The sequence below is a fragment of the Arachis stenosperma genome, chromosome 4 (assembly GCF_014773155.1).
Source record: "Arachis stenosperma cultivar V10309 chromosome 4, arast.V10309.gnm1.PFL2, whole genome shotgun sequence".
In the NCBI taxonomy this organism is placed as follows: Eukaryota; Viridiplantae; Streptophyta; class Magnoliopsida; order Fabales; family Fabaceae; genus Arachis; species Arachis stenosperma.
This window is the reverse complement of record NC_080380.1, coordinates 134,411,682-134,519,344: the sequence shown is the minus strand read 5'-3', so window position 1 is coordinate 134,519,344 and position 107,663 is coordinate 134,411,682. Positions and strand designations below refer to the sequence as shown.

The 107,663-nt window shown below is 36.6% G+C and overlaps 2 protein-coding genes and 1 non-coding gene across 4 annotated transcripts; 2 read left to right on the top strand and 1 right to left on the bottom strand.

The window, feature by feature from the left end:
* Positions 1–19,445: 19,445 nt before the first annotated feature.
* Positions 19,446–22,281, bottom strand: LOC130975586 (uncharacterized). Its single transcript, XM_057900357.1, has 7 exons — positions 22,087–22,281; positions 21,749–21,972; positions 21,021–21,381; positions 20,803–20,963; positions 20,407–20,718; positions 20,214–20,319; positions 19,446–20,114 (listed from the first exon to the last, which is right to left on the bottom strand). Exons 1-7 carry the CDS (start codon positions 22,279–22,281, stop codon positions 19,446–19,448), a joined length of 2,028 nt encoding a protein of 675 aa, XP_057756340.1.
* Positions 22,282–61,002: 38,721 nt separating this feature from the next.
* LOC130977462 (small nucleolar RNA R71) lies at positions 61,003–61,110 on the top strand. The gene has a single exon (XR_009085151.1). It is a non-coding gene; the product is annotated as a small nucleolar RNA R71 (small nucleolar RNA).
* Positions 61,111–94,265: 33,155 nt separating this feature from the next.
* On the top strand, positions 94,266–99,149 carry LOC130976408 (uridine 5'-monophosphate synthase-like). 2 transcript variants are annotated; one of them, XM_057901271.1, is made up of 8 exons: positions 94,266–94,725; positions 95,633–95,698; positions 96,444–97,309; positions 97,631–97,714; positions 97,881–97,963; positions 98,057–98,144; positions 98,235–98,489; positions 98,722–99,149. In XM_057901271.1, the coding sequence occupies exons 3-8, from the start codon at positions 96,509–96,511 to the stop codon at positions 98,848–98,850; spliced, it is 1,440 nt and encodes a 479-aa protein (XP_057757254.1). In that variant the 5' UTR covers positions 94,266–94,725; positions 95,633–95,698; positions 96,444–96,508; the 3' UTR covers positions 98,851–99,149. The 2 variants fall into 2 exon arrangements, with proteins under 2 accessions (XP_057757254.1, XP_057757255.1); XM_057901272.1 differs by lacking the exon at positions 95,633–95,698 and having other exon boundaries at positions 98,722–99,148.
* Positions 99,150–107,663: the final 8,514 nt, after the last annotated feature.

Here is a 107,663-nt window from a genome sequence, read left to right as displayed (position 1 = left end):
ATTAGAGTAAATTTTAAATCCATTATAATTTATGAAAATGCCAACAAAATAAACTCCACTATTGTTAATAATAAAAATATTTCATATATTTAAAAATACTATAAAAATGTCTAACCGTAAAAATTTTTTTTTTCATTAATAAAATTGTCCTTCACTGTGCTATTATTGTTATTTGGGAAGAGAAGACTTATCCATGACCGACATTAGAATTTTATATTAGGAAGTGGAGTGAAAATAGGATTAATATGTAACGGATGTCACGTTAGTATTTTCGTTTTACACTTCAGTTAATTTTGTTAAAGAAAAAGGCTTTTTCTTTTACAGTTGAATATTTTAATAATATTTTTAAACTTATGGAAGACACCTTTATCATTAACAACCGTGAAAATTATTTTTGTTAGCATTTTCAGATTGATAACGAAGGATAAAAAAGTAACTACCCGTGTCATGAATACTCATCATCATTTGTTATACATAAGTAGGTTAGATTATTGATACAAGTTACTAAGAATATGACTTAGAGTGTGTTTGGCAAACTCGTTTGGAAAGAAAAAGCACGTTTAAGCTTTTTGAAAGCTTCACATTTTTGTTTGGCTAATTTTTAGTTTGGCAAATGCAGAAGTGATTTTGTATTTAAAACCACTGTTTATCAGAAGCAACAATTTCTAGCTTCTGCGTTTCACCAACGGGCTTTTATTCATTTATTCTCAACATCTATTTTTCCTTTACCAATTTTATCCTATAGACATGTTAGAGCGAAGGAGTTTTTAATATGGTTGAGTGAGAATTTAAGAAGAGTTAGTAAATTGAAGAGATTCCATGTGGATTTTGATGTTTAGATTCTCACAACTCTCCAATTGTTGCACTCCCACCATACCTTCTCACTTATTAGGATAAGTACAAGATTTCATGTCTTGCCTGTTTGAATATTTTCACACGTTAGTATTCCTTTGAAATTATTCGTATTTACTATTCATATAGCATAACCATGATAAATAATAAAATTAGTACATATAATATATATATACTTGACATGAGCAATCAATTATATAATTAGAGAGTAAAAGCTCAATTTGATCCTTAAAATTTAAATTATATATTAATTAAATTTTTGACTTTTATAATGATTAACTATGTCTTTTAAATTTGAGTTATAGTTGTGATGGAATGGAGTGGAGAGAATAAACACCAAAAATATAAAAATTTACCAAAGAAAAAATTCATGCCGTTTTGGTTTATTAATTGTTTCTCGGGCCTCTTCATGAAGGAGGATAAGAAAAAGTCGTTTAATACCAAATCAGATTTTACACAGTCTGTAAATAAGGAGGTGGTGGGTGATCAGAAGGAACTAAAAGGACTTTTTAAAGTTCAGCTAAAAAAATGGTCTGACAGAAATTAACACTTATTTGGTGGTTGAGCAGTTACAGTCAGATGTTGGTGATATAAGAAAGACTAGTAGAAGCGTTAAAATTAAAAAACTAGCAAGAGAAAAAGATGGAAGAAGTGTGGTCTGCAATGGTATCAAACTGAGTTTAAATGGCCAGAAAAATAATAATTCGAACAAGAGAACCTGTCTGAATGTCGATCAGAATTCTGCTGCTGAGGTGGAGGGCGTCGGCCGTCAAATGGCGCCCCAGGTGATATGAAAGTGCTCTTTTGGAATTGTCGGAGTTTGGAGAGATCCCTGACATTCCAAAATCTTAAAGGGATATGTAGATCCCACTCCCCCGAAGTTAGTTTTATCTGTGAAACAAAGAACCAATTCGGCAGGTAAAAAGAAAGTTGAGAGCGTGTGTTTAAATTGGTTCCTTTGCAATCCAATAGTGGCAGTTGGTTGCCTTGCACTTGCATGGAAAGAAGGGATTAATGTGGAGGTGATTGGCTCAAGTGACTTCTTCGTGGCTGCTAGAGTTTTGGATGATTTAAAATAAGAGGCATGGGGTCTAATTGGAGTTCATTTTAGCTATTCAGAGTAAATTTGGGCGCAACAATTTGATATTGTTTCTAGAGTAATGCAGTTTTTTTAGGGCAAAGGTACAGTTCTTGGAGATTTTAATGCTATTAAAAGCATTCAAGAAAAAATGAGTGGCAATGCAGTTTTAGATTCAGCTGTGACAGATTTCAATAACTTCATTAATTGGAACAATTTAGTAGATCTTGGGATGGTAGGAAGGCTCTTTACATGGTTAAACAAACGAAGAGGGCATGAGTTAATTCAATAGCGGCTTGATAGAGTGATTGGTTCAGTCGAATGACTCTCCCTTTACCTGACTGCTGTGGTCCGAAGGCTTAATGAGAATGGTTCAGATCATGCACCGATTTTACTAGATTCTAATCCGCCATTAGAGAGATCAAAACGGAGATTTAACTTTCAGGAGCGCTAGTGCTGGAATGAGGAAGTAAAATCCATAGTCAAGGAGGCATGTGGATCGGTGTTTGAGGTCTCTCTTATGTTTGTTTTGGCTCAGAAGCTGAAATTGTGCAAGCACTCTTTGGTCCATTGGTAACAAAACTCTATAGCTAATTCTCCAAAGAAAATTTAAGAACTTAAAGAGGATTTGAAAAATCTTCGAAATGAATGTATTTTTAGGGTAAAACAGATCACGACTTTTGAAAAGAAACTAAAGGAAGCATATCTCAATGAAGAGAGCTATTGGAGGGAGAAGGCAAGAATTAAGTGGCTAAAGGAAGGTGACCACAACACAAAATTCTTTCATCAATTTGTGAGAATCAAGTGTCGGAGGAATAAAATTTGGAGTTTGGAGGGTGATGACGGTGTTATAGCAGCCACAAATATAGAGATTGCGGCGGGAGTGGCGAAATCCTATTTCAGGAAGATCTTTACGACCTCAGCTATAGAGGATCCGAGCCAAGTCTTTGAAGAATTTGAGTCAAAGGTTACACCAACTATGAACCGTAATCTTCACCCAGTTACAAAGGAAGAAGTGAAGAGAGCTACATTTAGTATCCATTCCCAGAGTGTCCCTGAAGATGATGGATTCACTGCAAAGTTCTTTTACGTTTTTTGGGACATTATAGAAAGAAACGTATTTGCAGCAGTAAAAAGTTTTTTTATCGGGAGGTCGAATGCTAAAGTGCTTCAACCACACTCAGATCTGCCTCATTCCTAAAGTCCCTGATGCACGTGTTATGTATAAAATTATTTCAAAGATTTTGGTTCATAGACTACAAGCCATAATGAATAATCTCATGAGTCCGAATCAAAGTGTTTTCTTAAAAGGGAGGTTAATTTCGGACAATATTCTAATCGCTCATGAATATATGCATTATTTGAAGACAAAGAGATCTGATATTAAAGCAGAAATGGTTCTTAAACTGGATATGAGTAAAGCCTACGACAGGGTAGAATGGCAATTTTTATGGTTTATGATGGAAAATTTGGGGTTTGATGTAAGGTGGATAAAGTGGATTTAGGAAGTTGTGATGACTGTTTTTTACTCTGTTATTATGGAAGAACAACTGTAGGGCTACTTTTGGCCAACCAGAGGCATCTGATAGAGTGACCTTCTATCTCCATATCTTTTTCTCTTTTATACAGAAGGTCTATCCTTTTTGCTACACAAGGCAAAGCAAAATGGAATCATTTAGGGTGTTCAGATTTGCAGGTGTTCCCCTAAAATTAACCACCTTCTCTTTGCTGACGATTACATATTATTCTGCAAGGCTTCCCCTATATTTGTGAGCGTATTTTGGAACTGTTGGATGATTATGAAAGATATAGTGGGTAGAAGATAAACTTGAGTAAGTCGTCTATGTTTTTCAGTAATAATACTCCACAAGATCGCAGAATTATGCTGGCTAACTTGCTGAATATCACTTATATTGGCGCACAGAACAAATATTTAGGCCTATCATCTATTGTTCAAAGATAAAAAAGGCAACTTTTGGTGCTATTAAGGATAAAGTGCAGAAGAATGTGAAAGGCTGGAAATGGAAGCTGCTCTCCTTCGGTGGGCGTCACGTACTAATAAGGGCAGTGGGTGAAGCAGTACCCATCTATACACTGTCGTGCTTTAAACTCCCTGATTCCTTAATCCACAAGATCCATGGAATTCTAAGACAATTTGGGTGGGGATAGAAGGGAGACAAAAGAAAGACTTCCTGGGTGAGTTGGGATACTATGTCAAGACCCAAGAGGGATGGATGATTAGGTTTCAAAGACTTGGGTGCTAAAAAATTGGCCTTACTAGAAAAACAATGCTGGCGACTCGCAACTCAACCTAACTCGCTAATTGCTCAAGTTCTAAAAGGCAAGTATTACAGATACAAAGATATTATGAATGGAGAAAGTGGAACTCACCTTCATGGGGTTGGAAGAGTATGGTGGAGGGTCGAAAGGTCATTGAGAAAGGTCTTATCTAGAGTGTTGGAACTAGTCAGTCTATGAACATCTTTTTCGATCCATGGGTTCCTTCCCCTCAACAATTTTCACCTCTCTTGCGAATGAATGCTTTCTTGACAAACTAAGCAGTAATCAGAGTCAGTGACCTGTTAGCCCCCAGTAAACAATGCAATCAGCAGATCATTAAAAGCATATTTCCAACCCAAATCAGCAACCATATTTTACTAACCAAAATTATTGATGGTAATGATAAACTTACATGGATGTTTCATAAATCTGGTAAATATGAAGTTTCCTCTAGTTACCGAGTAGCTTATCAATTCAGTCATTCCCCTTTGGACCTCATCTCGAACCTCCAACAGAGAAAAAACACTTGGGTGAACTTATGGAAATTGAAGCCCCCCTCCCCCCGAAATTGGCATTTTCTTATGGAGATCCTTGCATGAGCGCCTTCCGGTTATGAAACTTCTTCACTGGCGGCTGCCTAGGAGATTGGAGACTTGCCCAAGGAGTAGCACTGCTGCAGAATCGATCATGCAAAATAAGTATGGCTGAGAAGTTCGTTCAGTGGTATGGACCATCGGGAAGAAGCATAATTTTTCTACCAGTGTTGGAAGTGGAAGCATACTCACCTGAACCAGTATGAGACGGAGATGGCGAGTTCGTTGGCATTGAGCGTGTACTGCTAGTCTATTTAGCGTGCCCATAATGAAACCATTTTTGAACAAAGAATCAGCCCCCCATAAGAAGTTGATGAAGCTGCGAGAAGACTCTTGCGGTTCCTTTCTTCAGATGTGTCTTCTCCAGGTTACCAATTCTTGACTTAGGGATTTCTTTTATCACTTAATTGATATTAGGTTTCTTGCTCACTACTTGAGCCTTGGGATTTTCCTTTCTTGTCTGAATTACTATGGTCACATTTGGACATTTTATTCTTTTTCAATTTAAATTGAATAATATCCTTACCTTTGATTAAAAAAAACTATGTCTTTAAATTGAAAAACGTGAAACTCCGTTTGTCTCCGAATAAATTTCCATCTTAACAACATTGATGTGTTTTGTTAAGTGTCAACTTAGCAATATAAAAATGACGTTGTTCAAGGAGAATCCACCTAAAATCCGCTCCACTCTTGCTGAGACTCGGAATTTCTATCTCCCCTTTTTTTTCTCCATCAACACTTCATTCCAAGAAGCTATTGCCATCGGAGACTCCTTTACTACATGTTGCATGATGCTGAGACTGAGCCTCACACTCAACATTGCCATGCAAGGCCATCACCGCGCATCTCCTGATTTGAAAAATCCGAGTATCATCTTTGTAGGTGACCCCTAATCCGCCTAAGAAGTTTCTTTGTCCTCTTACTTGACCACATGTCGTCTCTTCCTCCCTGAAGATGTCTCTGCTCTGGCAATATTGTGACACCACTCCTCTCCTCTGGCGGTGATCTTTCATGTGCAGTTAAAGTCACAACGACCACTCCCGTGAGGGGAGATATATATATATATATATATATATATATATATATATATATATATGTGTGTGTGTGTGTGTGTGTGTGTGTGTGTGTGTGTGTGTGTGTGTGTGTGTGTGTGTGGTGATGGTGACGTGGCCACGTGGGAGCGAGGGTGAGGCAGCAAAGTGGAGTGGTTAGTAAGCGTGAAGGTGGAGAATGGATTATGATGGATCACAGGTATGGAGAGGACATTAATAAGTTGAATAAGGTTATGGAAATGGGTGAGGGCGTGTTGCAGTTGATGATGGAGACAAAAACAAGATAATGGTTGTGGTGGTGGTGGTGGTGGTGGTGGTAGTGGATGAGGATACTGTGGTGTTGATGACAAAGACAAAGTAGCGGTGATGGTTTTGATAATGGTAGTTTACTTAGGGACTCACGTTTTTCAATTTAAGGGATGTAGTTGGTCATTTATAAAAGCCAGAGATTTAATTGATGCATGATTTGAATTTTGGAGATCAAATTCGGTATTTACTCTTGATGATCTGATTTTAGTGTGATTTAGAATTCACAAATAAATTCTCGTTGTAAGTATAGTTTCTAAACCAACTAAAATCCTTTCATACAAAAATTTGGTTGTCACAAGTACAAACCCCTAATAAAACTAATAACCGAAGTATTTAAACCTCAGGTCATCTCTCAAGAAATTGCATGAAGGTGTTCTTATAGTTGGTTATGCAAAGGTGTATTTTGGGGTTTTTGAAATAAGAAACAAGAAATGTAAATGGTAATGAAAATCAAATTATAAAGAGGTCTTGGCAAGGTTTGGTGGTCAATGATCTCTCTCCTTATCACTAACCACAACATGAGAATTGGCAAGGATCAATCCCATTAATTCATTCTCTAACTAGTAGTAAAGGAGAGTTAAATGAGCTATATCAATCCAAATCCATAAGTCATAGCTCTCTACCAATTCAATTAGTGAGAACTAGATTTAATGGCTCCCAATCATCAATTACTTGGACATTAGTAACTCAAGAGTTCCTAAGTTACCATCCCAAGCCAAGAACATAAAATCTCACTATAACATCCTTCCAAACATTTTATCAAACACTTGGTAGGCACAAAATAAAAGCATAGAAAACTAACAAGGAAAATAAATCTAAACAACCAATTGAAAGCATCAATAACATAAATTAAAGAAACCAATCATAAATATGAAATACCTCAATTTACATTAAAGAGAAATTGAATCTAACATGGAGTTCATAAACCAAATTGGGGAAATAAACAAATCAACAAGAGAAATAAATAAACTAGAACGCTAAGACAAATAAAGGTAGAAGAGAAGCTAAATTAAAGGAACACTAAACCTGGAATTGGAAAGAAATAAACCTAAAACTAAGAGAAATCCTAAAACCTAGGGAGAGGAGAGAGCCTCCCTCTCTAGAAACTACATATAAACCTAAATTGTGAATAATGAGAAGTTGTCCCTGATTTCTCCATTCTGCAGCCTCTAATCTGTGTTTTCTGGGCCAAAAATGCGGTCAAAAACAGCCCAAAAATCACTGGGGGCGATTTCTGGTACGCTGAACTTTTTGCCGATGCGCGCGTACGTGTGCTTTGCGCGTGCGCGTCCCTTAACGCCAGAGTAACTATGGCAAATTATATATTATTTCGAAGCCCCGAATGTTAGCTTTCCAACGCAACTAGAACTGTCTCATTTGGACCTTTGTAGCTCAAGTTATGGTTGATTGAGTACGAAGAGGTCAGTGTTGACAGCTTTGCAGTTCCTTCAATTTCTTGTATTCTTTCCACTTTTGCATGCTTCCTTTCCATCCTCTAAGTCATTCCTGTCCTGTAATCACTGAAAACACATAACACACATATCAAGGCATGGAATGGTAATAAGAGATGATTGAAATTAGCAAATCTAGGGCCAAAGAAGCATGTTTTCAATCATAGCACCAAATTATGAAGAAAAATGTAAAACATGCGAATTCTATGAATAAGTGTGAGAATAGTGGATAAAATCCACTCAATTAAGCACAAGATGTACCACGAATTAGTAGTGCATAAAATCTCCCCACACTTAAACATTAGCATGTCCTCATGCTAAGCTCAAGAGAAGCTATAAGAATGAAGAGGAATAGTAAAAAGTGTGAGATGCAACCTATCTATATGAATGCAACTACATGCAAAATGTTTCTACCAACTTGGTTAAAAGTAAAAAAATACTTCAAGAAGATATATGAACTGGATCTCACTAATTCAAATCATAAAAATGAAGTACAAATAGACTTGTAGAAGAAAATAGCTCATGAAAGCCGGGAACAAAGAATCGAGCATCGAACCCTCACCGGAAGTGTATACACTCTAATCACTCAAGTGTTTAAGATTCAATTCTCTCAATTCTCTACTAGTCTCACTTTCTAAGACTTGCTCTTCATCTAACAATCAACAAAGAATTAATGCACAGATACACATATCAAGAGGTCTTTTAAGGGTTGTAATGGGGTTAGGGTTAAGGTAGGATTGTATTTGGTCAAGTGGACTAAAATCTGAATCCTTAATTAACCCAAACTTCCCACCTAACTTAGGACAATCCATGTAATCAAAATACACAACCTAACTATCCATTAACCATGTTTTGCACATATTCAAGCATCCGAAATTGAGTACAGTACATATGCATTGCTATCACCATATAATTTGGGGCATTTTGTCCCCCTTTTTATTATTTGTTCTTTTTCATAATAATTTTTCTTTCTTTTGTTTTTCTTAATGCATATAATTAAGGTATTGAATGCATGAACATATTCTCAATATTCTTTCATATTTTCACAAAAGTCTAACATACTCAATTTTCAAACCAAACGTTTCCAAGCTCAATTTTCCCACACTTAATTCATGAGCACTCTCACTAGTCTAAGCTAACCAAGAATTCAAATTAAGGACATTATTGTTTTTGGGTTAGAGTTAATGATGTGCTAAAGTAAAGAACAAAAGGGTAAAATAGGCTCAACTTTGGTTTGCAAAGGATAATGAAAAGGTTAAGGCCATATGGGTATGTGAGCTATAGTGAAACAAAGGCCTCAATCACATAAGTGCATGCATACATCAAATAATGAAAGAGTATTGCTAGGGAACCAACTAGGGTCCAGCCAACTTCTGCCAACTTTGTAATAGATTGAATTTTAAAGTCCTTCTTAATAAAGGTAAGTTAATATACATAGATGTTTCTTTTGCTATGCATTATGATGTTTCTTTTTCATACTAAATAGATGTTTTTTAATGTATTTTTCGAATTTTTTGTATTATAGATGTGGATATTTCTATTTCTTAAGAATTATATAGATTTTTTAAAATCCTATAACCTAACATTTCTTTTTTTTAAACATTAGAATATTTTTTATATTAAATAGATATTTTTTTATTGTGTTTGTACAAAGTGACGGTGGTGGAAGCCTATGGAAGCTACGTGGAACCATTCACGGTGGATGACATATCTACTCCGGAGAGAGCTACTCAATCCTGCTGACCATAGACCAAGATCCGACCAAAAACTATTGGCTTTCAATGGGAGTCCGAGCAAGAAAGCCAGCCATGCCACAACAACTCCTCACGGCTCTCACCCTTTTTAACTACAAAACATCTTTGCCTCTGTCCAGCCTCTCCACCATCTGTCACCCCCAACGTCAAAGAGGAAGTAACAAATACAGCAAAATTCAAGGAGATAGACAAGCATCATTTTCATGGTATTTCCTTGAAAAATCAACCTATTACCGTTCTCATAACTTGTTGTTAAAGATCATGCCGGACTTGACATACTCGACAGTTTTATCGGCGGCGAACTTCTTGAAATCGTCTTACGTGAGGGCAGAAGTGGAGAGGACCTGACGGTGAGAGAGAGATTATGTGTATTATTGTTGGGGTGTGCAGATTAATATGGAAGAGATGGAGAAGGTTTTTATAGTTTTTAATTAGGTTTATTTAATCAGTTTTTAATTATTTAAATTTTGAATTTAAAAAATTTAAAATTAATTATTAATAATTATAATTAATTGAGTTGTTCAATTCTTGGCTGGTTACACACTTGGTTCCCTATACTTTTTCATAATGAAAATATATAATTAAGCAAGACAAAGATCACAATTATAGAGAGAACAACACACACCAAAAATAAAATATTGGTTGATAAAATGCAACCAATCAAATGGGCTCAAAATCGTACAAGGCTGTGTGTTCGAGCTCTAAACCATGTTCCAAAATACATTTCTTCAAACAAGTTCAATAAAAATTTTAATTCAAATTAGTGAAATGTTATAAAATAATTTCTTAGAAAAAAGTTCATCATTTCAACCATGCATTGGTAGAATATGCACAAAATCAAACACACATGCAATCAAACATGCTAATGCAACAACTTATTTAACAAAGAAAACTAAATATTGGTGCTGAGACAGGAAGGTAACCAACCCACGGAGATCGGTATCGACCTCCCCACACTTAAAGATTGCACCGTCCTCGGTGCATGCTAAGATGTGCAAGTGGACGGGTTGCTACAACTGATGCTTTTCACCAAGGGTTGTGCATATGGACTTGTTGGTTGCCCCATTGAGAAGCTTTCCCTTTCCCTTCTCGGTAGCCATCCTGAAAGAAGAGAAAAAAGAAGAAAAGTAACCCAAAAACAAAGATAAGAAAAAAAATAAAATATGGGTGGGTTGATGCCAAATAATGAGGATCTCAACTACATGGTAGCTACAACATGCAAGTGAAAAAATGGTAGAAGCGAATGGCATATCAATAGTGCAAAAATTTCAACAATAGGGGAGAGAGTGTGGGTAATGAAAGACAATATAAGTGCATATCAATGCAAATGGAATACAAGTGTGATAAAAAATTAGCATTGATCGATAAATAATATCACCCAACAATATAAACAAGTCACTAAGAACCAAAATAAATAATACGAGAAAAGATACAACAGTTGAAAAAGAACATTTAACACCAACGGAAAAATAACAAACTTAGAAAAGAAAATATAAACATGCACAAAGTTAAAATGCAATGAATGAAAGTATGTAAATGTAATGAGGAAAAGAAAATGAAATAAAATAAGGATAAGAAGTCAAAGGAGAAGAAAGTAAGAAAGGAAGAAGAAAGAATAAGAAAAGGAACGAATTAGGATTTGAAAAGAAAAGAAAATTAAAAGCAAATAGAATCAGGCGGCGCGCTGGGTGTAAGTTGCATGGTACTATTGACGCGCAGGCGTCACCCACGCGTACGCGTGGGTGGGCATAGAGGTGAAGGACGCGTAAGCATGTAGTACGCGTACGCGCGACCATGATCGTGCGAAGCGCGCGGTCCCATCATTACTCCCGCGCAGCTTTTTGTTCGAAACACTCATTACGCCGATTTACACATGCACGCGGACGCGCCATTGGCGCTTATGTGCGGGATGGCAAAGGAGCAGGAAAGTGGAGTGGTTAGTAAGTGTGAAGGTGGAGAATGGATTATGATGGATCACAGGTATGGAGAGGATATTAATAAGTTGAATAAGGTTATGGAAATGGGTGAGGGCATGTTGTAGTTGATGATGGAGACAAAAACAAGATAATGGTTGTGGTGGTGGTGGTGGTGGTGGTGGTGGTAGTGGATGAGGATACTGTGGTGTTGATGATAGAGACAAAGTAACGGTGATGGTTTTGGTAATGGTAGTTTACTTAGGAACTCATGTTTTTCAATTTAAGGGATGTAGTTGGTCATTTATAAAAGCCGGAGATTTAATTGATGCATGATTTGAATTTTGGAGATCAAATTCGGTATTTACTCTTGATGATCAGATTTTAGTGTGGTTTAGAATTCATAAATAAATTCTCGTTGCAAGTATAGTTTCTAAACCAACTAAAATCCTTTCATACAAAAATTTGATTGTCACAAGTACAAACCCCTAATAAAACTAATAACCGAAGTATTTGAATCTCGGGTCGTCTCTCAAGGAATTGCAGGGAGGTGTTCTTATAATTGGTTATGCAAAGGTGTATTTTGGGGTTTTTTAAATAAGAAACAAGAAATGTAAATGGTAATGAAAATCAAATGATAAAGAGGTCTTGGCAAGATTTGGTGGTCAAGGATCTCTCTTCTTATTACTAACCACAATATGAGAATTGGCAAGGATCAATCCCATTAATTCATCCTCTAACTAGTAGTAAAGGAGAGTTAAATGAGCTATATCAATCCAAGTTCATAAGTCCTAGCTCTCCACCAATTCAATTAGTGAGAACTAGATTTAATGGCTCCCAATCATCAATTACTTGGACATTAGTAACTCAAGAATTTCTAAGTTACCATCCCAAGCTAAGAACATAAAATCCTACTCTAACATCCTTCCAAGCATTTTATCAAACACTTGGTAGGCACAAAATAAAAGCATAGAAAACTAACAAGGAAAATAAATCTAAACAACCAATTGAAAGCATCAATAACATAAATTAAAGAAACCAATCATAAATATGAAATACCTCAATTTGCATTAAAGAGAAATTGAATCTAACATGGAGTTCATAAACCAAATTGGGAAAATAAACAAATCAACAAGAGAAATAAATAAACTAGAATGCTAAGACAAATAAAGGTAGAAGAGAAGCTAAATTAAAGGAACATTGAACATGGAATTGGGAAGAAATAAACCTAAAACTAAGAGAAATCCTAAAACCTAAGGAGAAGAGAGAGCCTCCCTCTCTAGAAACTACATCTAAACCTAAATTGTGAATAACGAGAAGTTGTCCCTGGTTTCTCCACTCTGTAGCCTCTAATCTGTGTTTTCTGAGCCAAAAACTAGGTCAAAAACAGCCCAAAAATCGCTGGGGGCGATTTCTGGTACGCTGAACTTTTCGCCGATGCACGCGTATGCTTGCTTTGCGCGTGCGCATCCCTTAACGCCAGAGAAACTATGGTAAATTATATATTATTTCGAAGCCCCGGATGTTAGCTTTCCAACGCAACTAGAACCGCCTCATTTGGATCTTTGTAGCTCAAGTTATGGTCGATTGAATACAAAGAGGTCAGGGTTGACAGCTTTGTAGTTCCTTCAATTTCTTGTATTTCTTCCAATTTTGCATGCTTCCTTTTTATCCTCTAAGTCATTCCTGTCCTGTAATCTCTGAAAACACTTAACACACATATCAAGACATAGAATGGTAATAAGAGAGGATTGAAATTAGCAAATCTAGGGACAAAGAAGCATGTTTTCAATCATAGCACCAAATTAGGAAGGAAAATGTAAAACATGCGAATTCTATGAATAAGTGTGAGAATAGTGGATAAAATTCACTCAATTAAGCACAAGATGTACTACGAAATAGTGGTGCATCAACTCTATAATTAGATATGATGTTCGTTTGAGCATGAAGGATCAGATAAGATTTTTAATATATGTGTGTGAAGTTGAAAAGTTAACCTTAAAAATGGTTCCTGAGATTAGCGTCATGCACCAAAATTATTTCTGATATTTTAATTGCACTAATTATATTCTTGAAATTGACAAAAGTGTGCCACGTTAGTTTCTGACCCATTTTTCATTAACAACGTGTTGGCGTAGCTTGATTATGTGGACTGTTAGTGACACTCTATGGTTTGACCACGTGGCATGCTAGCATGGACGGTTGTATCATGTGTTGCAACATATCGCAATATTATTCCACGTGTAATCCAATATGTCATCATTGTAGATGTACTAAATTGGTCACTGACTTTACATTAAGTGACTCAGTTTTGTCCATGAAATTAAATGTCGTGCACCAAATTAGTCAATTTACTAGTTTTTTTCTATTTTTTAAAAATTTAAAATTCTCAATATCGTTGGATGCACTAATTTTTAATTTTATTTTTCACGTGACATTTAAATACAAGTGCCTTTTGATAAATATTTTAAGATTTTTGTTTTAATCATACAATTTTTTCATAATAATTTAATACTGAGAATTATGCAACGTTAGGTAACTATCTATACAATAAATGAAGAAACTACACACTCATTGTAGATAAGATCATCAACTTAAATGACTCTCTCTATAAATACACCAACAAACTCAGGTATTTCTCAATTAAAGTCTTATATAAATAAGCTTGAACTCTCTATCTTATCGACTTAGGCATCAGAATTCCTTGTAAGTTCCTCTAACTATCGTCTTGGAGCTAATACGAAGGCACTTTAAATATCCTCAGTGCCATCTCAATTCTCTCTCAATCCTCTTTCATCTAACCTATTTACGCATAACAAATTTCAGGTATGCCTCATAATAATAATTATATTATGCAATAAAAAATTATATGGTTAATTTAAAAAATATATTTTTTAAGTCCAGTAAACATATATTTCATAGGAAACAAAAAAATAAAAAATTGTATTTTTATTCTTAGTTTCTTGCTAAAAATACACGTGTTTTTACATGAAAATAAAAACATGTTTAATTAATCATATCATTCTTTTTCAAAATAACATACTTATATATTACAAAATTTATTATTGTAGAAAAAGTTATATAATTAAAAATAAATCTTAAAAATATTTTATAAAAGTTGTATTTAGACGACATGTGAAAAAACAAAATTGAAAAAGTGCATTTAAAGATATTGAGAATTTTGAAATTACAAAAAAGAAATAGAAAAAATTAGAATTTGGTGTACGACATTCAATTTCAATGACTAAAATGAGTCACTTAATGCAAAGTTAGAAACCAATTTAGTGCATCTATAATGATAACATAGCGGATGATATATGCACAAAAAATATTCTGACACGTGGCACAAGTGTACACGTCAGTATGCCATGTGTCACTAATCGACCCGTCGTTATATCATTATACGTAGTCAAATCATAAAACTATATGTGTCACTAACGGTTTATATCATCAAGCCACATAAACACGCCATTAATAAAAAATGAATCAATGACTAACGTGATATACTTTTGTCAATTTCAGAAATATAATTTTTATAAACGATTTTAGTACTCGACGCCAATCTCAAAAATTACTTTAGAATTTAACTCTCCTTGCTAGAGTGCTTGTAAAAATATTTTAACATTCAAGTTATAATGTAATTGAAGTCATGTATGAAATTTACAGAAATTATATCGTACTTAAAATAGTTTTAATATTTTTGCATATTTCAGTGAGATGATTAGGACTTGATTATTGATTCTTATAGTTTAGAGAATCATGATGGAATACAATGTCTATGTTAAAAAAAATTGGTCATGAAAATGAAACACTTTTTATTTTTGTGAAATTTGTCTCTAATTTATATGTTATAATGGGCTATAATCGATAATAAAATTAGATTTTAAATATTTTTTATTTATAAAGCATTTATAAAATATTATGATTGATCTTATTACTGCAATTAATAAATACTGATAACATGTAAAAAGATACAATAATTTATTTTCATTCCTTTATAAAGGAATGTCAGAAGAATGAAAAGGGATAGGTTTTTATTTGAAAAATAATATCACATAAAATTCACATATAAACTTTTTTGAATATCAAAATATCTTTTTGTAGTATCTATTTCTATATTTTTAGACATTTTTTACTCATTTTATAAAAAAAAATGTATCATAACATTGCATAAGACGAAATTATATCTTAAGTTTATTTACAAAAGAATAATCTCCATTCACTATCAAAAAGTTTGGGTCTCTAAAAATATGTTATGTATCTACTAAAAATTAATTATTACATTAAAAATTTAGTTAATATGTGTTTTAAGGATTTTAAATTAATTATTAAATTAAAAATTAATAAGTTTACTATTAGTGGAAGATTTTAAATCTTTTCATTTAATAGATACAAAATAAATGTATTAAAAATTTACATTTTTTGTATTTCCAATAAAAACTTGTTTCAATTTGTAATCTTAACATATATCCTTAAAACACAAGATAGATAAATCCTTTAATTAATTATCATCAGTATGGAATAATATATAAATAAAGAAAAACAACCATTTGTATCCATGAACTTTATGAACGCTGACAAAAGTACCTGTCAAAGAAGGAAACTAAAGTTGTACCCATGAAAGATAGACTCCATACGACAAAAGTACCCAAACCCTAATTTTTTGAAGACATTTTAATAGAATTTTCAAATTACCCTCACCTTTTATCTTCAACCTCAACTCCACGCCCTCTCTTCTTACCTAAATCCCATCGTCTCCATCCCCTCCGCCTTCCAAAAACAGCCCCTTCGTCACCACCCCCGCCACTTCATCGCCGAACCCTCACCAACCCACCCTCAACCACCGCCATTGAAATCACCGCAATTCCCTCTTCCTTCGCCCCTGACGTCGTCGAAGATCTATTGTTGTCAGTGTCTCCGGCACGTCCTCGAGTCTCACCCCTTTAGTTCGCTCCTAAGTTCTTTGAGAGGCTTGGTGTTAAGGTTTGCTCAAAAGGGAGGACTTGCAAGATGATGACCTGGACAATGACGACTTCGACGTTGTTGTTCCCATGGCTCATTCATAAGCATCAATGACCACACCTATACATGATCCCAAACCTCATCTTCTACTTCCTCGATGATTACTGTTGCTCCTCAGACCTTTCCCTTGCCGAAGGATCTCTCCTTCCATGGTCAAAACCGCCATGGCTCCATTGAATGATGTTCACCATCTCTAATGGGCCACGCCAGTCGAAATTCTTTCTTCTCCTCCTCCTACAAAGGCCTTGATGAAATGTTAGGGTTTGGGTACTTTTGTTGTATGGAATCTATCTTTTATATATACAATGTTAGTTTTCTTCTTTAATGGGTACTTTTGTAAGCATTTATAGAGTTTATGGATATAAATAGTTTTTCATAAATAAATATATAATGATTAATTGATAAATCATTTTTACAAGTAGTTTTAACCACATTGTATTTCCGTGAAGAAAGTTGCTGACGTTTAAATGTTTTGTAGTATTAATTAAAGTTAGGGCATGTCAAATTCTTGCAGGATTGCTGAATGTTATGTTGGATGTTGTACCTAGTACTTTCACTTTTTGCTTATCAATTAACGTGTCTCACTTTGTACCTAAACAGATATCATAAATTCCCTTAAAAGAGGGAAGTACTAGAAGTCTAGAAGAGTTTTCACTATCTTATATTAATTTTTCTTTACTAACGAAAAAGAATAATAATCATATATAGCACTGGTGCTTTAGGTCGCTTTTTAATTTTGAAATGGGAGAAGAGATGGTGCAATCCTGCGTTATTGGGACTTACGGTGTTTGACGCAACTGTGATGTTGGTACTAAAGAAATCAGATGATCCGATTGAGGTGTACAAATCGAACCGTCTGATTTGAGTTGCACCTTCCACGTGGCAGCCATGCAACACCCACCTCACCCGTGTTATATCTCCTCCAGCACTCTCTCTCACTCACCCATCCCTTTCACAAAGTAACCCCACCCACACACAACACATAGTTCTCTTTCCGTTTTCTTCGTTGCTCTTTAGCAACACCATTGTTATTCTTCATTTTTATCACATTTAAAAAAATCACCATGTCTAAAAGACCTAAAATAAAGGAAGTTGATCGTGAAAAATTTTACACTGTTAATTATTTCAATCATTCTCATTATATATGTTTTTATTATCAAATTTTTTAATTTAGTAATAGTAAAAATAATATTAGAGATTAATCCGATTTATCATGTAGTTAAGTTACTGATGTTACGAAATATAATTATTAGTAGTTAGTGTTATGTGATTTTTTTGTAAAATAAATTTTGAATATTTTTTACGAATGAATACGTTAATTGTTATTATTAATATATTAGTAATGGTTAGGTATTTTAATATAATTAGTTAATTGCTGTTAGATTTTAATTAGTACGTAATTAATTATTCTTAGATAGTTTATGAATATATTTATAGTATTGTAATTTTGTAATTATGTTTTTAAATTTTTGGACATAATTATTATTGTTATCACTATATTAATAGTAGTTAAGTGGTCAATATATGGTGTTGGTAGCCGTACGTGTGTTGTCAAGGAATAACTGAAATTACTGTAAGTTATTTAGTATTTACTTAGTTAATAATTATTAACACTAATTTGATATTTTTAATATGTAATTCATTATTATTAATAAATTTAGTGTTAAATATTATTATATCATTATAACCATTTTGGCAGATAGCGGCGAAAATTTTGTGACGGTTTTTTAAATCGCTGTAAAATGAATAATTGCGGTGTATATCGCGACGGTTAGGAGTGGAATTGCAATCAGCCTTATATTTAGCGGCGGTTTTCTTCCAACCGCTGCAAAATGCGTATAACTACATATTTCAATGTTTTCTTTAGTAATAACTATCTGGGTATAATCTAGTTAACTTAACACTACTATTTTAAACAACATATGTTTAAATCATTGTTATTTAAACTCGTAACACTCTTTCTAGATTCGTTTTATGTAAAAAAGTTCACAAGTTAAATAAGCTATATATGTTAACTCATGTGAACAAATTTACCAATAAGATTTCCTTGTTTACTTTATTGTCATTTAAATTTGTATTCAAACATAAATGTAAAAGAAGAAAATAAAGTCATAGTCTAAATTTATAAAGTTAAAATAAAGTTCTAACGAGCATAAATTAAAACTACGACCAAAATCATTAAATTAAAGAAATCAACGTAACTCTTATAATAAAAGATTAAAATTTCTCTTCAACAACGTATTGACCTGGCAAAAAATACTCTGTCAAGAATTTATGGATTTCATGTTTTACAGGATCTGATATTTTATCTCCATACCATAGCTTTTTGTTCAGATTAAAGCACATTTTCTTAACATGTATATCATCTTCCCTTTGTTGGTCTTCTAAAATTTTATTGTCTTCTTCCAGAACCTTATTGAGATCAAACTACATGGATCTATCAATTCCAATAGAGGAGATATCATCTAAATTGTCTCTGAATCAGACTCTTCTCCATCTAGACTATCAGGAATTATTTTTCCAGAATATTCAGGTAATACTGAAAATATCAACATGCATACAACAAAATGAGTATACCTAGAAGAAACTGAGCACTCCCAAGTCATTAAATACTGAATTATAAAAAACAAATAAACGGCAATATACTAAGACAATTTTAAAACTAAACACAAATTTTCGACAATTACAATCTCTTTTGTTGGTAGTTTGGGCAAATTTCTTTGACAGAAGCTCTGTAGCGAATATTGTGCTTGCAGAGGATGACGAAAAGTCCTCAGTTTTCATTTATTCTGTTCCACCGTCATGTTATGTTTGCTAATATTTAAAAAACATAACACTATTGGAATTGATATTGAATATTAGATATCAAGATTATCAAAACTGCAACAGTAAGAAAAACATCAACGGAAACAACATTAAAGATTTAACGTAAACTAACTTTTGACGAAAAAAATCATTGAAAGAAATGGAAAATCTGCTTTTACTCATGAAAATTCACAATACAATAAATACTTAACTGCAAATAAAAAGAAAAAAGTTTTTTTGTAACTAAAGAAAACAACGTACATCGTTGAGTTTATTTAACTTAGTTCATGACACAAAGATCCTTTTTAAATTACGTTAAAATTCTTCATATAAGCATTACGCGACATCATCGAAATTCTCTGAAGCATCTTCTGTGGGGTTTTCTATATCATCCTCCCTTGTCAACAGTAAATCTCCAATGTCACCTTCCGCTGACATGTTCAACTCTGGCTGTGGAGAAAAACAAACTTCAGCTTCTTTATTCTCTTCTCCCATGTCATACAAATCTCGTGGTTTCACATGAACCACAACACTCCATTCCTTAGCTACTTCATCATCCATATAGAATACAAGCTGAGCTTCTAATGCCAATATGTACGGTTCATCTTCTTCTCGATCATCAGTGTGTATTGGATGAGAAAAAATAATGCTGGTAAGCCCTAAATGGTCTTGTTTGATGCCTCTACTGGTAGTGGTATCAGCCCAAACACATTTAAATAATACCACTGTGAAATGATAGCTATAATTCAATTCAATTATGCACACAATTTTTCCATAATACGGAACACTACCAACAGCCGCTCTATTATCACGCATGCTTGCATAACTTCTTGTATTAGATGATACATATACTCCACTATTTTGGATTTTCAGCCCGCCTTCCTTTGTGATAGTTCTAAACTTGCACCCGTTAATATTGTACGCCCTAAAACGTCTTACCTGAATCATGGGACTACACGCAAGCAACTTCATTTCTTTCAAATGAAGCGTACTTTCTATTGGAACCTGGAATCACATAACATTCATACTTTATATTAAAATTGGATTTCATAAAGTACTAATTCTAGCCTAAAAACACATTGGTCAGGTTAATATTCTATCAACCTCATGCTTGAACCAACGACGAAATTCCGCATGCACAATACTATCTATCTTAGATTGCGACCTTGTTTGATCCTGTAAGCTTCGCTTTGTCTTTTTCCAAAATGTACTTTATAAGAGAAAAGAAAATTAGTCTAACTAGTTATTGGGAGAAAAGAATTATATTGGTATTTTAAAAATACATGTATATACTTACTCAACAAACGGAACCACGGTATCACAGTTGACTAGCACATGACGATGTGCTTGATCTTTTTCCATTGGAGTGAGTGCGAAATGCGAAACAGCCCCTAATGCCCTTCCAATAACTAGGAACATAGTTTCCCCTAAACTATGTGTAACATCAACGGGTTGATCATCAACTCTCCCTGGTCGGTTGATTCTAGTCTCAATATTATCCAAATATCTAGAACAGAAAGTCAGGATTTCCTCAGATAAATAGCCGTTTGCAATTGAGCCTTCTGGTTGTTCCCTATTACGAACATATTGCTTCAAACGTCCTAAATACCTTTTATATAAATATAACATAACGCTCAGTATATATACAATTAATTCAACTGATTGTATTAAAGGGGTTTATCAACAAGCTAACCTTTCTATTAGATACATCCACTGATAATGTACTGGTCCACCAAGAGTTACCTCATCAACGAGATGCAACGTGAGGTGAACCATAACGGTGAAGAAAGATGGAAGAAAAATCATTTCCATTTGACACAGGATTTGCACAACATGATTCTGAAGGTCAGTAAGCTACATAGATTTATGGCTTTCCCACAAAGTTCTCGAAAAAAATGATGATAAATTTACAATCACATTGGACACCGGACTCGAAAGTGCATTCTTCACCAAAATCGGGAGTAATTGTTCCATTAGAATATGGCAATCATGAGTTTTCAACCCAGACAACTTGCGCTGTCGTAACTCAACACAATGAGCAACATTACTAGAGTAGCCATCTGGAAAGACCACACTCTGCAGAGTCTTCAAGAATACATCCCTCTGTGAATTTGACATCACAAATATTGCAGAAGAATATTTATCACCTTCACCTGACCACAATTCAGGCCTTATGCCCATACATTGTAAATCTCTGCGAGCTTTAAGATCGTCTTTTGATTTGCTGCTATTGTTTAAGATAGTGAAGACCACATTGTCACAGACATTTTTTCTATATGCATCACATCGAGGTTATGACACAACATTTGATCCTCCCAGTATGGGAGATCAAAGAATACACTCTTCTTTTTCCAATGCGAGTCATCTTCATCCGCATCCTGACCATTGCGTCTTTTTTGGATGTCACAGTTGAAATCTTCCCAAATGAAACGTGCACATTAGACTGTTGCCTCAATACATCTGTTCCGGATAACTTATTCGGTGGATATCTACCTTTGACCTGCCCGTCAAATCTATTCCGGTCTAGTCTGTATTTGTGTCCCTAACTCAAAAAGCAATGATGGCCCATGAAACACCATTTTTGACTGTCTTTTAGCCGATGTGGCTTAGCATCTAGGTTACACGTAGGACACGCAAACCCACTGTGCGTATTCCAGCCAGATAGGTTTCCTAATTCTAAAAAGTCGCTGATAGCCCACATTAGTTCCGCACACATCTTGAAAGTGTTTCCCTCTTTGGCATCATACGTTTCAACGCCATCCCATAATTGCTTTAACTCATCTACCAAAGACTGCAAGTAAACATCTATGTCGTTACCTGGCATTTTCAGCCCAGGAATAAGCGTGGATAGAATGAAAGATGTCTGTTTCATACAAAGTCAGGGCAGAAGATTATACGGAATAATAATCACAAGCCAGATGGAATACTTTGTGCTCATATTCCCAAAAGGATTAAATCCATCACTCGCTAAGGCTACATGAACATTATGCAGATCCTTCGAAAAATTAGTATACTTTGCATCAAACGTTTTCCATGCATTAGCATCCCTTGGATGCCTGAGCAAACCATCGTTATTACACGCCTGTTTATGCCATAACATGTCAGTTGATGTCTTGCTGCACATGAATAACTGTTGTAGTCGTGATATGAGAGGAAAGTAACGAAGAGTCATGGCTGCTATAGGTTTCTCATTTCTCTTCACAGGTACGTTGAGCCTAACAATAAAGCTTTTTTAGTCTTTTGCTTCGATTTTGAACACCTACATCACTTACACCTGGTCAAGTTTTCATCATTACCTCAGTACATCATACAATCATTTGGACAAGCATCTATCTTAGTGTACTCATATTTGTCTATTAATATTGTTTTCTGTCATAGTTTGTAAGAATGCCTAGGAAACCACAGTACAACATTATACGAAAACTCTTGAAAGATGTTAGAACTAATGCCAAAACTGAGGAGACTATGGTAAGTGTTCGTGGTTAACATTTCTTTACGTAACCTTATGTGAAAATTATGTAGCCTTCAATTGTATCATTCAGCCATGTTATAAATTTTTCGTCGAAAATTACTAGTTTATGAATTCAATTAATATTCAATATTAAATCTTTTTGTTCAATATAATTCTAAATGATTTCATATTGCCTTAAGGTTGGATCCATGATTAGAGGATCTCAGATATCACGTGAGCAACCACGTGATAGAGCTCCTTGACGTTAGGATTTTTGCCAGTAAAGAATGTCATAAAAACAGTCGCGTTGTAGATATAGTCTCTAAACCGACAGAAATCCCTTCGTACAAACGTTTTGGTTGTCACAAGTAACAAACCCCTTTAAAATTGATAACCGAGTATTTAAACCTCGGGTCGTTTTCTCAAGGAATTGCAGGGAGGTATGTTCTTATTATTGGTTATGGAGATTGTAAATTGGGGTTTTGGAAGTAAGGTGCGAATATATTATATGATAAGTAAAATAAAATAATACTAATAAAATCTTTTGGCAAGGTATAAGAACTGGAGGTCCTATCCCAGTTATCCTTATCAATTGTGATGAGAATTGAATTCTTCTCCCACTTTGTTAACCTCTAACTATGAAGGTAAGTTAAGTGGATGAATTAATTCCAATTTTCAATCAACAATGAGTTTGATAAATCAAGAGTTACCAATTATTTAACCAAAGCCAAAAGGAGAAAAACTAAATCTACTAGAATGATAATATCCTCAGATTGGGAATAATAAAAAGGAACAATCATAAACTGAAATGCTTCAAATATCATTAAATAAAATATTCAAATCTTAACATGGAAAAGTTCATAAGCCAATTAGGCAACATATCTAATACAAGTAATGAAGTATCTAAAAATAGAAAATAAATATAAAGTAAAAGAACAGTGAACCTGGGATCCAGAGTTACTCTTAAAACAAGAAGAAATCCTAAATCCTAAATCCTAATCCTAAAGAGAGAGAGGAGAGAACCCCTCTCAAAACTAATCTAAATCATGAGAAGTGAATTATGAGTGGCATGATAATGAATGGATGCATTTCCCCACTTTATAGCCTCTAATCTGTGTTTTCTGGGTTGAGAACTGGGTCAGAAACAGCCAAGAATTTGCTGGTTGCGAATTCAAATTCGCTGATTTTCGTCACTTGCGATGCGGCCGCATCGGGCACGCGGTCGCGTCGCCTAGCGTCAGGGCCACTATGGCATATTATATATCAAATCGAAGCCCCGGACGTTAGCTTTCCAACGCAACTGGAACCGCGTCGTTTGGATCTCTGTAGCTAAAGTTATAGCCGTTTGAGTGCGAAGAGGTCAGGCTGGACAGCTTAGCAGTTTCTCTAACTTCTTGTATTCCTTCCACTTTTGCATGCTTCCTTTCCATCCTCTGAGCCATTCTTGCCCTGTAATCTCTGAAATTACTTAACACACATATCAAGGCATCTAATGGTGATAAGAGAGGATTAATAATAAGCAAATATAAGTCCAAAGAAGCATGTTTTCAATCAAAGCACATAATCAGGAAGGAAATATAAAACCATGCAAATAGTATGAATAAGTGGGTAAAGAGTAGATAAAAACTACTCAATTGAGCACAAGATAAACCATAAAATAGTGGTTTATCACTCTTCCATTTTTGTCCTCATCTAATAGAGCTCCATCTTCCCGTATCAATGAACCGTTTTGTGCACCGCGCAACGATAAAAGGCTTGTGCCGTCAAGTACAGCTGATGACCCTCAAACTTCCACAGAACGCACAGAGACTTGGCATCGCAACAAAGTGGCTGATCATCAATTAAAGGATGAGGATTACGACCCAGAGGCGGATGAAGTTCCATCGTTTGATGACCACATTGACGACATGTTTGCTGCCTAAGAAGCCGAAGGTCAGAACAATGACGAGAAATGCAAAGATACAAATTACTGGAATATTACGATCATCGGTATATTTTTTTCCTCCTGTTTTTGTAAATAGTTATTTTGAAAGTCCTTTACTTTTATTTCTCTTTTGTGCAATTATTAGATAGTAATTTTTTTCATACACTTCTTAGAGAATGGCGTGAGAAAAGGGTCTAAGCTGAGCTTGATGGAGGCTACAGCACTTCCTTCTAATACAAAGATAATACTCCCATTTAACAAAGAGTTGCAACCAATTGGTCAGGCAGCTGGACTATTTAATGATTTCTTAGGGAGTTTGGGCACTGATTATTCAAACTTTCTCATATGTGAAGAGAGTTGGAAGCACATGAACAAAGCCAAGAAGGAACATGCATACGACATGATTAAGGTACATCTTTAAGTTTCAACATATTAAGCAAATTTAGTATTCAATTTTTTTTGTGTAAGAACTTTTGCATGGGTAAATTAAATTGCTGGTTAAGTTTCCATATTTCATTTTGCACATGTTTATGTCAGCATTTTTATATTATACATAACTGCGACTTCTTGTTCTGGATTTGAGTGTTATACTTTTTCAATTTAAAGTAGCCTGTAATGGTTGTGGATATTCTTCAAATTACCAGTCTTATGCATGTTAGTTGGTTTTGGTTAATGACCATGGCAACTAATTGCAACGGGTCTTTCACTATGAGGACGATGCCAGAGGAAAAATAAAGCGCGGAATTATGCAAAGATTAGGAAAGAACTGGAAGGATACAAGATACAACTTGTATCATAAGTGTTACAAAGAAACAAGGACTTTTGAGAAAAATCTTGAGCATCGCCCGAAAGGAATAGAAGAAGATCACTGGAAATGGTTTCTTGAATATCGGTAGAAGGAAGAAACAAAGGTAAGCCTTGGTATTTTTTATTATTCCACAAAAACATACATGTGTATACATATTATACTCCTTACATTTTATATTCAACATCATATTCTCATTTATATTTGTTCTATTATTTGTTCATAGAAAAAGTATAAACAACACACTTTAAATCGGAGCAAGCAACTTTACACATATACTGGGGGCTCCAAAACATTAGCAAAAAAAAAAAGACAAAGTGGTAATAAATAATTATTTGCATTTAGATTTTGATTAATCTTCCTGAATATGGTGTTGTTATTTACATAATTGTGTCAATATCAATGATATATGAGAAAGAATAAGGAAGGCCCATTGGTAGAGGAGAGTTATTTATCATCACTCATAAGAAAAAAATGGCTCGTATATCCATCCTGATGCGCGTGTTGTTAGTGTAAGTAATGTTTAAAAATTTTAAACTTATCTTACTATATATATCGTGCTAATTTTAAATCATGCATTTCTAATTTCTTGTATATTTTTAAGAAGTAATTACGAATATTGAGAGGCAGGATGAATCCTCTAAGCACCTTTCATAAAATGATTCGCTAGCACAAGTTCTTGGAAAGGAGTACCCAAGACGAGTTCATGCCTTAGGTGCTGGACCATGTCCCACCCAAGTATTTGGTAACACTGATGGACAACCGTCGGGTTCTGGTGAGCCAAATGAAGAGTATGAGAGGAGGATTTCAGAATTAACAGCTAAGATAGAAGAAGAGCAGGCGAAGAGACAGTCGATAGAGAAGGTTTTGGGATATCTAATCCAATGGCAAGGAGGCAATTTACTAGCTGACGTTGTTGCAAAGCTGGATTATTTGGGCAGTACGCCAACCTCGTCGCACGCAAGGCCATCTTCATCTTACAACCATGACCCGCAACAAAAATAATAACTTTCAATCAATGTTATTAGATACTATTGAATTTAAGTTGGTTTAGTGCTTTATGTTTATTTTTTCCAAATTATCAAATTTTACTTCATATTGAATAATGCACTTATGACAATTTCATTATATATGTTATGTTTGCATATATATATATAATTTGTTTTGTTATGTTATTTAGTTTCTTTATTTGGTTGAAAGTTCTTTAAATTAATCAGTAACTAATAAATTAAAGTTGAATAAACAGACTATTTTGCAAGAGGCATAATACTAAAAAAAAGTTAAAATTTTAATGGGAATCATGAATTTGGCGGCGATTTTCAATTCCCTTGCCATTTAGCGGCGGTTACAAACTGCTGCAAAAATAATAGACCAAATTTTGAATTCCCAACGACGGTGGGTAAAAACCGCCGTAAAACTATTTTTATTTAGCGGCAGTCATTTCAGCGGTTAGCTAAAACCGCGCTAACCGTTTACCCGTAGCCTATCTTCCAGCGAGTATTTAACCGCCGTAATTTGACCCAGAACCGCCACAAAATGCCGGGATTGTTGTATAGTGATATTAGAGTTATTTAGATAGCTTTTAATAATTTTATATGTTTTTAGATTTTAATGATGAATTAATTGTTGTTAGATATTTAATTAATATATTTATTATATTATAATTAAGTATTTAGATTTTAGATATAATAATTATTGTTATCATTAGTATAATAGTAGTTAAGTAATTAACATATATTATTGTGATTGTTTTGTACATACGTTTACTTAATTAATAATTAATTTAGTATAAATAAATAAAGTATTTAGTTAATTAATAGTTATTAACACTTAATTTGGAATTATTTTAATAAGTTATTTATTATTAATAATAAATTTAACCTAGTGATGTTAGAGTTATTCAAATAGTTTTTAATATTTCTAGTTATATAATTAGTGAGTTTTAAAATTTTATTAGTTAATTAATTATGGTTAGACATATAGTAATATGATTAATATATGTATTATAATTAAGTTTTAAGGATATCCTTGTTTGACGTGTAATTTGGATACGCTTTGTAGGGTTTACGGATGTTGACGTGTAACCTCTTATTACCATCGAATCCGTATAATTTCATTGTGGATGGGCATTTATGGATGATTGATTTTTATCACGTTTTTCATATTGGAATAATTCAGTGTTAGTCGACAATGGTAAACGCATTAATCGAAAGATGGCACCCGAATATGCATACGTTTTATCTTATGATTGATAAGTGTTCCATCACATTTGAAGATATGGCTATTATACTTGGTCTTTCGACTAATGGTCATCCAGCGATATGAGTGGCCATTACTAGTTTCGATGCCTTAGAGGCTGAATGCTTAGATCAGCTTGGGGTGGCTCCTAGGAAGGCAGGTTGCAGAGGAAGTTTTATAAAGTTGACGTGGCTACGGAACCTGAAAGACCGTTTAGTATTGAATGATGAAATTGGGATTCAGAGGTACGTAAAGTGTCATATCATATTATTATTCGAGATGATACTATTTCGAGACAAGTCTGGGGTGGGGTGGTAGTGCACTGAAAATTTTTGCTTTTGATGCGCGACTTCGCCAATATCGGTGAATTTAGTTGGGATCGGTATGCCTAGCACATTTGTACAGAGCTCTTTGCAAGATATCTCAGTTTGACTGCAAGGAGATCGATAATCTACTAACACTTTTGTTAACTTGGGCCTGGATCCATCTATCGTTTCTTGCACCGATTCCTGTCAACCCCCGACTTTCTCCGCTTGCAAATAGGTAAAACTATCTACTAACAACTTCATATATTTTATCATTGTATCTTGATGTTTCCGTTTACGGTTTTCTGATAAAATAAATGATATCAGGTGGCGTAATTGGGTGCGTGCTGACCGACCTTATAGATTTTATTCTCTAGCTTACTTTAGAAGGTTGTTAGATGAACTGCAAGAAGACCAAGTATGTTTTTATGATATAAGTGTCTATGTTTGGTTTGACCTTATTATTATTTAGATTGTAATCATTTGTTTCTTTTATGTGTCCAGTTTGTGTGGGAGGCTTATGGTGTTAGTCTGATCGAGCCAGACATTATTTCAGCAGACATCAGTGCCCATTTAGTTGTGTGGAGTGCTACAGTACCGTTAATATCATTCGAATGCATTGAGTGACATGCAACTGATAGCTATAGGAGACAGTTTGATTTAATCTAGGGTGTCTCTCATCCAAAAGACTTGATGTAAAACTCGGATATCAGTCACCAAGTCATCACCCTGATATGCAGGTATAGTTTTAAAATGGACGGCAACTGGTGGCTCTTTGTGATACATAGCCTTAAACTATATGGGCAAAGCTTTGTAAGATGCTTCCCAACCTCCAAAGATTTTTTTACTGACTTTAGCTTTGTTAACCATGCTTTGTGATAACTGATAGTGTAATTGAAATTCGACTGTACTTTCGCAATTACTGATTTCACCTTTATAGACGGATCAGCCTCCACCAACGGCTTTATTGCATTTGCAATTGTGTTGGAATCTAGCTTCGAATGGTCCTGAGAAATAGTGGCTCTGGTACAAGTGTGACTACCATTATACCTCCTTATAACCCAACAGTACTTTCTGCAGATCATGCTAATCCTGATCAGTCAATCACAACCTGATCCATACTGTGTACACTTGGCATAAAATGTCATCGGTTCCGACTCATACACCCGGTAGTCTACACCTCTGCAGATGGTATAATCTTCCATTACCATAATGATAGTTTTCTTGGAACTGAATTTCATTTCCACGACAAATTCACTATCCGTCACAATAAGATATTCTGCTACAACAACATCATACGATAAATATTTAGTAAATAAATATTATGAATTTATATTAAATTTATACATCATAAATAAGTATTTACTAAATTAATATAAATATATACACATGTTTATTCTAATAAAGTAATTATCTCAATTTCAACTAAAGAAATATATAAGAGCATAAATATATGCTAATTAAATGTTTAACCAAATAAATACATAAATAAATGCTAATAATCTATATTTTTACATATTATATAACTATTTAATCAATTGATAATATAAAAATAATAAAATTCTAATCTCTCGTAGAAATATTCAAATTACGTATTTGCATTTATATATTTAAAAAATTGCGGTTTATGCATGACTTCCAAATTTAATATACACATAGAAGATGATTTCTCAAATAGATGTTAATTTATTAATATATTTGTCACTTTTATTTCTATAATGCCGTCAGCTTAATTTTCATTCTCATCTGAACCAATTTTGTAATTATTTTCAAACTCTTTTTCACTGTCGCTATTGTAATTTCTTATTTATTGTTTCAGTCGGTTTCAGATTGTGAAAACAAGTGAACAATAAACTAAAGCCACTTCATTTTCAAATCTAAATGCAGACCAAACAAAGACTTTTTATATTGTTCCTTTTTATGGTCAACATATAGACTTTAATCATATTTGGGCTTCTCAATGTGATACAAATCCTCTCATAAGTCATAAGTCATCTGACACCAGAACGAACACAATATGTCACGTGAATGTGGGGGCACGGATTTGGTGAGCTGTTGATGTTTGTCGCACTGAAATGTCAAAGAGTTATTTGACTGAGCGGTGATGAGCATTTTTAATGAAGAGTCATTGAATTATATATGTTTTTTAATTTAATGGTAATTTTTTTTTTAATTTAAATTCATGTGATTGGCTAGTTGATGTTGTGTTCCATTTTCTTGATTATTAGAGCACATTATTGGAATATATACAACACATATTGGATTATATATAACACAAATCACATATTCGAATATACAAAACAAATAAATAAATAATAAAAATTTTGAAATGTATAAACTAAATTAAAATATTTTAATTGAAAAATGACAGAGATAAATTAAAATATTTTTTTTATGATACAAACAAAATAAAAATTTTAAAGTACATAAATTAAATTAAAAAATTAATTTTTTTATTTTAAAATACATTACCATTTACACAAACAATTATATCTTTTCATAAATAAATTATTCTTAGTTTTGCAATCAAATTCACTATAAACTTTACCTTTGGTGAGAAACATTCATTCATTTCACTTTTATTTTTTCTGTAATTTCTTTGTTTTAATAAACTTAATAAAATATAAATAATTTTAAATTAAAAATAGCCAAAGTAATTTTATAAATTTTATTATAGTTACATAATGTTTAACTAAGTATAATTTTTTGGCGTTTTGGTGCAATATTTTTTTTCATTTTCGATTTATTCTCTAGGTTAGCGATAACATCTATTAAATTAATAAAATTAATATAAAAAATACTAATTTTTTATAGCATCTTACTATAATTAATATTCTAAATAATTAATAATTTTTTATGCCATATTATTGTAATTAATAAAATTAATCTAATATAATTATTAATTTCTCATATTATATTATTATAATTAATAAAATTACTTTAAAAATTTACTAATATCTAAGATTATATTACTATAATTAATAAAATTATTAAAAGAATAACTAATTTTCTAAATCATATTACAATAACCTATAAAATTACTCTAAAAAATTATTAATTTCACATAACATCTTACTAAAATTAATAAAATTAATATAACAAACTAAATTTTAATATATATATATATATATATATATATATATATATATAATTAAGTTACTCTAAACATTATTAATTTAGAATTTAGGATTTATGAGCCTTTTGTTTGTGTAATGTGAGTCTTCTTCTCCCTATTATGTTAAATTTCTCTTTATATACTCTCTATGTGTTGAAATAAATTGTTTTATAATCAAGATCATCCATATTGAAATATTAAAAATTATATATCATAGTGCGAAAGCGTATAGAAATTAGAAAGTAGAAATTAATAGAAGAGTTGTCTCACTCTTTCTCAACCAAAACCTTCTATATCCCTAATAGGGCAGCTAAATTGCAATTTCTCTGGTGGAAAAAAAAAGTTAATGAGATGACTTTAGTATATTGGGGACCAAAACTCTGAAGTTACTATTTATATTTGAGTATGGTATCCATTAAACACTAAATTCCAAATAAAAATAGTATCTAAAGCCCAAAAGATAGTATCTGATGTTATTTTCATTTAACTCCAAATCAAAAGTAATTATGTAAAACCCGGTTAATTAACGGCTAATTAACCCATAAATGAGAATTTATTCTAGAAAGCCTAAAATGTGATTTTTATGGCTAAATGTGATAGAGGAGACTGAGACGAGAATTTTGGTACCAATTTTATAGAATTCGGACCAAGATTGGACCGAACGGACCAAACCGGGCCAACCGGACCCAAAGTGGACCCTTGGCCCAACATAACTAAACCAAAACCCTAGTTTTCAGCACTCTCTCTCCTCACAACACTCAAAAACACGCTGAACTTAGAGAGAAAGGGAGGAAGAACACTCTCTCAAGTTCTCTCCCTTGGTTGATCTTCAAATCACCATAACTTTTGATCTAGAGCTCCGATTGCCGCTCTGTTTGTGGCCACGCGCTCACCGCGGAGAGCTCTACAAAACCCATACAACTAATCTTGAGGTAAGCCACGTGTTTCTGTTCGAAATTCCAGCCCTTATTTTCGAGTTTCATGGGTAAAATGTTGAGATTTTGGGTTCTTTGATGTTATAGGACCCAACTCTCTTGAAGGAGAAGGTTAATCTTGTCTCCTTGGACCTTGGGTGTGGTAAGTTTCTCAACCCTAGTGTATTTTGTTGTTCTATGATGTTTGGGTTTTGAGATGTTGTGTATGGGTATGATGGTTGTGGCTTAGGTTGTGTATGAGTGGATTTTGGAGCTTGATTGGTGATTTTGAAAAGCTTGAAAAAGGGATTTGGTGGTGAAAAATCTGTTCTTGGAGGTGTTGAGGCCTTGAGAGCTTGTGGATAAGTGATTTGGAAGTGCTCCGGTGGAGCTTGGGAAATTCGGCTAAGGTATGGTTTCGGTTTCCCGTATCTAATATGTAATGTGGTAGGAAATACTTAGGCTAGAGGCCCTAAGATAGGCATTGAATTGTTGATGTTGTTGAATGATTGAGATATATGATGTGGTCATATATGTGATGATGATTATTGATGCCTTGGTGGTATGATGTATGAGAAATATGCATGTTGTGATATATGCTTGATGATTGGTTATGGTTGAATTGTGGATTGAACCATGTTGATGGTGAGTATGATGTTGATTGTGTACAATAATGATTTATTGGAATTGGTGTTGTTGAGAATTGGCATGAGGAATAGTATATGATATGTCAATGTGTTTGAGTTTGAGCCACTTGGGTGAAGTGGGGTAACATGATGAGATAGTGATTTTGGTAAGTTGTGGTAATGTGTCAATGTGTGAGTTGAGGAGGCTTGATGTTGAATTTGATATATTTTGATTGATTTCAAAGAAAAGGGATGAACTTGGCATGTTTTGATTGGTTTTGAAAAGAGTTGGAAATGGCTTGTTTTGAAAATGGCACTTTGTGGTTTTGTATGAAAATATGGTTTTTGGGCACACTTTGGCGGGACATAACTTGGACTACGAATCTCCGTTTTGTACCAAATCTGTTTAGAAATGAAATTGGATCCGGGATGTCCATGCCGTTCGAAGAACGGGTGAAAAACGATTTAAAATGAGGAAGTTATGTCCGTTGGAAGATCGGGGTTTAAATCTGTGAATTCTGCAGTTTTTAACTTAGAAAATTTTTAGCAGAATGACCCCTTGCGCGTGGGCGCACTTGGCGCGTACGCGCCGATCTTCCAGAAAACGCCATCCACGCGTGCGCGTGGTGTGCGCGGGCGCGCCGATGGTGCTGCACCCAATGCCCAGCCATTTTTTAGAGAGTTATGCCAGAATTGTGCCAGTGTTGTGCCTGGGGCACGAGAACACCCGCGCGTACGCGTGGTTGACGCGTGCGCGTCGATTGGCAAATTTGTAATCCACGCGTTAGCGTGCACGACGCTTGCGCGTCGATGAGTTTTTGAGGCCATCCACGCGTGCGCGTGGAGTGCGCGTACGCGTGGCCCTGTTTTCATCCCAAAGTTGATTTTTGAGTTTTAAAAGCCAAATCTCATACTTCTAAGCCTCCGATCTCACCATTTATGTCTTAAATCATTATGACATGCCTAGCTATTAAAAAGGGGCTAGTGAATGAGGTAACTTGCGAGAGAAGCAAGGGAAAGATGAATGATCAATGAGGATCAAGATGATTTTGTGAGATGCGGAGGATGGTGGTGGAAGTGCTTGTTATGCCATGGGCCGAAAGGCTATAATTGTTAATTGAAACGGCTGGTTATGGATTTAACCGTGAGCCGAATAGCTGGTTATGGATTTAACCGTGAGCCGGAAAGGCTGTGTATGATATGAATATTGGCTGGTTCTAGACTGAACCGTGAGCCGAATGGCTGATATGGATGTTGATCCATGGATGAGAATTCATGCATGTTTATGCTGAATTATTGATAATTGAGATTTGCACTTCCACTATCAGAGGCACGAGATCCCTGGGAGGAAGCAGTGGCTAGCCACCACGTGCTCCAGGTGGAGGCTCGAGACTCTGTTGACCCTATGTCGTAAGTGTGGCCGGGCACTGTGAAAGACCCGGATGAGCTCGCCCCCGAAATATTCACCAGTGAGGGTGATGGATATGGATCATGTTTATGATCAAGTTTATAACGAGTATAACTCGTGTTGGGGATGCGCGACAGAGGGACAGTCCAATGGTTAGCGACCAGGACTTGTCGGGTTGGCTCTATAACCGACAAGATGATATCATCAGCCACTAGGGACAGGCATTCATCATATGCATACTATGTGAATTGTTTGAGATTGCCTATTTGATTGCATATTACTTGCTAACTGTCTAAATGCCTTATCTGCTCCTATTTGTATATTCTTTGTCTGATATAACTGTGTTTGCTATAATATACTCCTGCTGGTGGTTGGGAGGTTTGAAGGGATTGGAAAGGGAAGTATTAGTTAGACTGAAGAATCTTTAGTCAGATGCCCTTATATGGTTTAGCTTGTTATTAAGCTTTGATATTATTTGGAGGAAGTTCTAGGATTGCCTTTGGCTTCCCTCTATTATTATATATTATATATGTGGAAGCTGTTACCATGCTGGGGACCTCTGGTTCTCACCCATGCGGAGTTTGTGGTTTTCAGATGCAGGACGTGAGGTTTCTCGCTGAGGCATGCTGGAGATTTCTAGATTTGCGAAGATCCTTTGTTCTCGGGACTATGTTTTGGTTTATATATTTTGCTTAGATACTTTTATCTCCATTAAATAATACAAACTGTGATGACTCCTCTTATGGGAGATTTTGGAGAATAGGTTCCTGTATTTGTGTCCCTTTGGGTTTCCTTTGGGGTTTTTCTTATTTTATCATATGTATATATTGCTATGCTCGGACCGGTTATCTTCGCAGCCGGATTTTAAGTCTTAATATTCCTGTTTTTGACACTCCTTTGTATATATATAATCTCGCGTTGGTTATCCTTGTTCGTTACGTTATCGATCGGAGTGTTGCGCTTTTGAGTTGCGATTTTTGTTTACCCCTTTTTCTACAAAGGCTCCTAGTTATAATTAATCATTCATACTACTATACGTACTAAATTTTTTATTTTAGAGGTCGTAATACCTTGCCATCTCTGAATTATGACTTAAGCATAAGGCTCTGTATGGTAGGGTGTTACATTATGGTATCAGAGCAGTTCGTTCCTATAGAGCCTGAAGGATGGACTGACTATGCTTCTGTGCATTCTCTGTGTGTGTGTTATGTGCTATTAGTATATCTGCTTGATATAATTGGCATAAACGTTCATGAGCATGCATTTGGGACTTGAAGCACTAGACTTCCGATATTGAGACTGATCAACTTAATATCGATTGTTTGGTGTGTATAGGAACCAGATGGCGCCTCGTGGACGCGGTAGAGGTAGTGTGAGAGGTCGTACGAATGCTCGTGCACCGAAGAATAACCCTAATGACCCGGTGAACTTTATGGCTGCGTTGGAGAACATGGCTGCTGCTATGCAAGCCACTGCTGAGGCTCTTGGTCAACAGATGAACACCCATGGTAATGATGGAGGTGGAGTTCAGGGCCCGATGACACTAGCGAACTTTTTGAAGGTTAATCCGCCTAAGTTCAAGGGAACTACTAGCCCGACTGAGGCTGATACATGGTTTCAGGCTATAGAGCGAGCGTTGCAAGCGCAAGTGGTGCCTGAAGGACAGCGTGTCGAGTTTGCTACCTATATGCTTGTCGGTGAAGCGTCGCATTGGTGGCAAGGTATCCGACGTCTTCTGCAGCAGGGTGATGACTATATCACTTGGAATGTCTTTCAAGAGGAGTTCTATAAGAAGTACTTTCCGACTTCTGCCAGGACAGCTAAGGAACTTGAGTTACTGCAGCTGAAGTAGGGTACTATGTCCATATCAGAGTATACTGACAAGTTTGAGGAGCTGTTCAGGTTCTCTCGTATGTGCCAAGGGACTCCGGTGGAATATGAGGAATGGAAGTGTGTTAAGTATGAAGGAGGACTCCGGAGTGATATCTTCAGTTCAGTGGGACCAATGGAGATCAGGACTTTCTCCGAATTGGTGAACAAGTGTAGAGTTGCTGAAGAGTGTGTGAAGAGGGCAACCGCCGAGAAAGGGATTCACAAAGGTTCATTCCCACAGAACCGAGGGAAGAGCTTTGCACCTAGAGGTCCGTCTTTCAAGAGGGGAAGCTCTTTCAGGAGGCCCAACAACAACAATTTCCAAGGGAAGAAGTTTGGGAAGCAACCTCAGAATGAACAAGCTTGTACTAGGTGTGGAAGTCACCATCCGGGAGTACCATGCAAGGCCGGATGGGGTTTGTGCTACAATTGCGGAAAAGCGGGGCATAAAGCCGCAAGTTGTCCGGAGAGGCAGAAATAAGGTGCTGGGAAGGCACAACAGACTGGTCGGGTGTTCACCACTTCAGCTGTAGGAGCTGAGGGATCCGAGACACTTATTCGAGGTAACTGTGAAATGGCTGGTCAAACTTTAAATGCTTTATTTGATTCGGGAGCATCACATTCATTCATTGCATTTGAGAAAGCCCATGAGTTAAGACTGAAGATTGTAACTTTAGGTTATGATCTAAGAGTGTACAATGCTACCCATGAAGCCATGGTAACTAGGCTAGGATGCCCGAAAGTTTCCTTTAAGTTCAAGCAGCGTGATTTTGTTCATAATTTAGTCTGCTTGCCGATGATCGGTCTTGATCTTATCTTGGGATTGGACTGGTTATCTAAGAACCATGTCCTGCTTGATTGTTCTACAAAGTCGGTGTACTTTATGCCGGAAGGTACAGAAGGGCCGGTCGTGGTGAATAATTATTACTTAAACTCGATGATGGTGAACTGTTCTGGAACCGAATGTTAGGGTATCATGTTGTTAACCGCGGGCGTTTCGGGAGATGATCAAAGGTTGGAACAAATTCCAGTTGTGTGTGAGTTTTCAGAAGTGTTTCCCGATGATATTGATGAGTTTCCACCTAACCGAGAGGTTGAGTTTGCTATTGAGTTGGTGCCCGGGGCGGGACTAATCTCAAGTGCTCCTTATAGGATGTCACCGTTAGAGATGAACGAGCTAAAGTCTCAGTTAGAGGATTTGTTGGGAAAGAATTTTATACGGCCAAGTGTCTCTCCGTGGGGTGCTCCAGTGCTACTAGTAAAGAAGAAATATGGGAGTATGCGGCTCTGTGTGGATTACAGGCAGTTGAACAAGGTTACAATAACGAATAAGTACCCACTGCCGAGAATTGATGATCTCATGGATCAGTTACAAGGAGCTAGAGTTTTCTCCAAGATTGATTTGCGATCCAGTTATCACCAGATAAGGGTGAGGGGTGAGGATATCCCTAAGACCGCTTTCAGAACTCGTTATGGTCATTACGAGTACACTGTGATGTCCTTTGGGTTGACGAACGCTCCTGCGGTATTCATGGATTACATGAATAGAGTTTTTCATCTGTTTCTGGATAAATTCGTTGTTGTCTTCATCGATGATATACTGATTTATTCCAAGACCGAGGAAGAGCATGCGGAACACTTGAGGACCGTGTTGCAGATTCTAAAGGAGAAGAAACTCTATGCAAAACTGTCTAAGTGTGAGTTTTGGAAGAGTGAGGTGAAGTTTTTGGGTCACGTGGTGAGTAAGAAGGGAATAGTCGTAGACCCAACTAAGGTGGAGGCTGTGATGGATTGGAAACAACCAACCACCGTAACAGAGATAAGGAGTTTTTTGGGTTTAGCTGGCTATTACCGAAGGTTTATCAAGGGCTTTTCACAGATAGCTTTGCCAATGACAAAGTTAACCCGCAAAAACACTCCGTTTGTTTGGACTCCTGAATGCGAGGAGAGCTTTCAGACATTGAAGAAAAAGTTGACCACCGCACCTGTGTTAGTGTTACCCGAGCCGAATGAGCCATTTGAGGTGTATTGTGATGCCTCATTGAAGGGTCTAGGGTGCATGCTGATGCAGCATCATAATGTGGTGGCGTATGCCTCACGACAGTTGAGACCTCATGAAGTTAGTTACCCTACGCACGATTTGGAACTCGCTGCGGTTGTATTTGCCTTGAAGGTGTGGAGGCATTATCTCTACGGGGTTAAGTTCCAAGTTTTCTCTGATCATAAGAGCTTGAAGTACCTCTTCGATCAGAAAGAGCTTAATATGAGACAGAGAAGGTGGATGGAATTGCTGAAGGACTACGACTTTGAGTTGCATTACCATCCGGGAAAGGCGAACGTAGTGGCGGATGCGTTAAGTCGGAAGTCATTATATGCGGCTTGGATGATGCTTCAAGAGGAGAAGTTGCTCAAGGGATTCGAGAGTCTGAAAATTGGTGCTCGAGAAGTATCCGGAACCTTATGTTTGAGCCGATTAGAAATCTCAAGTGACTTTAAGTCCGAACTCCTAAAGGCTCATCAAAATGATGAGGCGTTATGGAAGGTGTTACCGGCTATTGAGCAAGGAAAACAGTGGAGAGTGTCGGAAGAAAAAGATGGGTTATGGAGATTCAAGGGTAGGATCATTGTGCCGGATGTTGACACTTTCAGGCAAGATATTTTAAAGGAGGCACACAAAAGTGGATTCTCCATTCACCCGGGAAGTACTAAGATGTACCATGATTTGAAGGCGATGTTTTGGTGGCCGGGTATGAAGAATGATGTGGCGGAATATGTTTCAAAGTGCTTAACTTGTCAAAAGGTAAAGATTGAACATCAAAAGCCTGCCGGTATGTTGCAACCTTTAGAGATTCCACAATGGAAGTGGGAAAGTATTGCAATGGACTTTGTGTCAGGATTGCCAAGGACTAGGGCTGGTTTTGATGCTATTTGGGTGATTGTGGACCGACTGACAAAGTCAGCTCACTTTTTGCCCATTCGTATGACTTACACCCTTGAAGAGCTAGCACGGTTATACATAAAGGAGATTGTGAGACTTCATGGTGTACCTGCTACTATAATCTCTGATAGAGATCCTCGTTTCACTTCAAGGTTTTGGGGTGCATTTCAGAAGGCTTTTGGAACCCGATTAAGCTTGAGCATGGCTTACCATCCTCAAACAGATGGTCAATCTGAGGGGACGATCCAAACACTAGAGGATATGTTGAGAGCTTGTGTTTTGGACCAACCGGCGAGTTGGGATCGGTATATGCCATTAGTGGAGTCTGCATACAATAATAGTTATCATGCGAGCATCGGAATGGCTCCGTATGAGGCCTTGTATGGGAGAAAATGTCAATCTCCGCTATGTTGGTATGAAGCTGGAGAGAAAAGCTTGTTGGGGCCAGAAATGATAGCTGAGACTACTGAGCAAGTCAAGAAAATCCGAGATAGGATGCTTACGGCGCAGAGTCGTCAAAAGAGTTACGCCGATCAAAGGCGAAAGCCCTTAGAATTTGAGGAAGGAGACCATGTTTTCCTTAAGGTTACTCCGACTACGGGAGTAGGTAGGGCGATTAAGGCAAAGAAGTTGAATCCTCGATACATTGGTCCATTTCAGATCCTAGAGAGGATTGGACCGGTGGCGTATCGGATGGCTCTACCACCTCATCTTTCGAACCTGCACGACGTGTTTCACGTGTCGCAGCTTCGGAAGTACACTCCTGATGCTAGCCATGTGTTAGAACCTGAGTCGGTTCAGTTAAGGGAAGATTTAACGCTTCCAGTGGCTCCGGTCAGAATTGATGATACTAGTATTAAACGGTTGCGTGGAAAAAATGTTTCCTTAGTCAAAGTGGCATGGAGTCGAGGCAGTGTTGAGGAACACACTTGGGAACTTGAGTCGGAGATGCGAACGGATTATCCGCATTTATTCTCAGGTAATTGCATTTGAATTTTGTGGGCAAAATTCCCAATTAGGTGGGTAGAATGTAAAACCCGGTTAATTAACGGCTAATTAACCCATAAATGAGAATTTATTCTAGAAAGCCTAAAATGTGATTTTTATGGCTAAATGTGATAGAGGAGACTGAGACGAGAATTTTGGTACCAATTTTATAGAATTCGGACCAAGATTGGACCGAACGGGCCAAATCGGGCCAACCGGACCCAAAGTGGGCCCTTGGCCCAACATAACTAAACCAAAACCCTAGTTTTCAGCACTCTCTCTCCTCACAACACTCAAAAACACGCTGAACTTAGAGAGAAAGGGAGGAAGAACACTCTCTCAAGTTCTCTCCCTTGGTTGATCTTCAAATCACCATAACTTTTGATCTAGAGCTCCGATTGCCGCTCCGTTTGTGGCCACGCGTTCACCGCGGAGAGCTCTACAAAACCCATACAACTAATCTTGAGGTAAGCCACGTGTTTCTGTTCGAAATTCCAGCCCTTATTTTCGAGTTTCATGGGTAAAATGTTGAGATTTTGGGTTCTTTGATGTTATAGGACCCAACTCTCTTGAAGGAGAAGGTTAATCTTGTCTCCTTGGACCTTGGGTGTGGTAAGTTTCTCAACCCTAGTGTATTTTGTTGTTCTATGATGTTTGGGTTTTGAGATGTTGTGTATGGGTATGATGGTTGTGGCTTAGGTTGTGTATGAGTGGATTTTGGAGCTTGATTGGTGATTTTGAAAAGCTTGAAAAAGGGATTTGGTGGTAAAAAATCTGTTCTTGGAGGTGTTGAGGCCTTGAGAGCTTGTGGATAAGTGATTTGGAAGTGCTCCGGTGGAGCTTGGGAAATTCGGCTAAGGTATGGTTTCGGTTTCCCGTATTTAATATGTAATGTGGTAGGAAATACTTAGGCTAGAGGCCCTAAGATAGGCATTGAATTGTTGATGTTGTTGAATGATTGAGATATATGATGTGGTCATATATGTGATGATGATTATTGATGCCTTGGTGGTATGATGTATGAGAAATATGCATGTTGTGATATATGCTTGATGATTGGTTATGGTTGAATTGTGGATTGAACCATGTTGATGGTGAGTATGATGTTGATTGTGTACAATAATGATTTATTGGAATTGGTGTTTTTGAGAATTGGCATGAGGAATAGTATATGATATGTCAATGTGTTTGAGTTTGAGCCACTTGGGTGAAGTGGGGTAACATGATGATATAGTGATTTTGGTAAGTTGTGGTAATGTGTCAATGTGTGAGTTGAGGAGGCTTGATGTTGAATTTGATATATTTTGATTGATTTCAAAGAAAAGGGATGAACTTGGCATGTTTTGATTGGTTTTGAAAAGAGTTGGAAATGGCTTGTTTTGAAAATGGCACTTTGTGGTTTTGTATGAAAATATGGTTTTTGGGCACACTTTGGCGGGACATAACTTGGACTACGGATCTCCATTTTGTACCAAATCTGTTTAGAAATGAAATTGGATCCGGGATGTCCATTCCGTTCGAAGAACGGGTGAAAAACGATTTAAAATGAGGAAGTTATGTCCGTTGGAAGATCGGGGTTTAAATCTGTGAATTCTGCAGTCTTTAACTTAGAAAATTTTTAGCAGAATGACCCCTTGCGCGTGGGCGCACTTGGCGCGTACGCGCCGATCTTCCAGAAAACGCCATCCACGCGTGCGCGTGGTGTGCGCGGGCGCGCCGATGGTGCTGCACCCAATGCCCAGCCATTTTCCAGAGAGTTATGCCAGAATTGTGCCAGTGTTGTGCCTGGGGCACGAGAACACCCGCGCGTACGCGTGGTTGACGCATGCGCGTCGATTGGCAAATTTGTAATCCACGCGTTAGCGTGCACGACGCTTGCGCGTCGATGAGTTTTTGAGGCCATCCACGCGTGCGCGTGGAGTGCGCGTACGCGTGGCCCTGTTTTCATCCCAAAATTGATTTTTGAGTTTTAAAAGCCAAATCTCATACGTATAAGCCTCCGATCTCACCATTTATGTCTTAAATCATTATGACATGCCTAGCTATTAAAAAGGAGCTAGTGAATGAGGTAACTTGTGAGAGAAGCAAGGGAAAGATGAATGATCAATGAGGATCAAGATGATTTTGTGAGATGCGGAGGATGGTGGTGGAAGTGCTTGTTATGCCATGGGCCGAAAGGCTATAATTGTTAAATGAAACGGCTGGTTATGGATTTAACCGTGAGCTGAATAGCTGGTTATGGATTTAACCGTGAGCCGAATAGCTGGTTATGGATTTAACCGTGAGCCGGAAAGGCTGTGTATGATATGAATATTGGCTGGTTCTGGACTGAACCGTGAGCCGGATGGCTGATATGGATGTTGATCCATGGATGAGAATTCATGCATGTTTTTGCTGAATTATTGATAATTGAGATTTGCACTTCCACTATCAGAGGCACGAGATCCCTGGGAGGAAGCAGTGGCTAGCCACCACGTGCTCCAGGTGGAGGCTCGAGACTCTGTTGACCCTATGTCGTAAGTGTGGCCGGGCACTGTGAAAGACCCGGATGAGCTCGGCCCCGAAATATTCACCAGTGAGGGTGATGGATATGGATCATGTTTATGATCAAGTTTATAACGAGTATAACTCGAGTTGGGGATGCGCGACAGAGGGATAGTCCAATGGTTAGCGACCAGGACTTGTTGGGTTGGCTCTATAACCGACAAGATGATATCATCAGCCACTAGGGACATGCATTCATCATATGCATACTATGTGAATTATTTGAGATTGCCTATTTGATTGCATATTACTTGCTAACTGTCTAAATGCCTTATCTGCTCCTATTTGTATATTCTTTGTCTGATATAACTGTGTTTGCTATAATATACTCCTGCTGGTGGTTGGAAGGTTTGAAGGGATTGGAAAGGGAAGTATTAGTTAGACTGAAGAATCTTTAGTCAGATGCCCTTATATGGTTTAGCTTGTTATTAAGCTTTGATATTATCTGGAGGAAGTTCTAGGATTGCCTTTGGCTTCCCTCTATTATTATATATTATATATGTGGAAGCTGTTACCATGCTGGAGACCTCTGGTTCTCACCCATGCGGATTTTGTGGTTTTCAGATGCATGACGTGAGGTTTCTCGCTGAGGCATGCTGGAGACTTCTAGATTTGCGAAGATCCTTTGTTCTCGGGACTATGTTTTGGTTTATATGTTTCGCTTAGATACTTTTATCTCCATTAAATAATACAAACTGTGATGACTCCTCTTATGGGAGATTTTGGAGAATAGGTTCCTGTATTTGTGTCCCTTTGGGTTTCCTTTGGGGTTTTTCTTATTTTATCATATGTATATATTGCTATGCTCGGACCGGTTATCTTCGCAGCCGGATTTTGAGTCTTAATATTCCTGTTTTTGACACTCCTTTGTATATATATAATCTCGCGTTGGTTATCCTTGTTCGTTACGTTATCGATCGGAGTGTTGCGCTTTCGAGTTGCGATTTTTGTTTACCCCTTTTTCTACAAAGGCTCCTAGTTATAATTAATCATTCATACTACTATACGTACTAAATTTTTTATTTTAGAGGTCGTAATACCTTGCCATCTCTGAATTATGACTTAAGCATAAGGCTCTGTATGGTAGGGTGTTACAAATTATCGCTTATTCAATTTAGCATTTATAATAATAAATGAGATCACCGTTATATAAGTCATTTAATTTGAAATAGCATAATTTGTGATTATAATTAATATATGTATTACTCACAAATAAATTAAAAAATTAAATAATGTTCTAACACTATGTACTCTCTATCTATGAACCAACATCTGACTGTGCAAGTGATCGAAGACCCTTGGCTCTCCTACTTTCTTTTTCTTCTACTTATATTTATATTTGATATTTGATATACGTCTATTCTTTCATTTGAACCTTAGAACTGGTTATTGCTTTTACTACATATATTTTTTTTCGTTTTAAATTTATTTCCCAAGTCAGTGGTAATATAATAGGATTAGTATTGGGCTAGCCTAATTAAAAAATTATACTATAAATAGGAACATTATGTAATAATGTAAAATATGCATGATGTAATTGGAAATTTTATTTTCCCTCTTTGGCCCTAATTCTAGGGATTTCTCTTCTATTCTCTCTGATTATCTCTAATTCTCTCTAGTTCTTAATACAAATTCGTATAAAATGGTGCTCTCATTGAACACCATGCCAAATTCTCATGGTGATTCACCGAACTCAAGTTGGGATCAATTTCAAACTAGTGTACAACGCTTGGATTCAATTTATCAAGTATGGACCAAGATGCTTGAAGAAATTCAGGCAACTTGCACCAAAATTTGTGCAACTTTACAAAATCAGCAACGACTCCAACATCCTTCAATTTTTCAGTTTCAGGTCAAATCAAACTCAGAATTTTCACTCCTCAGCAACAATTCAACAAAGCTAGCAATAGAAAATTCAAAAATCACAGATCTCCGATTTTAGAATTCAAATCCAGAATATCAAATTGTAGAATTAGAGTCTACAACAGTGAAAGCTTCAAAATCAGCAAGGAATCCAGAAATTACAAAAGAAGTTCACATCAAAGGAGAAGAATGAGACTCATCATATTTCAATTTTTCATTTCAACCTCAACAACAAACAAAATCAACTGAGCGGGCAAATAGAGCAATAATTCAGCATTCATCTTTGTCTATTTGTAATTACTACGACGCAGTACCACAAATTTAGCAACAACAGAATTCTGGTCTAAATTCAACTCTCATAGATGTAGAAAAGGTAGAAGAAGCAACCGATTTGGCCAATGAAGAACAATCAATTTTCAAATTTGAAGTCCAACCAGAACAACAACAGGAATCAACAGCAATTTCAGATCAAGCAAGATATCCAAATTCAATTCAAATACCTATAATTTCAGAGCACACAGAGATGGAGGGGGTGAATCGACCACAGCCAAAGCCACCTTACGCGTTTCCATATGCAGCGGTTGGCATGGCACCAACAACCAGCACTAACGAGGCTACGGTTCTACTTCGAGGTGCAAAGGGAGAGCGGACACTCGCGATGGCCGGGGTTGACAGAGCAGCGACGATGGATGACGACGACGTTACCAATCTAAACAATCGTCGCGACACCTCCACAACTAGACGCAAGGAGCGCAGGGCGTGCCAGATTGGTTGACGGTCTCTCACGATGCGGCTTCGACGATGGGTTCCAGAGAGTTGGGCGTCCGATCTCGGAGGCGATTCTGCGACGTTGGAACTCTACCATTTTATAAGAATTTGTATCAAGAACTAGAGAGAATTAGAGATAATTAGAGAGAATAGAAGAGAAATCCCTAGAATTAGGACTAAAGAGGGAAAGTAGAGTTTCCAATTACATCATGCATATCCTACATTATTACATAATGTTCATATTTATAGTATAATTCTTTAATTGGGCTAGCCCAATACTAATCCTATCATAATACCTATTAAATTAATAAAATTAATATAAAAAATACTAACTTTTTTTAACATCTTAGTATAATTAATACTCTAAATAATTAATAATTTTTTATGACATATTACTATAATTAATAAAATTATCTAACATCATTATTAATTTCTCATATCATATTAATATAATTAATAAAATTATTATAAAATTTTACTAATTTCTCATATCATATTACTATAATTAATAAAATTACTAAAAAAAACTAATTTTCTAAATCATATTACTATAACCTATAAAATTATTCTAAAAAATTACTATTTTCACGTAACATCTTACTATAATTAATAAAATTATTCTCCATATCATTTAACTATAATTAATAAAAATTAATGTAACAAAAGCACTTTTCTAATATATATTTTTCTATCATTAATCAAGTTACTCCAAAAGTTATTAATTTAAGATTTAGGATTTAATAATGTTTCAGGTTTAGGGTATAAGATTTAGGGTTTATGAGATCCTTGTTTCCTATACTTGATATAAGTATATCTTTTTATTTGAACCTTAGAATTGCTTATTACTTTTACTATATATATTTTTTTGCATTTTCGATTTATTCTCCATGTCAGCGGTAACACATATTAAATTAATAAAATTGATCTAAAAAATATTTTTTTTATAACATCTTACTATAATTAATAATTTTCTATGACATAATACTATAATTAATAAAATCAATCTAACATAATTATTAATTTCTCATATTATATTGTTATAATTAATAAAATTACTTTAAAAATTTACTAATTTGTTAAATTATACTACTATTGTCAATGAACTATAGTTCAAATAGTATAATCTCTCCATTCTCACTTAGAGGTCTTGGATTCAAAAATTACTCTTAACATTGAAAAAAAATAATTACTATATTTAAAAAAATTACTAAAAAAATAACTATATGTTCCTAAATCATATTATTATAACCTATAAAGTTACTCTAAAAAAATTAGGAATTTCACATAACATCTTACTATAATTAATAAAATTATTCTCAATATCATTTAACTATAATTAATAAAATTAATGTAACAAAAGCACTAAAAGCACTAATTTTCAATATATATATATATATATATATATATATATATATATATAGAGAGAGAGAGAGAGAGAGAATAATTTTATTAATGATAGTAAGATGTTATATAAAATTCGTAATTATATATATATATATATATATATATATATATATATATATAATTAATCAAGTTACTCTATAAATTATTAATTTAAGGTTTAATTTTTAGGGTTTATGAATTTCTTATTTTTTATACTTGATATACATCCATCCTTTCATTTGAACCTTAAAAACGAGTATTACTTTTACTACATATATTTTTTCTATTTTTGATTTATTCCCTAAATCCACGGGAGCACTTATCAAATTAATAAAATTAATCTGAACTGTACTAATTTTTTTGTAGCATCTTAATATAATTAATAAGCTAAATAATTAATAATTTTTCATGATATATTATTACAATTAACAAAATTAATCTAACATAATTATTAATTTCTCAAATCATATTACTATAATTAATAAAATTAGTGAAAAATAACTAATTTTTTAAATTATATTACTATAAACTATAAAATTATTCTAAAAAATTACTAATTTCACATAAATCTTACTATAATTAATAAAATTATTCTCCGTATCATTTAACTATAATTAATAAAATTAATATAATAAAATAAATAATTTTTAATATATATATATATATATATATATATATATTACTATAATTAATCAAGTTACTTGAAAGTTTTTTGTGTGATCCAACGGTTGAACTAATAATCCAGTAACTCAATAGCTTGACTGATTCAATTACCGATTCGGTTCTAACAACTATCAAATTAATGAAATTAATCTAAACAATACTAATTTTTTATAGCATCTTACTATAATTAATACTCTAAATAATTAATAATCTTTCATGACATATTATAATAATTAACAAAATTAATCTAACATAATTATTAATTTTTCATATCATATTATTTTAATTAATAAAATTATTTTAAAAATTTACTAATTTCCCACATGATATTGTTATAATTAATAAAATTACTAAAAAATAATTAATTTCCCAAATCATATTACTATATCTTATAAAATTACTCTAAAAAATTACTAACTTCACATAACATTTTACTATAATTAATAAAATTATTCTCCGTATCATTTAACTATAATTAATAAAATTAATGTAATGAAATCACTAATTTCATATATATATATATATATATATATATATATAATTAACTAAATTATTCTAAATATTACTAATTTTCTAAAATATCTTACTATAATTAATGAAGAATGATTGAACCGAATTATTTAGCTCATAATAATTGGTTTGGAATATAGAATTAGTTTAGAATGTAAAATTCATTTATTATTCATTTTTCTTTTCATGTAATGTTCCATTCTTCTCAAAATTCGAAAGAATAGTGACTAGTAGATAAATCTAATCAATCATGTTTTTCGCTTTTTTGTTTAATAAAAAATCTAAAATTATAATAATCCAAAAAATGGAACACAACCCATTCATCAAATTCCAATCGATTCATTAATTTCAATTTCGCAAACTAATTAGAAAGAAGATCTGGTTGTGAAACTCGCACTCTCCTTGCTGGGAGGTTATTGTGGGATCCAAAGCTTCATTGCGACAGAGTTCTCATTGGAGGAGGGAGGGTGCCGAAGCCGCCATAGCTGAGTAGAGAGGATAAGGAGTTGGTGGCACAACGAAAGAGTGAGTAGGAGAGGCGGTGGGGAGGTTTGGAGCCGTTGCCGACAATGGAGATAGTGAAAGGAGCGGTGCGCTTGTGACGGCGAATGAAGAGGAAGAAGAGAACGACGAAGAGAAGGGAGGCATCTGCTCAATCGGACATGCGACAACATCTCTATCCTAATCTCCTCCCTACCACACCTAATCCTCCTCGTTGGGGCATTTGTTCCATGGTTGCTATCGAGGCATTGTTGCAGACCTAGAGTACCGTCGTCTGTCGACGCGGTCGCCAGCATTGGGGATGCCGTCATCGGTGGTGAAGGACTGTGCTGGTGAGGAGGGGTCATGTGCGTTGGTGGTGAGTATTTTGGCCAAGAAGCCATCTTGCCCCAGCAGCATTACATGCTGTGCCAGCTTTGCTGTTGTCCCTCTCCCACTTTGGCCTGACACCCCCACTCCAGTGTTCATCAATCTCCGCTTGCATCTCTGCTGTTTGTGCAAAATAATACAAAAAAATACCTTGCCCAAAAAAAAATCCATCAATTTTGAATTAATTTAAACATCTAATTTTCTAATTTTTTGATATAATACCACAAAATATTTTAAATCTAATAACAATAACCATCATAAAACTAATATTTGTAAAGTTACTTCACTAACACAAAAGCTGCATAAAGCATTAACTAGCCAATTACATGAAACTAGATTCAAAAAGATTTTTAGCGCTAGATTAACAAGCATACATAATCCAATAGCTCCTCATTAAAAATTCTTACCAGTAAGCTAAATAACTTTTTGGCGTTTCAATGCCACAAACATCAATCGCTCACCAAATCTGTGCCTTGCTTTTTAAGTGGAAGTGGAACAATCAAGTTTCTAAAGTGTGTGATCTCATTCCTGAAATAGCTAGTCAGCTATTTAGTTGTTGAGATAATTAGGTTATTCAGATAAGTTTCTGAATTAATTTTCATTTAAGTTTTGACTATCTCAAGTTTAGAAAGGACTTAATTTATTTTTATTACCTGAAAAAAATTTCCATTAACACACTTGAGCAAACATTAGATAGCACATTAACGAAATTATTAAATTATATTTTGGTTTGTTAATCATCAAAATACATTAAGATATTGTGGTGCTAATAATTTTTCCACTTTTGATGATGATAAAACAAATATAACTTAAAAATTTTCATTAATTCTCTGATATACAAAGGATTATAAGATGCACAAGATAAATCATAATATACAAGGATTTGAATCTTCTAAATTTTGAATTTCACTTTAGAGGATAAAGTATGATCTATCACTATTTATTTCATAGGTGAGACCAATAAAAAATATGAGAAAGAAAACATTCAATGATGAGAGATCTCACTTTAACTTCTAAAGTGAAAATCTAAAATTTAGAGGATCCAAATTCGATATACAAAGCACAAGGACACAGACAAACAGATTACATTCTAAATGCGTCTATACCATGGTTTTGAAAAACCAGATCTGACCGTCTAGTTGGACCAATCTAACCGTGAATCAGTAGGATTAACGGTTTGGTTCATTATTTTAAACCGCTCAATAAAAAAATCGGACATGAGTTGATGAACTGGCCGAGAATCAACCAGTCAAACCGGAATCGGTCGGTTTTACTAAACAAGGCTATTCAGATTTTTTTCAAAAAAAAAAGAACAGCCTTGTGCTCCCGCCCCTAACCCCTTCCTTCAGATTTCAGAAAGCACTCAAGGGAGTGTGCCTGTGCCCCCGCAACCCTAGCCTCCACCACCATTGCAAGGAGTGAACCAATGCTGCCATCCGTCGCACTCAGGGCTTCTCTCTTCCTCCTATCGGCGTTCACGAAGTCTCCAACCCCTGTTCGTTCTCAGACTCACCAATCGCAAGCGCGCAGCTTCTTCCTCGAGCATTCGTCATCTTCATCTGCTAGCCGTCGTGCTAGCCGTCGTCTTCTTTCCGTCGTCTTCATCTGCTCTCTGCTCGTCGTTGTCTTCGTCTGCTGACTCTCACCGTCGTCTTTGTCTGCTGACTCTGCTCGCCCTCGTGCTCGCCGTGTCAGACCAAAGGTCAGTGCTCACTGCTCACTTGTTCTTCATTTTTTTAATTTTTTTAATGCTCTTGAAATCAAATCGTAGTATGATTAATTGATTATTGATTAGCTTTGGTTGCTTTGCTGGTGTTGTTGTTTTGTGATTTTTTTTGCACAGTGATGTGCTGTTGGAGAGTGAATTGCTGTTGTTTTATGTTTGTGTTTTACTGTTTGTTCTGAATTGTTCTCCATGGTAGGTCTTTTTTGAGATAACAACAAAGGTAAAGTTGGTAATGTAGTCATATCTTTGTTCTGAATTGTTTTTCATTAGATGCATAGGCTTGGTTGTAAAAATAAAAATGTACAAGGACTTATTGGAAAGTGTGTTATATACACACAACTAATTCAAATTGTTATTACATTCTAATGAATGTACCTTTGCTGTAAAAAAAGTACTGTCCAACTTTTAACATTCTCATTCTTAATTTGTTAATTATGCTTAGATTGTGATTGTTTTGATGATTTATTAATTTGTTATGGATAATAGTATCAATCAAGCAGTATTTGCTGATGATAATACATCTGTGTATAATGATTTGGCTGCTAATACTCATGTTCCAATGATGCTACCATTTTTAGGGTGTTTATTTATAGTTTATTTATTATTTTATTATGAAACGATTTTTTCAATTGGATTATAGTTGGACCAATAAATCAGTAAATTAATTATTAGAGCGATTTGATAACCGATTCGGTTTTCAGAACCCTGGTCTATACTATCCTGTATGTTTTTGGTATATCTTCTCCTGAGTTTTGATGAATGAATTTTTTATGGTATAGAATTCACAAATAAATTCTCGTTGCAAGTATAGTTTCTAAACCAACTAAAATCCTTTCAGACAAAAATTTGTTTGTCACAAGTACAAACCCCTAAAATTAATAACCGAAGTATTCAAACCTCAGGTCGTTCTCCCTAGGAATTACAATAAAGTGTTCTTGTTATTGGTTATGAAGTATGTTTGGGGTTTTTGAGGTAAGAGACAAGAATCGTAAATTGCTAAAGAAATTAACTAACAACTAGAAAAGCTTTTGGCAAGGTATGAAAACTAGAAGTCCCATCCTAGTTATCCTTATCAATTGTGATGAGAATTATCCATTGCTCCCACTTAGCTAACCCCTAACCATGAAGGAAAAGTCAAGTGGATGAATTAACTTGAGTCCACAAGTCCTAGCCAACTCATAATGAGAGACTAGCTTTAGTGGCCTTCAAATCAATTAGTAATCTTTAATTATCAATCAACAAGAGAGTTTGATAACTCAAGTGTCCCTAATTACTCAACCAAAGCCAAGAGGAACAAAATCTAATTCACAACTAGAAGAAGCATTTCATCAAACACATAGAAGGCAATAAAGGTAAACAACATGAATTGCAAGAATTAAAGAGAGATCTAACTACAAAGACACTAGATCCATAATAGAAAATCAAATCAAACATGAAAAGACATGAAAATCATAAATTGCATTGAAAGAGAAGTAGAGATCTATATAAGAATTCATAAGGCAAAAGAAAAATTAAAGCAAGAGAAGAAGTAGATCTAGATCTAAGAAATTAACCTAAACATAATCCTAATTCTAGAGAGAAGAGAGAGCTTCTCTCTCTTAAAACTAACTTTCCCTCTAAAACTAAACTAAACTAAACTAATGTGATGAAAGCTTGTGATTCTCCTCTGAATTCTGACTTAAATAGCATCAGAGATGAGTTGAATTTGGGTCTGGGAAGCCCAGAATTCGCCCCCAATGTTTCGCCTTTAAGTGAGTCACGTGCGAGCATCGACGCGTACGCGCCTTGTACGCGTACGCGTCGCTTGGCATTTTTCTTCCACGTGTACGCGCCATATACGCGTACGCGTCGCCATGCGACATCACCTTCTACACGTCCGCGTTTGCTACGCGTGCGCGTCGATGAGTTCATCCCAAATCCTTATTTTTCCATGAGTTCTCCACTTGCATGCTTTTCCTCTTCATCCCTTTGATCCATTCCTAGCCTTTCCAATCTGAATTCACTAACAAACATATCAAGGCATCTAGTGGAATCAAATGTGAATTAAATTTAGCAATTAAGGACCTAAAAAGCGTGTTTTTACATTTAAGCATGGTGCGCGAAATTGTGAACAATACTTTTCACAACTCTCATAATCCCTGGTCATGAACTCCAAAAACTTGGTGGTTCAATTCCATGGCATTACACAACTTCGCACAACTAACCAGCAAGTGCACTGGGTCGTCCAAGTAATAAACCTTACGCGAGTAAGGGTCGATCCCACGGAGATTGTTAGTATGAAGCAAGCTATGGTCATCTTGCAAATCTTAGTCAGGCAGACTCAAATGTATATGGTGATGAACGAAAATATCATAAAAGATAAAGATAGAGATACTTATGTAATTCATTGGTAGGAACTTCAGATAAGCGCATGAAGATGCATTCCCTTCCGTCTCTCTGCTTTCCTACTGTCTTCATCCAATCCTTCTTACTCCTTTCTATGGCAAGCTCGTGTAGGGTTTCACCGTTGTCAATGGCTACCTCCCATCCTCTCAGTGAAAGCGATTGCATATGCTCTGTCACAGCATAGCGGAATTCAGCTGTCGGTTCTCGGTCAGGCCGGAATAATATCCATCGATACTTTTGCGTCTGTCACTAACGCCCCGCCTGCTAGGAGTTTGAAGCACGTCACAGTCATTCAGTCATTGAATCCTACTCAGAATACCACAGACAAGGTTAGACCTTCCGGATTCTCTTGAATGCTGCCATCAGTTCTCGCCTATACCACGAAGACTCTGATCTCACGGAATGGTTGGCTCGTTTGTCAGGCGAGCATTCGGTTGTCAGGCGATCAACCATGCATCGTGCAATCAGGAATCCAAGAGATATTCACTAGAGCCTTGGTTGCTTGTAGAACAAAAGTGGTTGTCAGTCACCTTGTTCATAAGTGAGAATGATGATGAGTGTCACGGATCATCACATTCATCAAGTTGAAGAACAAGTGATATCTTAGAACAAGAACAAGCGGAATTGAATGGAAGAACAATAGTAATTGCATTAAAACTCGAGGTACAGCAGAGCTCCACACCTTAATCTATGGTGTGTAGAAACTCCACCGTTGAAAATACATAAGCATAAGGTCTAGGCATGGCCGAATGGCCGGCCTCCCAATGATCTAAGATAGCATAAAACGAAGGTAGCTACCAAAGTCTTTTAATACAATAGTAAAAGGTCCTACTTATAGATAACTAGTAGCCTAAGGTTTACAGAAATGAGTAAATAACATAAAAATCCACTTCCGGGCCCACTTGGTGTGTGCTTGGGCTGAGCAATGAAGCAATTTCGTGTAGAGACTCTTCTTGGAGTTAAGGCCAGCTTTTATGCCAGTTTGGGCGTTTAACTCCCATTTGAGTGCCAGTTCCAGCGTTTAACGCTGGGATTTCTTGAGGTGACTTTGAACGCCGGTTTGGGCCATCAAATCTTGGGCAAAGTATGGACTATCATATATTGCTGGAAAGGCCAGGATGTCTACTTTCCAACGCCGTTGAGAGCGCGCCAATTGGGCTTCTGTAGCTCCAGAAAATCCACTTCGAGTGCAGGGAGGTCAGAATCCAACAGCATCTGCAGTCCTTTTCAGTCTCTGAATCAGATTTTTGCTCAGAACCTTCAATTTCAGCCAGAAAATACCTGAAATCACAGAAAAACACACAAACTCATAGTAAAGTCCAGAAAAGTGAATTTTGACTAAAAACTAATAAAAATATACTAAAAACTCAACTAAAACTACCAAAAACATACTAAAAACAATGCCAAAAAGTGTATAAATTATCCGCTCATCAAAGCACAATTTAAGAGACAATCATAAACCATGCTATTTCATTGAATGAATGTGGGTATAAGCACAAAATAAACCACCAAATTAAGATTTATCAATTTGCAAAACCCATATGAGGTGAGATGGATGAGAGAAGAAATTTGGAATTAAGGTATTTCTGAGTTGGCTATGACCTTTCTCCCAATTTTTCCACTATTATTTCTCTCTTTTTTGTCATGACTTTGCAATTCGAATCATTGAGGAACAAAGAGAATATCTCAATATGTTAAACGTAATCTCAAGGAGTTGTTTTCATTGATCTGCCTCAACTCCTTCCACATTTTAATTGATCATCATTTTCATCTATAATTTAGTCAAGTAAACAAAGGAGAGAAACGAATGATGTAGAATGGTTGAAAGAATTAACCTCCATACGACAGGATGGTCATTAGATGAGCTTTTTCAAATAAAAAAATACATGATGGATAAAATTATATTCTTAAAATGACATAATAACTCTTTGAAAGTTTTATAATAGCGTATATTAAAATAAATATATGAATTTTTAAATATCAAAAGCAAAAATTAACTTAGATAGCCAAAATTAATGAGTATGCATCTCCCTTTTTTTCAGTTTTATTTTATGTTTATAAATTCTTCACTATTATAATATTTTTTTTAATTTCTCAATTTTTTTTGACTCTCCTTTGCACATGTTAATTTGTTTTATTATTATTCTATTATTTCATTGTTTCAAATTATAATATGAAATCAAATGCTCTCCTTTTTTTTCAATTGATATATTAACAATATTTTTCTATTGGGTTGCTTTGATTTTTTATACTTTTAAATTTGTTAAAATTTTTTATATTTTTCTATTAGTATAACCAAACACATTTGGGCTTATTTTTTTCGATATGCCACCAGGGTGTGAGTTGTGCTTGGTTATGGCTAACACAGGTATTAGACACGGGTGTAGGACAGGCTTTTCTAAACAATAGCAGGGAGAAATCGGACCGTCCAATTTCTTTGTTCTGAAAATAGTTGACCACCAATCGAACGATCCAAGTTGGTTGGAGGAAGAATTTGAATTTGGCCGGAGTTAATCGGACCGTTTGATATATATATATATATATATATATATATATATATATATATATATATATGTAGTATGTATGTATGTATGTATGTATGTATGAATTTGAACTCGGACGGTTCGAGTTGTTTGCTAAATATTTTATTTAATTCGGACAATACTAAGCGGTGGGTCCGATTTAAACATATATATGTATGTATGTGTGTGTGTGTGTGTGTGTGAAACTCGGATGCAACTTCTCAGATCTCCTTCTTCTTGTTATGTTTGTTCTTCTTCTTCTCTCAACTCCTGCATTTCTCTTATTTCGTATGAACTTAAAAAATCTGATAGTGAAGTTCATATTTATGAGAGTGTGAGAAATGGATGATAGAGTTTCGCTAAAAATATATTATTTTGGTCAGATTTTATTACAAACATCTGAAGGAGTGAAATTTAGTTACGAGAATCCGTTAGATATTGTTATTCCATTCACAATCTCATTTAAAGAGCTAAAAGGTGTGATTTGTGAGAAAATAGATTCTGATATGTTAAGGAAAATATCTTGTATTTTATACAGATATCGCATACCGGTATTTGGTGGAATCGTTCAATTTCAAACCAAATATGTAACCGACGAAGCGAGTATGCAAGAGATATTTTTAATGTATATTGAAACCCGCGCTCAGATATCAGTCATCGAGTTGTACATTGAATTCGAACAATTTGAAGCCGACCGAAATATTGAATGGGAAGATTACAATAGTGACAGTGAGAAAGAGTTTGAAAGCAATTACGAAGGTAGCTAAGGTCTAGGCATGGCCGAATGGCCGGCCTCCCAATGATCTAAGATAGCATAAAACGAAGGTAGCTACCAAAGTCTTTTAATACAATAGTAAAAGGTCCTACTTATAGATAACTAGTAGCCTAAGGTTTACAGAAATGAGTAAATAACATAAAAATCCACTTCCGGGCCCACTTGGTGTGTGCTTGGGCTGAGCAATGAAGCAATTTCGTGTAGAGACTCTTCTTGGAGTTAAGGCCAGCTTTTATGCCAGTTTGGGCGTTTAACTCCCATTTGAGTGCCAGTTCCAGCGTTTAACGCTGGGATTTCTTGAGGTGACTTTGAACGCCGGTTTGGGCCATCAAATCTTGGGCAAAGTATGGACTATCATATATTGCTGGAAAGCCCAGGATGTCTACTTTCCAACGCCGTTGAGAGCGCGCCAATTGGACTTCTGTAGCTCCAGAAAATCCATTTCGAGTGCAGGGAGGTCAGAATCCAACAGCATCTGCAGTCCTTTTCAGTCTCTGAATCAGATTTTTGCTCAGAACCTTCAATTTCAGCCAGAAAATACCTGAAATCACTGAAAAACACACAAACTCATAGTAAAGTCCAGAAAAGTGAATTTTAACTAAAAACTAATAAAAATATACTAAAAACTCAACTAAAACTACCAAAAACATACTAAAACAATGCCAAAAAGTGTATAAATTATCCGCTCATCACAACACCAACTTAAATTGTTGCTTGTCCTCAAGCAACTGAAAATCAAATAAGATAAAAAGAAGAGAATATGCAATGAATTCCAAAAACATCTATGAAGATCAGTATTAATTAGATGAGCGGGGCTTTTAGCTTTTTGCCTCTGAACAGTTTTGGCATCTCACTCTATCCTTTGAAATTCAGAATGGTTGGCTTCTTTAGGAACTCAGAATCCAGATAGTGTTATTGATTCTCCTAGTTAAGTATGATGATTCTTGAACACAGCTACTTTATGAGTCTTGGCCGTGGCCCAAAGCACTCTGTCTTCCAGTATTACCACCGGATACATACATGCCACAGACACATAATTGGGTGAACCTTTTCAGATTGTGACTCAGCTTTGCTAAAGTCCCCAATTAGAGGTGTCCAGGGTTCTTAAGCACACTCTTTTTGCCTTGGATCACAACTTTATTCTTTTTTTTTCTTTTTCTCTTCTCTTTTTTTTTCGGTTTTCTTCTTTCTTTTTTTTTTTTTGTATTCACTGCTTTTTCTTGCTTCAAGAATCATTTTTTTATGATTTTTCAGATCCTCAGTAACATGTCTCCTTTTTCATCATTCTTTCAAGAGCCAACCTTCATGAACCACAAATTCAAGATACATATGCACTGTTTAAGCATACATTCAGAGAACAAGAGTATTGCCACCACATCAAAATAATTAAACTATTATAAAATTCAAAATTCATGCAATTCTTTCCTTTTTTCTCAATTAAGCATGTTTTTATTCAAGAAAGGTGATGGCTTCATAGGACATTCATAACTTTAAGGCATAGACACTAAGACACTAATGATCACAAGACACAAACATGGATAAACATAAGCATAAAATTCGAAAAACAGAGGAATAAAGAACAAGGAAATTAAAGAACGGGTCCACCTTAGTGATGGCGGCTCTTTCTTCCTCTTGAAGATCCTATGGAGTGCTTGAGCTCCTCAATGTCTCTTCCTTGTCTTTGTTGCTCCTCCCTCATAATTCTTTGGTCTTCTCTAATTTCATGGAGGATGATGGAGTGTTCTTAATGCTCCACCCTTAGTTGTCCCATGTTGGAACTCAATTCTCCTAGGGAGGTGTTTAGTTGCTCCCAATAGTTTTGTGGAGGAAAGTGCATCCCTTGAGGTATCTCAGGGATTTCATGATGAGAGGGGTCTCTTGTGTGCTCCATCCTTTTCTTGGTGATGGGCTTGTCCTCATCAATAGGGGTATCTCTTTCTATGTCAACTCCAACTGAATAACAGAGGTGACAAATGAGATGAGGAAAGGCTAGCCTTGCCAAGGTGGAAGACTTGTCTGCCACTTTATAGAGTTCTTGGGCTATAACCTCATGAACTTCCACTTCTTCTCCAATCATAATGCTATGAATCATGATGGCTCGGTCTAGAGTAACTTCGGACCGGTTGCTAGTGGGAATGATTGAGCGTTGGATGAACTCCAACCATCCTCTAGCCACGGATTTGAGGTCATGCCTTCTCAACTGAACCGGCTTGCCTCTTGAATCTCTCTTCCATTGTGCGCCCTCTTCACATATGACTGTGAGGACTTGGTCCAACCTTTGATCAAAGTTGACCCTTCTTGTGTAAGGATGTTCATCTCCTTGCATCATAGGCAAGTTGAACGCTACCCTCACACTTTCCGGACTAAAATCCAAGTAATTCCCCCGAACCATAGTAAGATAATTCTTTGGATTCGGGTTCACACTTTGATCATGGTTCTTGGTGATCCATGCATTGGCATAGAACTCTTGAACCATCAAGATTCCGACTTGTTGAATGGGGTTGGTAAGAACTTCCCAACCTCTTCTTCGGATCTCATGTCGGATCTCCGGATATTCACCCTCTTTGAGTGAAAAGGGAACCTCGGGGATCACCTTCTTCAAGGCCACAACTTCATAGAAGTGGTCTTGATGCACCCTTGAGATGAATCTCTCCATCTCCCATGACTCGGAGGTGGAAGCTTTTGCCTTCCCTTTCCTCTTTCTAGAGGTTTCTCCGGCCTTGGATGCCATAAATGGTTATGGAAAACGAAAAAGCAACGCTTTTACCACACCAAACTTAAAAGGTTTGCTCGTCCTCGAGCAAAAGAAGAAAGAAGAGAGTAGAAGAAGAAGAAATGAGGAGAAAGGGAATGGCTTTGTATTCGGCCAAAGAAAGGGAGAAGTGGTGTTTAGGTTGTGTGAAAATGAAGGAGTGAAGAAGGGTATATATAGGGGAAAGGGGTTCATGGTTCGGTTATGTATGGGTGGGTTTGGGAGGGAAAGTGGTTTGAATTTGAATGGAAGGTTAGGTGGGGTTTTAATGAAGGATGGATGTGAGTGGTGAAGAGAAAGATGGGAGTTGATAGGTGAAGGGTTTTTGGGGAAGAGGTATTGAGGTGATTGGTGAATGGGGGAAGAAGAGAGAGAGTGGTGGTGGGGTAGGTAGGGGTCCTGTGGGGTCCACAGATCCTGTGGTGTCAAGGAAAAGTCATCCCTGCACCAAATGTTGCTCAAAATCACGTTTTGAGCCATTTCTGGCGTTAAACGCCGGGCTGGTGCCCATTCCTGGCGTTTAACGCCAGGTTCTTGCCCTTTTCTGGCGTTTAACGCCAGTCTGGTGCCCCTTTCTGGCGTTAAACGCCCAGAATGGTGCCAGACTGGGCGTTAAACGCCCAACAGCTAACCTCACTGGCGTTTAAACGCCAGCAACATCTTCCTCCAGGGTGTGCTATTTTTCTTCCTGTTTTTCATTTTGTTTTTGCTTTTTTCATTGATTTTGTGACTTTTCATGATCATCAACCTACAAAAAAGATAAAATAACAAAAGGAAATAGTTAATTATAAAACATTGGGTTGCCTCCCAACAAGCGCTTCTTTAATGTCATTAGCTTGACAAAGGACTCTCATGGAGCCTCACAGATACTCAGAGCCATGTTGGAACCTCCCAACACCAAACTTAGAGTTTGACTGTGGGGGTTCAACACCAAACTTAGAGTTTGGTTGTGGCCTCCCAACACCAAACTTAGAGTTTGACTGTGGGGGCTCTGTTTGGCTCTGTTTTGAGAGAAGCTCTTCATGCTTCTTCTCCATGGTGATAGAGGGATATCCTTGAGCCTTAAACACAAAGGATTCTTCATTCACTTGAATGATCAGTTCACCTCTATCAACATCAATCACAGCCTTTGCTGTGGCTAGGAAGGGTCTGCCAAGGATGATGGTTTCATCCATGCACTTCCCAGTCTCTAGGACTATGAAATCAGTAGGGATGTAATGGTCTTCAATTTTTACCAAAACATTCTCTACAAGTCCATGAGCTTGTTTTCTTGAGTTGTCTGCCATCTCTAGTGAGATTTTTGCAGCTTGCACCTCAAAGATCCCTAGCTTCTCCATTACAGAGAGGGGCATGAGGTTTACACTTGACCCTAAGTCACACAAGGCCTTCTTGAAGGTCATGGTGCCTATGGTACAAGGTATGGAAAACTTCCCAGGATCTTGTCTCTTTTGAGGTAATTTTTGCCTAGACAAGTCATCCAGTTCTTCGGTGAGCAAAGGAGGTTCATCTTCCCAAGTCTCATTTCCAAATAACTTGTCATTTAGCTTCATGATTGCTCCAAGGTATTTAGCAACTTGCTCTTCAGTGACATACTCATCCTCTTCAGAGGAAGAATACTCATCAGAGCTCATGAAAGGCAGAAGTAAGTCCAATGGAATCTCTATGGTCTCGTTTTGAGCCTCAGATTTCCATGGTTCCTCAATGGGGAACTCAGAGGAGGTTGGTGCACGCCCATTGAGGTCTTCCTCAGTGGCGTCCACCTCCTCTCTTTCCTCTCCATATTCGGCCATGTTAATAGCTTTGCACTCTCCTTTTGGATTTTCTTCTGTGTTGCTTGGGAGAGTACTAGGAGGGAGTTCAGTAATTTTTTTGCTCAGCTGACCCACTTGTCCTTCCAAATTTCTGATGGAGGACCTTGTTTCATTCATGAAACTTTGAGTGGTTTTGATTAGATCAGAGACCATTGTTGCTAAGTCAGAGGTATTCTGCTTAGAACTCTCTGTCTGTTGCTGAGAAGATGATGGAAAAGGCTTGCCATTGCTAAACCTGTTTCTTCCACCATTGTTGTTATTGAAACCTTGTTGAGGTCTCTCTTGATTCTTCCATGAGAAATTTGGATGATTTCTCCATGAAGAATTATAGGTGTTTCCATAGGGCTCTCCTAGGTAATTCACCTCTTCCATTGAAGGGTTCTCAGGATCATAAGCTTCTTCCTCAGATGAAGCATCCTTAGTACTGCCAGGTGCATTTTGCATTCCAGACAGACTTTGAGAAATCAAATTGACTTGTTGAGTCAATATCTTATTCTGAGCCAGTATGGCATTCAGAGTATCAATCTCAAGAACTCCTTTCTTCTGACTTGTCCCATTGTTCACAGGATTCCTTTCAGAAGTGTACATGAATTGGTTATTTGCAACCATCTCAATTAGTTCCTGAGCCTCTGTAGGCGTCTTCTTCAGATGAAGAGATCCTCCAGCAGAGCTATCCAAAGACATCTTGGATAGTTCAAAGAGACCATCATAGAAAATACCTATGATGCTCCATTCAGAAAGCATGTCAGAAGGACACTTTCTGATTAATTGTTTGTATCTTTCCCAAGCTTCATAGAGGGATTCTCCATCCTTCTGTCTGAAGGTTTGGACTTCCACTCTAAGCTTGCTCAATTTTTGAGGTGGAAAGAACTTTGCCAAGAAGGCATTGACTAGCTTTTCCCAAGAGTCCAGGCTTTCTTTAGGTTGAGAATCCAACCATGTTCTAGCTCTGTCTCTTACAGCAAAAGGGAATAGCATCAGTCTGTAGACCTCAGGGTCAACCCCATTAGTCTTGACTGTGTCACAGATTTGCAAGAACTCAGCTAAAAACTGATGAGGATCTTCCATTGGAAGTCCATGGAATTTGTAATTCTGTTGCATTAGAGAAACTAATTGAGGCTTAAGCTCAAAGTTGTTTGCTCCAATGGCAGGGATAGAGATGCTTCTCCCATAGAAGTTGGGAGTAGGTGCAGTAAAGTCACCCAGCACCTTCCTTGCATTGTTGGCATTGTTGTTGTTTTCGGCTGCCATGTGTTCTTCTTCTTTGAAGAATTCGGTCAGGTCCTCTAAAGAGAGTTGTGCTTTGGCTTCTCTTAGCTTTCTCTTCAAGTTTCTTTCAGGTTCAGGGTCCGCTTCAACAAGAATGCCTTTGTCTCTGCTCCTGCTCATATGAAAGAGAAGAGAACAAGAAGATGTGGAATCCTCTATGTCACAGTATAGAGATTCCTTGAGGTGTCAGAGGAAAAGAAAAATAGAAGAAAGAAGGTAGAAGAATTCGAACTTGATGAGATAAAGTTCGAATTGTGCATTAAGAAGGAGTAGTACTCCATAAATAGAAGGATGTGAGGAGAAGGGAAGTAATTTTCGAAAATTAAGTGAAAGATTTTGAAAATATTTTTGAAAAACATTACTTAATTTTCGAAAATGAGAGTGGGAAAGAAATAAGATGATTTTTGAAAAAGATTTTGAAATTAGAAATCAAAAAGATTTGATTGAAAACTATTTTGAAAAAGATGAGGTTAAGAAGATATGATTGATTTAAATATGTGATTGAAAAGATATGATTTGAGAACAATTTTAAAAAGATTTGATTTTTTTAAAAATTAGTAACTTGGCTATCAAGAAAAGATATGATTCAAACATTAAACCTTTCTCAACAGAAAAGGCAACATACTTGAAATGTTGAATCAAATCATTAATTGATAGTAAGTATCTTTGAAAAAGGAAAGAAATTGATTTTGAAAACATTTGATTGAAAAGATATGATTTGAAAAAGATTTGATTTTGAAAAACTTTGAAAACTTGAAAAAAAAAATTGATTTGAAAACAAAATTCTCCCCCTTGTGCCATCCTGGCGTTAAACGCCCAGAATGGCCTCCATTCTGGCGTTTAACGCCCAAAATGCTACCTCTTTGGGCGTTAAACGCCCAACCAGGTACCCTGGCTGGCGTTTAAACGCCAGTCTGTCTTCTTCACTGGGCATTTTTGAATGCTCAGCTTTTTCTGTATAATTCCTCTGCAGCATGTTCTGAATCTTCAATTCTTTGTATTATTGACTTGAAAAGACACAAATTAAAAATATTTTTGGATTTTTAATAATCAAAATGCAATAAGAATGAAATAACAATGCATGCAAGACACCAAACTTAGCAGTTTGTATACTACTGACACTATATGAGACGCATAAACACTCAAGCCAAAAGAATTCAAAGATCAGAGTAAGAAATCATCAAGAATTACTTGAAGATCCTTAAGATACACGAATGAATGTATGCAATTGACACCAAACTTAAGATGAGACTAGTGTCTCAACAAGGAACATGACATATTTTTGGTTTTTATGAAATTTTTTTTTTGATTTTTTTTGTGTTTTTCGAAAATTAAGTGGAAAAAGATATCAAAATTCTTAATGAGAATTCCAGGAATCAGTGCAATGCTAGTCTAAGACTCCGGTCCAGGAATTAGACATGGCTTCACAGCCAGCCAAGCTTTCAAAGAAAGCTTCGGTCCAAAACACTAGACATGGCCAAAGCCCAGCCAAGCCTTAGCAGATCACTGCTCCAAAAGCAAGATTTGATAAAAATCAACAAGCTTTTGTGATGATAAGTTGAAACCTCGGTCCAATGAAATTAGACATGGCTTCTCAGCCAGCCAGACTTCAACAAATCATCATGAAACTCTAGAATTCATCTTCAAGAATTTCGAAAAAAAAATACCTAATCTAAGCAACAAGATGTACCGTCAGTTGTCCAAACTGAACAATCCCCGGCATTGTTACCAAAAGCTTGCTCAAAACTTGAACAATCCCCGGCATTGTTACCAAAAGCTTGCTCAAAACTTGAACAATCCCCGGCAACGGCGCCAAAAACTTGGTGCGCGAAATTGTGAACAATACTTTTCACAACTCTCATAATCCCTGGTCATGAACTCCAAAAACTTGGTGGTTGGTGCACGAAATTGCAATAACACTTTTTGCAATCCCGCACAACTAACCAGCAAGTGCACTGGGTCGTCCAAGTAATACCTTGCGTGAGCAAGGGTCGATCCCACGGAGATTGTTGGCTTGGAGCAAGCTATGGTTATCTTGTAAATCTTAGTCAGGAGATCAGAAATTATCAGAGTTGAGTGTAAAAAGCAAAAGAACATGTAATGGTTACTTGTATTGCAGTAATGGAGAATAGGCTGAGGTTTGGAGATGCTCCATCTTCTGAATCTCTGCTTTCTTACTGTCTTCTTCATCAAACACGCAAGTCTCCTTCCATGGCAAGCTCGTGTAGGGTCTCACTGTTGTCAGCAGCTACCTCCCATCCGCGCAGTGAAAGCTAATGCACACACTCTGTCACAGTGCTGCCAATCACCGGTTTGGTTCCCTCCTCTACCGGAATAGAATCACTCTTTTGCGTCTGTCACTAACGCCCAGTAGATTACAGGTTTGAAGCACGTCACAGTCATTCAATCATTGAATCCTACTCAGAATACCACAGACAAGGTTTAGACCTTCCGGATTCTCTTGAATGCTGCCATCAGGTCCTGCCTATACCACGAAGATTCCGATTAAAGAACCCAAGAGATAACTACTCAATCTAAGATAGAACAGAGGTGGTTGTCAGGCACGTGTTCATGGTTGAGAATGATGATGATTGTCACGGATCATCACATTCATCCGGATTAAGAACAAGTGTTATCTTAGAACGGAAGCAAGCATGATTGAATAAGAAACAGTAGTAATTGCATTAATCCATCAAGACACAGCAGAGCTCCTCACCCCCAACCATGGGGTTTAGAGACTCATGCTGTGGAAGAAAACGTGTAAAATGTCATAAGGTTGCATCTGGTGTCGATTACAAAGTCAAAAGGTCCTATATGTAGTAAACTAGTATCCTAAGGTTTACAGAAATGAGTAAATGACAGAAAAATCCACTTCCGGGCCCACTGGTGTGTGCTTGGGCTGAGCAATGAAGGAATTTCGTGTAAAGACCTTTTCTGGAGTTAAACGCCAGCTTTCATGCCAGTTTGGGCGTTTAACTCCGATTTTTATGCCAGTTCCGGCGTTTAACGCTGGAATTTCTGTAGGTGACTTTGAGCGCCGGTTTGGGCCATCAAATCTTGGGCAAAGTATGGACTATTATATATTGCTGGAAAGCCCAGGATGTCTACTTTCTAATGCCGTTGAGAGCGCGCCAATTGGGCTTCTGTAGCTCCAGAAAATCCGCTTCGAGTGCAGGGAGGTCAGAATCCAACAGCATCTGCAGTCCTTTTCAGTCTCTGGATCAGATTTTTGCTCAGAACCTTCAATTTCAGTCAGAAAATACCTGAAATCACAGAAAAACACACAAACTCATAGTAAAGTTCAGAAAAGTGAATTTTAATTAAAAACTAATAAAAATATACTAAAAACTAACTAAAAGATACCAAAAACATACTAAAAACAATGCCAAAAAGTATACAAATTATCCGCTCATCACAACACCAAACTTAAATTGTTGCTTGTCCCCAAGCAACTGAAAATCAAAATAGGATAAAAAGAAGAGAATATACTATAGACTCCAAAATATCAAAGAAACATAGCTCCAATTAGATGAGCGGGACTAGTAGCTTTTTGCCTCCGAACAGTTTTGGCATCTCACTCTATCCTTTGAAGTTCAGAATGATTAGCATCTATAAGAACTCAGAACTCAGATAATGTTATTGATTTTCCTAGTTAAGTATATTGATTCTTGAACATAGCCAGTGTATGAGTCTTGGCTGTGGCCCAAAGCACTCTGTCTCCCAGTATTACCACCGGATACATACATGCCACAGACACATAATTGGGTGAACCTTTTTAGATTGTGACTCAGCTTTGCTAAAGTCCCCAATTAGAGGTGTCCAGGGTTCTTAAGCACACTCTTATTGCTTTGGATCACCACTTTATTTCTTTTCTTTTTTTCTTTTTTTTTTTTCTTTTTTTTTCACTGCTTTTTCTTGCTTCAAGAATCACTTTGATGATTTTTCAGATCCTCAATAACAGTTCTCTTTTTCTTCATTCTTTCAAGAGCCAACAAATTTAACATTCTTAAAACAACAAATTCAAAAGACATATGCACTGTTCAAGCATTCATTCAGAAAACAAAAAGTATTGTCACCACATCAAACTAATTCAACTAGTTTCAGAGATAAATTTCGAAACCCTGTACTTCTTGTTCTTTTGTGATTAAAGCATTTTTTCTTTTAAGGGAGGTGATGGATTCATAGGACATTCATAACTTTAAGGCATAAACTCAAATTTTATTAATTATTAACTAAGAACAAGACTCAAATATAGATAAAAATAAAAATAGGAATGGAAAACAAAACAAGAAAAACGAAAAAATTAGGCTCCTAATGATAGAGGTGTTCACAGAGTTAGGACTCAACAACCTTGATTTTGAGAAGTGGATGCTCCCTCAGCTTGAAAGGAGAGCTTTTGGCGTTTCATCTCTTGGATTTCACGCCCCTGCTTCTCTTGTTCCTTCAGCAATTTGCAGAGCATGAAGTTCTGATTCTGCTGTTCTTCCTTCAGTTGCTCCATGGTCTCTTGCAACTTGTTAATAGATGCTTCTAGGCTGGACCAGTAGTCAATTCTTGGGAATTCAGGGAGGAATTCATGCGCTCTCTTTTTGATAGAGTTGTCTTGTACTTGTCCTTCCATTGACTTCTTGGTGATTGGATGCTCAATGGGTATGAACTCATCTACTCCCATCTTCACCCCAGCCTCTTTACAGAGCAAGGAAATCAAGCTTGGATAAGCCAATTTGGCTTCAGTGGAATTCTTATTTGCAATTGTGTAGATCTCACAAGCAATCACATGATGAACCTCCACCCTTTTCCAAGCATAATGCAATGAATCATCACTGCTCTCTTGATGGTGACCTCAGAACGGTTGCTAGTGGGCAATATGGAACGCCCAATGAAGTCTAGCTAACCTCTAGCAATTGGCTTGAGGTCTCCCCTCTTGAGTTGGTTTGGGACACCCTTAGAATGGTTATCCACTTAGTTCCAGGGAGGCATATGTCCTCTAGAACCTGATCCAACCCCTTATCTACTCTCACCATCCTCCTGTTGAAGGAATCAGGATCATCTTGTAGTTGAGGTAGTTTGAAGATTTCTCTTATTTTGTCCAGATGGAAGTACATAACTTTCCCTCTGACCATGGTTCTGTGGGTATGGTAAGCGGTTCCAGTCATTCTCTGCTTATCTGTTAGCCACAGATTTGAGTAAAATTCCTGAACCATGTTCCTTCCAACCTTTGTCTCAGGATTGGTTAGAACTTCCCAGCCTCTGTTTCGAATTTGCTCTTGGATCTCCGGATATTCATCTTCTTTCAGATCAAATTTAACTTCCGGGATCACTGACCTCAGACCCATTATTTGTGATAATGGTCTTCATGTTCTTTGGTTAAGAACTTCTCTTCATTCCAAAGATTCTTTGGATTATTCTCTTTCTTGCCTCTTAAATTGGTTTGTTTTCCCTTAGGAGCCATGATATTGATGAATCTTGGCTTAGTGATCACGGAAAAGCACACCAAACTTAGAGGTTTGCTTGTCCTCAAGCAAAAGGAAAGAGAGAAGAGAGGGGGAGGAAGAGAAAATTCGAATGGTGTGGTTGGAAGAGTGCAACAAACGTGTATTTATAAGGTGGGGAGGGGAGTTTTCGAAAAAAAAGGAATTTGAAAGGAGTTTTGAGAAGATATGAGAAGAAATTGAGAAAAGGGTGAGTTTTTGAAGAAGATTTGTGATTTATTTGAAATAGATTTGAAGAATGGTTTTGATTTGTGAAGATTTGAAAGTGATTGATGAAAGGTTGAAGTGCATTTATGTAGAAGAGTATGGTTAAAAAGAGGAAAGTTTGAAAAAATTTGAGTTGAAAACAAAAATGTGGTCCCCCCACCTTTCTGGCGTTAAACGCCCAGAATGGCACCCATTCTGGCGTTTAACGCCCACTTGGCACCCCTTTTGGGCGTTTAACGCCCAGCCAGGTACCCTGGCTGGCGTTAAACGCCAGAAAACCTTCCTCACTGGGCGTTTTTTTGAACGCCCAGTGATGCTGCACACCTGGCGTTAAACGCCCAGAATGGTGCCCATTCTGGCGTTTAACGCCCAGAATGGTACCATTACTGGCGTTAAACGCCCAGAATGGTGCCCATTCTGGCGTTTAACGCCCAAATGCCCCTTACTGGCGTTTTTTTTCGCCAGTAAGCTCATTTTCTCTGCTTTTTGAGCTGAATCCTTCTGTAACTCTGTGAATACCTTCATTTTTGATACTTGCCTCTGTAAGAACAATTCATACAACTTCCTAATGACTGGGTTGCCTCCCAGTAAGCGCTTCTTTACTGTCTTTAGCTGGACTTTCACTGAGAATCAATCAAGCCTCAGTTTTGAGCACTCCTGCTCAAATTTCCTTCAAGATAGTGCTTGATTCTCTGTCCATTAACAATGAACTTTTTGTCAGAATCAATATCCTGAAGCTCAACATATCCATACGGGAGACTCCTGTAATCACATACGGACCCCTCCACCGGGACTTGAGTTTTCTGGAAACAATTTGAGCCTGGAGTTGAAGAGCAGAACTTTTTGTCCTGGCTCAAAGACTCTGGTTGACAATCTCTTGTCATGCCACTTCTTTGCCTTTTCCTTATAAATTTTTGCATTTTCAAAGGCATTGAGTCTGAACTCCTCTAGCTCATTCAGCTGGAGCAGTCTTTTCTCACCAGCTAACTGTGCATCCATGTTTAGGAGTCTGGTTGCCCAGTAGGCTTTATGTTCCAGTTCTACAGGCAAATGGCAGGCCTTCCCATACACCAATTGGTATGGAGAGGTGCCTATAGGAGTCTTGAATGCTGTTCTGTATGCCCACAGAGCATCATCCAAGCTCTTTGCCCAATCCTTTCTTCGGGCCATCACAGTCCGTTCCAGGATTCTTTTTAGTTCTCTGTTAGAGACCTCTGCTTGCCCATTTGTCTGTAGATGATACGGAGTTGCCACTTTATGGCTGATTCCATATCTAACCATAGCAGAGTATAGCTGTTTATTGCAGAAATGAGTGCCCCCATCACTGATTAGCACTCTGGGGACGCCAAACCTGCTGAAAATATTTTTCTGGAGGAATTTCAGCACGGTCTTGGTATCATTAGTGGGTGTAGCAATTGCTTCTACCCATTTAGATACATAGTCCACTGCCACCAGAATGTAGGTGTTTGAGTATGATGGTGGGAATGGCCCCATGAAGTCAATTCCCCATACATCAAACAATTCTATCTCTAATATTCCTTGTTGAGGCATGGCATATCCGTGAGGCAGGTTACCAGCTCTTTGGCAACTGTCACAGTTACGCACAAACTCTCGGGAATCTTTATAGAGAGTAGGCCAGTAGAAGCCGCATTGGAGGACTTTAGTGGCTGTTCGCTCACTTCCAAAATGTCCTCCATACTGTGATCCATGGCAGTGCCATAGGATCCTCTGTGCTTCTTCTCTGGGTACACACCTGCGGATCACTCCGTCAGCACATCTCTTAAAGAGATATGGTTCATCCCAGAGGTAGTACTTGGCATCTGAAATTAATCTCTTTCTCTGCATGTAACTGTACTCTTTGGGTATGAACCTCACAGCTTTATAGTTTGCAATGTCTGCAAACCATGGAGCTTCCTGAATGGCAAATAATTGCTCATCTGGGAAAGTCTCAGAAATCTCAGTAGAAGGGAGGGACGCCCCAACCACTGGCTCTATTCTGGACAGATGATCAGCTACCTGATTCTCTGTCCCTTTTCTGTCTCTTATTTCTATATCAAACTCTTGCAGAAGCAACACCCATCTGATAAGCCTGGGTTTTGAATCCTGCTTTGTGAGTAAGTATTTAAGAGCAGCATGGTCAGTGTATACAATCACCTTTGATCCCACTAAGTAGGATCTAAACTTGTCAATGGCATAGACCACTGCAAGTAATTCTTTTTCTGTGGTTGTGTAATTCTTCTGTGCATCATTTAGAACACGGCTAGCATAATAAATGACATGCAGAAGTTTGTTATGCCTTTGTCCCAACACTGCACCAATGGCATGATCACTGGCATCACACATTAATTCAAATGGTAATGCCCAATCTGGTGCAGAGATTACTGGTGCTGTGACCAGCTTAGCTTTCAGGGTCTCAAATGCCTGCAGACACTCATTATCAAAGATAAATGGTGTGTCAGCAGCTAACAGGTTACTCAGAGGTTTAGCAATTTTCGAAAAATCCTTAATAAACCTTCTGTAGAATCCTGCATGCCCCAGAAAGCTTCTGATTGCCTTAACATTGGCAGGTGGTGGTAATTTTTCAATTACCTCTACCTTTGCCTTATCCACCTCTATCCCCCTGCTTGAAATTTTGTGCCCAAGGACAATTCCTTCAGTCACCATAAAGTGACATTTCTCCCAGTTTAAAACCAGGTTAGTCTCTTGGCATCTTTTCAGGACAAGTGATAGGTGGTTGAGACAGGAGCTGAATGAGTCTCCATATACTGAGAAGTCATCCATGAAGACTTCCAGAAATTTCTCTACCATATCTGAGAAGATAGAGAGCATGCACCTCTGAAAGGTTGCAGGTGCATTGCACAGACCAAAAGGCATTCTCCTATAGGCAAACACGCCTGAAGGGCAGGTGAATGCTGTTTTCTCTTGGTCCTGAGGGTCTACTGCAATTTGGTTGTAGCCTGAATAGCCATCCAAAAAGCAGTAATAATCATGGCCAGCTAGTCTTTCTAGCATTTGGTCTATGAATGGTAAAGGAAAATGATCTTTTCTGGTAGCTGTATTGAGCCTTCTGTAGTCAATACACATGCGCCACCCTGTGACTGTCCTTGTAGGAACCAGTTCATTTTTTTCATTATGAACCACTGTCATGCCTCCCTTTTTGGGAACAACTTGGACAGGGCTCACCCAGGGGCTATCAGAGATAGGATAAATAATCCCAGCCTCTAGTAATTTAGTGACCTCTTTCTGCACCACCTCCTTCATGGCAGGATTTAGCCTCCTTTGTGGTTGAACCACTGGTTTGGCATTATCCTCCAACAGGATCTTGTGCATGCATCTAGCTGGGCTAATACCTTTGAGATCACTTATGGACCACCCAAGAGCTGTCTTGTGTGTCCTTAGCACTTTAATCAGTGCTTCCTCTTCCTGTGAATTTAAAGCAGAGCTTATAATCACTGGAAAAGTGTCACCCTCTCCCAGAAATGCATATTTCAGGGATGATGGTAGTGGTTTGAGTTCAGGCTTAGGAGGCTTATCCTCCTCATGAGGAATTTTCGAAAATTCCTTCACTTCCTCTAATTCTTCTTGATCAGGTTGAGCATCTTTGAAGATGTCCTCAAGTTCTGATTCCAGGCTTTCAGCCATATTGATCTCTTCTACCAGAGAGTCAATAATGTCAGTGTCCATGCAGTCCTCTGGTGTGTCTGGATGCTGCATAGCTTTTACAGCATTCAACTTGAACTCATCCTCATTGACTCTCAAGGTTACTTCCCCCTTTTGCACATCAATGAGAGTTCGTCCAGTTGCTAGGAAAGGTCTTCCTAGAATGAGAGTTGCACTCTTGTGCTCCTCCATTTCCAGCACCACAAAGTCAGTTGGAAAGGCAAATGGCCCAACCTTGACAATCATGTCCTCTATTATGCCTGATGGGTGTTTAATGGAACCATCAGCAAGTTGGAGGCATATCCTGGTTGGTTTGACTTCTCCAGTCAACCCAAGCTTTCTGATAGTGGATGCAGGTATTAGATTGATGCTTGCTCCAAGATCACATAAAGCTATCTTGGTGCAAGTGCCTTCTAATGTGCATGGTATCAGAAAGCTTCCAGGATCTTGAAGCTTTTCTGGTAAGCTTTTTAGAATGACTGCACTGCATTCTTCAGTGAGAAACACTTTTTCAGTTTCTCTCCAATCCTTCTTATGGCTTAAAATTTCTTTCATGAATTTAGCATAAGAAGGTATTTGCTCAAGTGCCTCTGCAAACGGAATCTTTATTTCAAGAGTCCTTAAATAGTCTGCAAAGCGGGCAAATTGCTTATCCTGTTCCGCTTTGCGGAGTTTTTGAGGATAAGGCATCTTGGCTTGATATTCTTCAACCTTAGATGCTGCAGGTTTATTCCTTACAGAAATGGTTGAAGAGGCCTTGTTAGGGGAATAATCATCAGAACTCTCAGGTGCCTGATTCTCCTTGGGCGTTTGAACGCCAGGAGTGGATGAAGTTTGGGCGTTAAACGCCAACTTCTCCCCCTTTTCTGGCGTTTGAACGCCAGAACTGGGCAGGGAATGGGCGTTTAACGCCAGCTTTCCTCCCTGTTCTGGCGTTTGAACGCCAGTATTGGGCAAGGAATGGGCGTTTAACGCCAACTTTCCTTCCCTTTCTGGCGTTTGAACGCCAATAATATTCCTCTCTGGGCTTACTGTCCTCAGAGGGATTTTGAACAGTGGCTTGGTCATCCTCTGTCAACTGTTCCTTAATTGACTTCTTGCTCTTTGAGCAGTGGCTTTCAGTGTTTTCCCACTCCTCAGTTGAACTGCTTGACATTCTTCTGTTATTTGTTTAGATATTTGCTGTTTTGCTTGATTCAACTGCAGTTCTATGCTCTTGTTAGCAACCTTAGTATCATGGAGCATTTCTTTAAATTCTGCTAACTGTTCTGTCATCAGGAGCAATTGTTGATTGAGCTCATTCATCTGTTCTTGAGGGTCAGGATTATTAACCACTGCCGTGACCTCTTCTTGTGGAACGAATTCCTTGCTAGAATATAAGTATTGGTTTCTAGCAACAATGTCTATAAGCTCTTGAGCTTCTTCAATTGTCTTTCTCATGTGTATAGATCCACCAGCTGAGTGGTCTAAAGACATCTGAGCTTTTTCTGTAAGCCCATAGTAGAAGATGTCTAACTGTACCCATTCTGAAAACATTTTAGAGGGGCATTTTCTGAGCATACCTCTATACCTCTCCCAGGCATCATAAAGGGATTCATTATCCTCTTGTTTAAAGCCTTGGATGTCCAGCCTTAGCTGTGTCATCCTTTTTGGAGGGTAAAAATGATTCAGGAATTTTTCTGATAACTGTTCCATGTCTTTATGCTTGCTGTAGGTTGGTTATTTAACCACCTTTTTGCTTGATCTTTTACAGCAAATGGAAACAGTAACAGTCTGTAGACATCCTGATCTACCTCTTATCATGTATTGTGTCAGCAATTTGTAAGAACTGTGCCAGAAACTCAGTAGGTTCTTCCTCTGGAAGACCGGAATACTGGCAATTTTGCTGCACTATGATAATGAGTGAGGGTTTAGCTCAAAGCTGCTTGCTTTGATGGGAGGTACACAGATGCTACTCCCATATGCAGCTGTACTGGGGTTGGCATAGGACCCCAGAGTCCTCTTGGACTGATTAATTCCACTTAAGTCCATAATGGACAAAAGGGAAATGAGAATAATTGCAAAGAAATAAATTTTGCTTATTTTTATTTTTTTTTTTTGAATATAACCGAAAAATAAAAATGAAAACAAAAAGGAAATTTAAAATAAAAATTCGAAAATCAAAAGGAAAATAAAATAAGATTTCGAAAATTAAAAAGAAAATAAGATCAAAGCAAATTGAGAACTGAATCAATTAGTGAAAAAAAAAAAGATTTTGAAAACAGCAATTAAGAAGATATGATTGAAAAATTTTTATGAAAAAGATTTGATTCTTAAAAAGAGGAAAGAGAAAAACACAAAAAGACACCAAACTTAAAATTTTAGAAAATCAAACACTAATTTTTTCGAAAATTTTAAAGGAAAAACACAAGGAGGACACCAAACTTAGAACTTTTATGAATCAAAAAGGGACTAAGAACAATAAAAAAAAATTCGAAAATTAAAAGAAGAAAAACAAAAAGCATGCAATTGACACCAAACTTAGAATATGAACTAGACTCTAAACCAACAAAAAGAAAACAGTCCTAATCTAAGCAACAAAATAAACCGTTAGTTGTCCAAACTCGAACAATCCCCGGCAACGGCGCCAAAAACTTGGTGCACGAAATTGCAATAACACTTTTTGCAATCCCGCACAACTAACCAGCAAGTGCACTGGGTCGTCCAAGTAATACCTTGCGTGAGCAAGGGTCGATCCCACGGAGATTGTCGGCTTGGAGCAAGCTATGGTTATCTTGTAAATCTTAGTCAGGAGATCAGAAATTATCAGAGTTGAGTGTAAAAAGCAAAAGAACATGTAATGGTTACTTGTATTGCAGTAATGGAGAATAGGCTGAGGTTTGGAGATGCTCCATCTTCTGAATCTCTGCTTTCTTACTGTCTTCTTCATCAAACACGCAAGTCTCCTTCCATGGCAAGCTCGTGTAGGGTCTCACTGTTGTCAGCAGCTACCTCCCATCCGCGCAGTGAAAGCTAATGCACACACTCTGTCACAGTGCTGCCAATCACCGGTTTGGTTCCCTCCTCTACCGGAATAGAATCACTCTTTTGCGTCTGTCACTAACGCCCAGTAGATTACAGGTTTGAAGCACGTCATAGTCATTCAATCATTGAATCCTACTCAGAATACCACAGACAAGGTTTAGACCTTCCGGATTCTCTTGAATGCTGCCATCAGGTCCTGCCTATACCACGAAGATTCCGATTAAAGAACCCAAGAGATAACTACTCAATCTAAGATAGAACAGAGGTGGTTGTCAGGCACGTGTTCATGGTTGAGAATGATGATGATTGTCACGGATCATCACATTCATCCGGATTAAGAACAAGTGTTATCTTAGAACGGAAGCAAGCATGATTGAATAAGAAACAGTAGTAATTGCATTAATCCATCAAGACACAGCAGAGCTCCTCACCCCCAACCATGGGGTTTAGAGACTCATGCTGTGGAAGAAAACGTGTAAAATGTCATAAGGTTGCATCTGGTGTCGATTACAAAGTCAAAAGGTCCTATATGTAGTAAACTAGTATCCTAAGGTTCACAGAAATGAGTAAATGACAGAAAAATCCACTTCCGGGCCCACTTGGTGTGTGCTTGGGCTGAGCAATGAAGGAATTTCGTGTAGAGACCTTTTCTGGAGTTAAACGCCAGCTTTCATGCCAGTTTGGGCGTTTAACTCCGATTTTTATGCCAGTTCCGGCGTTTAACGCTGGAATTTCTGTAGGTGACTTTGAGCGCCGGTTTGGGCCATCAAATCTTGGGCAAAGTATGGACTATTATATATTGCTGGAAAGCCCAGGATGTCTACTTTCCAATGCCGTTGAGAGCGCGCCAATTGGGCTTCTGTAGCTCCAGAAAATCCGCTTCGAGTGCAGGGAGGTCAGAATCCAACAGCATCTGCAGTCCTTTTCAGTCTCTGGATCAGATTTTTGCTCAGAACCTTCAATTTCAGTCAGAAAATACCTGGAATCATAGAAAAACACACAAACTCATAGTAAAGTCCAGAAAAGTGAATTTTAATTAAAAACTAATAAAAATATACTAAAAACTAACTAAAAGATACCAAAAACATACTAAAAACAATGCCAAAAAGTATACAAATTATCCGCTCATCAGTGGTTCAATTCCATGGCATTACACAACTTCGCACAACTAACCAGCAAGTGCACTGGGTCGTCCAAGTAATAAACCTTACGCGAGTAAGGGTCGATCCCACGGAGATTGTTAGTATGAAGCAAGCTATGGTCATCTTGCAAATCTTAGTCAGGCAGACTCAAATGTATATGGTGATGAACGAAAATATCATAAAAGATAAAGATAGAGATACTTATGTAATTCATTGGTAGGAACTTCAGATAAGCGCATGAAGATGCATTCCCTTCCGTCTCTCTGCTTTCCTACTGTCTTCATCCAATCCTTCTTACTCCTTTCTATGGCAAGCTCGTGTAGGGTTTCACCGTTGTCAATGGCTACCTCCCATCCTCTCAGTGAAAGCGATTGCATATGCTCTGTCACAGCATAGCGAAATTCAGCTGTCGGTTCTCGGTCAGGCCGGAATAATATCCATCGATACTTTTGCGTCTGTCACTAACGCCCCGCCTGCTAGGAGTTTGAAGCACGTCACAGTCATTCAGTCATTGAATCCTACTCAGAATACCACAGACAAGGTTAGACCTTCCGGATTCTCTTGAATGCTGCCATCAGTTCTCGCCTATACCACGAAGACTCTGATCTCACGGAATGGTTGGCTCGTTTGTCAGGCGAGCATTCGGTTGTCAGGCGATCAACCATGCATCGTGCAATCAGGAATCCAAGAGATATTCACTAGAGCCTTGGTTGCTTGTAGAACAAAAGTGGTTGTCAGTCACCTTGTTCATAAGTGAGAATGATGATGAGTGTCACGGATCATCACATTCATCAAGTTGAAGAACAAGTGATATCTTAGAACAAGAACAAGCGGAATTGAATGGAAGAACAATAGTAATTGCATTAATACTCGAGGTACAGCAGAGCTCTACACCTTAATCTATGGTGTGTAGAAACTCCACCGTTGAAAATACATAAGCATAAGGTCTAGGCATGGCCGAATGGCCGGCCTCCCAATGATCTAAGATAGCATAAAACGAAGGTAGCTACCAAAGTCTTTTAATACAATAGTAAAAGGTCCTACTTATAGATAACTAGTAGCCTAAGGTTTACAGAAATGAGTAAATGACATAAAAATCCACTTCCGGGCCCACTTGGTGTGTGCTTGGGCTGAGCAATGAAGCAATTTCGTGTAGAGACTCTTCTTGGAGTTAAACGCCAGCTTTTATGCCAGTTTGGGCGTTTAACTCCCATTTGAGTGCCAGTTCCAGCGTTTAACGCTGGGATTTCTTGAGGTGACTTTGAACGCCGGTTTGGGCCATCAAATCTTGGGCAAAGTATGGACTATCATATATTGATGGAAAGGCCAGGATGTCTACTTTCCAACGCCGTTGAGAGCGCGCCAATTGGGCTTCTGTAGCTCCAGAAAATCCACTTCGAGTGCAGGGAGGTCAGAATCCAACAGCATCTGCAGTCCTTTTCAGTCTCTGAATCAGATTTTGCTCAGAACCTTCAATTTCAGCCAGAAAATACCTGAAATCACAGAAAAACACACAAACTCATAGTAAAGTCCAGAAAAGTGAATTTTGACTAAAAACTAATAAAAATATACTAAAAACTCAACTAAAACTACCAAAAACATACTAAAAACAATGCCAAAAAGTGTATAAATTATCCGCTCATCAAAGCACAATTTAAGAGACAATCATAAACCATGCTATTTCATTGAATGAATGTGGGTATAAGCACAAGATAAACCACCAAATTAAGATTTATCAATTTGCAAAACCCATATGAGGTGAGATGGATGAGAGAAGAAATTTGGAATTAAGGTATTTCTGAGTTGGCTATGACCTTTCTCCCAATTTTTCCACTATTATTTCTCTCTTTTTTGTCATGACTTTGCAATTCGAATCATTGAGGAACAAAGAGAATATCTCAATATGTTAAACGTAATCTCAAGGAGTTGTTTTCATTGATCTGCCTCAACTCCTTCCACATTTTAATTGATCATCATTTTCATCTATAATTTAGTCAAGTAAACAAAGGAGAGAAACGAATGATGTAGAATGGTTGAAAGAATTAACCTCCATACGACAGGATGGTCATTAGATGAGCTTTTTCAAATAAAAAAATACATGATGGATAAAATTATATTCTTAAAATGACATAATAACTCTTTGAAAGTTTTATAATAGCGTATATTAAAATAAATATATGAATTTTTAAATATCAAAAGCAAAAATTAACTTAGATAGCCAAAATTAATGAGTATGCATCTCCCTTTTTTTCAGTTTTATTTTATGTTTATAAATTCTTCACTATTATAATATTTTTTTTAATTTCTCAATTTTTTTGACTCTCCTTTGCACATGTTAATTTGTTTTATTATTATTCTATTATTTCATTGTTTCAAATTATAATATGAAATCAAATGCTCTCCTTTTTTTTCAATTGATATATTAACAATATTTTTCTATTGGGTTGCTTTGATTTTTTATACTTTTAAATTTGTTAAATTTTTTTATATTTTTCTATTAGTATAACCAAACACATTTGGGCTTATTTTTTTCGATATGCCACCAGGGTGTGAGTTGTGCTTGGTTATGGCTAACACAGGTATTAGACACGGGTGTAGGACAGGCTTTTCTAAACAATAGCAGGGAGAAATCGGACCGTCCAATTTCTTTGTTCTGAAAATAGTTGACCACCAATCGAACGATCCAAGTTGGTTGGAGGAAGAATTTGAATTTGGCCGGAGTTAATCGGACCGTTTATATATATATATATATATATATATATATATATGTATGTATGTATGTATGTATGTATGTATGTATGTATGTATGTATGTATGTATGTATGTATGTATGTATGTATGTATGAATTTGAACTCGGACGGTTCGAGTTGTTTGCTAAATATTTTATTTAATTCGGACAATACTAAGCGGTGGGTCCGATTTAAACATATATATGTATGTATGTGTGTGTGTGTGTGTGTGAAACTCGGATGCAACTTCTCAGATCTCCTTCTTCTTGTTATGTTTGTTCTTCTTCTTCTCTCAACTCCTGCATCTCTCTTATTTCGTATGAACTTAAAAAATCTGATAGTGAAGTTCATATTTATGAGAGTGTGAGAAATGGATGATAGAGTTTCGCTAAAAATATATTATTTTGGTCAGATTTTATTACAAACATCTGAAGGAGTGAAATTTAGTTACGAGAATCCGTTAGATATTGTTATTCCATTCACAATCTCATTTAAAGAGCTAAAAGGTGTGATTTGTGAGAAAATAGATTCTGATATGTTAAGGAAAATATCTTGTATTTTATACAGATATCGCATACCGGTATTTGGTGGAATCGTTCAATTTCAAACCAAATATGTAACCGACGAAGCGAGTATGCAAGAGATATTTTTAATGTATATTGAAACCCGCGCTCAGATATCAGTCATCGAGTTGTACATTGAATTCGAACAATTTGAAGCCGACCGAATTATTGAATGGGAAGATTACAATAGTGACAGTGAGAAAGAGTTTGAAAGCAATTACGAAGTTGTTGCTCCAGACGGAGACGAAGATCAAGGTGACGGGACGATGGCTTCGAATGTGGCAGACATTGCAAATACACTCTCAAACGAACATTCATTTAAGGAGCCATCTTTCATGTAGGTTCTGGACTTAGAAGCCATGCATGCGCTGGAGTTTCCGAAATATATGAGTGCAGGTACGTAAATGCATATATTTATACGAAGGATTAGACTTTTGGTAATAATCTATATTGGTCGATGTGCCAAATAGCTAAGTGACAACTATGCTCAATTAACAATTGTTTATGTCTTTATGTAGTTAAAATTAAGATAATATTTTTAGTGAGTTATTGATTTAGTCAAATATAATTAGTATGCATTAATCCATATTCATTTATGTGTTTATGGTTTTATTATGTTAAAAGTGAGATAATAACATGATGGAAAGTTTATTTATATTAATGTGGATGTAGTGAGTATTGCTTTACTTTTAATTTCTGTCATTAAATATTTCTGTATTAAATATTTTTTATATGACTGTCGTCGGGGTAGAAATTTCTATGGTCGCAGATGGTGAATTTGTAGTCAGAATGGAATTCAGTTCCAGTGAAGCTGTTATTATGGTGATGAAATATTATACCATCCGAAGAGGCGTAGACTATCGGGTGTATAAGTCGGAGCCTTTGACCTTTTATGCTAAGTGTACACAGTATGGATCAGGGTGTGATTGGCTTATCAGGGTTAGCATGATTAGTAGAAAGTACTGTTGGGTTATAAGGAGGTACAACAGTAGTAACACTTGTTGATGAGCGGATAATTTGTATACTTTTTGGCATTGTTTTTAGTATGTTTTTGATATGATATAGTTAGTTTTTAGTATATTTTTATTAGTTTTTAATTAAAATTCACTTTTCTGGACTTTACTATGAGTTTGTGTGTTTTTCTGTGATTTCAGGTATTTTCTGGCTGAAATTGAGGGACCTGAGCAAAAATCTGATTCTGAGACCAAAGAGGACTGCAGATGCTGTTGGATTCTGACCTCCCTGCATTCGAAGTAGATTTTCTGGAGCTACAGAAGCCCAATTGGCGCGCTCTCAACGGCGTTGGAAAGTAGACATCCTGGGCTTTCCAGCAATATATAATAGTCCATACTTTGCCCAAGATTTGATGGCCCAAACCGGTGTTCAAAGTCACCTCAAGAAATTCCAGCGTTAAACGCCGGAACTGGCACCTAAATGGGAGTTAAACGCCCAAACTGGCACCAAAGCTGGCGTTTAACTCCAAGAAGAGTCTCTACACGAAATTGCTTCATTGCTCAGCCCAAGCACACACCAAGTGGGCCCGGAAGAGGATTTTTATGTCATTTACTCATTTCTGTACACCCTAGGCTACTAGTTTCTTATAAGTAGGACCTTTTACTATTGTATAGAAATCTTTTGATCACTTTTAGATCTCTAGATCATCTTTGGACATTTTAGTTCTTAGATCATTGGGAGGCTGGCCATTCGGCCATGCCTAGACCTTATGCTTATGTATTTTCAACGGTGGAGTTTCTACACACCATAGATTAAGGTGTGAAGCTCTGCTGTACCTCGAGTATTAATGCAATTACTATTGTTCTTCCATTCAAATTCTGCTTGTTCTTTTACCAAGATATCACTTGTTCTTCAACATGATAAAGGTGATGATTGACGCCCATCACCATTCTCACCCATGAACAAGGTGACTGACAACCATTCTTGTTCTACAAGCATCTAAGGCTTAGTGAATATCTCTTGGATTCCTGATTGCATGATGCATGGTTGATCGCCTGACAACCGAGTGCTCGCCTGACAAACGAGCCAGCCATTCTGTGAGATCAGAGTCTTCGTAGTATAGGCAAGAACTGATGGCAGCATTCAAGAGAATCCGGAAGGTCTAACCTTGTCTGTGGTATTCTGAGTAGGATTCAATGATTGAATGACTGTGACGTGCTTCAAACCTGTAACCTACTGGGCGTTAGTGACAGACGCAAAAGAGTTATTCTATTCCGGTAGGGGAGGGAACCAAACCGGTGATTGGCCGTACTGTGACAGAGTATTGAGCATTAGCTTTCACTGCGCGGATGGGAGGTAGCTGCTGACAACAGTGAGACCCTATACGAGCTTGCCATGGAAAGGAGTAAGAAGGGTTGGATGAAGACAGTAGGAAAGCAGAGAGACGGAAGGGAAGGCATCTTCATGCGCTTATCTGAAGTTCCTACCAATGAATTACATAAGTATCACTATCTTTATCTTTTATGTTATTTTCGTTCATCACCATATATATCTGAGTTTGCCTAACTAAGATTTACAAGATGACCATAGCTTGCTTCAATACTAACAATCTCCGTGGGATCGCCCCTTACTCACGTAAGGTTTATTACTTGGACGACCCAGTGCACTTGCTGGTTAGTTGTGCGAAGTTGTGTAATGCCATGGTATTGAGCGCACCAAGTTTTTGGAGCCATTACCAGGGATTATGAGAGTTGTGAAAAAGTATAGTTCACAATTTCGCGCACCAAGTTTTGGCGCCGTTGCCGGGGATTGTTCTAGTTTTGAGCAAGCCTTTGGTAACATCAGTGCCAAGATCCGGCAACAACATCAATTTTTTGGTGTTATTGCCCGGGATTGTTTAGGCTGGACAACTGACGGTTCATCTTGTTGCTTAGATTAGGTATTTTTTTTTCGAAATTCTTGAAGATGAATTCTAGAGTTTCATGATGATTTGTTGAAATCTGGCTGGCTGAGAAGCCATGTCTAATCTGATTGGACCGAGGTTTCAACTTATCACCACAAGAGCTTGTTGATTTTCATCAATTTTGCTTTTGGAGCAGTGATCTGCTAAGGCTTGGCTGACCTTTGGTCATGTCTAGTGTTTTGGACCGAAGCTTTCTTTGAAAGCTTGGCTGGCTGTGAAGCCATGTCTAATTCCTGGACCGGAGTCTTAGACTAGCATTGCACTGATTCCTGGAATTCTCATTAAAGAATTTTGATACCTTTTTCCACTTAATTTTCGAAAAAAAAAAATTACAAAACCATAAAAATCCAAAAATATTTCTTGTTTGAGTCTAGAGTCTCATCTTAAGTTTGGTGTCAAATGCATGTTTTTGTTACATTTTTCGAATCCATGCATATATTTCTTGTTTTAATCTTTAATTTCTATTGACTTGAGTGTTCATGTGTCTCATATAGTGTTAGTAGTATACAAACTGCTAAGTTTGGTGTCTTACATGCATTGTTATTTGATTCTTGTTGCATTTTAATTATTAAAAATCCAAAAATATTTTTAATTTGTGTCTTTTCAAGTCAATGATACAAGGGATTGAAGATTGAGAACACACTGCAGAGGAATTATACAGAAAAAGCTGAGCATTCAAAAATGCCCAGTGAAGAAGGCAGACTGGCGTTTAAACGCCAGCCAGGGCACCTGGTTGGGCGTTTAACGCCCAAAAAGGTAGCATTTTGGGCGTTAAACGCCAGAATGTATACCATTCTGGGCGTTTAACGCCAGGATGGTGCTAGGGGGAAGATTTTGTTTTCAAATCAATTTTTTTCAAGTTTTTCAAATCAAATCTTTTTCAAATCAAATCTTTTCAATCAAATGCTTTCAAAATCAATTTCTTTCCTTTTTCAAGGATACTTACTAACAATTAATGATTTGATTGAACATTTTTTTGCCTTTTCTATTAAGGAAGGTTTTATGTTTGAATCATATCTTTTCTTGTTAGGCAAGTCACTAATTTTTAAAATCATATCTTTTTAAATTGTTTTCAAATCATATCTTTTTAAATTGTTTTCAAATCATATCTTCTCAATCACATCTTTTTAAAACCTTAACTTTTCAATTAAATCTTTTTAACCTCATCTTTTTCAAATTAGTTTTCAATCAAATCTTTTTAGTTTCTAATTTCAAAATCTTTTTCAAAAATCACTTGATTTCTCTTCCACCTTTAATTTTCGAAATTTATCAATCAAATTTTCAAAATGTTTTCAAAATCTTTTAATTGAATTTTCGAAAATCCTCTTCCCTCCTTCTCACATCCTTCTATTTATGGAGTACCACTCATTCTAAATGTACAATTCGAACCTTATCTAATTAAAGTTCGAATTCTTCTTCTCCTTCTTCTTTCTATTTCTCTTTTCCTCTGACATTTCAAGGAATCTCTATACTGTGACATAGAGGATTCCACATTTTCTTTTTCTCTTCTCTTTCATATGAGCAGGAGCAGAGATAAAGGCATTCTTGTTGAAGCTGATCCTGAACCCGAAAGGACCTTGAAGAGAAAGCTAAGAGAAGCCAAAGCACAACTCTCTTTAGAGGACCTGACCGAATTCTTCAAGGAAGAAGAACCCATGGCAGCCGAAAACAACAACAATGCCAACAATGCAAGGAAGGTGCTGGGTGACTTTACTGCACCTACTCCCGACTTCTATGGGAGAAGCATCTCTATCCCTGCCATTGGAGCAAACAACTTTGAGCTTAAGCCTCAATTAGTTTCTCTAATGCAACAGAATTGCAAGTTCCATGGACTTCCAATGGAAGATCCTCATCAGTTTTTAGCTGAATTCTTGCAAATCTGTGACACAGTCAAGACTAATGGGGTTAACCCTGAGGTCTATAGACTGATGCTATTCCCTTTTGCTGTAAGAGACAGAGCTAGAATATGGTTGGATTCTCAACCTAAAGAAAGCCTGGACTCTTGGGAAAAGCTAGTCAATGCCTTCTTGGCAAAGTTCTTTCCACCACAAAGATGGAGTAAGCTTAGAGTGGAAGTCCAAACCTTCAGACAGAAGGATGGAGAATCCCTCTATGAAGCTTGGGAAAGATACAAACAATTAATCAGAAGATGTTCCTCGGACATGCTTTCTGAATGGAGCATCATAGGTATTTTCTATGATGGTCTCTCTGAACTATCTAAGATGTCCTTGGATAGCTCTGCTGGAGGATCTCTTCATCTGAAGAAGACGCCTGCAGAAGCTCAAGAATTGATTGAAATGGTTGCAAATAACCAATTCATGTACACTTCTGAAAGGAATCCTGTGAACAATGGGACTAGTCAGAAGAAAGGAGTTCTTGAGATTGACACTCTGAATGCCATATTGGCTCAGAACAAGATATTGACTCAACAAGTCAATTTGATTTCTCAAAGTCTGTCTGGAATGCAAAATGCACCAAACAGTACTAAGGATGCTTCATCTGAGGAAGAAGCTTATGATCCTGAGAACCCTTCCATGGAAGAGGTGAATTACCTAGGAGAACCCTATGGAAATACCTACAATTCTTCATGGAGAAATCACCCAAATCTCTCATGGAAGAATCAAGAGAGACCTCAACAAGGTTTCAATAACAATAATGGTGGAAGAAACAGGTTTAGCAATAACAAGCCTTTTCCATCATCTTCTCAGCAACAGACAGAGAGTTCTAAGCAGAATACTTCTGACTTAGCAACAATGGTCTCTGATCTAATAAAGACCACTCAAAGTTTCATGAATGAAACAAGGTCCTCCATCAGAAATTTGGAAGGACAAGTGGGTCAGCTGAGCAAGAAAATTACTGAACTCCCTCCTAGTACTCTCCCAAGTAATACAGAAGAAAATCCAAAAGGAGAGTGCAAAGCCATGACCATGGCCGAATTCTGGGAGGAAAGAGAGGAGGTGGACGCCACTGAGGAAGACCTCAGTGGGCGTGCACTAACCTCCAATGAGTTCCCCAATGAGGAACAATGGGAATCTGAGGCTCAAAATGAGACCATAAAGATTCCATTGGACTTACTTCTGCCATTCATGAGCTCTGATGAGTATTCTTCCTCTGAAGAGGATGAGTATGTCACTGAAGAGCAAGTTGCTAAATACCTTGGAGCAATCATGAAACTGAATGACAAGTTATTTGGAAATGAGACTTGGGAGGATGAACCACCCTTGCTCACCAAAGAACTGGATGACTTGTCTAGGCAGAAACTGCCTCAAAAGAGGCAGGATCCTGGGAAGTTTTCTATACCTTGTACCATAGGCACCATGACCTTCAAGAAGGCCTTGTGTGACTTAGGGTCAAGTGTAAACCTCATGCCCCTCTCTGTAATGGAGAAAATAGGGATCTTTGAGGTGCAAGCTACAAGAATCTCATTAGAGATGGCAGACAATTCAAGAAAACAAGCTCATGGACTTGTAGAGAATGTTTTGGTGAAGATTGAAGACCATTACATCCCTACTGATTTCATAGTCCTAGAGACTGGGAAGTGCATGGATGAATCCATCATCCTTGGCAGACCCTTCCTAGCCACAGCAAGGGCTGTGATTGATGTTGATAGAGGAGAGTTGATCATTCAAGTGAATAAAGAATCCTTGGTGTTTAAGGCCCAAGGATATCCCTCTGTCATCATGGAGAGGAAGCATGAAGAGCTCCTCTCAAAACAGAGCCAAACAGAGCCCCCACAGTCAAACTCTAAGTTTGGTGTTGGAAGGTTTCAACACGGTTCTGAGCATTTCTGAGGCCCCATGAGAGCCCTCTGTCAAGCTAATGACATTAAAGAAGCGCTTGTTGGGAGGCAACCCAATGTTTTATAATTAATTATTTTCTTTTGTTATCTTATCTTTTTTGTAGGTTGATGATCATAAGAAGTCACAAAAACAATGAAAAAAGCAAAAACAGAATGAAAAACAGGAAGAAAAACAGCACACCCTGGAGGAAGAAGCTGCTAGCGTTTAAACGCCAGTAAGCCTAGCTGTTGGGCGTTTAACGCCCAGTCTGGCACCATTCTGGGCGTTTAACGCCAGAAAGGGGCACCAGACTGGCGTTAAACGCCAGTAAAGGGCAAGAACCTGGCGTTAAACGCCAGGAATGGGCACCAGCCCGGCGTTTAACGCCAGAAATGGCTCAAAACGTGATTTTGAGCAACATTTGGTGCAGGGATGACTTTTCCTTGACACTACAGGATCTGTGGACCCCACAGGACCCTACCATCACTCTCTCTCTTCTTCCCCCATTCACCAATCACCTCAACACCTCTTCCCCAAAAACCCCTCACCTATCAAATCCCATCTTTCTCTTCACCACTCACATCCATCCTTCATAAAACCCCACCAACCTCACCCTTCAAATTCAAACCACTTTCCCTCCCAAACCCACCCATAATGGCCGAACCTTTACCCACCTCTCTCCTATAAATACCCTTCTTCAACTCTTCATTTTCACACAACCTAAACCCCCTTTCTTACCCTTCTTGGCCGAACACACTACCATCTCCCCTCTTCTTCATTTCTTCTTCTTCTACTCTCTTCTTTCTTCTTTTGCTCGAGGACGAGCAAACATTTTAAGTTTGGTGTGGTAAAAGCGTTGCTTTTTCGTTTTTCCATAACCATTTATGGCATCCAAGGCCGGAGAAACCTCTAAAAAGAGGAAAGGGAAGGCAAAAAACTTCCACCTCCGAGTCATGGGAGATGGATAGATTCCTCTCAAGGGTGCATCAAGACCACTTCTATGAAGTTGTGGCCTTGAAGAAGGTGATCTCCGAGGTCCCCTTTTCACTCAAAAAGGGTGAATATTCGGAGATCCGCCATGAGATCCGAAGAAGAGGTTGGGAAGTTCTTACCAACCCCATTCAACAAGTCGGAATCTTGATGGTTCAAGAGTTCTATGCCAATGCATGGATCACAAAGAACCATGACCAAAGTGTGAACCCGAATCCAAAGAATTATCTCACTATGGTTCGGGGGAAATACTTGGATTTTAGTCCGGAGAGTGTGAGGGTGGCGTTCAACTTGCCTATGATGCAAGGAGATGAGCATCCTTACACTAGAAGGGTCAACTTTGATCAAAGGTTGGACCAAGTCCTCACAGTCATATGTGAAGAGGGCGCACAATGGAAGCAAGATTCAAGAGGAAAGCCGGTCCAATTGAGAAGGCATGACCTCAAGCCCGTGGCTAGAGGATGGTTAGAGTTCATACAACGCTCAATCACCCCCACTAGCAACCGGTCCGAAGTTACCATAGACCGGGCCATCATGATCCATAGTATCATGATTGGAGAAGAAATAGAGGTTCATGAGGTTATAGCCCAAGAACTCTATAAGGTGGCGGACAAGACCTCCACCTTGGCAAGGTTAGCCTTTCCTCATCTCATTTGTCACCTCTGTTATTCAGTTGGAGTTGACATAGAGGGAGACATTCCCATTGATGAGGACAAGCCCATCACCAAGAAAAGGATGGAGTACACAAGAGATCTCACTCACCATGAGATCCCTGAGATTCCTCAAGGGATGAATTTTCCTCCACAAAACTATTGGGAGCAACTAAACACCTCCCTAGGAGAACTAAGTTCCAACATGGGACAACTGAGGGTGGAGCATCAAGAACACTCCATCATCCTTCATGAAATTAGAGAAGATCAAAGAATCATGAGGGAGGAGCAACAAAGACAAGGAAGAGACATTGAGGAGCTCAAGCACTCCATAGGATCTTCAAGAGCAAGAAAGAGCCGCCATCACTAAGGTGGACCCGTTCTTTGATTTCCTTGTTATTGTCTTCTGTTTTTCGAATTTTAATGCTTATGTTTATCCATGTTTGTGTCTTATGATCATTAGTGTCTTAGTGTCTATGCCTTAAAGTTATGAATGTCCTATGAATCCATCACCTTTCTTCAAATAAAAACGTGCCTAATTGATAAAAGAAAGAATTGCATGAATTTTGAATTTTATAATAGTTTAATTATTTTGATGTGGTGGCAATATTTTTGTTCTCTGAATGTATGCTTAAACAGTGCATATGTCTTTTGAATTTGTGGTTCATGAATGTTGGCTCTTGAAAGAATGATGAAAAAGGAGACATGTTAACTGAGGATCTGAAAAATCAATAAAATGATTCTTGAAGCAAGAAAAAGCATTTCAAAAAAAAAGAAAAAAAAAGAGAAAAAAATCGAAAAAAGAAAGAAAAAGAAAGGAATAAAGAGTTGTGATCCAAGGCAATAAGAGTGTGCTTAAGAACCCTGGACACCTCTAATTGGGGACTTTAGCAAAGCTGAGTCACAATCTGAAAAGGTTCACCCAATTATGTGTCTGTGGCATGTATGTATCCGGTGGTAATACTGGAAGACAGAGTGCTTTGGGCCACAGCCAAGACTCAATAAAAAGCTATGTTCAAGAATCATCATACTTTACTAGGAGAATCATTAACACTATCTGGATTCTGAGTTCCTAAAGAAGCCAATCATTCTGAATTACAAGGGATAGAGTGAGATGCCAAAACTATTCAGAGACAAAAAGATAAAAGCCCCGCTCATCTAATTAATACTGATCTTCATAGATGTTTTTGGAATTCATTGCATATTCTCTTCTTTTTATCTTATTTGATTTTCAGTTGCTTGAGGACAAGCAACAATTTAAGTTTGGTGTTGTGATGAGCGGATAATTTGTATACTTTTTGGCATTGTTTTTAGTATGTTTTTGATATGATATAGTTAGTTTTTAGTATATTTTTATTAGTTTTTAATTAAAATTCACTTTTCTGGACTTTACTATGAGTTTGTGTATTTTTCTGTGATTTCAGGTATTTTCTGGCTGAAATTGAGGGACCTGAGCAAAAATCTGATTCTGAGACCAAAGAGGACTGCAGATGCTGTTGGATTCTGACCTCCCTGCATTCGAAGTGGATTTTCTGGAGCTACAGAAGCCCAATTGGCGCGCTCTCAACGGCGTTGGAAAGTAGACATCCTGGGCTTTCCAGCAATATATAATAGTCCATACTTTGCCCAAGATTTGATGGCCCAAACCGGCGTTCAAAGTCACCTCAAGAAATTCCAGCGTTAAACGCCGGAACTGGCACCTAAATGGGAGTTAAACGCCCAAACTGGCACCAAAGCTGGCGTTTAACTCCAAGAAGAGTCTCTACACGAAATTGCTTCATTGCTCAGCCCAAGCACACACCAAGTGGGCCCGGAAGAGGATTTTTATGTCATTTACTCATTTCTGTACACCCTAGGCTACTAGTTTCTTATAAGTAGGACCTTTTACTATTGTATAGAAATCTTTTGATCACTTTTAGATCTCTAGATCATCTTTGGACATTTTAGTTCTTAGATCATTGGGAGGCTGGCCATTCGGCCATGCCTAGACCTTATGCTTATGTATTTTCAACGGTGGAGTTTCTACACACCATAGATTAAGGTGTGAAGCTCTGCTGTACCTCGAGTATTAATGCAATTACTATTGTTCTTCCATTCAAATTCCGCTTGTTCTTTTACCAAGATATCACTTGTTCTTCAACATGATGAAGGTGATGATTGACGCCCATCACCATTCTCACCCATGAACAAGGTGACTGACAACCATTCTTGTTCTACAAGCATCTAAGGCTTAGTGAATATCTCTTGGATTCCTGATTGCATGATGCATGGTTGATCGCCTGACAACCGAGTGCTCGCCTGACAAACGAGCCAGCCATTCCGTGAGATCAGAGTCTTCGTGGTATAGGCAAGAACTGATGGCAGCATTCAAGAGAATCCGGAAGGTCTAACCTTGTCTGTGGTATTCTGAGTAGGATTCAATGATTGAATGACTGTGACGTGCTTCAAACCTGTAACCTACTGGGCGTTAGTGACAGACGCAAAAGAGTTATTCTATTCCGGTAGGGGAGGGAACCAAACCGGTGATTGGCCGTACTGTGACAGAGTATTGAGCATTAGCTTTCACTGCGCGGATGGGAGGTAGCTGCTGACAACAGTGAGACCCTATACGAGCTTGCCATGGAAAGGAGTAAGAAGGGTTGGATGAAGACAGTAGGAAAGCAGAGAGACGGAAGGGAATGCATCTTCATGCGCTTATCTGAAGTTCCTACCAATGAATTACATAAGTATCACTATCTTTATCTTTTATGTTATTTTCGTTCATCACCATATATATCTGAGTTTGCCTAACTAAGATTTACAAGATGACCATAGCTTGCTTCAATACTAACAATCTCCGTGGGATCGACCCTTACTCACGTAAGGTTTATTACTTGGACGACCCAGTGCACTTGCTGGTTAGTTGTGCGAAGTTGTGTAATGCCATGGTATTGAGCGCACCAAGTTTTTGGAGCCATTACCAGGGATTATGAGAGTTGTGAAAAAGTATAGTTCACAATTTCGCGCACCACTTGTACTAGAGCCACCATTTCTCAAGATCATTCGAAGCTGGATTCGAACACAATTGTAGAAGCAATAAAGCCGTTGATTGAGGCTGACCCCTCGATAAAGGTGAAATCAGTTATTGCGAAAGTGTAGTTGAAGTTCAATTACATCATCAGCTATCATAAATCATGGTTGACTAAGCAAAAATCAATGGAAAAAATATTTGGAGGTTGGAAAGCATCGTACGAAGCTTTGCTCATATGGTTTGAGACCATGTGTCATAAGGAGCCATCAACAGTCGTCCATTTTGAGACTATGCCTGCATATCAAAGCGATGACTTGGTAATTGATATCCGTGTATTGCATCGATTCTTCTGAAGTTATTACCCCTGCATTAGAGCATTCAGACATTGTAATCCAGTTGTCCAGGATGATGGGACTCACTTGTACGAAAAGTATAAGGGTTGTCTGTTGGTTGCAGTTTCACAGGATGGTAATAATAATATCGTCCCAATTGCGTTTACTATTGTGGAGGGAGAGACTTCTGATGCATGGCACTTTTTTCTTAGTAACCTGCGACAACATGTTGTGACTCGGGATGGTGTGAGACTGATTTTTGACCGACACGAATCTATCAATGCAGTTGTGGCCCGGAGTAACGGAGCTTGGTCGCCTCCGAGAGCTTTCCACATGTTTTGCATCAGGCAAATAGAGTCAAATTTTTTGAGAAAGTTCAAGGCACCGTACCTGCAAAAACTTGTCGTCAATATAGGTAAAATTTAGTAATTCGAAATTCGTTATTAACAGAGTTACCTTCAAGCAGTGTTTCTCATCTATTCTTTGCTTGTTTGTTTTTGCTTATTGTGCAGGATATTTGAAAACGGTTCGCGAGTATGAACTGGGCTACCAGCGTTTACGAGAATGGTGCGAGGCTTACACTAACTGGTTAAACCGAATCCCTCGCGAACAGTATGCATTGGCATTCAATGGTGGCTAAAAGAAGCTCCCTCTCCTAAGTCAAACTGTGGAGTACTCCAATATTGTTGATGTATTGGGTATGACGAGATAAACTGTGTTCGAACTACATATGAGACCAAAGACTGTGGTTGTTCTTGTGGAGGTGGAGGTGGAGGTGGCGATGACTGTGGCTCTTGCTCTTGATTATCATCATCCATAACTGGGTTACCCTCATCATTCTCTTGAACCACAAGATTTGACAAGTTCAAGTGGTTGCCATATTTAGTATGGTACTAGTGCATGTAAATATCCAAGGGATGCTGTGGAGGCACCGGAAGCTCAGTAAGAATGTGATTATACTTGTTTGTCCACTGCATCACCCAAAATGAATGGGACGTGGCTGTGGCCCAGTCAAAATTCTTAGGACCAATCAGTGTTTCTCCATGTGCCTTGTCTAGATTTCGTTCCTGATGAGGAACTCCCTGAACAAAACCAAACTGTCGCCTAAACCTATCGGTTGCATGCCACTCAATGCATTCAAATGATATCAATGGGACCGTAGCACTCCACACAACTGAGTGCATGTTGATGTCTTCTGGGATTATGTCTGGATCAATGCGGTCAACACCATAAGCAACCCACACAAACTGCACACAGTAAAAGAGACAAATAATTACAAGCCAAATAACAGTAACACTAAATTGGAAACAAATACTTCTCTAATGAAAGTACACCTAGCCTTCTTGAAGCTCATCTAATGACTTTCTAAAGTGAGTGAGATTAAGATATCTATAACGTCGGTCGCTACACTCTCAGTTACGCCACCTAAGATGATTTATTTCATTAGCACAATTTAAATATAAATATGAACATACTCTGTAAGTTGATAATGTTACCTGTTTGCAAGCGGAAAACTGCAAGGTTCCCTAGGAACCGGCGCAAGATATGGTAGGCGGATCCAAGCCCAAGCTAGCAGAAGTGTTAGTGGATCATCGATTTTCTTACCGTCAAAACGAGATGCCCTGCATAACGACCTGTGCATGTGTGCTAGGCATACTGATCCCCAACTATACTGTCCGATACTACCAAAATCACGGAGCAAAGGCAGAAATTTCCAGTGCACAGATGCCCCAGACTTGCTTCAAGTAAGATCGTACCCAATAACAATAACATAATGTGGCACTTCACGTACCTCTAAACACTGTTTTCGTCAATCAACTGTAAACGTTCTTTTAAATCTCGAAGCCACGTCAATTTTATGCAGCTTCCTCTATAGTCGGACTTTGTCGGTGCAATCCCAAACTGGTGAAAACACTCACCCTCTAAGGCTTCAAAACTGCTCAACGTGATTCCTGTCACTGGAAAACTGTTCGTCGGAAGACCAAGAATAACGGCTACATCCTCCAGTGTCACTGTACATTCACCAATCGAAAGGTGAAAGGTGTGTGTGTTTGGGTGCCATTCGACTAGAGCATTTACTAGTACTTTCTGGCATTAAACTATTCTAATCTGAGAAGCATGATAAAAACTGGTAAACCGTAAATGTTCCTCCACATTAGGATGGTACCAATTCAGAGGCAGTGGGTGGTCACATGTCAACATCCATGAACTCTACAAAAACATAACAGACTATTAGTTAAATCATTAATAATTACTAATTTACTACTAAAATTTAATAATTTTTGAATTAGAGCAACTAATTATAATGGCCTGATGCTAAACTTCCTATTAATTATACAATTTAGTAACTACCATGTATGAATAAATACAATTAACACAAATAATCTTACTAAATTCAATTTACTTAACAATTAACTACACAAAACATATTAATTAAAACCACACAGCTGTCACAGATAAAATCCAGTTAAAATAACTAATTTTACTAAATCTAATTTACTAAACTCCCGAATAATAATAATTTAACTTACAAATTTAATCAATACTCCTACAAATTATTCCGAATGCTTCATAATTTTTAAAAATTACGATATTATTATACATATTAATTATTTTAGCCATATTTCTTCCTAAGGTAAGCATTGAATTATTTTAGTCATAAATAATTTACCGGTCAATAATAATAATTCCTATATCACTAACTACAGTTTCTAACTTACCATTAATAATAATAACTAATAGATAAATTCAGTTCTTATTTAATTAATAATGTTAAACTTTATTATTAAAACCTCAACTACAATAACATATATATTTATGTCAATTAAAAAATAACAACAAACATATAATTAATACTGAAAAACAAATATATTATATTTTACAAAACTTAATTATTAATCAAAATTTTTAATATTATTACAAAAAATTATACACTAATTTAATTTATTTATTGTTACAAAAAATTATCATAATTCCTAAAATTATAATTTTTAAAGTTAATCATAAAAGTTAATTAATTAATTACAATTTTTAAAACTATTACAAAAAATTTCTAAAACATTCTCTAACTAACATCTAAATATATATATCTAACTATTATTTAAACATATATTTATAAATTTCTAACAATAATAATATTTCTGTCATATATATACCTAACTTCAATTTCTAACAACAATACTAAAAAATAAATTTTTAACAAAAATAATTATAATTCTAAAATTTGAAAAAGTTTAAGAAAATAAACTTACATAACCAAGATGACAGAAATAATTTATAATATAAAATTCAGAATGATCAACATCTTTAATTTTGTGTTTGTTTGATATTGTTTAATTTTTTTCCATTAACTATGAAGAACAACTTGAGGGAAGAAGAAGAAGAGAGAATAGAATGGCTGTTAGGGTTAGGGATACTTTAAAAGTGATTTCAAACTAAGGGACTGAGGCAACAAGGGAGTATATTAGGTTCAGAGACACCATTCTAGGGAGTTTGGGCTGCGCAACACGTGATTGTTAACGCACGATTCGGACCGTCCGTGTGGTCCCAGCAAATCAGACCATCTAATCGCGCTTCTCTCTATCGCACCGTCCGAGTTCTTCACGCCTGATACCACACCCTGGTAAAGCACACATACACCCCATATCTGTGGCCTACTTCATTAACAACTCCATATGAAAATTAAAAAGTGTACACATTTGTTCATAAAAGAGAATATACACAGTTTTTTTAATATATTATTTTATTTTATTCTAACTATACACTATCTAATAAAGGAAGAATAATATAAATATTTATCTTATTGAATTCACAATATTTCTATTTAATAATTTTATTTATAATTTTACTATTATATTATAATATAATGCTTTAATTACACGTTTATATATTTTTAATAATTATTAAAAAATAATTATATTAAAAGTATAATCTATTTAGTTAATGACTTTCTAGATGTCAATTTTTCTTTAAGAATTATATAAAAATTTTAATTTAACCTTTCCAAAATATTTAGTTTAGTCTCTTTTATATTATAAAATTAATTTTTTTATCTTTTTCTAAAATTCAGTCTAACTCTGCTCCTATATATATGTATATCAAATAATTATTAAAAAATATTTATACAATAAAATAAAAATTCCAATAAAAATATAAATGAAATAGAAATTCACGGCTAGCTTAAAACTCAAGAGAAAGAATGAGAAAAACCTAAACTATACAGTGTCTGATTCGCCAGACCCACCTTCCCGCTCTTTTCTGAGTCAGCCAGATTCCACTACTAATTTGTGCTTTCCGCCAATCCCTTCTTCCTCTCTCCGAAGCCCTAATTGCTGAAGATCACCCCCAGCCCCCAACGCTATCTCCTCTCTCGAATCTCTTTCTCAGTTTCTCGTCACTCTCTCCGACGACCTCAAGCTCTCCCTTCCCTGCGCTCGCTTCTCCGGCGGCAGAAGCAGACGGAACCGCATCTGGTCCCTCGGCTGGTGGTGGTCGTTGTCTTCTTGCTTCTCACGGTCTCTGTCTCGCACCTGGTCTCGTTCTCTCCCTTCCCTGCGCTCCTCGTCGCGGTAGCAGAGGCAACAGATCCCGGTTCGCTGGTCTTCGTTGTCGTCTTCTTGTTCGAGCCTTGCCGTCAGCTTCTCCCTCGCCATCAGTTTCTCCTTCGACGTCAGCTTCCTTCGCGCAACCCGATTTGGTGAGTTCCCCCTGTTCTTTTTGTTTCAATTTTGTTGCTGCATCACTGCACTTTGATTTTGTTGCTGAATGTAATTTGTTGCTGAAAGTTGAATGTGTTGCTGAAATTTGTTGCTGATTATCATGAACCTTGAATGTGTTGTTGACTTGCCAAAATAATCACTTAGCTTAAGTTTGTTGATCATTACTGAGTTTATTGAACCTTGAATTTGGTGCTGTTTTGCTGAATAATGACTTAGTTAAATTTTGTTGTTGTTGTTGTGAATCCGAAAATCATGTTGAATTTGTTACTTATTATCATCACTGAAGATTGAATCTATTGTTGTCTTGTTGAAATAAGCACTTACCTAAATTTTTTGTTGTTGTAAATCTGTAAATCATCTCTTGAGATAAATCTTTTGTTCCTAAAAATTATGATAGTTGAATTTGTTGTTGAAAATGAGGTTCATTCTCTCTGCAATTGTTCAGTTAAATTGTTGTCCCATACTTTCTATTTGTATTATTATGAATTATTTTTGGTATTGATTTGAGAAAGATACACAAATGTAGATATAGATGCAAATCAAAATGAAGGAAATGTTGGTCAAGCTTCAAATTTGTTTTATGAAGATATAGATGCCAACTTTCAGATTGAATTTGATTTACTGAGTGTGTTATCTTTTGTTTTTTCTTGTTCTTTAAATTGAGAAAGTATTTTGTACTATTGACTAGTTTATTATTTTTTTTGCGTCATTTGTTATGTCTAAGAATTGATATTTAATTGCTATTAATATATTTATGAAGACATACATTTTAAGTTTTAACTTTTGATTTTAATTTTATTTTTATAATTTTATATTTTTATTTAATTATGACCGGGTGAATTAGCGACCCACCGTTTGAACTAGTGACTTGGTGACCCTGACCAGGTCAATTACCGGTTCGGTTCTGATAACTATGGCCACACGAGTTCACTTCTCCCTCTCCTAGTTTCGGTAGGTGAATCCTCTACTCCTTTTTGATAGTTGATTGTTGCTATGTTGTTCACTCTTGCTTGCTGTGTTAGTTGTTTCTTGCTGGATTTATTAAACTTTTTGCTTTGCTGCTGGTTGCTGTGTTTTTCAAATCTTGCTACTATGTTGCTAATTTGTTAAATTGTTTAGTTGATAATTGTTGCTGTGTTAGTTATTTCTAGTTGAATTTATTAAATTTGTGCTATGTAATTATTGCTGCCTAGTTGTTCTTTTTTTTGGGTTGTATTTTTATCTTTATCTTTTGTTTGTTATGTTGTTATACTGTCGTGCTGCGTTACTTCAATTGTTCTTGTTGTTAGGTTTCTTGCCGTAAATTATTGGAATTGATTTTTTTTTTCAGGTATGGGCAATAATATTTGATTTAATCAAGAAGCATTCGTGGATAACAATGCATCTGCCACTAATAATTTGGATATTCCTTTGTTATTTGATTCTTGTGTTGTACTTACGTGAGATTATAAGACTTTGGTTGCTGTTGCACTTTTAATTTGTGTATTTTAAGATTTACATCAGAATACAATTATGTTTTTGTGTGTTTATTTATAATTTTATATATTATTTTATTGTAACTCAGTTATTTCGGTTGAACTACAATTGAACCGGTTGAGGAAGTAGTATAAATTAGCATATTGTTGCTGTTATTCTTATGATTTAGACCTTCAGATAAACTAATTGATTTGTCTCTTTTGCATTTTGAATGCCCCAGGGTTTCTATATGGTCCTGAACAATTCTTGAAGCCCACTCAGAGAGCCAACTTTATCCTTGAGAAAATGTCTGCACCATCATCATTGATAGAGTCTCTAGTTCTTCGGCTCCATGAGATCTCAGCTGTCAAATTTGGCAACTTCAAGCTCAAATCCGGCATCTCCTCACCAATCTACATAGATCTCCGCCTCATCATTTCTTACCCTTCCCTTCTCCAGCAAATATCCCAAACCTTGATTTCTGCTGTTTCATCCACTACATTTGACCTTGTATGTGGGGTCCCTTATACGGCCTTACCTATTGCGACTTGTGTCTCTCTGGCACAGAACATTCCCATGGTAATGCGTCGCAAGGAAATCAAAGACTATGGCACTTCTAAAGCCATTGAAGGTGATTTCAAGGCTGGCCAAAGTTGCTTAATAATTGAGGATTTAGTTACCAGCGGCACATCTGTTTTGGAAACAGCCGCACCTCTTCGTAATGCGGGTTTGAAGATCAGTGATGCTGTTGTTTTGATAGATAGAGAGCAAGGTGGAAGGGAGAATCTGGAGGAGAATGGCATCAAGCTGCACTCAATTATCAAATTGACTGAGATGGTGAAAATTCTGAGGGATCACGGGAAGCTTGAGGAAGAGACAGTTAGGAATGTTATGAAATTCTTAGATGAAAATAAGAAGGTTGCTGCTTTGACAAAGCTGGAGAAGCCTGCAACCAAAGTTAAGGCTTTGTCATTTTTGGAGAGGGCTAAGTTGTCCAAGAACCCAACAGGAAAGAAGTTGTTTGAGATAATGGCAGTGAAGGAGAGTAACCTATGTTTGGCTGCAGATGTTGGCACAGCAGCTGAATTGCTTGAAATTGCCGAGAAGGTGAGTACTTGGTTGTTCTTTTGCGAAAATTTCCCATCATATTGTTCAAATCATTTTCAAGGACAAGAATATTTCATTTCATTCCCTTGGATCATCAGCTTGAAGATTTATTTTTAATCTGTGCCCATCTCACCTAGTAAGAAAAGGTCAATTCATCCCGAACGTTCTTTTCTGTGTTGTGAAAGTTTTTGAGAGAGTTCATAATTGGGGAGAATAAACAGACTAATTCTCTGGCATTTTATTATCAAGGGGACTGCATTTAAAAGTTTTGCTATAATAATAAATTTCTTGTGAACTACTTTGGCTGGTTTTTGTCAACAGGTTGGACCTGAGATATGCTTGCTGAAGACTCATGTTGATATTTTGCCAGATTTCACTCCTGATTTTGGTTCTAAGCTTCTCTCGGTATAGTGCTAAAAGAATCCTACTTCTGTTATGTGTTATTTTTTAATCTTGATATTGTTGTTTAGTATATAAAGAGTGCGCATGACTATGAGCATCATGCGTGATAGAAGATCTTGTACATTCTCTTGGTTTGGTTGTGTCTAATATATGCTTCTTTCTATTGAAGATTGCAGAGAAACATAACTTCTTGATCTTTGAGGATCGTAAATTTGCTGACATTGGTAACACAGTAACCATGCAATATGAAGGGTAGGAGGACTTGCTATATTTTGCTTTCCATGTTTTGGATGTATCTTATCTCTTTCAATTGATGAAATCATTCTATTATTCTGGTATCTGCAGAGGGATCTTTCGTATATTGGATTGGGCCCATATAATAAATGCTCATATAATCTCTGGTCCTGGAATTGTGGATGGATTAAAATTGAAGGTATATAATTGCAGTCATTTTCATTATACTATGTCAATTCTACGGAAAGATGTCAGTTAATAGCCTGACATTTTCTTGGATCATATGCAGGGCTTGCCTCGTGGCAGGGGTCTATTGCTGCTTGCTGAAATGAGTTCAGCTGGTAACCTTGCCAAGGGAGATTATACTGCTGCTGCACTGAAAATTGCCGAGGATCACTCTGACTTTGTAATTGGCTTCATCTCAGTCAATCCAGCATCGTGGCCAGGGTCACCGATAAATCCTTCTTTCATTCAGGCAACTCCTGGTGTTCAAATGGTAACTGGTGGCGATGCATTGGGGCAGCAATATAACACTCCATATTCAGTAAGTTTCTGCTTGTTGGCCATGCATCTTCTAGCAGATGCTGAAGTTAAACATGCCAAGAATATCATCATACTATTGATTTTGTTGTGCTTTCTTTAGTTGAAAAGAACTTTTATGGATAAAAAGATGGTAGTTGAAGGGAAAGACGCAGTATATTAGTTTCTTGGTCTTGAGAACAATAGCATATCCTTTTCTTACCTTCATCTTGACGATTTGCGGATCGATTTTCCAGGTTGTTCATGATAGGGGCAGTGACATTATCATCGTTGGCCGTGGCATCATCAAGGCAGCTAATCCTGCCGAGGCAGCTCATGAATACCGTCTTCAAGGATGGAATGCATACTTGGCAAAGTGCACTTGAAGGATCTATGTCAACAATAAAAGGATGGACTAAATGTGGTTTTTTTGTGCTAACCATATTTCAACACTAAAAGGAAGAGCCTAAATGCACTTTTAAGGTTGTCTTCGAACAGTAAAAGGATGAACGAAAATTGTGTTCTTGTTTGTGCTAACTGAATTCCAACAATAAAAGAACAAAAACTCCTTTATTCTAGTAAAATAAATTAATAATTAAATGATAATATATCGTAAAAAGATTATGTCATATGTTATCATCTAATTTATGGAATAACTAATCTGATTCACAATTATATCATTCAGGATCAATGAGACATTATTATATCATTCAAGAGCTAAATTGATGCACACTTGCTTTTTTTAAGAGTTATTTTGGTTATTAACCTCATATCTTTTGATCTTGTCCTACTGGCTTTAATTTCAAAAGTACAAGAGCATAAATTGATTCATGGCTTGAATTTGATCCTTACAATATACCCATAAACTTCGAGATAGCTATTAAATTTAGACAAATCAAAAGTTTCTTTTAGTCAAAATACATCTACAGACAATAAATTATGATGCAAGGTTCGATGAATGTTAAGGCAAATGAAATACTAGAAGACAACTATGTAGGCCAACTGAACTTATGTGATCTCTTCGGCTCACAGGACCTTTTGGCTCTGCTCTCCTTCACCCATGGATTCCTTAGTCATTTGGGTCTTTTTTTGGTTGTAACCTGAGAATAGGACCATATTGAGAATATTTTATATATATAATTTGATAAAGTCTTTAATTTTTATTACTAGAATGTTAATATGATTAAGTTTTATTGTTTCATAAAGATTAAATATTAAGATATATTTTATTTAAAAAAATTACAAGTTCGTAATATTATTAAAAATACTAGTTCTTCTTTACTACATTTCCATATTCTCAAATTCAATTTATCGAGTTCGAGAATATGCAAGAATGAATTAATTTTTAGGATGAGGGGAAAATTCAATTTAAGTAATAACCACTCCTTCTTAATTAGCTGATTAGTAATTCATATGCACATGTTGCATATATATATATATATATATATATATATATATATATATATATATATATATATATATATATTATATAGTCATCAATATAATTTCTTGAGACGTGTGAATTCAAACAAATTATATTGTATAGAAGATTATTTTAATACACATGTATTTGGAAAATATATATTACACAAATTCAAATTATTGAGGAAATAAGTTAAACATACATATACATACATATACATGTAATAATATAAAGATCTCGTGTGTTATTAAAAAATCTAACTTGAAAGATTCATGTGTTGTGCTGAAAGCAAAAGTTAACATCTGAAGCACATGAGCACAATCAAGTCCACTGTATACATGTCCTTGTAGTTTTCACACATCAAATGCAAGAATTTTAGAGATATAAGTTTTTATATTATTTTTTTATCAGTTTAAATTTTGAAATAAATAATATCATTATATGATATTAAAACTCTATATTCAAAAAAATGTAGAATTTGATAAAAAAATAAAAAATAGTCTAAAATAAATAAAAATATATATACAACAATCAAACAATTTTAAAAAGAAACTTTAAAAAAAAATATTAGAAATAAAATCATTCATATTATTTTTTTATCGACTTAAATTATTAAAAAAATGATATCATAACAAAAAAGATGTATACATGACTAAGATCAAATATAGCACCTGAGAGTTGAGATATTTATTATTACTATATTAGACATTAGTGTTTGAATCTTGTAATAGTAGTGTTCATCATCATCATAAACATTATTATTAATTAAGCCTGACTTAACAGCTTGACTTGTTGGATATCTTGTGAACAAAAGGAATTGTACTTGGCTTTCTCCAACCCAGCTACCAGGCCATCATTATTTATTTCTTACCTTTTTTCATTAACCAACTTCAATTTTCTTGCCCCTTTTTGTTTTAAATATTTTCTATGGTAGTGTTTGGTTTTTTCTTCTGTTACATCCATAAATTTTTTTTAAAAAAAATTTAAGCTAATAAGAGAAGACAATATAAATAATAAAAAAAACAACCTTATATATCTACAATTTTTTACCCATATAAAAATAAAATTTTATCGTATTATATTTAGACTCATTCAAAACCAAGATATATAATTTTTTATTATTGTTTTATTAAAAATGCATTCGCTATCTAGTTCATTAGCACCTATAATTTGTATGCATGCCTATATATTCAAGACATGATAAATTCTTATATTACCGGAAATAAAAATTACATTAGCTCTTAATTTAATTACAGTACTGAAAACTATATATTATAAAAGGACAAGACGATATTATATGTATATATGTAACATATATAATTATATATACATTACACAAAGACGATAAAGATTGAGATTAAAGAACATATATATATGTATGATGACAATGTAAAAGATGACAACTAGGGCCACTAGAAGCCAAAATCATTGCATAGTTGTGAAAAGAACTCCCAAATATATAGGAATTCATGTTTTGGATATTTTCTTCTTGTCACAAGCAAAAGGCACTAATGTAGGAAAAGTTGTGAAAAAGCAAAGTTCGATTTAAAATAAAAAGAACACCCTTCAACATATAGTGGCGAAACTTTTGTTATTATTGTGCTACATTATTAATTAGTGATTTTTTCTAAAAATACTTTTTTTTTGGGTTGACTAGAAATATGTTTTTGGCAAAAACTCCGTGTGTAATCATGCATAATTATGAGGGTTTGCAAGGTGCATTATTATGAACTTTTTGACCCAATGGTTGACACTAAATGATGTATCAACATCAATTAAACCTATTATTATATATGCACTTTAATATAAGAAGTCGTCAGAATGGATTTTCCCAAGTAAAAAAAAACCCCTAATTTTAACCATTAATTAATTATATATTTCTAAGTTTGTATCACCTGTATATGTTTTGTGGAATTGTTAATGAATTGTGAATTATAAATTATAATAATCCAAGGCTATCACCTGTATATATTTCCCAAGTGATATTTTTTTTTTAATTTATTTCAATTGAAACGCTATCTTGTCACTTTAAAATTCAGAGAAAAATGGAAGGCCATAAAGGTAACTTGTGTTGTAATAACATATATCTTATAGGAAGCATTTCAAATGTACCGGGAGTATCGATGTACCAGTTATTTTAACCGTTGATCTGAATTATAAAAAATATATATAATATATATTAATTAAAATCAACGGTTAAAATAACTGGTGCACCGATACTCTCTGGTGCACTTAAAATGTTTCCTATCTTATATGATATGAGAGCATGCAAATATCCAAAGAGAAATAATATCATACTATTTCAATGGCAGCTTTAGTAGTATTTATAATAGGGAAACATTTCAAGTGCTCCGGAGAGCACCGGTGCACCAATTATTGTATGACATTTTGATACATACCAAATTTTGTTACATCTTCAACAACTAGAACTTATTATGATATATATTTGATTTATGAACTTAACTACTATATCATCAACATCATATAACCACTTAAACAAGTCTCCCTCAACTAAGTTTGCTTAAGGCTATTGAAATTAGTAATTAAAAAACAAAAGAAAAAAGGACAAATCAATCTCTAACTTTTTGATATGCGAATATTTAAGTCTCCGAATATTTAAAAATATATTTAAGTCCTTGGTATTTTTAAAATTTGGACATATCGATCCTTTAGTCTAATTTTTCCAATTTTAAAAACTCTCTCATGTGTGCATCCGTGTCAACTAGGTCAATACAACAGAAGGTACGTTTGATTTTTCCGTTGAATCTGCATACCCAAGTGAACATGAGGGATCGAAAATTTTAAAAAGATCAAGAACTTAAATGTATTTTCAAAGGTGAAAACTCAGGTGCAGTCGACTTCACGTAAGTTGATAGTTGAGAGTCGTTCGATGAAAATTTAGTCAAATTAGACAAATCATCTAACGACTCTCAGTTATCAACTTTACATAAAGTCGACTGCACCTGAGTTTCTATCATTTTTCAAATCTTCGAAAACTTAAATGTTTGCGGATCAAAAAATTATAGACCTATTTGTCCTTTTCCCAATCCAAAATTTTGACCCACATTATCATGAAATCTCGTGGACCCACTTATTATTATTATTATTATTATTCAATACTTTATGAGTAAGGTGACATATGATATTAAATTGTCCTTTTCAGATTTCTACCTCGAAAGTGGCATTTGTATAATTTTTGGTTTCTAATTTCTAGTTCCATAATTGAGTGAGAATATCATATCCGAAAGCTTCCTTGATTGAGTGAGATATCAAATCTTAACATGGAAAAGGGGAAGAAAAATAAAATCAAAATTAAACCACAAAAGCTAGATTTTAACATTGTCAAATTTAGCAACAAATTTAAAAGCTTTTGTTATGAGACCATAAGTTTTTGGATGGTAAATCACATAGCTAATCTGCCTAATCAATTTATTTAAGAAATCGATTTTTAATTTTTAATCTTAATAATAATTGATATAAGAGCTGGCATCCAAATTCACTCTTTTAGAACATCACTATAGCATTAATAAGTTGAACATTTGGTGGAACAAAAAGATGCATGAGAGTTTCAATGTTTCATCAAATTGTTTATTTTTATTATTTTTGGGTTGGGCTTTTTCTTGATTTTGGTCAAGAATTTCATCTACTCCGACAAAAGGCTATACCAGGGTATAATGGGCCTATCACTTTGCCTGTTTTTAAAATTCTTCTTTTTAAAAATACAAAAGAAAAAAAAAACTTTTAGAACATTCTCCCTACAGGAGTGTATCTTTCCTCTTTACAGGAGAGTACCACTACAGGGTTATTCCAATTTGGGAGATGCTTCAGCAGGGAGCAAAACATAAACAGTTACATTAAATATCTTTCAAATCTTAACCTTCTGTCATCTTTACCTCACACTCCAACACCTTTGATCACACTTTCACTTTTCCTTTCAAACTAGTTTACCACGCTAGCCAACAAACCAACAACCACATACATCCACCAGTGGCACTGCACCAAAAGAAGATACACAAGATGTCATAAAACATGCCAAACTTTGGAAGGAAGCCGATAGAAGGAAAAACAATCATTATCAAACCAAACAGCCAAAAGAAACATAAAGTAGACAACATCAATTTAGCAAGACAAATCATATCAAGCAATGAAGTCCCATTTAGAAGCAGCAAAAATGTCATTATGGGAATCTGAGGAAACCTAAAAGGAGTTTCTTCCATCTCTGAAGTGGGACGCAATAAAGTTCTGATAAGCTTCAAGGATATGTGGAGAGGTCTGCAGATATTAAAAGGGGGGCCATGGAATATAAAAGGTCATCTCCTAAATCTCCAACTATGGTCACATCATGAATCAATATCATAAGTCAGCCACCAATATATGGAGTTTTGGGTTCAGATACATGAGCTACCCTTGGAGAACATGAACAGTGAAATAGGAAGAATCATTGGAGACATGATGGGGATTGTTATTGATGTGGAAGATCCAATGAGAAACCATGTACTCATGAGAACTTTTCTAAGGGTAAGGGTAGCCATGGATATTCTTAAGCCTTTACCCACAGGTTTCTATATGACTAGGGAAAATCTTCCCAATATCTGGGTTCATTTTAAATATGAGTGCCTTCAAGATTGTTACTGCATGAATTGTGGGGTTATAGGACACAGCAAAAAAGAATGCAACAAAGAGATTGCCATGGTGGCGTGGAATCCAGAAGCACCTAGATATACCTATGGGCTAGGGGTAGACCAAGTCAAATCTCTGAATAGAGGAGAGGAAAGAAGATGGAAGCAGAGCAAATCACAAGAAGGGGATAAAGAGACGGAGGCGCGTGACATTCAGGACAACTATGAGAGAGTGGAGGAACTACAGGAATCTGCAGCCAGCGGCGTAGGTAAAAATCGAGAAGAAGGAAGGAAGAAAAAAGGAAAGAAAGTAGCATCAGAAAATCAGGAGCAGTTAGGGCAAATAGATCTCAGAGCTGCAGAGCAGGTAGAAGAAACCCTTCTTAATCAACTGAGCATGGCAGAGAATCAAGGGAATTACAATAGAAGAGTCAAGAAGATACTGCAGAAAATTATGACAGACTTAAATGAGATCAAGGCCAGAAGAGGAAGGAATATTAATGGACCAAGCCAAATAAAAGATGGAATAGAAGCTGGGTACTGGACCGGGAAACAACAGGGAGAAGAGAAAAGCATTAATCAAGAAGTAGGAAGCCCAAAAAATTTGGACCATACAAGCCCAATGGAAGAGGACCAACAAGACATAAAAAAGGACAGGAAAGAAGAAGGATGTAGAAGGCAGTATAACAATACGGAGGATGAATTGGGCCCAAAAATAATAAGGGAGATTCTGAAGGCCAGTTTTGGTGCTAAAAACACAACAAACACAGCAGGAGGAACGGAACAACAAAACAAAGGCAAGGCTTTAAAATCTAATGAGGACAGCAGGGATATTTGGGCGCTCAGAAGAATGGAAGAAGAGAAAGATGACATGGAAAAAGAGAAGAATTTAATTATACAGATAGTAGCTGGAGGAGGCACATATTTTGTGGAGCTAGTTGAGAAAGAGGATGAAGATAAAAATGGGAAAAAGGAGACACAAGCTTTGCATGCTGAGTGGGAGAAGAGGCTCACAATGGAGATTATAAACAAATTGAATATCAAGAGGAAGAGGGCTAAACAAGACATTCTGATGATTAAAGCTGCAGGAGAAGAAGAAGAAGAAGAAGAATTGCTTCAAGACAGCACCAAGACCAAAAGGACCAGGAAGGAAGAGGTAACAGAGAGAGACATAGTTGTAGGGAAAATGCAAACTATTCTTAGTAGTATAGAGGCTGAGGAGGCGGGCCTATACACGCCCCAACCCCAGCCATGAATATAGTAAGTTGGAACTGTCGGGGTGTGGCGGCAACCGCGACAGTTTCCAAATTAAAAGATCTTTGCAAAAAGATCAAACCGGCCATTATTTTCCTCATGGAAACAAGAGCTAAGGAATGCAAAATCAGAAAGTTAAAGAGAGAACTCCGTTTTGATAAATCCTTTTGTGTAGAACCCCGGGACTTGTCCGGAAGTCTAAGTCTTTTATGGAATAAAAATATGAATCTTGATATTTACTCTTGGTGTCATAATGTTACTAAAACTTATATTACAGATAGGAAAGGAAAATAAATGGAATTGCTGTTTTGTCTATGGAGACCCCAATTTTAGGCAGAGAAGGAAGCAATGGAGAAATTTAGTAGTACAAAATCAAAATCAGAATGAACTACAGTTGTTCATTGGAAATTTTAATGATATTTTGAATTAGGAAGAAAAAGTGGGCTTACACCCAAAGCCAAGAGAGCATGTGGAAGAATTTAGGAATTTTGTGAACAGCAACAGAATGATGGAAATTGATCTTAAGGGAGAAAAATTTCACATGATTTAGCAATCCTAGGAATGGCTTCGTTACAAGAGAAAGGCTAGACAAGGTTCTTGTCAACTGGGAGTGGAGGAGATTATATCAGAATGCAACCCTCACAGCCCTCCCGGCAATAGGATCTGATCATTGCCCTCTGGTTTTAAGACTGGAACCGAGAGAAAAATTCGAAAGACACTTAAAGTATGAAGCATATTGGGAAGATCACGAAGATTGTGAGAAGATCATCAAGCAAGAATGGGAAAAGAATGAAAATAAAAAGAATAAATGGAAAAAACTACAAGAAAAATTCAAGAGTTGCATGAAGGAATTGGAGCAATAGAGCAAGAGAACTTTCACTAGAGCTGATAAGAAAATCAACCAACTTAAGGAAGAAATCACAAAACTGCAGAATCAGGAGTTTTCAGAACTGCAACAGGAAAGGATCAAGGATCTGAAGGTTGAGATATCACAACTATGCAAGAAAGAAGAAAAGTACTGGGGCCAGAGAGCAAGATTAAAATGGCTAAAGTTTGGGGATAAAAATATCTCCTTCTTCCATGCAACGACAATTTAAAGAAGAGACTTGAATAAGATTGAAAGATTGAAGGACGCAGAGGAAAATTGGATTATAGGGTTCAAAGACATCATGAAATTAGTGGGGAGACACTTCACTGATCTATTTGCCACAACCACAAGGAGCAAAGTAGAGGAATGCAACCGAATTATCCCGAAAATGGTCACAATTGAAATGAACATGGAGCTTCTAAAGGAAGTGTCAGATAAGAAGATAAGGGATGCAGCCTTCAATATGGGAAGCCTGAAAGCGCCTGGCTCAGATGGTCTTAACGGTTTATTCTTTCAAAAGTACTGGGATATCATCAGTAGAGAGGCCTGTGATGTTATTAAGGAAATTTTTGCTAACAGGAGAATGTCAGAGAACATGAGAGAGACTACGGTGGTCTTGATTCCCAAAGTTACAACCAGAATGCCTTAGCCAATTAAGACCTATCAGCTGCTGTAACTACATTTACAAGATCGTGGCGAAAATCATTGTCCTCAGGTTAAAAAAGTTTCTTGATAAATTATTCTCCCCTACCCAAAGCGCTTTTGTAGGAGAAAGACTCATACAAGACAACATTGTTATTAATCAGGAGGCCTTCCACAATTTAAACAAAAAAGACAGGTTTGACTCCCAAAATTTAGCTGTAAAATTGGACATAAACAAGGCTTATGATAGATTAGAATGGGACTTTTTGAAAAATGTTTTACATTCTTTTGATTTTGAGCAGAGCTGGATACAGTTAGTAATGGAGTGTGTCAAAAGCGAAAGTTATAAATTTAAAATAAATGGTAAACTGTCTAAGAGGATAAAACGTCAAA

Excerpts from the sequence above, each read along its gene's own strand:
- LOC130975586 (XM_057900357.1), bottom strand. The coding sequence starts at position 22,281 with ATGACTCTTCGTTACTTTCCTCTCATATCACGACTACAACAGTTATTC. Across the intron at positions 21,382-21,748 it reads GGCTGGAATACGCACAGTGG|AAAAAATGTCTGTGACAATG; the intron begins GTTTGCGTGTCC and ends TGATGCATATAG. Across the intron at positions 20,320-20,406 it reads ACCGTGGTTCCGTTTGTTGA|TACATTTTGGAAAAAGACAA; the intron begins GTAAGTATATAC and ends TCTCTTATAAAG.
- LOC130976408 (XM_057901271.1), top strand. The coding sequence starts at position 96,509 with ATGTCTGCACCATCATCATTGATAGAGTCTCTAGTTCTTCGGCTCCAT. Across the intron at positions 97,310-97,630 it reads TGCTTGAAATTGCCGAGAAG|GTTGGACCTGAGATATGCTT; the intron begins GTGAGTACTTGG and ends TTTTGTCAACAG. Across the intron at positions 97,715-97,880 it reads TTGGTTCTAAGCTTCTCTCG|ATTGCAGAGAAACATAACTT; the intron begins GTATAGTGCTAA and ends TTTCTATTGAAG.